We start from the raw sequence: 111,419 nt of genomic DNA, 5'->3' as shown, positions 1-111,419 counted from the left end.
AATTTTTTGATCGTAGCCGGATTTAAGTTAATTTGTATGACGCAGTCATGTGACGTCATAATGGTGCACTGTGACTTAGGCAGAAATGTGTCAATGACTTGGAGACACACGCAATTTTGCAACTTGACTATATGTACCAGTACTGAAAACCAAACTATATAGAATAAAACAGCAATGTACCCTTATATAAAAGCCAACCAAGGGGAATTGGACTCAGACAGTGAATATCACAAGTGCACGCCTTCCTATACTGTAGTATAAATTGAAATTTATAAGCGCTAAGCTAGAATCTGAGATGCAAAAACTCGAAAATCATTTGCCGAGGTTATTTTGCCTCTGTGACGTCATAGTCCTGCGTTATCAATGATAATTCATTATGACGAAACAATTGAACAAATTTGCATATCATACAAAATCTCTATTTTTATGGGTTTCGGAATTCTTAAAACAAAATCTGACTTAACAGACAGGTGCGCAGCATTACATAAATACCTATTTTATGAAAAACTCAAAACCGCCAAAAAATGACTTACGCAATTCGGGTATTAGCGTGACGATATTATAATATATCTCTACTTAATGTTCCCATACATCAATGTTCCCAAAATTAAAAAATATAGGTCAAGTTATTTTTGTCCACGTTATGTTAGACTACTCTGTTCAATAAACTTTCTTGTCTTTTCTACCTTTTCATATATTTTGTTAAAACCAAGTTTGTCAGTTTTACATATTTCACACAAATTTCTTACACGCTCCTTCACAAATTCCTCTATCACTTTCAATTTCTTTTCAAATCCACTTTGAATGCAGGTGCTGGCCGCGTAGTAGGAGTTAACAAGATCCGCATCAGGAATGAATTACATGCTGATAACGGAAACACCAAAAGCGAACTAGACTTATGATAGCTCATTGGAAAAAAATGTACATATTGGTGTTTTTGCTGATGACTTTTGTTTTGAGGATAATATTTGTTGTTGAGCAAATTTTTTGTCGGGAACTAATATGCCGATCGTTTTCGAATTAAGTCTTTCAAATATGGCTGAAGCCTGGGTATCACTTTCATATTCTTTATTGAAATTTGTTATGAGTTTCATGGTGCACGATATTTTACGAAATATTTTGCTTTTTATTTTAACTAAAGGGGAACACTTTTTATTTCGTATTACTCGACCGACTCCGTATTGTTTGTCCGGCGATCTCTACTAACTTGGTGCTTCCAAATCTACCGTACTGGTACTCATGATTGGTATTTGTCTCCATATATTTGAGTATTGCTCTCCTGTTTTATTGACATCTGAACCTCCTCTGATTTGGTAAATTTGAGTTTCCTATTCTTGTCGGAAACAGTTTGATTAAGTAAGAAGTATCAAATACAAAGAAGTATCAGATGTTTCCTGATTTTTCACTCTTTGCTAGTTTATCCTGGCAATACAAATCGATACTCAGATTGTCAGTGATTATTAGTCGTCTAAAAAAAATTTACAAAGAATTTTTCACATCAGTACCATAATAGTAACACGATAATCGGAAAAATATGTTTTGTTCATATAATAAAAAATGTAAGTTGGTCTGTGTGACAAAATGCGTATTCATTTGGCGTTTCTTTGACAACCGTGTTTCCCCGAAAATAAGACGTAGTCTGAATTATATCGTTAATCAGGGGGAAAAATTTCACAATCGCAACAATGATAGAATTGAATGAAATAAAGTGAAATAATTTCGCGTTAAATTTCAAGTAAAAGTAATCAAAAATTTCTCTCTTAAGATTACAAGATTTTTTGAATAACCTTTTTTGGTAGACTAATTAAATAGAACGAGACTGTTAAACTGTGGGCAGTTAAATATTTTGAATCTGAATGATGATTATAAATGTGTACCCCAGCTGGTAATTGCTTTATTTATTTTTGCCATGGTGAAGTATAGACAGTATTTTTCTGAGTCCGGGGTCAAGGGAATTTCCATAGATAAATTAGATAAATAATTAGATAAAGATAGATAAATATCAATGTACTCTACAGAATATATTATTGATGAGAAAAAGTTCCTAATGTTCCTATGCATTGAAAGGATGCAAAAAGTAAACGGAGTTTTAAACGGCTCATGGCTGTGGGATATATGGATTTTTAAATATATATACGTCACATGTACGTACAGAACATTTATGTAGCCATGGCTATGTACACATAAAACATTCGTGAAACCTTTTAAATGATGATATTAAGTATAATAAATTCACAAACGACATATTCGACATATTCACCATATCTAGTTCATATCTGGATAGAGATTTATAATATATAACGAAATGAAGAGTCTTGAAATCTATATATATCTATATATATAAATCTACACAATCATTATTTGATTCCCAGATACTGTTTGTCACGGGCTACCTTAGATTCTATACCTCACTTTTGGTCTCTTGAATTGCTATATTATAACTCTTTTTTGAGACTTACTGTGAATCTGATTGTCATATCAGGTATTTTATGTATTTATTGCGTTATTTTTGTTTTGCTTATGTTTATTTGTTGTGTTGTTTTTATATGGACCACAGCGGTCTGGAGTAATAAACGAACGAATTGAACGATTTGAATATATCTATATCATTAGCTTCATGGTTTTTCGGCATGATATTCTGTGTATATTCAAATAACGAGATGCCAAGAATGAACAATTACAATGCAACGAAACAGTTGGATTCAAAACACACCGCATCACTTCAAAATGTGATGTTCTGAAGTTGCTTAGATACCACATACATAATTTAGATAAACGGCGCCAGGTCTGGGATCTAATCCTACACTTCGATGTCTTGTAATTACTATCCAGCATTAGTATGACATAATGATACTGATTTAAATCTCTCAACGCTATATCGAAGCATTAATCCATAGGTGCAAAATACACGGATTCGTGCTATAAAATGTTTTTTATGTCTTCCTCGGATTTTTGTTTGAAATCGAAAACAGCATAGTTAAAACAAAAATTGTAACAGGATAAGTTTCATTGAACACATTGAAAACTAATAATGTAAAAAGTAAGGAATCGAGAACGGGTTGTAAAAACAAGAAGATGAAATCACCATGCAAAATGTATTAAGCCTACTTCTGAATCTTATCTGCTGATTTAATATTGCAAGTTTGAACTGCAAATGGATTATCTTTCCCGTGTCTCGAGTTATCAAAACTTGATCGTTCAACAAAACTGCACTGGGAAAGCCTCATAATATATACACATATCGAAATTACGGAATCCATAAGTTTATTCGAGTAGGATGATTATGCATGTTTTGAACGACAAAATAGCAACAAGGAGTGTTTTATCGGCGCCAGTACGGTTCAAGATATTCTGTTTCGGGGTATAAATAGGCCACGGAAACATGAATCGAATCAGTCTCAACTCGAAGAACTTCGAAACAAGACACAAAATGAGGATCCTGATCTTACTTCTGGCTTGCCTGGCGGTAAGTCTATTTTACTATATCTATTTGAATTCGAATTTGGTAAAATCTTTGCTCTACAGTCTATAATATCACGCAACCTATTTTCTTTATACAGATTGCCAACGCAGCCTCCTATGTTCAACATCCATGTGGTTACACTAAATATTCCATCAGGAGATTCTACGTCTTCCCTACTTCGGCATGTCTCAAGTTTCGTGTTCATTTTTCCACCTCCTGGTTCACTACCAAATATTATTCTTCCGTGATGAGTTCTTATCCTGGAACTAAATGTGGAACAGATGATTTTCAAGGTAATAATTATTCATTTCTTCAAGACATTAATACCTTTGCATTTCAGAACGATAGATTTCTCTTTTCTCGTTTTTATTAAAAAGTTCTCTCTGTTCGCCACTCTCTTCTTTTTAAAATCTCACTCATATTCTTTTCATTGTTTCTCTCTTCCCTTCCTTCTTTTTTTTCTCTCTCTCAGATTTGTTGCCTTCCATTACCTCCATCGATTTTCAATGTAACTTCATTTCTATTTTACTTTCTCAAAAACACAGAAATGACCAAAATCGAATTCAAGACCAATCTTGAGAAGAAGCTGAAGTCAAAGGCAGATGCAATATTGAAGGAGATGAACGAACATTACGATACTTGGCTTGTTGATTTCAACTTGAGAATGGAGAGTTGCAAGACTAAATTTGCCGATAGAGTCAATGAATATACAATAGAATTTATGAAGTATTTTTTATGTTAATTTTCTTTCATACATCGGTTCAGTGCAATAATACTAAAATTAAAATCGAAACTAAGAAATGGAATTAAATTTTTTTTTTATTCTAAAAGCCAAGTCTTGTTGGCATCGAAAATTTCTTAACGTCTAATTCTATTCAGGAAACTATTTATTTTTCGGTATTTATATATATAGATACGTCCCTGAGGAGCGCAGAGCAGCTGTTTCGGAGAAAAAGGATAAAGCTGTATCCACATTCACAGCAAAAATTGACAAAATGGCTTCTATCACCGCTATTAAATACAAATATGCAATTCAGAAGAGACACAACAAGTTGATTGCTTTCCATGGAAGGATCGTCAATGCGTAAGCTCGATTATTTAACGCTTTTTTTAAGTAACTTTACTGATACAACGTAATGTTTTCTGTAATATATTGAGAAAATTTCCACTTCTGTATGTTCTGCTAATTTAAACAACAATAAAAATTCATTTAAAAACAACAAAGGTAAAATCACGTGAAATAACTTTTCCTTCATATATTAAACCAGAGCACTAAAATGCTTCCAAACTCGATCTGAGAAAATTGCTCAATTCAAGAAGGCACTTACCGGACGGATCAAAGAGTATTTTGCTCATTTCAAGAAAGTTATGAGTAAACTCAACGAGAAAAAGGTTAAAGTTTATCGCTGTCTTTTATATAAGATGCATGGTGAGTTAACATTATTAACGCTACGTTTCGCTAACATTTTACATTATTTTTAACAATATTTTTGATTTTTTAGGATCAAAAACCTGGGAAAAAGAAATTGTCGACGCTGTTGTGAATGAATATAAAACCAAATTATCAAACAAACTTGATGTCACTTTTAATTCCTACGCGGACAAAATTAACGGTTTCAAAGATGTGATAGTTCAAAGATATGCATGCTCTTATCAATGCACAACATACACTGGATGCTTGAACTTTTTCAAGAAGAAGTATTATAATTCATGGTAAAACTTGTCAATGTTTTAAAGAATATTTAATGCCAATTTGAAACACTTTTCTGGTTAGTTTGATAGGAAAATTTATTAAAGTTGACTCACAATTTTTGTCTGCTGATCAACTAGCAGAATTTTAGCAAAATAAACACAAACTCAAGCTTCATTAGTATTTAATATTAGTATTGCAATATTAAGTATACTAGGAGTATAATTTCCCTGACAGCTAGTCTAAGAGCTTAGTGGTTCTTTGCGAAAAATTTCCGATTTCCCACTTTCAAGCAATACCTTGTAAGTATGCTTTGGCAAATTACTTGTGAGAAAAGTAAAAAGAGTTTTATTCAAAGTCGAAGACTTATTAAAAACAATATTTCATTTCAGCAAAAAACTTGGAACATGGTGGACTTTCCGATACACGAAGAAAATTAGTTGCTTCAAGTTTGCTAATTATAGATATTATGCCTGGAAGAAGCCTGAATTCAAGAAATTGAAAACTTGCGATATCGGTATTTATTGAAAATTTAATTTTAGATTTAGATATCTTAAGCACACTAAAATTCTATAGTCAAATGCAATACTTTTCTTCGTGTTAGCTATGCAATTCAAACCAGAGCTGTAGAGTCGGAGAACATTAACAATCGACTCCGAATCTGAGTTGAAAAAGTTGACTCCGGCTCCGAATACTCGGGGAATCAGATTTTGAGGCTAAAAGCTTTGGCGTATGCAATCATTCTTTAATAAATTGCCAGGAACGCTCAGCCATAATGAACATAACTTTTTTAAATTACTGTACAAAATTTTAATTTCTTTCGTTCTTACGAAACGTCTGAAATTCGGGCTTCGGAGAATTCAAATTTCGACTCTGACTCCAAATCTTGAATCCAGAAAGTTTGAAAATTCGATTCCAGCTTCGACTCCAACAAACACATACCAAATACCGACACAGACTCCTCACACAGACACAGACACCGACTCCTCAGCCTTGGTCTTGAGTTAGTCCATCTATCGTCTATGATTCTATGTGCTCTGAAGATACAAAGCATAATCTATGACACACAGACACAGACACCGACTCAGCCTTGGTCTTAAGTTATCAAGCATACTCATTCTAACAAAATCTTATTTCGTCACAGAAACTGTGAACAAATCTTCCGCCGAATTCGAGTTCGATCTTTCCAAGAAAGTAAAAACCGCAGTCAGCGTTGCGAAGGAAGCATACAAGGCATGGGAATTGAAATGGACGGGACTTCATAAGAAATATTATGAAGAATATCAAACGATTGTTACAAAGAGACATAAGTGGTTGATCAAGGCTTTGGAAGCAACATACTACGTCAGGTATAAAGTTTCAAAACTCGGGCAATGTACTACAAATTTGACTTATCACCTGAATATTTCTGTTTTTTTTTCGCTTTCCGTTGGGGTATTTCGACCGAATGGTAAAAGCCTAATAATACTATTTACTACTTTTAGGCAAGGACGCCTCTGCAAGATGGCATTATGTAAAATCGAATCATACACAATGAAACTGGCAAGTCAGAAAACTAAAGCTCTCAAATGTTACGAAAAAATGTTGGCCGATCGATTGAATACTTCGGGAAAGGTTTACGTCAAAAGGATAGAAAAATACGAAAACAATTTGAAAAAGTTGGCTGAAAAAATAACTGCTCGTTATCAAGCTTGCCTCAACACAAGAACGAAGAAAATTGAGAAACATACTCAGAATTTGAATGAGAAGAAAGACAAATTGAGAGAAGCTTTGAAGAATGGTCTGGCCAAGGTGATTATATAATTGAGACTAAAAATTAAGATAACTAATCAATGTGACGGAGTTCTGAAATTTTAACTCAATCTTGTAGTCACTCATTTATACGAATTTCAACAGTTTCAAAAATAGTTAAACAAATTATTGTATCAAAAACATGAATCGGATTATTTCAAGGAAAAAGGCAAAACAAAATATCAGTACAAAAATCCCGACTTTCCTATATGGTTATGCTGCAACCTTTAAGTTCTCCTGAATTTACTCAATTTATCGAAAAACATTGTCTTACATCCAGGTTTCTAAAATGAAGAATAATCAATACAAAAAGATGTTGGCTTTCTACTTTGGTGAAGAGTTTGAAGGAGCTGTATCTGATCTCTTCGGTGCATACAAAAGCAAGGTCAACAGTCAATATCTCGCAATTCTCGATGAGTTCGACCAATACTGGAATGATATGATTCCAAAACTTGAACAACATTACGCCTGTGGATACAAATGCAATTATGCTGTCAAGTTTACTCTTCCTGTTATGAATTGCTCGTCGTTCCAGTGGAGGATTGTTTATCCAACCACATGCAGCTATAAGTTCAGTCTGAAATATTACAGGTGAGATACTTTTTAGTTCAATTTAAAATATCATAGCGAAGCAAACAAACCAGCAAGCTACTGTCAAGCGATGGCCAGTGTGATCTATACTTCAACATACCTGGTCGGACTGTCGAGGCATAAGTAATTAAAATAACAACTAGTAATTAATTCTTACACATATTTTCAGGCATTACTATGGATACGTTCTCAAGCAGAACAAAAGTGGATGTTACATTTGGAGCAAGTAATTTGCCAGCGACGGCTAATAACGACGACACATCGAAATTTTAGAAAATCATAGTCTAAACTAGAATACTAGAAACTTAGTTTTGGTGATTGGAAATAAATGTTGTCGCATATTACATGTGTTTTGTTAGTATTGGGTAAATGTGGGTACAGTATTACGATTGAATTTTTTATATTTCCAACGCAATGCCACCGACAAGATAAAGTTATCTCAGATATCAGAAATTTTAATTAACCGTTCGATATTGCTTCGTGATTTATAATGCGGGAGGTTAATATTTTATACAAAATGTCAATCGAGGTATCATCACGTACAATAAAATGCAATAAGATGAAATATTCCCATGGTTTATCAGAAATAGTTTTATGTGGCGTTTCAATATTGCGAAAAGTCAGTGGCGGCGCGTGGTCATTTTGACAACCGGGGCAAGCAACTGCGGGACCAAGTCACCCCCATCTACGGGGACAGGATGAGCGCTATAAGTTCTCCCATCATTTTATGAGTATAAAAACCTTTCCATCGGTAACAACCAATCGGCAAAAGCGACCATTTTTAACGATAAGAAAGTGTCCTCAAAACCGGTCCAAGTCAAGGGATTAATAAATATAGACATAGTTTATTTTGAAACCTCTTTCAAAAGGAAAGGCCTTTTCCCAGATAAATACAATGACATATTAACAGAAACTTCGGGAAAGACAGACAAAACCTAAAATAAGGTTTAAAACGTTACTATGAGGAAAGGAAAGGTAATGCAAAGATAAGGACATGCGTCGCTCACTCATAGATATATATGCTGCTAGACTTCTACTGCTTGAACATATATGCAACACGCCGCGGTTTCTTGGAAGCAAAATGCTCAATAACGCGCTGATTAAAGTCATGCATCCCAGAAATAACGTCTCTGTGAATGGATAAAACAGCCAAGGAATTTAATCTATCTTGCTTCATTGTGTTTCTGAGATACGTTTTAATACGCTTCAGCGTGCTGAATGTTCGCTCTGCGTCGGCGGAAGAAATAGGCGTCGTCAAAATGATGTCCAGAAATTTTGCAGACGCCGCAAAGGTAGTTACTAGAGTGTTATCTATGAGGAACCCATAGAGCGCGCAAGTTGATGTGATGTTCAAAAAAATTTGATTGGTGTATATACATCGCAATTCATTTTCCAATTTACCCACGTTTATCATGGGGTAAAATTTGGAGACAGTAGCCAACAAATGGATGGGAAATTGACGTGCAAATTTTGAAAATTTTTTTGGGGTTCATCAAAGAGAACGCGGCAAGGTGCTCAGTGCGCAGACGATCGCCTATTTGATTCACCAGAATGTCACAGCATTCCTTTGCAGACAAAATCAAACGCTGCGTTGTTTGCCCGCGGCGTAAAGAAGCACTCCATGTGTCGTCGTATTTTATTGTTTCCCGGATACGAGGTACAGCATCGCAGAAGTCTGAAATACACGACTGCACAGACGCTCCATCCATTAGCCTTGACTGCAATGCGCCGTATAATACATCCACGTGATAGAATATTGTGGAGAAAAAAGTGAAAAAAAATGAAAACTCACCATCTTCTAGCAGACGCTTTAGACCTACCGCCTCCCTCACAGAGCGTTCGTCCCAAACCGGAGAGCTCTGAATGCCATTGAAACACTCAATGAGCTCAGACCTAATTTCGGACACGCCCTGCACCACGCGTGATCGCAAGTTCCAACGTGTTGGTGCACAAGCTGGGAGACGGCGGCTACATATCTGGCGAAGGAGGTCAGAGCGCTTCGGCGAAACGGAAAAAAATGAAGAAAACCCCGAAACATTTGCAAAAAATATACGGACGAGAGGGGTATCAAGACACATATTTTTAATAACGAGGTTAAATTGGTGTGCATAACAATGTAAAAAATGCGCATGAGGAAAATCTTCTTTTATATAAACTTGAACACCATGTTTCGACCCACTCATGACTGCCGCGCCGTCATAAGTTTGAGCTATCAATTTAGCGGTAGCAAAAAGTAGGCAATAAAAACAAAAAAGTTCATTTTTGTCCTCGCTGTAACACAACCATTCGTGTTTTTTATACCAAGTTTCTGCGCAGAATGTACGCCGACGCTTTCCTCCGTCATGGGATTGTTCCAGTGAACAATTTTTTGGTTAATAAGGCCCAAGACGTTGTACCTCTAATTTTTGTTCCAGCGGCAGCTGCGAAAACGGAGTGCGAAGTAGTGCATCAACCTTATTCATTATGAGGTCTAAGGCTAAGAAATGCGAAGCCGGAAAGAAGTGAGGAGCTCAAAAGGAATGTGGAAAATCGAAAGCAAATGGACTAAAGGTCTCTAACTGATTCAAATAGCGAAACAAGCGACACAAACGAAGGCGAGGAAACTATCAACTCTTCAAGCAACCAACGAACGAGAAGGAATGCGTGAATATGTCAACACGTTGTTGTAAGAAACGTCGGCATTGTGTCGTCATAATTTCGGGGCTAGCCCCGATGATTTGGTAAAAGAAACAGAAAACAAACGAGACAAACGCGGCGAGTGGAAGATAAAAGAGAGAATACGATATACAATGAGCAACCGGGGCAAAATCGGCGTCGCCCCGTCGACGTTCGGCGAAGGCTTTGCGAGCGAAAAATGAACCATGTCGGGAGAATATGGTTAGTGTAGACAGTCTGTGCAACCGATATTGAGGTATTTTTCGAATATTTTTTATTATACCGAAAAAACAACCGGGGCATTGCCCCGGTTGGCCCTATTGACGCGCCGCCACTGCGAAAAGTATTCTAAATTTGGCAGCTTTTACATGCACCCGAATGACGGGTTAACTATTGCCTTCGACTTAACGGCCGCGGCTCGCCCCTCCCTCCCCCTTTAGATAATGTGGATAACATAATATTGAAACTTTATCTCGATTACCGTGTGCCGATTAAATCCTGTTGGAGTGAATTTGAACGCAATCCCGCACTGTCCTTGTGGCGATGTGTCCTCTCATTTTTTGAATATGGTGGCTAGTCATTAGGGTTGGGTATTTCGACTCGAATAAACAATTCAAATCGCCACCAACTTGTTACCCACAGCTCATCGATACATTGAAAACTATTAGAATAATTTATTTTTCCGCAATTCGAAAATTAAAATATCATAAATAATTTAAGTTCCGCCATTCATTATAAATTCTAAGATATGAAAGCAATAACATAAAACGATTTTTAGTGCTTATTTTCCAATTTGAATTCCTAACCTTTATCATTATATTGGTAATGCACCCACCTCCTCATTTTATGTATTTAATATGATAACGGGAACACAGCCACGAATACCATCAGGGACGCAGATATCATATTGTAAAAACATGGCAAGAATCCATTTTGTGTCCATATTGTTGATAAGTTGCCTTGATTTCCACAGAAAGTTACCATTTTGTATAAATTAGCTTACTGTAGGCATTTATTAAAACTAAACATGAATTGAAGAAGTGTTCATTTAGAGTTTCATTTTGTTATTAGCAGATATTATGTCGAAGTATGCGTACCAAGATGGCGCACAACCTGAAAATAGTATGTGTGTGTACCTGTTGGGATTCAGGTAGTGCGACATCTTGGTGCGCTTACTTCTGGAGCACCTATTAATATGTATTCAGACAATATTTTGTAACCAATGATAATGATAAATAATCATGTGCTTCATGCTTGCTCCTCTTTACCATGGTCTCGGGAATGACTGATAATTGTATATTGCATGTATACTATGTTTTCTTCTCTTTACTTTTAACCTAATGAAATGAGAAAAGGGTTTCTATGCATTAGACTCACGGCGTTTCCGTAAAATTACAAATCCTCAAAACACAATTTGATTTTACATTGAAGGATTTATTCAAGTATGGATTTGCCCAATACATTTTTGGGGCTCCCGAAGTATGCGAACCAAGATGGCGGACATCGGAATGTAATATGTGTACTAGGTTAAGGTTAGGCCATAATTTTAGGTATAAATACTACGGGAGGCTCTCTGATAATAGGACTAAAATAAGGAAAATTGGAAAAAAATTATCGCCTAACCCTAACCTGTTACCCGTGTTACGTTTCGATGTCCGCCATCTTGGTTCGCATACTTCGGGAGCACCACATTTTTTAATAATAAACCGCATTATTTAAGTTCAGTGGATCGCGAGTTAGGCATGTTATAGGTCCCCCGATAGCAGGTATTTATAAAGCATTTCCTGAGCTATCAAAAATACCAAAAATAGCTAAATTTTCAAATTTGTCTAGCTAATTACACAAGTATATCGTCACGCTAATAACCGAATCGCGTAAGTCATTTTTAGCAGTTTTGAGAAAAACGTGAAAAACTTCCTAATGATATTGTCATGCCATTGAGAGTCAATAATTTGCCAAAGTTCAATTTTTTGATCGTAGTCGGATTTAAGTTAATTTGTATGACGCAGTCATGTGACGTCATAATGGTGCACTGTGACTTAGGCAGAAATGTGTCAATGACTTGGAGACACACGCAATTTTGCAACTTGACTATATGTACCAGTACTGAAAACCAAACTATATAGAATAAAACAGCAATGTACCCTTATATAAAAGCCAACCAAGGTGAATTGGACTCAGACAGTGAATATCACAAGTGCACGCCTTCCTATACTGTAGTATAAATTGAAATTTATAAGCGCTAAGCTAGAATCTGAGATGCAAAAACTCGAAAATCATTTGCCGAGGTTATTTTGCCTCTGTGACGTCATAGTCCTGCGTTATCAATGATAATTCATTATGACGAAACAATTGAACAAATTTGCATATCATACAAAATCTCTATTTTTATGGGTTTCGGAATTCTTAAAACAAAATCTGACTTAACAGACAGGTGCGCAGCATTACATAAATACCTATTTTATGAAAAACTCAAAACCGCCAAAAAATGACTTACGCAATTCGGGTATTAGCGTGACGATATTATAATATATCTCTACTTAATGTTCCCATACATCAATGTTCTCAAAATTAAAAAATATAGGTCAAGTTATTTTTGTCCACGTTATGTTAGACTACTCTGTTCAATAAACTTTCTTGTCTTTTCTACCTTTTCATATATTTTGTTAAAACCAAGTTTGTCAGTTTTTACATATTTCACACAAATTTCTTACACGCTCCTTCACAAATTCCTCTTCATTTTCAATTTCTTTCCAAATCCACTTTAAATGCAGATGCTGACCACGTAGTAGGAGTTAACAAGATCTGCATCGGGAATGAATTACACGCTTATAACGGAAACACCAAAAGCGAACTAGGCTTATGATAGCTTATTGGAAACGAAATGTACATATTGGTGTTTTTGCTGATGACTTTTGTTTTGGGGATAATATTTTTTGTTGAGCAAATTTTTTGTCGGGAACTAATATGCCGATCGTTTTCGAATTAAGTCTTTCAAATATGGCTGAAGCCTGGGTATCACTTTCATATTCTTTATTGAAATTTGTTATGAGTTTCATGGTGCACGATATTTTACGAAATATTTTGCTTTTTATTTTAACTAAAGGGGAACACTTTTTATTTCGTATTACTCGACCGACTCCGTATTGTTTGTCCGGCGATCTCTACTAACTTGGTGCTTCCAAATCTACCGTACTGGTACTCTTGATTGGTATTTGTCTCCATATATTTGAGTATTGCTCTCCTGTTTTATTGACATCTGAACCTCCTCTGATTTGGTAAATTTGAGTTTCCTATTCTTGTCGGAAACAGTTTGATTAAGTAAGAAGTATCAAATACAAAGAAGTATCAGATGTTTCCTGATTTTTCCCTCTTTGCTAGTTTATCCTGGCAATACAAATCGATACTCAGATTGTCAGTTATTATTAGTCGTCTAAAAAAAATTTACAAAGAATTTTTCACATCAGTACCATAATAGTAACACGATAATCGGAAAAATATGTTTTGGTCATATAATAAATAATGTAAGTTGGTCTGTGTGACAAAATGCGTATTCATTTGGCGTTTCTTTGACAACCGTGTTTCCCCGAAAATAAGACCTATTCTGAATTATATCGTTAATTAAGGGAAAAATTTCACAATCGCAACAATGATAGAATTGAATGAAATAAAGTGAAATAATTTCGCGTTAAATTTCAAGTAAAAGTAATCAAAAATTTCTCTCTTAAGATTACAAGATTTTTTGAATAACCTTTTTTGGTAGACTAATTAAATAGAACGAGACTGTTAAACTGTGGGCAGTTAAATATTTTGAATCTGAATGATGATTATAAATGTGTACCCCAGCTGGTAATTGCTTTATTTATTTTTGCCATGGTGAAGTATAGACAGTATTTTTCTGAGTCCGGGGTCAAGGGAATTTCCATAGATAAATTAGATAAATAAGTAGATAAAGATAGATAAATATCAATGTACTCTACAGAATATATTATTGATGAGAAAAAGTTTCTAATGTTCCTATGCATTGAAAGGATGCAAAAAGTAAACGGAGTTTTAAACGGCGCATGGCTGTGGGATATATGGATTTTTAAATATATATACGTCACATGTACGTACAGAACATTTATGTAGCCATGGCTATGTACACATAAAACATTCGTGAAACCTTTTAAATGATGATATTAAGTATAATAAATTCACAAACGACATATTCGACATATTCACCATATCTAGTTCATATCTGGATAGAGATTTATAATATATAACGAAATGAAGAGTCTTGAAATCTATATATATCTATATATATAAATCTATACAATCATTATTTGATTCCCAGATACTGTTTGTCACGGGCTACCTTAGATTCTATACCTCACTTTTGGTCTCTTGAATTGCTATATTATAACTCTTTTTTGAGACTTACTGTGAATCTGATTGTCATATCAGGTATTTTATGTATTTATTGCGTTATTTTTGTTTTGCTTATGTTTATTTGTTGTGTTGTTTTTATATGGACCACAGCGGTCTGGAGTAATAAACGAACGAATTGAACGAATTGAATATATCTATATCATTAGCTTCATGGTTTTTCGGCATGATATTCTGTGTATATTCAAATAACGAGATGCCAAGAATGAACAATTACAATGCAACGAAACAGTTGGATTCAAAACACACCGCATCACTTCAAAATGTGATGTTCTGAAGTTGCTTAGATACCACATACATAATTTAGATAAACGGCGCCAGGTCTGGGATCTAATCCTACACTTCGATGTCTTGTAATTACTATCCAGCATTAGTATGACATAATGATACTGATTTAAATCTCTCAACGCTATATCGAAGCATTAATCCATAGGTGCAAAATACACGGATTCGTGCTATAAAATGTTTTTTATGTCTTCCTCGGATTTTTGTTTGAATTCGAAAACAGCATAGTTAAAACAAAAATTGTAACAGGATAAGTTTCATTGAACACATTGAAAACTGATAATGTAAAAAGTAAGGAATCGAGAACGGGTTGTAAAAACAAGAAGATGAAATCACCATGCAAAATGTATTAAGCCTACTTCTGAATCTTATCTGCTGATTTAATATTGCAAGTTTGAACTGCAAATGGATTATCTTTCCCGTGTCTCGAGTTATCAAAACTTGATCGTTCAACAAAACTGCACTGGGAAAGCCTCATAATATATACACATATCGAAATTACGGAATCCATAAGTTTATTCGAGTAGGATGATTATGCATGTTTTGAACGACAAAATAGCAACCAGGAGTGTTTTATCGGCGCCAGTACGGTTCAAGATATTCTGTTTCGGGGTATAAATAGGCCACGGAAACATGAATCGAATCAGTCTCAACTCGAAGAACTTCGAAACAAGACACAAAATGAGGATCCTGATCTTACTTCTGGCTTGCCTGGCGGTAAGTCTATTTTACTATATCTATTTGAATTCGAATTTGGTAAAATCTTTGCTCTACAGTCTATAATATCACGCAACCTATTTTCTTTATACAGATTGCCAACGCAGCCTCCTATGTTCAACATCCATGTGGTTACACTAAATATTCCATCAGGAGATTCTACGTCTTCCCTACTTCGGCATGTCTCAAGTTTCGTGTTCATTTTTCCACCTCCTGGTTCACTACCAAATATTATTCTTCCGTGATGAGTTCTTATCCTGGAACTAAATGTGGAACAGATGATTTTCAAGGTAATAATTATTCATTTCTTCAAGACATTAATACCTTTGCATTTCAGAACGATAGATTTCTCTTTTCTCGTTTTTATTAAAAAGTTCTCTCTGTTCGCCACTCTCTTCTTTTTAAAATCTCACTCATATTCTTTTCATTGTTTCTCTCTTCCCTTCCTTCTTTTTTTTCTCTCTCTCAGATTTGTTGCCTTCCATTACCTCCATCGATTTTCAATGTAACTTCATTTCTATTTTACTTTCTCAAAAACACAGAAATGACCAAAATCGAATTCAAGACCAATCTTGAGAAGAAGCTGAAGTCAAAGGCAGATGCAATATTGAAGGAGATGAACGAACATTACGATACTTGGCTTGTTGATTTCAACTTGAGAATGGAGAGTTGCAAGACTAAATTTGCCGATAGAGTCAATGAATATACAATAGAATTTATGAAGTATTTTTTATGTTAATTTTCTTTCATACATCGGTTCAGTGCAATAATACTAAAATTAAAATCGAAACTAAGAAATGGAATTAAATTTTTTTTTTATTCTAAAAGCCAAGTCTTGTTGGCATCGAAAATTTCTTAACGTCTAATTCTATTCAGGAAACTATTTATTTTTCGGTATTTATATATATAGATACGTCCCTGAGGAGCGCAGAGCAGCTGTTTCGGAGAAAAAGGATAAAGCTGTATCCACATTCACAGCAAAAATTGACAAAATGGCTTCTATCACCGCTATTAAATACAAATATGCAATTCAGAAGAGACACAACAAGTTGATTGCTTTCCATGGAAGGATCGTCAATGCGTAAGCTCGATTATTTAACGCTTTTTTTAAGTAACTTTACTGATACAACGTAATGTTTTCTGTAATATATTGAGAAAATTTCCACTTCTGTATGTTCTGCTAATTTAAACAACAATAAAAATTCATTTAAAAACAACAAAGGTAAAATCACGTGAAATAACTTTTCCTTCATATATTAAACCAGAGCACTAAAATGCTTCCAAACTCGATCTGAGAAAATTGCTCAATTCAAGAAGGCACTTACCGGACGGATCAAAGAGTATTTTGCTCATTTCAAGAAAGTTATGAGTAAACTCAACGAGAAAAAGGTTAAAGTTTATCGCTGTCTTTTATATAAGATGCATGGTGAGTTAACATTATTAACGCTACGTTTCGCTAACATTTTACATTATTTTTAACAATATTTTTGATTTTTTAGGATCAAAAACCTGGGAAAAAGAAATTGTCGACGCTGTTGTGAATGAATATAAAACCAAATTATCAAACAAACTTGATGTCACTTTTAATTCCTACGCGGACAAAATTAACGGTTTCAAAGATGTGATAGTTCAAAGATATGCATGCTCTTATCAATGCACAACATACACTGGATGCTTGAACTTTTTCAAGAAGAAGTATTATAATTCATGGTAAAACTTGTCAATGTTTTAAAGAATATTTAATGCCAATTTGAAACACTTTTCTGGTTAGTTTGATAGGAAAATTTATTAAAGTTGACTCACAATTTTTGTCTGCTGATCAACTAGCAGAATTTTAGCAAAATAAACACAAACTCAAGCTTCATTAGTATTTAATATTAGTATTGCAATATTAAGTATACTAGGAGTATAATTTCCCTGACAGCTAGTCTAAGAGCTTAGTGGTTCTTTGCGAAAAATTTCCGATTTCCCACTTTCAAGCAATACCTTGTAAGTATGCTTTGGCAAATTACTTGTGAGAAAAGTAAAAAGAGTTTTATTCAAAGTCGAAGACTTATTAAAAACAATATTTCATTTCAGCAAAAAACTTGGAACATGGTGGACTTTCCGATACACGAAGAAAATTAGTTGCTTCAAGTTTGCTAATTATAGATATTATGCCTGGAAGAAGCCTGAATTCAAGAAATTGAAAACTTGCGATATCGGTATTTATTGAAAATTTAATTTTAGATTTAGATATCTTAAGCACACTAAAATTCTATAGTCAAATGCAATACTTTTCTTCGTGTTAGCTATGCAATTCAAACCAGAGCTGTAGAGTCGGAGAACATTAACAATCGACTCCGAATCTGAGTTGAAAAAGTTGACTCCGGCTCCGAATACTCGGGGAATCAGATTTTGAGGCTAAAAGCTTTGGCGTATGCAATCATTCTTTAATAAATTGCCAGGAACGCTCAGCCATAATGAACATAACTTTTTTAAATTACTGTACAAAATTTTAATTTCTTTCGTTCTTACGAAACGTCTGAAATTCGGGCTTCGGAGAATTCAAATTTCGACTCTGACTCCAAATCTTGAATCCAGAAAGTTTGAAAATTCGATTCCAGCTTCGACTCCAACAAACACATACCAAATACCGACACAGACTCCTCACACAGACACAGACACCGACTCCTCAGCCTTGGTCTTGAGTTAGTCCATCTATCGTCTATGATTCTATGTGCTCTGAAGATACAAAGCATAATCTATGACACACAGACACAGACACCGACTCAGCCTTGGTCTTAAGTTATCAAGCATACTCATTCTAACAAAATCTTATTTCGTCACAGAAACTGTGAACAAATCTTCCGCCGAATTCGAGTTCGATCTTTCCAAGAAAGTAAAAACCGCAGTCAGCGTTGCGAAGGAAGCATACAAGGCATGGGAATTGAAATGGACGGGACTTCATAAGAAATATTATGAAGAATATCAAACGATTGTTACAAAGAGACATAAGTGGTTGATCAAGGCTTTGGAAGCAACATACTACGTCAGGTATAAAGTTTCAAAACTCGGGCAATGTACTACAAATTTGACTTATCACCTGAATATTTCTGTTTTTTTTTCGCTTTCCGTTGGGGTATTTCGACCGAATGGTAAAAGCCTAATAATACTATTTACTACTTTTAGGCAAGGACGCCTCTGCAAGATGGCATTATGTAAAATCGAATCATACACAATGAAACTGGCAAGTCAGAAAACTAAAGCTCTCAAATGTTACGAAAAAATGTTGGCCGATCGATTGAATACTTCGGGAAAGGTTTACGTCAAAAGGATAGAAAAATACGAAAACAATTTGAAAAAGTTGGCTGAAAAAATAACTGCTCGTTATCAAGCTTGCCTCAACACAAGAACGAAGAAAATTGAGAAACATACTCAGAATTTGAATGAGAAGAAAGACAAATTGAGAGAAGCTTTGAAGAATGGTCTGGCCAAGGTGATTATATAATTGAGACTAAAAATTAAGATAACTAATCAATGTGACGGAGTTCTGAAATTTTAACTCAATCTTGTAGTCACTCATTTATACGAATTTCAACAGTTTCAAAAATAGTTAAACAAATTATTGTATCAAAAACATGAATCGGATTATTTCAAGGAAAAAGGCAAAACAAAATATCAGTACAAAAATCCCGACTTTCCTATATGGTTATGCTGCAACCTTTAAGTTCTCCTGAATTTACTCAATTTATCGAAAAACATTGTCTTACATCCAGGTTTCTAAAATGAAGAATAATCAATACAAAAAGATGTTGGCTTTCTACTTTGGTGAAGAGTTTGAAGGAGCTGTATCTGATCTCTTCGGTGCATACAAAAGCAAGGTCAACAGTCAATATCTCGCAATTCTCGATGAGTTCGACCAATACTGGAATGATATGATTCCAAAACTTGAACAACATTACGCCTGTGGATACAAATGCAATTATGCTGTCAAGTTTACTCTTCCTGTTATGAATTGCTCGTCGTTCCAGTGGAGGATTGTTTATCCAACCACATGCAGCTATAAGTTCAGTCTGAAATATTACAGGTGAGATACTTTTTAGTTCAATTTAAAATATCATAGCGAAGCAAACAAACCAGCAAGCTACTGTCAAGCGATGGCCAGTGTGATCTATACTTCAACATACCTGGTCGGACTGTCGAGGCATAAGTAATTAAAATAACAACTAGTAATTAATTCTTACACATATTTTCAGGCATTACTATGGATACGTTCTCAAGCAGAACAAAAGTGGATGTTACATTTGGAGCAAGTAATTTGCCAGCGACGGCTAATAACGACGACACATCGAAATTTTAGAAAATCATAGTCTAAACTAGAATACTAGAAACTTAGTTTTGGTGATTGGAAATAAATGTTGTCGCATATTACATGTGTTTTGTTAGTATTGGGTAAATGTGGGTACAGTATTACGATTGAATTTTTTATATTTCCAACGCAATGCCACCGACAAGATAAAGTTATCTCAGATATCAGAAATTTTAATTAACCGTTCGATATTGCTTCGTGATTTATAATGCGGGAGGTTAATATTTTATACAAAATGTCAATCGAGGTATCATCACGTACAATAAAATGCAATAAGATGAAATATTCCCATGGTTTATCAGAAATAGTTTTATGTGGCGTTTCAATATTGCGAAAAGTCAGTGGCGGCGCGTGGTCATTTTGACAACCGGGGCAAGCTACTGCGGGACCAAGTCACCCCCATCTACGGGGACAGGATGAGCGCTATAAGTTCTCCCATCATTTTATGAGTATAAAAACCTTTCCATCGGTAACAACCAATCGGCAAAAGCGACCATTTTTAACGATAAGAAAGTGTCCTCAAAACCGGTCCAAGTCAAGGGATTAATAAATATAGACATAGTTTATTTTGAAACCTCTTTCAAAAGGAAAGGCCTTTTCCCAGATAAATACAATGACATATTAACAGAAACTTCGGGAAAGACAGACAAAACCTAAAATAAGGTTTAAAACGTTACTATGAGGAAAGGAAAGGTAATGCAAAGATAAGGACATGCGTCGCTCACTCATAGATATATATGCTGCTAGACTTCTACTGCTTGAACATATATGCAACACGCCGCGGTTTCTTGGAAGCAAAATGCTCAATAACGCGCTGATTAAAGTCATGCATCCCAGAAATAACGTCTCTGTGAATGGATAAAACAGCCAAGGAATTTAATCTATCTTGCTTCATTGTGTTTCTGAGATACGTTTTAATACGCTTCAGCGTGCTGAATGTTCGCTCTGCGTCGGCGGAAGAAATAGGCGTCGTCAAAATGATGTCCAGAAATTTTGCAGACGCCGCAAAGGTAGTTACTAGAGTGTTATCTATGAGGAACCCATAGAGCGCGCAAGTTGATGTGATGTTCAAAAAAATTTGATTGGTGTATATACATCGCAATTCATTTTCCAATTTACCCACGTTTATCATGGGGTAAAATTTGGAGACAGTAGCCAACAAATGGATGGGAAATTGACGTGCAAATTTTGAAAATTTTTTTGGGGTTCATCAAAGAGAACGCGGCAAGGTGTTCAGTGCGCAGACGATCGCCTATTTGATTCACCAGCATTCCTTTGCAGACAAAATCAAACGCTGCGTTGTTTGCCCGCGGCGTAAAGAAGCACTCCATGTGTCGTCGTATTTTATTGTTTCCCGGATACGAGGTACAGCATCGCAGAAGTCTGAAATACACGACTGCACAGACGCTCCATCCATTAGCCTTGACTGCAATGCGCCGTATAATACATCCACGTGATAGAATATTGTGGAGAAAAAAGTGAAAAAAAATGAAAACTCACCATCTTCTAGCAGACGCTTTAGACCTACCGCCTCCCTCACAGAGCGTTCGTCCCAAACCGGAGAGCTCTGAATGCCATTGAAACACTCAATGAGCTCAGACCTAATTTCGGACACGCCCTGCACCACGCGTGATCGCAAGTTCCAACGTGTTGGTGCACAAGCTGGGAGACGGCGGCTACATATCTGGCGAAGGAGGTCAGAGCGCTTCGGCGAAACGGAAAAAAATGAAGAAAACCCCGAAACATTTGCAAAAAATATACGGACGAGAGGGGTATCAAGACACATATTTTTAATAACGAGGTTAAATTGGTGTGCATAACAATGTAAAAAATGCGCATGAGGAAAATCTTCTTTTATATAAACTTGAACACCATGTTTCGACCCACTCATGACTGCCGCGCCGTCATAAGTTTGAGCTATCAATTTAGCGGTAGCAAAAAGTAGGCAATAAAAACAAAAAAGTTCATTTTTGTCCTCGCTGTAACACAACCATTCGTGTTTTTTATACCAAGTTTCTGCGCAGAATGTACGCCGACGCTTTCCTCCGTCATGGGATTGTTCCAGTGAACAATTTTTTGGTTAATAAGGCCCAAGACGTTGTACCTCTAATTTTTGTTCCAGCGGCAGCTGCGAAAACGGAGTGCGAAGTAGTGCATCAACCTTATTCATTATGAGGTCTAAGGCTAAGAAATGCGAAGCCGGAAAGAAGTGAGGAGCTCAAAAGGAATGTGGAAAATCGAAAGCAAATGGACTAAAGGTCTCTAACTGATTCAAATAGCGAAACAAGCGACACAAACGAAGGCGAGGAAACTATCAACTCTTCAAGCAACCAACGAACGAGAAGGAATGCGTGAATATGTCAACACGTTGTTGTAAGAAACGTCGGCATTGTGTCGTCATAATTTCGGGGCTAGCCCCGATGATTTGGTAAAAGAAACAGAAAACAAACGAGACAAACGCGGCGAGTGGAAGATAAAAGAGAGAATACGATATACAATGAGCAACCGGGGCAAAATCGGCGTCGCCCCGTCGACGTTCGGCGAAGGCTTTGCGAGCGAAAAATGAACCATGTCGGGAGAATATGGTTAGTGTAGACAGTCTGTGCAACCGATATTGAGGTATTTTTCGAATATTTTTTATTATACCGAAAAAACAACCGGGGCATTGCCCCGGTTGGCCCTATTGACGCGCCGCCACTGCGAAAAGTATTCTAAATTTGGCAGCTTTTACATGCACCCGAATGACGGGTTAACTATTGCCTTCGACTTAACGGCCGCGGCTCGCCCCTCCCTCCCCCTTTAGATAATGTGGATAACATAATATTGAAACTTTATCTCGATTACCGTGTGCCGATTAAATCCTGTTGGAGTGAATTTGAACGCAATCCCGCACTGTCCTTGTGGCGATGTGTCCTCTCATTTTTTGAATATGGTGGCTAGTCATTAGGGTTGGGTATTTCGACTCGAATAAACAATTCAAATCGCCACCAACTTGTTACCCACAGCTCATCGATACATTGAAAACTATTAGAATAATTTATTTTTCCGCAATTCGAAAATTAAAATATCATAAATAATTTAAGTTCCGCCATTCATTATAAATTCTAAGATATGAAAGCAATAACATAAAACGATTTTTAGTGCTTATTTTCCAATTTGAATTCCTAACCTTTATCATTATATTGGTAATGCACCCACCTCCTCATTTTATGTATTTAATATGATAACGGGAACACAGCCACGAATACCATCAGGGACGCAGATATCATATTGTAAAAACATGGCAAGAATCCATTTTGTGTCCATATTGTTGATAAGTTGCCTTGATTTCCACAGAAAGTTACCATTTTGTATAAATTAGCTTACTGTAGGCATTTATTAAAACTAAACATGAATTGAAGAAGTGTTCATTTAGAGTTTCATTTTGTTATTAGCAGATATTATGTCGAAGTATGCGTACCAAGATTGCGCACAACCTGAAAATAGTATGTGTGTGTACCTGTTGGGATTCAGGTAGTGCGACATCTTGGTGCGCTTACTTCTGGAGCACCTATTAATATGTATTCAGACAATATTTTGTAACCAATGATAATGATAAATAATCATGTGCTTCATGCTTGCTCCTCTTTACCATGGTCTCGGGAATGACTGATAATTGTATATTGCATGTATACTATGTTTTCTTCTCTTTACTTTTAACCTAATGAAATGAGAAAAGGGTTTCTATGCATTAGACTCACGGCGTTTCCGTAAAATTACAAATCCTCAAAACACAATTTGATTTTACATTGAAGGATTTATTCAAGTATGGATTTGCCCAATACATTTTTGGGGCTCCCGAAGTATGCGAACCAAGATGGCGGACATCGGAATGTAATATGTGTACTAGGTTAAGGTTAGGCCATAATTTTAGGTATAAATACTACGGGAGGCTCTCTGATAATAGGACTAAAATAAGGAAAATTGGAAAAAAATTATCGCCTAACCCTAACCTGTTACCCGTGTTACGTTTCGATGTCCGCCATCTTGGTTCGCATACTTCGGGAGCACCACATTTTTTAATAATAAACCGCATTATTTAAGTTCAGTGGATCGCGAGTTAGGCATGTTATAGGTCCCCCGATAGCAGGTATTTATAAAGCATTTCCTGAGCTATCAAAAATACCAAAAATAGCTAAATTTTCAAATTTGTCTAGCTAATTACACAAGTATATCGTCACGCTAATAACCGAATCGCGTAAGTCATTTTTAGCAGTTTTGAGAAAAACGTGAAAAACTTCCTAATGATATTGTCATGCCATTGAGAGTCAATAATTTGCCAAAGTTCAATTTTTTGATCGTAGCCGGATTTAAGTTAATTTGTATGACGCAGTCATGTGACGTCATAATGGTGCACTGTGACTTAGGCAGAAATGTGTCAATGACTTGGAGACACACGCAATTTTGCAACTTGACTATATGTACCAGTACTGAAAACCAAACTATATAGAATAAAACAGCAATGTACCCTTATATAAAAGCCAACCAAGGGGAATTGGACTCAGACAGTGAATATCACAAGTGCACGCCTTCCTATACTGTAGTATAAATTGAAATTTATAAGCGCTAAGCTAGAATCTGAGATGCAAAAACTCGAAAATCATTTGCCGAGGTTATTTTGCCTCTGTGACGTCATAGTCCTGCGTTATCAATGATAATTCATTATGACGAAACAATTGAACAAATTTGCATATCATACAAAATCTCTATTTTTATGGGTTTCGGAATTCTTAAAACAAAATCTGACTTAACAGACAGGTGCGCAGCATTACATAAATACCTATTTTATGAAAAACTCAAAACCGCCAAAAAATGACTTACGCAATTCGGGTATTAGCGTGACGATATTATAATATATCTCTACTTAATGTTCCCATACATCAATGTTCTCAAAATTAAAAAATATAGGTCAAGTTATTTTTGTCCACGTTATGTTAGACTACTCTGTTCAATAAACTTTCTTGTCTTTTCTACCTTTTCATATATTTTGTTAAAACCAAGTTTGTCAGTTTTACATATTTCACACAAATTTCTTACACGCTCCTTCACAAATTCCTCTATCACTTTCAATTTCTTTTCAAATCCACTTTGAATGCAGGTGCTGGCCGCGTAGTAGGAGTTAACAAGATCCGCATCAGGAATGAATTACATGCTGATAACGGAAACACCAAAAGCGAACTAGACTTATGATAGCTCATTGGAAAAAAATGTACATATTGGTGTTTTTGCTGATGACTTTTGTTTTGAGGATAATATTTGTTGTTGAGCAAATTTTTTGTCGGGAACTAATATGCCGATCGTTTTCGAATTAAGTCTTTCAAATATGGCTGAAGCCTGGGTATCACTTTCATATTCTTTATTGAAATTTGTTATGAGTTTCATGGTGCACGATATTTTACGAAATATTTTGCTTTTTATTTTAACTAAAGGGGAACACTTTTTATTTCGTATTACTCGACCGACTCCGTATTGTTTGTCCGGCGATCTCTACTAACTTGGTGCTTCCAAATCTACCGTACTGGTACTCATGATTGGTATTTGTCTCCATATATTTGAGTATTGCTCTCCTGTTTTATTGACATCTGAACCTCCTCTGATTTGGTAAATTTGAGTTTCCTATTCTTGTCGGAAACAGTTTGATTAAGTAAGAAGTATCAAATACAAAGAAGTATCAGATGTTTCCTGATTTTTCCCTCTTTGCTAGTTTATCCTGGCAATACAAATCGATACTCAGATTGTCAGTGATTATTAGTCGTCTAAAAAAAATTTACAAAGAATTTTTCACATCAGTACCATAATAGTAACACGATAATCGGAAAAATATGTTTTGTTCATATAATAAAAAATGTAAGTTGGTCTGTGTGACAAAATGCGTATTCATTTGGCGTTTCTTTGACAACCGTGTTTCCCCGAAAATAAGACGTAGTCTGAATTATATCGTTAATCAGGGGGAAAAATTTCACAATCGCAACAATGATAGAATTGAATGAAATAAAGTGAAATAATTTCGCGTTAAATTTCAAGTAAAAGTAATCAAAAATTTCTCTCTTAAGATTACAAGATTTTTTGAATAACCTTTTTTGGTGGACTAATTAAATAGAACGAGACTGTTAAACTGTGGGCAGTTAAATATTTTGAATCTGAATGATGATTATAAATGTGTACCCCAGCTGGTAATTGCTTTATTTATTTTTGCCATGGTGAAGTATAGACAGTATTTTTCTGAGTCCGGGGTCAAGGGAATTTCCATAGATAAATTAGATAAATAATTAGATAAAGATAGATAAATATCAATGTACTCTACAGAATATATTATTGATGAGAAAAAGTTCCTAATGTTCCTATGCATTGAAAGGATGCAAAAAGTAAACGGAGTTTTAAACGGCTCATGGCTGTGGGATATATGGATTTTTAAATATATATACGTCACATGTACGTACAGAACATTTATGTAGCCATGGCTATGTACACATAAAACATTCGTGAAACCTTTTAAATGATGATATTAAGTATAATAAATTCACAAACGACATATTCGACATATTCACCATATCTAGTTCATATCTGGATAGAGATTTATAATATATAACGAAATGAAGAGTCTTGAAATCTATATATATCTATATATATAAATCTACACAATCATTATTTGATTCCCAGATACTGTTTGTCACGGGCTACCTTAGATTCTATACCTCACTTTTGGTCTCTTGAATTGCTATATTATAACTCTTTTTTGAGACTTACTGTGAATCTGATTGTCATATCAGGTATTTTATGTATTTATTGCGTTATTTTTGTTTTGCTTATGTTTATTTGTTGTGTTGTTTTTATATGGACCACAGCGGTCTGGAGTAATAAACGAACGAATTGAACGATTTGAATATATCTATATCATTAGCTTCATGGTTTTTCGGCATGATATTCTGTGTATATTCAAATAACGAGATGCCAAGAATGAACAATTACAATGCAACGAAACAGTTGGATTCAAAACACACCGCATCACTTCAAAATGTGATGTTCTGAAGTTGCTTAGATACCACATACATAATTTAGATAAACGGCGCCAGGTCTGGGATCTAATCCTACACTTCGATGTCTTGTAATTACTATCCAGCATTAGTATGACATAATGATACTGATTTAAATCTCTCAACGCTATATCGAAGCATTAATCCATAGGTGCAAAATACACGGATTCGTGCTATAAAATGTTTTTTATGTCTTCCTCGGATTTTTGTTTGAAATCGAAAACAGCATAGTTAAAACAAAAATTGTAACAGGATAAGTTTCATTGAACACATTGAAAACTAATAATGTAAAAAGTAAGGAATCGAGAACGGGTTGTAAAAACAAGAAGATGAAATCACCATGCAAAATGTATTAAGCCTACTTCTGAATCTTATCTGCTGATTTAATATTGCAAGTTTGAACTGCAAATGGATTATCTTTCCCGTGTCTCGAGTTATCAAAACTTGATCGTTCAACAAAACTGCACTGGGAAAGCCTCATAATATATACACATATCGAAATTACGGAATCCATAAGTTTATTCGAGTAGGATGATTATGCATGTTTTGAACGACAAAATAGCAACCAGGAGTGTTTTATCGGCGCCAGTACGGTTCAAGATATTCTGTTTCGGGGTATAAATAGGCCACGGAAACATGAATCGAATCAGTCTCAACTCGAAGAACTTCGAAACAAGACACAAAATGAGGATCCTGATCTTACTTCTGGCTTGCCTGGCGGTAAGTCTATTTTACTATATCTATTTGAATTCGAATTTGGTAAAATCTTTGCTCTACAGTCTATAATATCACGCAACCTATTTTCTTTATACAGATTGCCAACGCAGCCTCCTATGTTCAACATCCATGTGGTTACACTAAATATTCCATCAGGAGATTCTACGTCTTCCCTACTTCGGCATGTCTCAAGTTTCGTGTTCATTTTTCCACCTCCTGGTTCACTACCAAATATTATTCTTCCGTGATGAGTTCTTATCCTGGAACTAAATGTGGAACAGATGATTTTCAAGGTAATAATTATTCATTTCTTCAAGACATTAATACCTTTGCATTTCAGAACGATAGATTTCTCTTTTCTCGTTTTTATTAAAAAGTTCTCTCTGTTCGCCACTCTCTTCTTTTTAAAATCTCACTCATATTCTTTTCATTGTTTCTCTCTTCCCTTCCTTCTTTTTTTTCTCTCTCTCAGATTTGTTGCCTTCCATTACCTCCATCGATTTTCAATGTAACTTCATTTCTATTTTACTTTCTCAAAAACACAGAAATGACCAAAATCGAATTCAAGACCAATCTTGAGAAGAAGCTGAAGTCAAAGGCAGATGCAATATTGAAGGAGATGAACGAACATTACGATACTTGGCTTGTTGATTTCAACTTGAGAATGGAGAGTTGCAAGACTAAATTTGCCGATAGAGTCAATGAATATACAATAGAATTTATGAAGTATTTTTTATGTTAATTTTCTTTCATACATCGGTTCAGTGCAATAATACTAAAATTAAAATCGAAACTAAGAAATGGAATTAAATTTTTTTTTTATTCTAAAAGCCAAGTCTTGTTGGCATCGAAAATTTCTTAACGTCTAATTCTATTCAGGAAACTATTTATTTTTCGGTATTTATATATATAGATACGTCCCTGAGGAGCGCAGAGCAGCTGTTTCGGAGAAAAAGGATAAAGCTGTATCCACATTCACAGCAAAAATTGACAAAATGGCTTCTATCACCGCTATTAAATACAAATATGCAATTCAGAAGAGACACAACAAGTTGATTGCTTTCCATGGAAGGATCGTCAATGCGTAAGCTCGATTATTTAACGCTTTTTTTAAGTAACTTTACTGATACAACGTAATGTTTTCTGTAATATATTGAGAAAATTTCCACTTCTGTATGTTCTGCTAATTTAAACAACAATAAAAATTCATTTAAAAACAACAAAGGTAAAATCACGTGAAATAACTTTTCCTTCATATATTAAACCAGAGCACTAAAATGCTTCCAAACTCGATCTGAGAAAATTGCTCAATTCAAGAAGGCACTTACCGGACGGATCAAAGAGTATTTTGCTCATTTCAAGAAAGTTATGAGTAAACTCAACGAGAAAAAGGTTAAAGTTTATCGCTGTCTTTTATATAAGATGCATGGTGAGTTAACATTATTAACGCTACGTTTCGCTAACATTTTACATTATTTTTAACAATATTTTTGATTTTTTAGGATCAAAAACCTGGGAAAAAGAAATTGTCGACGCTGTTGTGAATGAATATAAAACCAAATTATCAAACAAACTTGATGTCACTTTTAATTCCTACGCGGACAAAATTAACGGTTTCAAAGATGTGATAGTTCAAAGATATGCATGCTCTTATCAATGCACAACATACACTGGATGCTTGAACTTTTTCAAGAAGAAGTATTATAATTCATGGTAAAACTTGTCAATGTTTTAAAGAATATTTAATGCCAATTTGAAACACTTTTCTGGTTAGTTTGATAGGAAAATTTATTAAAGTTGACTCACAATTTTTGTCTGCTGATCAACTAGCAGAATTTTAGCAAAATAAACACAAACTCAAGCTTCATTAGTATTTAATATTAGTATTGCAATATTAAGTATACTAGGAGTATAATTTCCCTGACAGCTAGTCTAAGAGCTTAGTGGTTCTTTGCGAAAAATTTCCGATTTCCCACTTTCAAGCAATACCTTGTAAGTATGCTTTGGCAAATTACTTGTGAGAAAAGTAAAAAGAGTTTTATTCAAAGTCGAAGACTTATTAAAAACAATATTTCATTTCAGCAAAAAACTTGGAACATGGTGGACTTTCCGATACACGAAGAAAATTAGTTGCTTCAAGTTTGCTAATTATAGATATTATGCCTGGAAGAAGCCTGAATTCAAGAAATTGAAAACTTGCGATATCGGTATTTATTGAAAATTTAATTTTAGATTTAGATATCTTAAGCACACTAAAATTCTATAGTCAAATGCAATACTTTTCTTCGTGTTAGCTATGCAATTCAAACGTAGAGTCGGAGAACATTAACAATCGACTCCGAATCTGAGTTGAAAAAGTTGACTCCGGCTCCGAATACTCGGGGAATCAGATTTTGAGGCTAAAAGCTTTGGCGTATGCAATCATTCTTTAATAAATTGCCAGGAACGCTCAGCCATAATGAACATAACTTTTTTAAATTACTGTACAAAATTTTAATTTCTTTCGTTCTTACGAAACGTCTGAAATTCGGGCTTCGGAGAATTCAAATTTCGACTCTGACTCCAAATCTTGAATCCAGAAAGTTTGAAAATTCGATTCCAGCTTCGACTCCAACAAACACATACCAAATACCGACACAGACTCCTCACACAGACACAGACACCGACTCCTCAGCCTTGGTCTTGAGTTAGTCCATCTATCGTCTATGATTCTATGTGCTCTGAAGATACAAAGCATAATCTATGACACACAGACACAGACACCGACTCAGCCTTGGTCTTAAGTTATCAAGCATACTCATTCTAACAAAATCTTATTTCGTCACAGAAACTGTGAACAAATCTTCCGCCGAATTCGAGTTCGATCTTTCCAAGAAAGTAAAAACCGCAGTCAGCGTTGCGAAGGAAGCATACAAGGCATGGGAATTGAAATGGACGGGACTTCATAAGAAATATTATGAAGAATATCAAACGATTGTTACAAAGAGACATAAGTGGTTGATCAAGGCTTTGGAAGCAACATACTACGTCAGGTATAAAGTTTCAAAACTCGGGCAATGTACTACAAATTTGACTTATCACCTGAATATTTCTGTTTTTTTTTCGCTTTCCGTTGGGGTATTTCGACCGAATGGTAAAAGCCTAATAATACTATTTACTACTTTTAGGCAAGGACGCCTCTGCAAGATGGCATTATGTAAAATCGAATCATACACAATGAAACTGGCAAGTCAGAAAACTAAAGCTCTCAAATGTTACGAAAAAATGTTGGCCGATCGATTGAATACTTCGGGAAAGGTTTACGTCAAAAGGATAGAAAAATACGAAAACAATTTGAAAAAGTTGGCTGAAAAAATAACTGCTCGTTATCAAGCTTGCCTCAACACAAGAACGAAGAAAATTGAGAAACATACTCAGAATTTGAATGAGAAGAAAGACAAATTGAGAGAAGCTTTGAAGAATGGTCTGGCCAAGGTGATTATATAATTGAGACTAAAAATTAAGATAACTAATCAATGTGACGGAGTTCTGAAATTTTAACTCAATCTTGTAGTCACTCATTTATACGAATTTCAACAGTTTCAAAAATAGTTAAACAAATTATTGTATCAAAAACATGAATCGGATTATTTCAAGGAAAAAGGCAAAACAAAATATCAGTACAAAAATCCCGACTTTCCTATATGGTTATGCTGCAACCTTTAAGTTCTCCTGAATTTACTCAATTTATCGAAAAACATTGTCTTACATCCAGGTTTCTAAAATGAAGAATAATCAATACAAAAAGATGTTGGCTTTCTACTTTGGTGAAGAGTTTGAAGGAGCTGTATCTGATCTCTTCGGTGCATACAAAAGCAAGGTCAACAGTCAATATCTCGCAATTCTCGATGAGTTCGACCAATACTGGAATGATATGATTCCAAAACTTGAACAACATTACGCCTGTGGATACAAATGCAATTATGCTGTCAAGTTTACTCTTCCTGTTATGAATTGCTCGTCGTTCCAGTGGAGGATTGTTTATCCAACCACATGCAGCTATAAGTTCAGTCTGAAATATTACAGGTGAGATACTTTTTAGTTCAATTTAAAATATCATAGCGAAGCAAACAAACCAGCAAGCTACTGTCAAGCGATGGCCAGTGTGATCTATACTTCAACATACCTGGTCGGACTGTCGAGGCATAAGTAATTAAAATAACAACTAGTAATTAATTCTTACACATATTTTCAGGCATTACTATGGATACGTTCTCAAGCAGAACAAAAGTGGATGTTACATTTGGAGCAAGTAATTTGCCAGCGACGGCTAATAACGACGACACATCGAAATTTTAGAAAATCATAGTCTAAACTAGAATACTAGAAACTTAGTTTGGGTGATTGGAAATAAATGTTGTCGCATATTACATGTGTTTTGTTAGTATTGGGTAAATGTGGGTACAGTATTACGATTGAATTTTTTATATTTCCAACGCAATGCCACCGACAAGATAAAGTTATCTCAGATATCAGAAATTTTAATTAACCGTTCGATATTGCTTCGTGATTTATAATGCGGGAGGTTAATATTTTATACAAAATGTCAATCGAGGTATCATCACGTACAATAAAATGCAATAAGATGAAATATTCCCATGGTTTATCAGAAATAGTTTTATGTGGCGTTTCAATATTGCGAAAAGTCAGTGGCGGCGCGTGGTCATTTTGACAACCGGGGCAAGCTACTGCGGGACCAAGTCACCCCTATCTACGGGGACAGGATGAGCGCTATAAGTTCTCCCATCATTTTATGAGTATAAAAACCTTTCCATCGGTAACAACCAATCGGCAAAAGCGACCATTTTTAACGATAAGAAAGTGTCCTCAAAACCGGTCCAAGTCAAGGGATTAATAAATATAGACATAGTTTATTTTGAAACCTCTTTCAAAAGGAAAGGCCTTTTCCCAGATAAATACAATGACATATTAACAGAAACTTCGGGAAAGACAGACAAAACCTAAAATAAGGTTTAAAACGTTACTATGAGGAAAGGAAAGGTAATGCAAAGATAAGGACATGCGTCGCTCACTCATAGATATATTTGCTGCTAGACTTCTACTGCTTGAACATATATGCAACACGCCGCGGTTTCTTGGAAGCAAAATGCTCAATAACGCGCTGATTAAAGTCATGCATCCCAGAAATAACGTCTCTGTGAATGGATAAAACAGCCAAGGAATTTAATCTATCTTGCTTCATTGTGTTTCTGAGATACGTTTTAATACGCTTCAGCGTGCTGAATGTTCGCTCTGCGTCGGCGGAAGAAATAGGCGTCGTCAAAATGATGTCCAGAAATTTTGCAGACGCCGCAAAGGTAGTTACTAGAGTGTTATCTATGAGGAACCCATAGAGCGCGCAAGTTGATGTGATGTTCAAAAAAATTTGATTGGTGTATATACATCGCAATTCATTTTCCAATTTACCCACGTTTATCATGGGGTAAAATTTGGAGACAGTAGCCAACAAATGGATGGGAAATTGACGTGCAAATTTTGAAAATTTTTTTGGGGTTCATCAAAGAGAACGCGGCAAGGTGTTCAGTGCGCAGACGATCGCCTATTTGATTCACCAGAATGTCACAGCATTCCTTTGCAGACAAAATCAAACGCTGCGTTGTTTGCCCGCGGCGTAAAGAAGCACTCCATGTGTCGTCGTATTTTATTGTTTCCCGGATACGAGGTACAGCATCGCAGAAGTCTGAAATACACGACTGCACAGACGCTCCATCCATTAGCCTTGACTGCAATGCGCCGTATAATACATCCACGTGATAGAATATTGTGGAGAAAAAAGTGAAAAAAAATGAAAACTCACCATCTTCTAGCAGACGCTTTAGACCTACCGCCTCCCTCACAGAGCGTTCGTCCCAAACCGGAGAGCTCTGAATGCCATTGAAACACTCAATGAGCTCAGACCTAATTTCGGACACGCCCTGCACCACGCGTGATCGCAAGTTCCAACGTGTTGGTGCACAAGCTGGGAGACGGCGGCTACATATCTGGCGAAGGAGGTCAGAGCGCTTCGGCGAAACGGAAAAAAATGAAGAAAACCCCGAAACATTTGCAAAAAATATACGGACGAGAGGGGTATCAAGACACATATTTTTAATAACGAGGTTAAATTGGTGTGCATAACAATGTAAAAAATGCGCATGAGGAAAATCTTCTTTTATATAAACTTGAACACCATGTTTCGACCCACTCATGACTGCCGCGCCGTCATAAGTTTGAGCTATCAATTTAGCGGTAGCAAAAAGTAGGCAATAAAAACAAAAAAGTTCATTTTTGTCCTCGCTGTAACACAACCATTCGTGTTTTTTATACCAAGTTTCTGCGCAGAATGTACGCCGACGCTTTCCTCCGTCATGGGATTGTTCCAGTGAACAATTTTTTGGTTAATAAGGCCCAAGACGTTGTACCTCTAATTTTTGTTCCAGCGGCAGCTGCGAAAACGGAGTGCGAAGTAGTGCATCAACCTTATTCATTATGAGGTCTAAGGCTAAGAAATGCGAAGCCGGAAAGAAGTGAGGAGCTCAAAAGGAATGTGGAAAATCGAAAGCAAATGGACTAAAGGTCTCTAACTGATTCAAATAGCGAAACAAGCGACACAAACGAAGGCGAGGAAACTATCAACTCTTCAAGCAACCAACGAACGAGAAGGAATGCGTGAATATGTCAACACGTTGTTGTAAGAAACGTCGGCATTGTGTCGTCATAATTTCGGGGCTAGCCCCGATGATTTGGTAAAAGAAACAGAAAACAAACGAGACAAACGCGGCGAGTGGAAGATAAAAGAGAGAATACGATATACAATGAGCAACCGGGGCAAAATCGGCGTCGCCCCGTCGACGTTCGGCGAAGGCTTTGCGAGCGAAAAATGAACCATGTCGGGAGAATATGGTTAGTGTAGACAGTCTGTGCAACCGATATTGAGGTATTTTTCGAATATTTTTTATTATACCGAAAAAACAACCGGGGCATTGCCCCGGTTGGCCCTATTGACGCGCCGCCACTGCGAAAAGTATTCTAAATTTGGCAGCTTTTACATGCACCCGAATGACGGGTTAACTATTGCCTTCGACTTAACGGCCGCGGCTCGCCCCTCCCTCCCCCTTTAGATAATGTGGATAACATAATATTGAAACTTTATCTCGATTACCGTGTGCCGATTAAATCCTGTTGGAGTGAATTTGAACGCAATCCCGCACTGTCCTTGTGGCGATGTGTCCTCTCATTTTTTGAATATGGTGGCTAGTCATTAGGGTTGGGTATTTCGACTCGAATAAACAATTCAAATCGCCACCAACTTGTTACCCACAGCTCATCGATACATTGAAAACTATTAGAATAATTTATTTTTCCGCAATTCGAAAATTAAAATATCATAAATAATTTAAGTTCCGCCATTCATTATAAATTCTAAGATATGAAAGCAATAACATAAAACGATTTTTAGTGCTTATTTTCCAATTTGAATTCCTAACCTTTATCATTATATTGGTAATGCACCCACCTCCTCATTTTATGTATTTAATATGATAACGGGAACACAGCCACGAATACCATCAGGGACGCAGGTTGATAAGTTGCCTTGATTTCCACAGAAAGTTACCATTTTGTATAAATTAGCTTACTGTAGGCATTTATTAAAACTAAACATGAATTGAAGAAGTGTTCATTTAGAGTTTCATTTTGTTATTAGCAGATATTATGTCGAAGTATGCGTACCAAGATGGCGCACAACCTGAAAATAGTATGTGTGTGTACCTGTTGGGATTCAGGTAGTGCGACATCTTGGTGCGCTTACTTCTGGAGCACCTATTAATATGTATTCAGACAATATTTTGTAACCAATGATAATGATAAATAATCATGTGCTTCATGCTTGCTCCTCTTTACCATGGTCTCGGGAATGACTGATAATTGTATATTGCATGTATACTATGTTTTCTTCTCTTTACTTTTAACCTAATGAAATGAGAAAAGGGTTTCTATGCATTAGACTCACGGCGTTTCCGTAAAATTACAAATCCTCAAAACACAATTTGATTTTACATTGAAGGATTTATTCAAGTATGGATTTGCCCAATACATTTTTGGGGCTCCCGAAGTATGCGAACCAAGATGGCGGACATCGGAATGTAATATGTGTACTAGGTTAAGGTTAGGCCATAATTTTAGGTATAAATACTACGGGAGGCTCTCTGATAATAGGACTAAAATAAGGAAAATTGGAAAAAAATTATCGCCTAACCCTAACCTGTTACCCGTGTTACGTTTCGATGTCCGCCATCTTGGTTCGCATACTTCGGGAGCACCACATTTTTTAATAATAAACCGCATTATTTAAGTTCAGTGGATCGCGAGTTAGGCATGTTATAGGTCCCCCGATAGCAGGTATTTATAAAGCATTTCCTGAGCTATCAAAAATACCAAAAATAGCTAAATTTTCAAATTTGTCTAGCTAATTACACAAGTATATCGTCACGCTAATAACCGAATCGCGTAAGTCATTTTTAGCAGTTTTGAGAAAAACGTGAAAAACTTCCTAATGATATTGTCATGCCATTGAGAGTCAATAATTTGCCAAAGTTCAATTTTTTGATCGTAGCCGGATTTAAGTTAATTTGTATGACGCAGTCATGTGACGTCATAATGGTGCACTGTGACTTAGGCAGAAATGTGTCAATGACTTGGAGACACACGCAATTTTGCAACTTGACTATATGTACCAGTACTGAAAACCAAACTATATAGAATAAAACAGCAATGTACCCTTATATAAAAGCCAACCAAGGTGAATTGGACTCAGACAGTGAATATCACAAGTGCACGCCTTCCTATACTGTAGTATAAATTGAAATTTATAAGCGCTAAGCTAGAATCTGAGATGCAAAAACTCGAAAATCATTTGCCGAGGTTATTTTGCCTCTGTGACGTCATAGTCCTGCGTTATCAATGATAATTCATTATGACGAAACAATTGAACAAATTTGCATATCATACAAAATCTCTATTTTTATGGGTTTCGGAATTCTTAAAACAAAATCTGACTTAACAGACAGGTGCGCAGCATTACATAAATACCTATTTTATGAAAAACTCAAAACCGCCAAAAAATGACTTACGCAATTCGGGTATTAGCGTGACGATATTATAATATATCTCTACTTAATGTTCCCATACATCAATGTTCCCAAAATTAAAAAATATAGGTCAAGTTATTTTTGTCCACGTTATGTTAGACTACTCTGTTCAATAAACTTTCTTGTCTTTTCTACCTTTTCATATATTTTGTTAAAACCAAGTTTGTCAGTTTTACATATTTCACACAAATTTCTTACACGCTCCTTCACAAATTCCTCTATCACTTTCAATTTCTTTTCAAATCCACTTTGAATGCAGGTGCTGGCCGCGTAGTAGGAGTTAACAAGATCCGCATCAGGAATGAATTACATGCTGATAACGGAAACACCAAAAGCGAACTAGACTTATGATAGCTCATTGGAAAAAAATGTACATATTGGTGTTTTTGCTGATGACTTTTGTTTTGAGGATAATATTTGTTGTTGAGCAAATTTTTTGTCGGGAACTAATATGCCGATCGTTTTCGAATTAAGTCTTTCAAATATGGCTGAAGCCTGGGTATCACTTTCATATTCTTTATTGAAATTTGTTATGAGTTTCATGGTGCACGATATTTTACGAAATATTTTGCTTTTTATTTTAACTAAAGGGGAACACTTTTTATTTCGTATTACTCGACCGACTCCGTATTGTTTGTCCGGCGATCTCTACTAACTTGGTGCTTCCAAATCTACCGTACTGGTACTCATGATTGGTATTTGTCTCCATATATTTGAGTATTGCTCTCCTGTTTTATTGACATCTGAACCTCCTCTGATTTGGTAAATTTGAGTTTCCTATTCTTGTCGGAAACAGTTTGATTAAGTAAGAAGTATCAAATACAAAGAAGTATCAGATGTTTCCTGATTTTTCCCTCTTTGCTAGTTTATCCTGGCAATACAAATCGATACTCAGATTGTCAGTGATTATTAGTCGTCTAAAAAAAATTTACAAAGAATTTTTCACATCAGTACCATAATAGTAACACGATAATCGGAAAAATATGTTTTGTTCATATAATAAAAAATGTAAGTTGGTCTGTGTGACAAAATGCGTATTCATTTGGCGTTTCTTTGACAACCGTGTTTCCCCGAAAATAAGACGTAGTCTGAATTATATCGTTAATCAGGGGGAAAAATTTCACAATCGCAACAATGATAGAATTGAATGAAATAAAGTGAAATAATTTCGCGTTAAATTTCAAGTAAAAGTAATCAAAAATTTCTCTCTTAAGATTACAAGATTTTTTGAATAACCTTTTTTGGTAGACTAATTAAATAGAACGAGACTGTTAAACTGTGGGCAGTTAAATATTTTGAATCTGAATGATGATTATAAATGTGTACCCCAGCTGGTAATTGCTTTATTTATTTTTGCCATGGTGAAGTATAGACAGTATTTTTCTGAGTCCGGGGTCAAGGGAATTTCCATAGATAAATTAGATAAATAATTAGATAAAGATAGATAAATATCAATGTACTCTACAGAATATATTATTGATGAGAAAAAGTTCCTAATGTTCCTATGCATTGAAAGGATGCAAAAAGTAAACGGAGTTTTAAACGGCTCATGGCTGTGGGATATATGGATTTTTAAATATATATACGTCACATGTACGTACAGAACATTTATGTAGCCATGGCTATGTACACATAAAACATTCGTGAAACCTTTTAAATGATGATATTAAGTATAATAAATTCACAAACGACATATTCGACATATTCACCATATCTAGTTCATATCTGGATAGAGATTTATAATATATAACGAAATGAAGAGTCTTGAAATCTATATATATCTATATATATAAATCTACACAATCATTATTTGATTCCCAGATACTGTTTGTCACGGGCTACCTTAGATTCTATACCTCACTTTTGGTCTCTTGAATTGCTATATTATAACTCTTTTTTGAGACTTACTGTGAATCTGATTGTCATATCAGGTATTTTATGTATTTATTGCGTTATTTTTGTTTTGCTTATGTTTATTTGTTGTGTTGATTTTATATGGACCACAGCGGTCTGGAGTAATAAACGAACGAATTGAACGATTTGAATATATCTATATCATTAGCTTCATGGTTTTTCGGCATGATATTCTGTGTATATTCAAATAACGAGATGCCAAGAATGAACAATTACAATGCAACGAAACAGTTGGATTCAAAACACACCGCATCACTTCAAAATGTGATGTTCTGAAGTTGCTTAGATACCACATACATAATTTAGATAAACGGCGCCAGGTCTGGGATCTAATCCTACACTTCGATGTCTTGTAATTACTATCCAGCATTAGTATGACATAATGATACTGATTTAAATCTCTCAACGCTATATCGAAGCATTAATCCATAGGTGCAAAATACACGGATTCGTGCTATAAAATGTTTTTTATGTCTTCCTCGGATTTTTGTTTGAAATCGAAAACAGCATAGTTAAAACAAAAATTGTAACAGGATAAGTTTCATTGAACACATTGAAAACTAATAATGTAAAAAGTAAGGAATCGAGAACGGGTTGTAAAAACAAGAAGATGAAATCACCATGCAAAATGTATTAAGCCTACTTCTGAATCTTATCTGCTGATTTAATATTGCAAGTTTGAACTGCAAATGGATTATCTTTCCCGTGTCTCGAGTTATCAAAACTTGATCGTTCAACAAAACTGCACTGGGAAAGCCTCATAATATATACACATATCGAAATTACGGAATCCATAAGTTTATTCGAGTAGGATGATTATGCATGTTTTGAACGACAAAATAGCAACCAGGAGTGTTTTATCGGCGCCAGTACGGTTCAAGATATTCTGTTTCGGGGTATAAATAGGCCACGGAAACATGAATCGAATCAGTCTCAACTCGAAGAACTTCGAAACAAGACACAAAATGAGGATCCTGATCTTACTTCTGGCTTGCCTGGCGGTAAGTCTATTTTACTATATCTATTTGAATTCGAATTTGGTAAAATCTTTGCTCTACAGTCTATAATATCACGCAACCTATTTTCTTTATACAGATTGCCAACGCAGCCTCCTATGTTCAACATCCATGTGGTTACACTAAATATTCCATCAGGAGATTCTACGTCTTCCCTACTTCGGCATGTCTCAAGTTTCGTGTTCATTTTTCCACCTCCTGGTTCACTACCAAATATTATTCTTCCGTGATGAGTTCTTATCCTGGAACTAAATGTGGAACAGATGATTTTCAAGGTAATAATTATTCATTTCTTCAAGACATTAATACCTTTGCATTTCAGAACGATAGATTTCTCTTTTCTCGTTTTTATTAAAAAGTTCTCTCTGTTCGCCACTCTCTTCTTTTTAAAATCTCACTCATATTCTTTTCATTGTTTCTCTCTTCCCTTCCTTCTTTTTTTTCTCTCTCTCAGATTTGTTGCCTTCCATTACCTCCATCGATTTTCAATGTAACTTCATTTCTATTTTACTTTCTCAAAAACACAGAAATGACCAAAATCGAATTCAAGACCAATCTTGAGAAGAAGCTGAAGTCAAAGGCAGATGCAATATTGAAGGAGATGAACGAACATTACGATACTTGGCTTGTTGATTTCAACTTGAGAATGGAGAGTTGCAAGACTAAATTTGCCGATAGAGTCAATGAATATACAATAGAATTTATGAAGTATTTTTTATGTTAATTTTCTTTCATACATCGGTTCAGTGCAATAATACTAAAATTAAAATCGAAACTAAGAAATGGAATTAAATTTTTTTTTTATTCTAAAAGCCAAGTCTTGTTGGCATCGAAAATTTCTTAACGTCTAATTCTATTCAGGAAACTATTTATTTTTCGGTATTTATATATATAGATACGTCCCTGAGGAGCGCAGAGCAGCTGTTTCGGAGAAAAAGGATAAAGCTGTATCCACATTCACAGCAAAAATTGACAAAATGGCTTCTATTACCGCTATTAAATACAAATATGCAATTCAGAAGAGACACAACAAGTTGATTGCTTTCCATGGAAGGATCGTCAATGCGTAAGCTCGATTATTTAACGCTTTTTTTAAGTAACTTTACTGATACAACGTAATGTTTTCTGTAATATATTGAGAAAATTTCCACTTCTGTATGTTCTGCTAATTTAAACAACAATAAAAATTCATTTAAAAACAACAAAGGTAAAATCACGTGAAATAACTTTTCCTTCATATATTAAACCAGAGCACTAAAATGCTTCCAAACTCGATCTGAGAAAATTGCTCAATTCAAGAAGGCACTTACCGGACGGATCAAAGAGTATTTTGCTCATTTCAAGAAAGTTATGAGTAAACTCAACGAGAAAAAGGTTAAAGTTTATCGCTGTCTTTTATATAAGATGCATGGTGAGTTAACATTATTAACGCTACGTTTCGCTAACATTTTACATTATTTTTAACAATATTTTTGATTTTTTAGGATCAAAAACCTGGGAAAAAGAAATTGTCGACGCTGTTGTGAATGAATATAAAACCAAATTATCAAACAAACTTGATGTCACTTTTAATTCCTACGCGGACAAAATTAACGGTTTCAAAGATGTGATAGTTCAAAGATATGCATGCTCTTATCAATGCACAACATACACTGGATGCTTGAACTTTTTCAAGAAGAAGTATTATAATTCATGGTAAAACTTGTCAATGTTATAAAGAATATTTAATGCCAATTTGAAACACTTTTCTGGTTAGTTTGATAGGAAAATTTATTAAAGTTGACTCACAATTTTTGTCTGCTGATCAACTAGCAGAATTTTAGCAAAATAAACACAAACTCAAGCTTCATTAGTATTTAATATTAGTATTGCAATATTAAGTATACTAGGAGTATAATTTCCCTGACAGCTAGTCTAAGAGCTTAGTGGTTCTTTGCGAAAAATTTCCGATTTCCCACTTTCAAGCAATACCTTGTAAGTATGCTTTGGCAAATTACTTGTGAGAAAAGTAAAAAGAGTTTTATTCAAAGTCGAAGACTTATTAAAAACAATATTTCATTTCAGCAAAAAACTTGGAACATGGTGGACTTTCCGATACACGAAGAAAATTAGTTGCTTCAAGTTTGCTAATTATAGATATTATGCCTGGAAGAAGCCTGAATTCAAGAAATTGAAAACTTGCGATATCGGTATTTATTGAAAATTTAATTTTAGATTTAGATATCTTAAGCACACTAAAATTCTATAGTCAAATGCAATACTTTTCTTCGTGTTAGCTATGCAATTCAAACCAGAGCTGTAGAGTCGGAGAACATTAACAATCGACTCCGAATCTGAGTTGAAAAAGTTGACTCCGGCTCCGAATACTCGGGGAATCAGATTTTGAGGCTAAAAGCTTTGGCGTATGCAATCATTCTTTAATAAATTGCCAGGAACGCTCAGCCATAATGAACATAACTTTTTTAAATTACTGTACAAAATTTTAATTTCTTTCGTTCTTACGAAACGTCTGAAATTCGGGCTTCGGAGAATTCAAATTTCGACTCTGACTCCAAATCTTGAATCCAGAAAGTTTGAAAATTCGATTCCAGCTTCGACTCCAACAAACACATACCAAATACCGACACAGACTCCTCACACAGACACAGACACCGACTCCTCAGCCTTGGTCTTGAGTTAGTCCATCTATCGTCTATGATTCTATGTGCTCTGAAGATACAAAGCATAATCTATGACACACAGACACAGACACCGACTCAGCCTTGGTCTTAAGTTATCAAGCATACTCATTCTAACAAAATCTTATTTCGTCACAGAAACTGTGAACAAATCTTCCGCCGAATTCGAGTTCGATCTTTCCAAGAAAGTAAAAACCTTAGTCAGCGTTGCGAAGGAAGCATACAAGGCATGGGAATTGAAATGGACGGGACTTCATAAGAAATATTATGAAGAATATCAAACGATTGTTACAAAGAGACATAAGTGGTTGATCAAGGCTTTGGAAGCAACATACTACGTCAGGTATAAAGTTTCAAAACTCGGGCAATGTACTACAAATTTGACTTATCACCTGAATATTTCTGTTTTTTTTTCGCTTTCCGTTGGGGTATTTCGACCGAATGGTAAAAGCCTAATAATACTATTTACTACTTTTAGGCAAGGACGCCTCTGCAAGATGGCATTATGTAAAATCGAATCATACACAATGAAACTGGCAAGTCAGAAAACTAAAGCTCTCAAATGTTACGAAAAAATGTTGGCCGATCGATTGAATACTTCGGGAAAGGTTTACGTCAAAAGGATAGAAAAATACGAAAACAATTTGAAAAAGTTGGCTGAAAAAATAACTGCTCGTTATCAAGCTTGCCTCAACACAAGAACGAAGAAAATTGAGAAACATACTCAGAATTTGAATGAGAAGAAAGACAAATTGAGAGAAGCTTTGAAGAATGGTCTGGCCAAGGTGATTATATAATTGAGACTAAAAATTAAGATAACTAATCAATGTGACGGAGTTCTGAAATTTTAACTCAATCTTGTAGTCACTCATTTATACGAATTTCAACAGTTTCAAAAATAGTTAAACAAATTATTGTATCAAAAACATGAATCGGATTATTTCAAGGAAAAAGGCAAAACAAAATATCAGTACAAAAATCCCGACTTTCCTATATGGTTATGCTGCAACCTTTAAGTTCTCCTGAATTTACTCAATTTATCGAAAAACATTGTCTTACATCCAGGTTTCTAAAATGAAGAATAATCAATACAAAAAGATGTTGGCTTTCTACTTTGGTGAAGAGTTTGAAGGAGCTGTATCTGATCTCTTCGGTGCATACAAAAGCAAGGTCAACAGTCAATATCTCGCAATTCTCGATGAGTTCGACCAATACTGGAATGATATGATTCCAAAACTTGAACAACATTACGCCTGTGGATACAAATGCAATTATGCTGTCAAGTTTACTCTTCCTGTTATGAATTGCTCGTCGTTCCAGTGGAGGATTGTTTATCCAACCACATGCAGCTATAAGTTCAGTCTGAAATATTACAGGTGAGATACTTTTTAGTTCAATTTAAAATATCATAGCGAAGCAAACAAACCAGCAAGCTACTGTCAAGCGATGGCCAGTGTGATCTATACTTCAACATACCTGGTCGGACTGTCGAGGCATAAGTAATTAAAATAACAACTAGTAATTAATTCTTACACATATTTTCAGGCATTACTATGGATACGTTCTCAAGCAGAACAAAAGTGGATGTTACATTTGGAGCAAGTAATTTGCCAGCGACGGCTAATAACGACGACACATCGAAATTTTAGAAAATCATAGTCTAAACTAGAATACTAGAAACTTAGTTTTGGTGATTGGAAATAAATGTTGACGCATATTACATGTGTTTTGTTAGTATTGGGTAAATGTGGGTACAGTATTACGATTGAATTTTTTATATTTCCAACGCAATGCCACCGACAAGATAAAGTTATCTCAGATATCAGAAATTTTAATTAACCGTTCGATATTGCTTCGTGATTCATAATGCGGGAGGTTAATATTTTATACAAAATGTCAATCGAGGTATCATCACGTACAATAAAATGCAATAAGATGAAATATTCCCATGGTTTATCAGAAATAGTTTTATGTGGCGTTTCAATATTGCGAAAAGTCAGTGGCGGCGCGTGGTCATTTTGACAACCGGGGCAAGCTACTGCGGGACCAAGTCACCCCCATCTACGGGGACAGGATGAGCGCTATAAGTTCTCCCATCATTTTATGAGTATAAAAACCTTTCCATCGGTAACAACCAATCGGCAAAAGCGACCATTTTTAACGATAAGAAAGTGTCCTCAAAACCGGTCCAAGTCAAGGGATTAATAAATATAGACATAGTTTATTTTGAAACCTCTTTCAAAAGGAAAGGCCTTTTCCCAGATAAATACAATGACATATTAACAGAAACTTCGGGAAAGACAGACAAAACCTAAAATAAGGTTTAAAACGTTACTATGAGGAAAGGAAAGGTAATGCAAAGATAAGGACATGCGTCGCTCACTCATAGATATATATGCTGCTAGACTTCTACTGCTTGAACATATATGCAACACGCCGCGGTTTCTTGGAAGCAAAATGCTCAATAACGCGCTGATTAAAGTCATGCATCCCAGAAATAACGTCTCTGTGAATGGATAAAACAGCCAAGGAATTTAATCTATCTTGCTTCATTGTGTTTCTGAGATACGTTTTAATACGCTTCAGCGTGCTGAATGTTCGCTCTGCGTCGGCGGAAGAAATAGGCGTCGTCAAAATGATGTCCAGAAATTTTGCAGACGCCGCAAAGGTAGTTACTAGAGTGTTATCTATGAGGAACCCATAGAGCGCGCAAGTTGATGTGATGTTCAAAAAAATTTGATTGGTGTATATACATCGCAATTCATTTTCCAATTTACCCACGTTTATCATGGGGTAAAATTTGGAGACAGTAGCCAACAAATGGATGGGAAATTGACGTGCAAATTTTGAAAATTTTTTTGGGGTTCATCAAAGAGAACGCGGCAAGGTGTTCAGTGCGCAGACGATCGCCTATTTGATTCACCAGAATGTCACAGCATTCCTTTGCAGACAAAATCAAACGCTGCGTTGTTTGCCCGCGGCGTAAAGAAGCACTCCATGTGTCGTCGTATTTTATTGTTTCCCGGATACGAGGTACAGCATCGCAGAAGTCTGAAATACACGACTGCACAGACGCTCCATCCATTAGCCTTGACTGCAATGCGCCGTATAATACATCCACGTGATAGAATATTGTGGAGAAAAAAGTGAAAAAAAATGAAAACTCACCATCTTCTAGCAGACGCTTTAGACCTACCGCCTCCCTCACAGAGCGTTCGTCCCAAACCGGAGAGCTCTGAATGCCATTGAAACACTCAATGAGCTCAGACCTAATTTCGGACACGCCCTGCACCACGCGTGATCGCAAGTTCCAACGTGTTGGTGCACAAGCTGGGAGACGGCGGCTACATATCTGGCGAAGGAGGTCAGAGCGCTTCGGCGAAACGGAAAAAAATGAAGAAAACCCCGAAACATTTGCAAAAAATATACGGACGAGAGGGGTATCAAGACACATATTTTTAATAACGAGGTTAAATTGGTGTGCATAACAATGTAAAAAATGCGCATGAGGAAAATCTTCTTTTATATAAACTTGAACACCATGTTTCGACCCACTCATGACTGCCGCGCCGTCATAAGTTTGAGCTATCAATTTAGCGGTAGCAAAAAGTAGGCAATAAAAACAAAAAAGTTCATTTTTGTCCTCGCTGTAACACAACCATTCGTGTTTTTTATACCAAGTTTCTGCGCAGAATGTACGCCGACGCTTTCCTCCGTCATGGGATTGTTCCAGTGAACAATTTTTTGGTTAATAAGGCCCAAGACGTTGTACCTCTAATTTTTGTTCCAGCGGCAGCTGCGAAAACGGAGTGCGAAGTAGTGCATCAACCTTATTCATTATGAGGTCTAAGGCTAAGAAATGCGAAGCCGGAAAGAAGTGAGGAGCTCAAAAGGAATGTGGAAAATCGAAAGCAAATGGACTAAAGGTCTCTAACTGATTCAAATAGCGAAACAAGCGACACAAACGAAGGCGAGGAAACTATCAACTCTTCAAGCAACCAACGAACGAGAAGGAATGCGTGAATATGTCAACACGTTGTTGTAAGAAACGTCGGCATTGTGTCGTCATAATTTCGGGGCTAGCCCCGATGATTTGGTAAAAGAAACAGAAAACAAACGAGACAAACGCGGCGAGTGGAAGATAAAAGAGAGAATACGATATACAATGAGCAACCGGGGCAAAATCGGCGTCGCCCCGTCGACGTTCGGCGAAGGCTTTGCGAGCGAAAAATGAACCATGTCGGGAGAATATGGTTAGTGTAGACAGTCTGTGCAACCGATATTGAGGTATTTTTCGAATATTTTTTATTATACCGAAAAAACAACCGGTGCATTGCCCCGGTTGGCCCTATTGACGCGCCGCCACTGCGAAAAGTATTCTAAATTTGGCAGCTTTTACATGCACCCGAATGACGGGTTAACTATTGCCTTCGACTTAACGGCCGCGGCTCGCCCCTCCCTCCCCCTTTAGATAATGTGGATAACATAATATTGAAACTTTATCTCGATTACCGTGTGCCGATTAAATCCTGTTGGAGTGAATTTGAACGCAATCCCGCACTGTCCTTGTGGCGATGTGTCCTCTCATTTTTTGAATATGGTGGCTAGTCATTAGGGTTGGGTATTTCGACTCGAATAAACAATTCAAATCGCCACCAACTTGTTACCCACAGCTCATCGATACATTGAAAACTATTAGAATAATTTATTTTTCCGCAATTCGAAAATTAAAATATCATAAATAATTTAAGTTCCGCCATTCATTATAAATTCTAAGATATGAAAGCAATAACATAAAACGATTTTTAGTGCTTATTTTCCAATTTGAATTCCTAACCTTTATCATTATATTGGTAATGCACCCACCTCCTCATTTTATGTATTTAATATGATAACGGGAACACAGCCACGAATACCATCAGGGACGCAGATATCATATTGTAAAAACATGGCAAGAATCCATTTTGTGTCCATATTGTTGATAAGTTGCCTTGATTTCCACAGAAAGTTACCATTTTGTATAAATTAGCTTACTGTAGGCATTTATTAAAACTAAACATGAATTGAAGAAGTGTTCATTTAGAGTTTCATTTTGTTATTAGCAGATATTATGTCGAAGTATGCGTACCAAGATGGCGCACAACCTGAAAATAGTATGTGTGTGTACCTGTTGGGATTCAGGTAGTGCGACATCTTGGTGCGCTTACTTCTGGAGCACCTATTAATATGTATTCAGACAATATTTTGTAACCAATGATAATGATAAATAATCATGTGCTTCATGCTTGCTCCTCTTTACCATGGTCTCGGGAATGACTGATAATTGTATATTGCATGTATACTATGTTTTCTTCTCTTTACTTTTAACCTAATGAAATGAGAAAAGGGTTTCTATGCATTAGACTCACGGCGTTTCCGTAAAATTACAAATCCTCAAAACACAATTTGATTTTACATTGAAGGATTTATTCAAGTATGGATTTGCCCAATACATTTTTGGGGCTCCCGAAGTATGCGAACCAAGATGGCGGACATCGGAATGTAATATGTGTACTAGGTTAAGGTTAGGCCATAATTTTAGGTATAAATACTACGGGAGGCTCTCTGATAATAGGACTAAAATAAGGAAAATTGGAAAAAAATTATCGCCTAACCCTAACCTGTTACCCGTGTTACGTTTCGATGTCCGCCATCTTGGTTCGCATACTTCGGGAGCACCACATTTTTTAATAATAAACCGCATTATTTAAGTTCAGTGGATCGCGAGTTAGGCATGTTATAGGTCCCCCGATAGCAGGTATTTATAAAGCATTTCCTGAGCTATCAAAAATACCAAAAATAGCTAAATTTTCAAATTTGTCTAGCTAATTACACAAGTATATCGTCACGCTAATAACCGAATCGCGTAAGTCATTTTTAGCAGTTTTGAGAAAAACGTGAAAAACTTCCTAATGATATTGTCATGCCATTGAGAGTCAATAATTTGCCAAAGTTCAATTTTTTGATCGTAGCCGGATTTAAGTTAATTTGTATGACGCAGTCATGTGACGTCATAATGGTGCACTGTGACTTAGGCAGAAATGTGTCAATGACTTGGAGACACACGCAATTTTGCAACTTGACTATATGTACCAGTACTGAAAACCAAACTATATAGAATAAAACAGCAATGTACCCTTATATAAAAGCCAACCAAGGTGAATTGGACTCAGACAGTGAATATCACAAGTGCACGCCTTCCTATACAGTAGTATAAATTGAAATTTATAAGCGCTAAGCTAGAATCTGAGATGCAAAAACTCGAAAATCATTTGCCGAGGTTATTTTGCCTCTGTGACGTCATAGTCCTGCGTTATCAATGATAATTCATTATGACGAAACAATTGAACAAATTTGCATATCATACAAAATCTCTATTTTTATGGGTTTCGGAATTCTTAAAACAAAATCTGACTTAACAGACAGGTGCGCAGCATTACATAAATACCTATTTTATGAAAAACTCAAAACCGCCAAAAAATGACTTACGCAATTCGGGTATTAGCGTGACGATATTATAATATATCTCTACTTAATGTTCCCATACATCAATGTTCTCAAAATTAAAAAATATAGGTCAAGTTATTTTTGTCCACGTTATGTTAGACTACTCTGTTCAATAAACTTTCTTGTCTTTTCTACCTTTTCATATATTTTGTTAAAACCAAGTTTGTCAGTTTTTACATATTTCACACAAATTTCTTACACGCTCCTTCACAAATTCCTCTTCATTTTCAATTTCTTTCCAAATCCACTTTAAATGCAGATGCTGACCACGTAGTAGGAGTTAACAAGATCTGCATCGGGAATGAATTACACGCTTATAACGGAAACACCAAAAGCGAACTAGGCTTATGATAGCTTATTGGAAACGAAATGTACATATTGGTGTTTTTGCTGATGACTTTTGTTTTGGGGATAATATTTTTTGTTGAGCAAATTTTTTGTCGGGAACTAATATGCCGATCGTTTTCGAATTAAGTCTTTCAAATATGGCTGAAGCCTGGGTATCACTTTCATATTCTTTATTGAAATTTGTTATGAGTTTCATGGTGCACGATATTTTACGAAATATTTTGCTTTTTATTTTAACTAAAGGGGAACACTTTTTATTTCGTATTACTCGACCGACTCCGTATTGTTTGTCCGGCGATCTCTACTAACTTGGTGCTTCCAAATCTACCGTACTGGTACTCTTGATTGGTATTTGTCTCCATATATTTGAGTATTGCTCTCCTGTTTTATTGACATCTGAACCTCCTCTGATTTGGTAAATTTGAGTTTCCTATTCTTGTCGGAAACAGTTTGATTAAGTAAGAAGTATCAAATACAAAGAAGTATCAGATGTTTCTAGATTTTGCACTCTTTGCTAGTTTATCCTGGCAATACAAATCGATACTCAGATTGTCAGTGATTATTAGTCGTCTAAAAAAAATTTACAAAGAATTTTTCACATCAGTACCATAATAGTAACACGATAATCGGAAAAATATGTTTTGTTCATATAATAAAAAATGTAAGTTGGTCTGTGTGACAAAATGCGTATTCATTTGGCGTTTCTTTGACAACCGTGTTTCCCCGAAAATAAGACGTAGTCTGAATTATATCGTTAATCAGGGGGAAAAATTTCACAATCGCAACAATGATAGAATTGAATGAAATAAAGTGAAATAATTTCGCGTTAAATTTCAAGTAAAAGTAATCAAAAATTTCTCTCTTAAGATTACAAGATTTTTGAATAACCTTTTTTGGTAGACTAATTAAATAGAACGAGACTGTTAAACTGTGGGCAGTTAAATATTTTGAATCTGAATGATGATTATAAATGTGTACCCCAGCTGGTAATTGCTTTATTTATTTTTGCCATGGTGAAGTATAGACAGTATTTTTCTGAGTCCGGGGTCAAGGGAATTTCCATAGATAAATTAGATAAATAATTAGATAAAGATAGATAAATATCAATGTACTCTACAGAATATATTATTGATGAGAAAAAGTTTCTAATGTTCCTATGCATTGAAAGGATGCAAAAAGTAAACGGAGTTTTAAACGGCTCATGGCTGTGGGATATATGGATTTTTAAATATATATACGTCACATGTACGTACAGAACATTTATGTAGCCATGACTATGTACACATAAAACATCCGTGAAACCTTTTAAATGATGATATTAAGTATAATAAATTCACAAACGACATATTCGACATATTCACCATATCTAGTTCATATCTGGATAGAGATTTATAATATATAACGAAATGAAGAGTCTTGAAATCTATATATATCTATATATATAAATCTATACAATCATTATTTGATTCCCAGATACTGTTTGTCACGGGCTACCTTAGATTCTATACCTCACTTTTGGTCTCTTGAATTGCTATATTATAACTCTTTATTGAGACTTACTGTGAATCTGATTGTCGTATCAGGTATTTTATGTATTTATTGCGTTATTTTTGTTTTGCTTATGTTTATTTGTTGTGTTGTTTTTATATGGACCACAGAGGTCTGGAGTAATAAACGAACGAATTGAACGAATTGAATATATCTATATCATTAGCTTCATGGTTTTTCGGCATGATATTCTGTGTATATTCAAATAACGAGATGCCAAGAATGAACAATTACAATGCAACGAAACAGTTGGATTCAAAACACACCGCATCACTTCAAAATGTGATGTTCTGAAGTTGCTTAGATACCACATACATAATTTAGATAAACGGCGCCAGGTCTGGGATCTAATCCTACACTTCGATGTGTTGTAATTACTATCCAGCATTAGTATGACATAATGATCCTAATTCAAATCTCTCAATGCTGTATCGAAGTATTAATCCGTTGGTGCAAAATACACGGATTCGTGCTATAAAATGTTTTTTATGTCTTCCTCAGATTTTTGTTTGAAATCGAAAACAGCATAGTTAAAACAAAAATTGTAACAGGATAAGTTTCATTGAACACATTGAAAACTGATAATGTAAAAAGTAAGGAATCGAGAACGGGTTGTAAAAACAAGAAGATGAAATCACCATGCAAAATGTATTAAGCCTACTTCTGAATCTTATCTGCTGATTTAAAATTGCAAGTTTGAACTGCAAATGGATTATCTTTCCCGTGTCTCGAGTTATCAAAACTTGATCGTTCAACAAAACTGCACTGGGAAAGCCTCATAATATATACACATATCGAAATTACGGAATCCATAAGTTTATTCGAGTAGGATGATTATGCATGTTTTGAACGACAAAATAGCAACCAGGAGTGTTTTATCGGCGCCAGTACGGTTCAAGATATTCTGTTTCGGGGTATAAATAGGCCACGGAAGCATGAATCGAATCAGTCTCAACTCGAAGAACTTCGAAACAAGACACAAAATGAGGATCCTGATCTTACTTCTGGCTTGCCTGGCGGTAAGTCTATTTTACTATATCTATTTGAATTCGAATTTGGTAAAATATTTGCTCTACAGTCTATAATATCACGCAACCTATTTTCTTTATACAGATTGCCAACGCAGCCTCCTATGTTCAACATCCATGTGGTTACACTAAATATTCCATCAGGAGATTCTACGTCTTCCCTACTTCGGCATGTCTCAAGTTTCGTGTTCATTTTTCCACCTCCTGGTTCACTACCAAATATTATTCCTCCGTGATGAGTTCTTATCCTGGAACTAAATGTGGAACAGATGATTTTCAAGGTACCTTTGCATTTCAGAACGATAGATTTCTCTTTTCTCGTTTTTAATAAAAAGTTCTCTCTGTTCGCCACTCTCTCATTTTTAAAATCTCTCTCATATTCATTTCATTGTTTCTCTCTTCCCTTCTTTCTTTTTTTCTCTCCCTCAGATTTGTTGCCTTCCATCGATATTCAATGTAACTTCATTTCTATTTTACTTTCTCAAAAACACAGAAATGACCAAAATCGAATTCAAGACCAATCTTGAGAAGAAGCTGAAGTCAAAGGCAGATGCAATATTGAAGGAGATGAACGAACATTACGATACTTGGCTTGTTAATTTCAACTTGAGAATGGAGAGTTGCAAGACTACATTTGCCGATAGAGTCAATGAATATACAAATAAATTTTTGAAGTATTTTTGAAGTTAATTATCTTTCATAGATCGGTTCAATGCACTTTAATATTAAAATTAAAATCGAAAATAAGAAATGAATTTAAATTTTTTTTTTATTCCAAAAGCCAAGTCTTGTTGGCATATCGAAAATGTCTAAACGTCGAATTCTATACGGAAAACTTTTTATTTTTCGGCATTTATATATATAGATACGTCCCTGAGGAGCGCAGAGCAGCTGTTTCGGAGAAAATGGATAAAGCTGTATCCACATTCACAGCAAAAATTGACAAAATGGCTTCTACCACCGCTATTAAATACAAATCTGCAATTCAGAAGAGACACAACAAGTTGATTGCGTTCCACGGAAGGATCGTCAATGCGTAAGCTCGATTATTTAACGTCTTTTTAAGTAACTTTACTGATGCAACGTAATGTGTTCTGTAATATATTGAGAAAATTTCCACTTCTGTATGTTCTGCTAATTTAAACAACAATAAAAATTCATTTAAAAACAACAAAGTTAAAATCACGTGAAATAACTTTTCCTTCATATATTAAACCAGAGCACTAAAATGCTTCCAAACTCGATCTGACAAAATTGCTCAATTCAAGAAGGCACTTACCGGACGGATCAAAGAGTATTTTGCTCATTTCAAGAAAGTTATGAGTAAACTCAACGAGAAAAAGGTTAAAGTTTATCGCTGTCTTTTATATAAGATGCATGGTGAGTTAACATTATTAACGCTACGTTTCGCTAACATTTTACATTATTTTTAACAATATTTTTGATTTTTTAGGATCAAAAACCTGGGAAAAAGAAATTGTCGACGCTGTTGTGAATGAATATAAAACCAAATTATCAAACAAACTTGATGTCACTTTTAATTCCTACGCGGACAAAATTAACGGTTTCAAAGATGTGATAGTTCAAAGATATGCATGCTCTTATCAATGCACAACATACACTGGATGCTTGAACTTTTTCAAGAAGAAGTATTATAATTCATGGTAAAACTTGTCAATGTTATAAAGAATATTTAATGCCAATTTGAAACACTTTTCTGGTTAGTTTGATAGGAAAATTTATTAAAGTTGACTCACAATTTTTGTCTGCTGATCAACTAGCAGAATTTTAGCAAAACAAACACAAACTCAAGCTTCATTAGTATTTAATATTAGTATTGCAATATTAAGTATACTAGGAGTATAATTTCCCTGACAGCTAGTCTAAGAGCTTAGTGGTTCTTTGCGAAAAATTTCCGATTTCCCACTTTCAAGCAATACCTTGTAAGTATGCTTTGGCAAATTACTTGTGAGAAAAGTAAAAAGAGTTTTATTCAAAGTCGAAGACTTATTAAAAACAATATTTCATTTCAGCAAAAAACTTGGAACATGGTGGACTTTCCGATACACGAAGAAAATTAGTTGCTTCAAGTTTGCTAATTATAGATATTATGCCTGGAAGAAGCCTGAATTCAAGAAATTGAAAACTTGCGATATCGGTATTTATTGAAAATTTAATTTTAGATTTAGATATCTTAAGCACACTAAAATTCTATAGTCAAATGCAATACTTTTCTTCGTGTTAGCTATGCAATTCAAACGTAGAGTCGGAGAACATTAACAATCGACTCCGAATCTGAGTTGAAAAAGTTGACTCCGGCTCCGAATACTCGGGGAATCAGATTTTGAGGCTAAAAGCTTTGGCGTATGCAATCATTCTTTAATAAATTGCCAGGAACGCTCAGCCATAATGAACATAACTTTTTTAAATTACTGTACAAAATTTTAATTTCTTTCGTTCTTACGAAACGTCTGAAATTCGGGCTTCGGAGAATTCAAATTTCGACTCTGACTCCAAATCTTGAATCCAGAAAGTTTGAAAATTCGATTCCAGCTTCGACTCCAACAAACACATACCAAATACCGACACAGACTCCTCACACAGACACCGACTCCTCAGCCTTGGTCTTAAGTTAGTCCATCTATCGTCTATGATTCTATGTGCTCTGGAGATACAAAGCATAATCTATGACACACAGACACCGACTCAGCCTTGGTCTTAAGTTATCAAGCATGCTCATTCTAACAAAATCTTATTTCGTCACAGAAACTGTGAACAAATCTCCCGCCGAATTCGAGGTCGATCTTTCCAAGAAAGTAAAAACCTTAGTCAGCGTTGCGAAGGAAGCATACAAGGCATGGGAATTGAAATGGACGGGACTTCATAAGAAATATTATGAAGAATATCAAACGATTGTTACAAAGAGACATAAGTGGTTGATCAAGGCTTTGGAAGCAACATACTACGTCAGGTATAAAGTTTCACAACTCGGGCAATGTACTACAAATTTGAATTTGGTTTTTTTCGCTTTCCGTTGGGGTATTTCGACCGAAATTGTAGAAGCCTAATAATACTATTTACTACTTTTAGGCAAGGACGCCTCTGCAAGATGGCATTATGTAAAATCGAATCATACACAATGAAACTGGCAAGTCAGAAAACTAAAGCTCTCAAATGTTACGAAAAAATGTTGGCAGATCGATTAAGTACATCGGGGAAGATTTACGTCAAAAGGATAGAAAAATACGAAACCCATTTGAAAAAGTTGGCTGAAAAAATAACTGCTCGTTATCAAACTTGCCTCAACACAAGAATGAAGAAAATTGAGAAACATACTCAGACTTTGAATGAGAAGAAAGACAAATTGAGAGAAGCGTTGAAGAATGGTCTGACCAAGGTGATTATATTGTTGAGACTAAAAACTATGATAACTAATCAATGTGACGGAATTCTGAAATTTTAACTCAATTTTGCAGTCACTCATTTCAACAGTTTCGAAAATTGTTAAACAAATTATTATATCAAAAACATGAATCGGATTATTTTAAGGAAAAAGGCAAAACAAAATATTAGTACAAAAATCCCGGTCGTGCTGCAACCTTTGATTTCTCCTGAATTTACTCAATTTATCGAAAAATATGGTCTTATATCCAGGTTTCTAAAATGAAGATTAATCAATACAAAAAGATGTTGGCTTTCTACTTTGGCGAAGAGTTTGAAGGAGCTGTATCTGATCTCTTCGGTGCATACGAAAGCAAGGTCAACAGTCAATATCTCGCAATTCTCGATGAGTTCGACCAATACTGGAATGATATGATTCCAAAACTTGAACAACATTACGCCTGTGGATACAAATGCAATTATGCTGTCAAGTTTACTCTTCCTGTTATGAATTGCTCGTCGTTCCAGTGGAGGATTGTTTATCCAACCACATGCAGCTATAAGTTCAGTCTGAAATATTACAGGTGAGATATTTATTTAGTTTGATATAAATATCATAGCGAAGCGAACAAACAGCAGGCGACTGTTTAGCGTTGGCCAGTGTGATCTATACTTAAACATACCAGTTGGACTGTCGAGTCATAAGTAATTAAAATAACAACTGGTAATTAATTCTTACACATATTTTCAGGCATTACTATGGATACGTTCTCAAGCAGAACAAAAGTGGATGTTACATTTGGAGCAAATAATTTGCAAGTGACGGCTAATAACGACGACACATCGAAATTTTAGATAATCATAGTCTAAACTAGAAACTTAGATTTGGTGATTGTTGAAATAAATGTTGTCGCATATTACATGTGTTTTGTTAGTATTGGGTAAATGTGGGTACAGCATTACGAATGCATTTTTCATATTCCCAACGCAATGCCGCCGACAAGATATCTCTCAAGTTATCTCAGCTATCAGAAATTTTAATTAACCGTTCGATATTGCCCCGTGATTTATAATGCGGGAGTTTAACATTTTGATGTCAATTTAAAATGTCAATCGAGGTAACATCACGTGCAATAAGATGAAATATTCACATGGTTTATCAGAAATAGTTTTATGTGGCGTTTCAATATTGCGAAAAGTATTCTAAATTAGTCATCTTTTACATGCACCCGAATGACGGGTTAACTATTCCCTTCGACTTAACGGCCGCGGCTCGCCATGTGATTAATTTTATGGCGTCATATTGTCATGGCAAGAATCCATTTTGTGTCCATATTGTTGATAAGTTGCCTTGATTTCCACAGAAAGTTATCATTTTGTATAAATTAGCTTACTGTGCACATCCATTAAACTAAACATGAATTGAAGAAGTGTTCATTTAGAGTTTCATTTTGTTATTGGCAAATATTATTAATATGTATTCAGACAATATTTTGTGACCAATGACAATAATAAATATTCATGTGCTCGATGCTTGCTCCTCTTTACCATGGTCTCGGAAATGACTGATATTTGTATATTGCATGTATACTATGTTTTCTTCTCTTTCCTTTTAACCTAATGAAATGAAGAAGGGTTCCTATGCATTAGACTTACGATGTTTCCGTAAAATTACAAATCCTCAAAACGCATTTTGATTTTGCATTGAAGGATTTATTCAAGTATGGATTTGCCCAATACATTTTTCAATAATACACCGCAATATTTAAGTTCAGTGGATCGCGAGTTAGGCATGTTAATAGCCCCCCGATAGCAGGTATTTATAAAGCATTTCCTGAGCTATCAAAAATACCAAAAATAGCTAAATTTTCAAATTTGTCTAGCTAATTACACAAGTATATCGTCACGCTAATAACCGAATCGCGTAAGTCATTTTTAGCAGTTTTGAGAAAAACGTGAAAAACTTCCTAATGATATTGTCATGCCATTGAGAGTCAATAATTTGCCAAAGTTCAATTTTTTGATCGTAGCCGGATTTAAGTTAATTTGTATGACGCAGTCATGTGACGTCATAATGGTGCACTGTGACTTAGGCAGAAATGTGTCAATGACTTGGAGACACACGCAATTTTGCAACTTGACTATATGTACCAGTACTGAAAACCAAACTATATAGAATAAAACAGCAATGTACCCTTATATAAAAGCCAACCAAGGTGAATTGGACTCAGACAGTGAATATCACAAGTGCACGCCTTCCTATACTGTAGTATAAATTGAAATTTATAAGCGCTAAGCTAGAATCTGAGATGCAAAAACTCGAAAATCATTTGCCGAGGTTATTTTGCCTCTGTGACGTCATAGTCCTGCGTTATCAATGATAATTCATTATGACGAAACAATTGAACAAATTTGCATATCATACAAAATCTCTATTTTTATGGGTTTCGGAATTCTTAAAACAAAATCTGACTTAACAGACAGGTGCGCAGCATTACATAAATACCTATTTTATGAAAAACTCAAAACCGCCAAAAAATGACTTACGCAATTCGGGTATTAGCGTGACGATATTATAATATATCTCTACTTAATGTTCCCATACATCAATGTTCTCAAAATTAAAAAATATAGGTCAAGTTATTTTTGTCCACGTTATGTTAGACTACTCTGTTCAATAAACTTTCTTGTCTTTTCTACCTTTTCATATATTTTGTTAAAACCAAGTTTGTCAGTTTTTACATATTTCACACAAATTTCTTACACGCTCCTTCACAAATTCCTCTTCATTTTCAATTTCTTTCCAAATCCACTTTAAATGCAGATGCTGACCACGTAGTAGGAGTTAACAAGATCTGCATCGGGAATGAATTACACGCTTATAACGGAAACACCAAAAGCGAACTAGGCTTATGATAGCTTATTGGAAACGAAATGTACATATTGGTGTTTTTGCTGATGACTTTTGTTTTGGGGATAATATTTTTTGTTGAGCAAATTTTTTGTCGGGAACTAATATGCCGATCGTTTTCGAATTAAGTCTTTCAAATATGGCTGAAGCCTGGGTATCACTTTCATATTCTTTATTGAAATTTGTTATGAGTTTCATGGTGCACGATATTTTACGAAATATTTTGCTTTTTATTTTAACTAAAGGGGAACACTTTTTATTTCGTATTACTCGACCGACTCCGTATTGTTTGTCCGGCGATCTCTACTAACTTGGTGCTTCCAAATCTACCGTACTGGTACTCTTGATTGGTATTTGTCTCCATATATTTGAGTATTGCTCTCCTGTTTTATTGACATCTTAACCTCCTCTGATTTGGTAAATTTGAGTTTCCTATTCTTGTCGGAAACAGTTTGATTAAGTAAGAAGTATCAAATACAAAGAAGTATCAGATGTTTCCTGATTTTTCACTCTTTGCTAGTTTATCCTGGCAATACAAATCGATACTCAGATTGTCAGTTATTATTAGTCGTCTAAAAAAAATTTACAAAGAATTTTTCACATCAGTACCATAATAGTAACACGATAATCGGAAAAATATGTTTTGGTCATATAATAAATAATGTAAGTTGGTCTGTGTGACAAAATGCGTATTCATTTGGCGTTTCTTTGACAACCGTGTTTCCCCGAAAATAAGACCTATTCTGAATTATATCGTTAATTAAGGGAAAAATTTCACAATCGCAACAATGATAGAATTGAATGAAATAAAGTGAAATAATTTCGCGTTAAATTTCAAGTAAAAGTAATCAAAACTATCTCTCTTAAGATTACAAGATTTTTTGAATAACCTTTTTTGGTAGACTAATTAAATAGAACGAGACTGTTAAACTGTGGGCAGTTAAATATTTTGAATCTGAATGATGATTATAAATGTGTACCCCAGCTGGTAATTGCTTTATTTATTTTTGCCATGGTGAAGTATAGACAGTATTTTTCTGAGTCCGGGGTCAAGGGAATTTCCATAGATAAATTAGATAAATAAGTAGATAAAGATAGATAAATATCAATGTACTCTACAGAATATATTATTGATGAGAAAAAGTTTCTAATGTTCCTATGCATTGAAAGGATGCAAAAAGTAAACGGAGTTTTAAACGGCGCATGGCTGTGGGATATATGGATTTTTAAATATATATACGTCACATGTACGTACAGAACATTTATGTAGCCATGGCTATGTACACATAAAACATTCGTGAAACCTTTTAAATGATGATATTAAGTATAATAAATTCACAAACGACATATTCGACATATTCACCATATCTAGTTCATATCTGGATAGAGATTTATAATATATAACGAAATGAAGAGTCTTGAAATCTATATATATCTATATATATAAATCTATACAATCATTATTTGATTCCCAGATACTGTTTGTCACGGGCTACCTTAGATTCTATACCTCACTTTTGGTCTCTTGAATTGCTATATTATAACTCTTTTTTGAGACTTACTGTGAATCTGATTGTCATATCAGGTATTTTATGTATTTATTGCGTTATTTTTGTTTTGCTTATGTTTATTTGTTGTGTTGTTTTTATATGGACCACAGCGGTCTGGAGTAATAAACGAACGAATTGAACGAATTGAATATATCTATATCATTAGCTTCATGGTTTTTCGGCATGATATTCTGTGTATATTCAAATAACGAGATGCCAAGAATGAACAATTACAATGCAACGAAACAGTTGGATTCAAAACACACCGCATCACTTCAAAATGTGATGTTCTGAAGTTGCTTAGATACCACATACATAATTTAGATAAACGGCGCCAGGTCTGGGATCTAATCCTACACTTCGATGTCTTGTAATTACTATCCATGCATGTTTTGAACGACAAAATAGCAACCAGGATTTTTTTTATCGGCGCCAGTACGGTTCAAGATATTCTGTTTCGGGGTATAAATAGGCCACGGAAACATGAATCGAATCAGTCTCAACTCGAAGAACTTCGAAACAAGACACAAAATGAGGATCCTGATCTTACTTCTGGCTTGCCTGGCGGTAAGTCTATTTTACTATATCTATTTGAATTCGAATTTGGTAAAATCTTTGCTCTACAGTCTATAATATCACGCAACCTATTTACTTTATACAGATTGCCAACGCAGCCTCCTATGTTCAACATCCATGTGGTTACACTAAATATTCCATCAGGAGATTCTACGTCTTCCCTACTTCGGCATGTCTCAAGTTTCGTGTTCATTTTTCCAGCTCCTGGTTCACTACCAAATATTATTCTTCCGTGATGAGTTCTTATCCTGGAACTAAATGTGGAACAGATGATTTTCAAGGTAATAATAATTCATTTCTTCAAGACATCAATACCTTTGCATTTCAGAACGATAGATTTCTCTTTTCTCGTTTTTAATAAAAAGTTCTCTCTGTTCGCCACTCTCTTCTTTTTAAAATCTCTCTCATATTCTTTTCATTGTTTCTCTCTTCCCTTCTTTCTTTTTTTTCTCTCTCTCAGATTTGTTGACTTCCATTACCTCCATCGATTTTCAATGTAACTTCATTTCTATTTTACTTTCTTAATACACAGAAATGACCAAAATCGAATTCAAGACCAATCTTGAGAAGAAGCTGAAGTCAAAGGCAGATGCAATATTGAAGGAGATGAACGAACATTACGATACTTGGCTTGTTGATTTCAACTTGAGAATGGAGAGTTGCAAGACTAAATTTGCCGATAGAGTCAATGAATATACAAAAGAATTTTTGAAGTATTTTAAGTTAATTTTCTTTTAAACATCGGTTCAGTGCAATAATACCAAAATTAAAATCGGAAGAAAAAAAATGAATTTAAATTTTTTTTTTTTTGTAAGCCAAGTCTTGTTGGCATCGAAAATTTCTTAACGTCGAATTCTATTCAGGAAACTATTTATTTTTTTTGTATTCATATGTATAGATACGTCACTAAGGAGCGCAGAGCAGCTGTTTCGGAGAAAAAGGATAAAGCTGTATTCACATTCACAGCAAAAATCGACAAAATGGCTTCTACCACCACTACTAAATATAAATCTGCAATTCAGATGAGACACAATAAGTTGATTGTATTCCATGGAAAGATCGTCAATGCGTAAGCTAGATTATTGAACGCTTTTTTAAGTAACTTTACTGATGCAACGTAATGTTTTCTGTAATATATTAAGAAAATTTCCACTTTTGTATGTTCTGCTAATTTAAATAACAATAAAAATTCATTTAAAAACAACAAAGGTAGAATCATTTGAAATAATTTTTCTTTCATATATTAATCCAGAGCACTGAAATGCTTCCAAACTCGATCTAAGAAAATTGCTCAATTCAAGAAAGCACTTACCGGACGGATCGAAGAGTATTTTGCTCATTTCAAGAAAGTTATGAGTAAACTCAACGAGAAAAAGGTTAAAGTTTATCGCTGTCTTCTATATAAGATCCATGGTGAGTTGAAAATTATTAACGCTGCGTTTCGCTAACATTTTACATTGTTTTTTACTAATATTTTTGATTTTTTTAGGATCAAAAACTTGGGAAAAAGAAATTGTCGACGCTGTTGTGAATGAATATAAAACCAAATTAACAAACAAACTTGATGTCACTTTTAATTCCTACGCGGACAAAATTAACGGTTTCAAAGATGTGATAGTTCAAAGATACGCATGCTCTTATCAATGCACAACATACACTGGATGCTTGAACTTTTTCAAGAAGAAGTATTATAATTCATGGTAAGACTTGTCAACGTTTTAAAGAATATTTAAAGCCAATTCGAAACACCTTTTCGGTTAGTTTGATAGGAAAATTTATTAAAGTCGACTTACAATTTTTGTCTGCTGATCCACTAGCAGAATTTTAGCGGAATAAACACAACCTTAAGCTTCATTAGTATTTGTTGCAATATCAAGTATACTATGAGTACTAATCTCTCTGGCAGCTAGTCTGAGAGCTTAGTGGTTCTTTGCGAAAATTATCTGATTTCCCACTTTCAAGCAATGCCTTGTAAATATGCTTTGGCAAATTACTTGTGAGAAAAGTAAAAAGAGTTTTATTCAGACTTATTTTATTTAGACTTATTAAAAACAATATTTTATTTCAGCAAAAAACTTGGAACATGGTGGACTTTCCGATACACGAAGAAAATTCGTTGCTTCAAGTTTGCTAACTATAGATATTATGCCTGGAGGAAGCCTGAATTCAAGAAATTGAAAACTTGCAATATCGGTATTTATTGTAAAATTCAATTTTAGATTTAGATATCTTAAGCACACTAAAATTTTATAGCCAAATGCAAATGCAATTGCCAGGAAAGCTCAGCCATGATGAACATAACTTTTTTAAATTATTGTACAAAATTTCAATTTCTTTCGTTCCTACGAAACGTCTGAAATTCGGGCTTCGGAGAATTCAAATTTCGACTCTGCCTCAGAATCTTGAATCCAGAAAGTTTGAAAATTCGATTCCAGCTTCGACTCCAACAAAAACATATCAAATACCGACACAGATTCCTCACACAGACACAGACACATAGACATCGACTCCGCAGCCTTGGTCTTGAGTTAGTCCATCTATCGTCTATAACCCAATGTGCTCTGGAGATACAAAGCATTATCTATGACACACAGACACAGACTCAGCCTTGGTCTTAAGTTATCAAGCATACTCATTCTAACAAAACCTATTTTTGTCACAGAAACAGTGAACAAATCTTCCGCCAAATTCGAGGTCGATTTGACCAAGAAAGTGAAAACTGCAGTCAGCGCTGCAAAAGAAGCATACAAGACATGGGGATTGAAATGGACGGGACTTCATAAGAAATATTATGAAAAATATCAAACGATTATTACAAAAAGACATAAGTGGTTGATCAAGGCTTTGGAAGCAACATACTACGTCAGGTATAAAGTTTCACAACTCGGGCAATGTACTACAAATTTGACTTATCACCTGAATATTTCTGTTTTTTTTTTCGCTTTCCGTTGGGGTATTTCGACCGAAATTGTAAAAGCCTGATAATACTATGTATGTTCAGGACAGTGATCATTTAGAACTATCCCACGCCAGACCCCTTGAGATGCCAGCGTTTTCTATTGATAATTTAAGATTTGATGTTGCCTAATTCTCTGGTTTGCCAGTTTGCTGGTTGAAATGCGTTTACCTTGAACTGAAAAACTGACAGCGATGACCCAATCCAGTGAAACACACAGAACACAAGTTGTAGAAACGAAAACCAATGCAGCAATGTAATTTTCTTTGTAAAGATTGAAGATGGCAAACGGCAATGCAAAATTGAGATATCAGTTATTATAGCAAATGATTAACAACGTTCAGCGTACATAGCACAACAAAATCTGCAACAATATAAAATCATACATCTATATAAAGTTTGTCTGATGAAACCCATATAGGCCAGAAACCCACAAAATTTAGCATTACTAACCCTAAACTGAGATAAGCACACTTCACATCGAAAATCCTAGAAAGCAGCTGAGCAAAGCCCCGGATGTAGGACCATAATTCCAAGACCAAAATCAGTATGCCAAAATCAGTAGACCGTAAAAAATGCGATATTAGGCTAGCGTGAACATAACCGGCCCCGGGAAATTATTCAAATTTCAGGGAAACTAAGAATCATTTACCAAACACAAGCAAAGCAGCTAGCCCAAAACACTTGGCCCAAAAACGGTGTAATTATACAATTAAGCTGAATAATAGTAAAATGAAGAAAATATAAATATCAAACAACATCATTCACTACCCTCAAGTAAGCACAGCCGTCTTACATCCCGCATAGCACTAGATGTAGCAGTTCTAATTTCGACCCTACGCACCATGCCATCACCATCCGGAAAAACTTTCTCAACAATGGCCTTAGGCCAAGAACCACGCGGTAAATTCTCATTATGAACAAGAACCAGATCACCAACTTTCAGATTACGACCAGACAAGGTCCACTTCTTGCGAGACTGCAAGAGGGGCAAATACTCCTTGGTCCATCTTGACCAAAACATATCCAATAGACGTTGAACACTGCGCCAACAATCCCTATACTCGTCAGTTTTCAAAAATCGATCGGCAGGGAGGGAGGTGTCAAGACAACCATGCAAAATCGCACTGGGCGACAGGGCCGCAAAATCTCTACAATCATCGCTCAGTGGCGTGATTGGCCTATCATTCAAAATTCTCTCAACGCCTGTGAGAAATGAAATAAGGGAAAAATCTGTCAATGTTCGTCTTTCTACAAGAGCATACAAAATACGTTTAGTTAAATGAACCATCTTTTCCGTAACACCATTTTGCCAAGGGGCGGAAGGAGGACTATGTTCCCATTTAATTCCCTTCCGTGCCAATTCACCTTCAATACGGGTAGAATCCAAATTGTTCATGCCTTGAGCCAACACATTCTTTGCACCAATTAAATTTGAACCATTGTCACAATAAATAAGTGACGGAGTATTCCTACGATCAGAAAAACGAAACAAAGCATTCAAAAAGGATGGTGTATCCATCGACTCAACACACTCAATATGACAAGCTCGCGTGGCTAAACATGTAAAAATACAACCATAACGTTTCAACTCACGCCTACCGCATTTAACCTTGAGTGGGCCAAACAAATCTACTGAACATTTATCAAAAGGAGTTCGACCAGGTTCAATCCTAAATTTAGGGAGAGGTGCCATCCATTGACTACTAAACTTTGCCGAACGTAACTTGCAAACCATACATTTGGCCAATATTCGCCGAACCTCAGACTGACCTCTGAGGATCCAAAACTTTCCTCTTAGAGCAGATAATGTATGCAAAGTACCACAATGACCCTCCCTGCAATGATACATATGTACAATCAACTCAGTGACATGATGACTTTGAGGCAGAATAATTGGGTACCTCTGACTGTAAGGCAAATTGGAATGCTTCAGTCGTCCACCAACTCGCCACACATGACAATTTTCATCAAAAAATGGATTCAACTTCAACAATAACTTCGAAGAATTACTCATGGATGGTTTCAAATTGCTACTTGAAGGGGGAGAACTATCATTCACTCGGGAACCCAACTGCAACAAACTAGGCGAGATGGAATCCAACTGAACCAGACTCATCACATTATGCATAGCAAATTCCAACTCATCAACACTCAAGTTTCCCACAGGCGGTCTTGGACCACTGCGAAACTTCCATTTCATGTATGCTTTAAAACGGAGCAACCACCCAACACTTTGGCACAATTTTTCGAAACAAGAGAAGCGTTTGAGCAAATCAAAAACAGAGGCAAATTCATTAGAACTTGTAGAGACAAAATTAATTTTAACCTCAGAGGCAAAATTATCGTCACATTTCACAGAACAAGGTTTGGGCCAATGAGAGCGATCTAATTTCAAAAATTCTGGGCCGGCAAACCAAACAGACATTTTTGGTAGTTGTTTGGGCATAACTCCTCGAGATAGAACATCCGCAGGATTCAATTCAGAGCTCACATGAAACCAAGATTCAACTTTAGACAATGAATGAATTAGGGCAATACGATTAGAGACAAAAATTTTAAACCTTTCAGAGCGATTATTAATCATTTGCAAAACAGACATACTATCGGTCCAAAAATAGTAGGAACACATCTCATAGTCCAATTCTCTTTTGATGGACTGGGACAACTCAGCAGCAACGACAGCTGACATCAATTCTAAGCGGACAACCGTGATAGGTCGCTTAGGTGTAATTCTTGTTAAACTTTTCACAAATGAAACATGAACAGAACCATTAGCATCTATGAAACGTAAATACGCAACCGCACCATAACCATCTTGAGAGGCATCACAAAAACAATGCAATTGTATATCAATTGGCGTAAAACCAGGTGGCTTGTAACATCTAGGGACTGAAACATCATTCAAGATTGGCAACTGTGAAACCCAATTCTCCCATCGAACCTTATGACTATGACAAATAGTATCATCCCATGAAAAATCCTCACTAGACAAATCTTGCAATATACGCTTAGCAGGCAAAACAAAAGGTGAGACTAGGCCAAGTGGATCAAAAATAGACGAAACAGCACTCAAAATACCCCTACGAGTTGCTTGCTTTGGTTCAATATCCACACACACTTTCAGTTCATCCGGCCCCATATTCCATTTCACACCAAGGGCGTGGTGAACACCAGACCCATTCAAATCCAAACATTTCAGTGAGGGAGCAAGTTCCGAATTAGGAATTGATGAATTAACTTCACTTGAATTACTAGCAAATTTTGTCATATGAAACCCCTTTGTTTCAGTCAATTCACACAATTGATTTATCAAACTAATAGCTTTCTCAGACGACTCGCAACTTTTCAAAACATCATCAACATACATATTTCTCTCAAGTGTTTGAACAGTGTCAAAATCAGCACCACTCAAATTATCATCAGCAACCTTTCTCACAGCAAATGTAGCAACACAAGGACTAGACACACAACCAAAAAAATGAGACGACATTCTATACTCAAGGACAGGTTTTGTCATGTCACCATCCTCAAACCACAAAAAACGCATGGAATCACGGTCAATAGAACTCACTTTAACTCGGTGGAACATATGCTTGATGTCACCAGTGAACGCAATGGGTTCTTGACGGAAACGCAACAAAACACCCAATAGGCCATTATTCAAGTCGGGACCCAAAAGAAGGTTCTGGTTCAGAGAAGTGCCTTGGAAGACACTGCTACCATCAAAAACTATTCTAAATTTTCCCGATGTGATCACAGCATGATGGCAAATATAAAAAGTTCTATCAGTATGTGAAAAAGCATCAGGGCATAATTCGGCATAACCATTTTCAATATACTCATTCATTTTAGACCTATACATACAGAAAAAATCATTATCAGTTTCAAAACGACGTTTCAGAGACCTTAATCTGGTCTCTGCCATTCTTTTATTGTTGGGAAGTTTGACGTTGTCACTCTTCCACGGGAGTCCTATTTGCAAACGACCATCAACAGTGGTGGTCGTTTTTTCCATAATTTCAAGAGCTCTCTTGTCATTGACAGACAAACCAGTTAAACATGGGTCACAATTAATATCAGCAAATTCATGGGCACAAACTTTACACATTGGAGCACTGAAACTATCACAATCATTGACAATAGGATTGGAAATATGAAAAACACAATTAGCATTAGAAAATGAATCGCACACTTCTTCGGTTTCTGAGTTTCCATGCAGAATATCCGGACCAAACAGTGTCCAACCAAAAATTGTATGACATGCTGTAGGAGCATTGTCATCGCCTTGCAAATATTCTGTTGGTGGATATCTGGAAAGAACATCAGCACCGATCAAAAGATCAATGTTATCAGCATTCAAGTTACAAAACTTCAAATTAGACAAATGTGGATATTTTGCAGTAATATCATTGCTTGGTAAAGAACCTCTTAAATCGGGAAGAGCGTCTAAAGCTAAAACATTATCTAATCTCACAACCGTTGATTCCCCAATTCCCTGTACTTTGAGGTTTACCCTGTGGCCAATATGTTGCCTTGAGTCATTTATACCATTAATCAAACAAGATTCAGAAGAACCAGAAATATTCATTCTATCTAATAAAGACTTGGAACAAAATGAGCGAGTAGCTCCATGATCGAGAAAGGCATACACTTCAATTGATTTTTTCATGTCATTGAGAAATACCCTAACAGGTGCAACTTGAAGTCTAACATAGCAAACATTTTTATTGACTGAAAGAGATGAAAAAATGCTATTACCGGCCCCATGTACTGTCGCAGGGACTGACTGATTATTTCTGTTCACATGACCAATATGGAGCAACGTATGATGACGAGCACCACATCCTTCAGCCCTGCATCTACTTTGCGAAGGGCAACTACCAACCATATGGTTGGGCTTTAGACAGTTATAGCATAAACGTTGAACGCGAGCAAAATTTCGACGAGACTCAACAGGCTCCACCATGAATTTTTCACATTTATATATGGAGTGATAGTCTTTACAAAACAAGCATTCTGGAAGTGTAGAGCTGGGAACGGCATCGGATGCTTCAAGTTGATCGTCAACGGATGACGAAACTGCAGTGTAAATTGCATCCCTTGTTCGATTCTTAGCAATTTTATCAGATACCCGAGCAGCATTTTTCATGTAAGACGCTACACAACAGTCAGATGTAATCCGAGCTACTCTGCAAGCAAAGTCTACCAAAGTAGCAAATGTTGACCTTTTTGAAGAAGCTAAGAGCTCCGCAAAATACATTCGTTGAAGATCTTCTGGCAAACGTGCAAAAATTCTAGTTAGAAATTCACTTAAATCCATTGCATTTGGCTTTTTCCATGCCTTTAAAACTGCAAGGCATGTTTTCAATTCAGAAGCATATTCCCGCAATGCAGACAGATCATTCATCTTTAGTACACGGCCCTCAGTTAAACTCTTACGATAAGCTTCAATAACTTGATCGTGGCGACCAAATTCCTCTTTTAGGCCATTCAAAGCAGAATAATATGCAGTTTCTATATCTTCTTCATAAGTAAAACGCTTAATAACCCTTTTAGCGTCACCAATGCATGCACGTTCTAATTGTTGAAATTTAGTGCGAAAATCGTATGCCTGGCCTTCTATCAAATTTTCGAAAGATTTCATGAATGAAAAATAGTTCAAAGGGTCACCATCAAATGATAATGGCTCAGCACGAGGAAGTGAAAAGCCTTGCTGCATCGCTTGAGTCAATTTGTATAGATGTTCAGAGAATTGCGTTTCAGCCTTACTCTTTGAATTGTCAACATTTTTGCCTGGACTAACCGTTTGATTGGGTCTAGAAACATTTCCCAGAAAATGAACTTTTTCCTGAACTGACATTTCCGGTGATGTAGAATTGAACTCTTCAGGAAACCTATTCTTACATAATCTTCTTTTGACATTTGAGGAACCAACAGCCACAGGCCTCTGAGCATCTCCCAAAGCTGTATTGGCCAAGTCAACAGACTTCCAACCATCACTAGATTCCACATCAGCCATAAGAGCAGCTTCCTTACAATCTTGTTCAAGCCGAAATCTTTGCAATTCAGCAGCTTTTCTTCTCTCTGCTTCTAACAGCTCAGATTTCAGTTTCTCTTCCTGATCAAATTGCTCCAACTTGAGTTGAGCCATCTTTAGATTGTATTCTGCACGCACAGACTCATTAGAAATAACAGAATGAGCTGAACCAGTTGAGCCTGCATCGTCATGCTTAGCAACTGGTGTTCCAGAGGAGATCACATGTTGCAATTGCGGTGCAGAATCTTCAGCCATTGTTATATACGATATAGTTTTAAATTCTTTAGTTAAACTTGTACTTCGTTGTTAATTTAATGTTCAGGACAGTGATCATTTAGAACTATCCCACGCCAGACCCCTTGAGATGCCAGCGTTTTCTATTGATAATTTAAGATTTGATGTTGCCTATTTCTCTGGTTTGCCAGTTTGCTGGTTGAAATGCGTTTACCTTGAACTGAAAAACTGACAGCGATGACCCAATCCAGTGAAACACACAGAACACAAGTTGTAGAAACGAAAACCAATGCAGCAATGTAATTTTCTTTGTAAAGATTGAAGATGGCAAACGGCAATGCAAAATTGAGATATCAGTTATTAACCAAAGTTACCCCAGCCCACACTCGCTCAGCCCACACTCAGCCTGACGTCAAGGGGTTAACCAACTATTTTACTGACTTTATAAACGTAATTACATAAAAACTTGGTGACTCTGACAATATAGAGACCATATCTGATATACACAACGCAAATACAATACCAAGCACGGCCCAGTTACCCCTCGCATGGCCTGACAAAAACGAGTGTGGGCCAGCGTCACACGAGTGTGGGCTAGCGTCACACGAGTGTGGGCTGGCATCCCACGAGTGTGGGCTAGCGTCACACGAGTGTGGGCTGACGTTCTGTCAATGTTTCACCGTAAGTTAAGGCATCCTAAACGTTCACAGATTACTAAATTACATATATCCATGTTTAACTCAGCGCCAGAACCTCTGAAAGTCCGGCAATTGATGGCACAAAATAGCCACAATTGCCGGGAAAATAAATCGAAATCAGCTGAACAATGATATCTCTAATCACTGTTGCCAGATATATAGGTGGACAAGCATGAATTCACAGGAAGGTTTCACAACAAAAAAAAATTATATCTCAGCGAAATACCAAACCTATTCATTTCCATCAATAAGAATGAGATATGAACAAATCGAATCTGATTTGCACAAATACATCTTTTAAAATAAAGTTGAACAAGCAAATTAAGTAACATTTACCCAAAGAGATACATTGTCTTGATGGCTTTGAAGTCTGATTTCGGCACTTCTAATACTTTGTACGCCATGAAATCGACTTATTACATTATATATCCAATTATCCAACAAATAACAAAAAATTTAAAAATTCTACCGGGGGGAAAGACTTTAAAATAAAAAAAGAATGTACCTATGTCTAAAGATAATCCTATTTCCCGACAATGGTATTTTATGACAAAATGCAACAGAGAATTGAAACTTTTCTATTAATTTGTACATCACGAAATTTGTTTAATATATTATATAGTGAATTATCTTACAAATACTAAAAAATAAAAAAAATTTACCTGGGGGAAAGACTTTAAAATGAAAACCGGAATCTACCTATATCTGACGATAATCATAATTCCCGATAATAGTAATTTATTACAAAATGCAACTAGAAATTGAAATTTTTCTATTTGTTTATACATCACGAAATTTGCTTATTATATTACATAATGAATTATCTTACAAATATCGAATATTGAAAAAATTCTACCGGGGGGAAAGACTTTAAAATAAAACCGGAATCTACCTATGTCTAACGATAATCATATTTCCCGATAATGGTATTTTATGACAAAATGCAACAAGGAATTGAAACTTTTGTATTTGTTTGTACATCATGAAATTTGCTTACTATATTATATAGTGAATTATCTTTCACATATTGAAAAATAAAAAAATTCTACCGGGGGGAAAGACTTTAAAATAAAACCGGAATCTACCTATGTCTAACCATAATCATATTTCCCGATAATGGTATTTTATGACAAAATGTAACAAGGAATTGAAACTTTTCTATTTGTTTGTACATCACCAAATTTGCTTATTATATTATATAATGAATTATCTTACAAATATCAAATATTGAAAAAATTCTACCGAGGGGAAAGACTTTAAAATTAAACCGGAATCTACCTATGTCTAACGATAATCACAATTCCCGATAATGGTATTTTATGACAAAATGCAACAAGGAATTGAAACTTTTCTATCAATTTGAACATCACGAAATTTGCCTATTATATAAAATAGTGAATCATCTTATAAATACTGAAAAATAAAAAAATTCTACCGGGGGGAAAGACTTTCAAATAAAACCGAAATCTACTTATGTCCAACGGTAATTCTATTTCCCGACAATGGTATTTTATTACAAAATGCAACAAGGAATTGAATCTTTTCTATCAATTTGTACATCACGAAATTTGCCTATTATATAAAATAGTAACTCGTCTTATAAATACTGAAAAATAAAAAAATTCTACCGGGGGAAAGACTTTAAAATAAAACCGGAATCTACCTATGTCTAACGATAATCATAATTCCCGATAATGGTATTTTATGACAAAATGCAACAAGGAATTGAAACTTTTCTATCAATTTGTACATCACGAAATTTGCCTATTATATAGAATAGTGACTCATCTTATAAATACTAAAAAATGAAAAAATTCTACCGGGGGGAAAGACTTAAAAATAAAACCGGAATCTACCTATGTCTAACGATAATCATATTTCCCGATAATGGTATTTTATGACAAAATGCAACAAGGAATTGAACTTTTTCTATTTGTTTGTACATCACGAAATTTGCTTATTATATTATATAATGAATTATCTTACAAATATCGAATATTGAAAAAATTCTACCGGGGGGAAAGACTTTAAAATAAAACCGGAATCTACCTATGTCTAACGATAATCATATTTCCCGATAATGGTATTTTATGACAAAATGCAACAAGGAATTGAAACTTTTCTATTTGTTTGTACATCACGAAATTTGCTTACTATATTATATAGTGAATTATCTTCCACATATTGAAAAATAAAAAAATTCTACCGGGGGTAAAAACTTTAAAATAAAACCGGAATCTATCTATGTCTAACGATAATCATATTTCCCGATAATTGTATTTTATGACAAAATGTAACAAGGAATTGAAACTTTTCTATTTGTTTGTACATCACGAAATTTGCTTATTATATTACATAATGAATTATCTTACAAATATCGAATATTGAAAAAATTCTACCGGGGGGAAAGACTTTAAAATAAAACCGGAATCTACCTATGTCTAACGATAATCATATTTCCCGATAATGGTATTTTATGACAAAATGCAACAAGGAATTGAAACTTTTGTATTTGTTTGTACATCATGAAATTTGCTTACTATATTATATAGTGAATTATCTTTCACATATTGAAAAATAAAAAAATTCTACCGGGGGGAAAGACTTTAAAATAAAACCGGAATCTACCTATGTCTAACCATAATCATATTTCCCGATAATGGTATTTTATGACAAAATGTAACAAGGAATTGAAACTTTTCTATTTGTTTGTACATCACCAAATTTGCTTATTATATTATATAATGAATTATCTTACAAATATCAAATATTGAAAAAATTCTACCGAGGGGAAAGACTTTAAAATTAAACCGGAATCTACCTATGTCTAACGATAATCACAATTCCCGATAATGGTATTTTATGACAAAATGCAACAAGGAATTGAAACTTTTCTATCAATTTGTACATCACGAAATTTGCCTATTATATAAAATAGTGAATCATCTTATAAATACTGAAAAATAAAAAAATTCTACCGGGGGGAAAGACTTTCAAATAAAACCGAAATCTACTTATGTCCAACGATAATTCTATTTCCCGACAATGGTATTTTATTACAAAATGCAACAAGGAATTGAATCTTTTCTATCAATTTGTACATCACGAAATTTGCCTATTATATAAAATAGTAACTCATCTTATAAATACTGAAAAATAAAAAAATTCTACCGGGGGAAAGACTTTAAAATAAAACCGGAATCTACCTATGTCTAACAATAATCATAATTCCCGATAATGGTATTTTATGACAAAATGCAACAAGGAATTGAAACTTTTCTATCAATTTGTACATCACGAAATTTGCCTATTATATAGAATAGTGACTCATCTTATAAATACTAAAAAATGAAAAAATTCTACCGGGGGGAAAGACTTAAAAATAAAACCGGAATCTACCTATGTCTAACGATAATCATATTTCCCGATAATGGTATTTTATGACAAAATGCAACAAGGAATTGAACTTTTTCTATTTGTTTGTACATCACGAAATTTGCTTATTATATTATATAATGAATTATCTTACAAATATCGAATATTGAAAAAATTCTACCGGGGGGAAAGACTTTAAAATAAAACCGGAATCTACCTATGTCTAACGATAATCATATTTCCCGATAATGGTATTTTATGACAAAATGCAACAAGGAATTGAAACTTTTCTATTTGTTTGTACATCACGAAATTTGCTTACTATATTATATAGTGAATTATCTTTCACATATTGAAAAATAAAAAAATTCTACCGGGGGTAAAGACTTTAAAATAAAACCGGAATCTATCTATGTCTAACGATAATCATATTTCCCGATAATTGTATTTTATGACAAAATGTAACAAGGAATTGATATGGATCTGGCAATGTATATCTGAAACTGTAATTCCCAATTATTTTTCGATTTCTCACATAAAAATATGCAAACTAAATTTTTCATAACGTTATAAATTTATTGGCCGGTGAGTTGGAGAGATTTGGTAAGAGTGGAGTTGGGTGATATCTTTGCTGTAATAACGCTATGATTGTTTAGTGATTTCTAATTTTTATCGGCGTCTCCATTTTCATATCAAGACAGGAAAACATATGTTACCGTCAAGCCAAGGCACAATTACATATTAAATTATACAATATAATTTGCACCACCTACCTAAGAGTGATATGCCTGGGGTTTTATAGTATATATAGCTTGATATACATTTGGCATTATCGATATTTTGTGTCCAGCATCGCGGTGTGAAACACTTTTTGGGAAACTATATTTACCTATTATGGCCAACTTGAACTCATATTAATTTGTCTTGATGAAAATCAAATTTGGATCAGACATATTTCTTACTCTTGGATAATCTACTTTGGATTTGTTGCATATTCTTTAGATATATTGTAGCGTTATTGCATTGCACTGATATCTGCGCCAAATGAGGGCGAATAAATTTTGAGGTTTTTTTTTTAGTTTGATATTGTCATTTTACTTATCGTGTGGTAATAAATACACTCTATAAATCCTGTTGCATTTGATTTGAATATTTCTAACGCTAATGTCACGATTGTTTAAAGAGACTTAAAAAGGTCATGAGACCAATACGACGACTCCTTTAGAACAGCAAATTAGCAAGGGTAATGGTCGTTGAAGGAGAACCCTTGGTTTCGTCTTCATTAGCATTATGGGTAGCTGTTTCGTGTTGAACTATTTATGAGAGGTTAAGTTAAAATAATTCAGTATGAACAGCACTTGCTGTAGGTGAGAACCGTCAGAATCAGATCAAGTTTAAGCAAGACTCTTGAAGATGATGCTAATAAGGTTTCACGAATTATACAAAATTGTTTTTGTATCAAGATTTATGTTTTTATCGTTTGGTGATAACAACTGTTAAGAATTGGTTCAAAATCGCTTGAATGATTTACAATTTGCTATGAATTGTCAAAAATTACACAACGCAATGGTTTCCGAATATTATTCTCTACAAATGCTTGTTTAATAAAGGGAACTTTTCATTACAAGAGATTTGAGCGGTTGTTTTTCCGGGTAGGGAGTGGCTAATCTGCTTTCGGCCGTGATCGACTGAAATCTTCTAAATAGGTCGCGATCGACTGATCGCTAATACACATATACGAATTCATTCGTATTCACTGAATATGGTTCCATCACATTTGAACCACGTACATCTAAACCCACGACAATTGCACCTGCATACTATTGCACCTACGGAAATTTTTTATGTTTTACGGATATTTGAACCCATACTAACCCTAACTAACCCATGGGTTTTAGCATTCGCATATAGATTGAACCCGCGGATATACACATGCGTTCAAATGTACATGGTTCAAATGTACGTGGGTTCAAATGTACGGTCACCACTGAATATACATATGACTGCACACACGCATACAAAAACTCGGTCCTTTCGTAGTATGTTTACCAAGATGGCGCAAAACCTGAACATAGTATGTGAGTCAGATTGTGCGCCATCTTGGTGAACGAACATATTACGGGACCGCCAAATATTCTACCAATAACCACAGTACTGTGCGCGCATTCATTATGAAACCACCACAAGAATATAGGAAATGGAAATATAGGTAAATTTCGATTTTTTTTTAAAGTCTTTCCCCGGGAGAATTTTTTGATATTTGTGAGATAATTCACTATATATTAGAATAAGTAAATTTCGTGATGTACAAATTAATAGCAATATTTCAATTTACTGTTCCATTTTGATTTGACATAAAACACCATTATCGGGAAAGAGGATCATCGTTAGACATAGGTAGATTCCGGTTTTATTTTAAAGTCTTTCCCCCTGGTAAATTTTTTTTATTTTTCAGTATTTGTAAGATAATTCACTATATAATATATTAAGCAAATTTCGTGATGTACAAATTAATAGAAAAATTTCAATTCCTTGTTGCATTTTGTCATAAAATACCATTATCGGGAAATATGATTATCGTTAGACATAGGTAGATTCCGGTTTTGTTTTAAAGTCTTTCCTCCCGGTAGAATTTTTTTATTTTTCAATATGTGAAAGATAATTCACTATATAATATAATAAGCAAATTTGGTGATGTACAAACAAATAGAAAAGTTTCAATTTCTTGTTGCATTTTGTCATAAAATACCATTATCGGGAATTATGATTATCGTTAGACATAGGTAGATTCCGGTTTTATTTTAAAGTCTTTCCCCCCGGTAGAATTTTTTTATTTTTCAGTATTTATAAGATGAGTCAATATTTTATATAATAGGCAAATTTTGTGATGTACAAAATGATAGAAAAGTTTCAATTCCTTGTTGCATTTTGTCATAAAATACCATTATCCGGAAATATGATTATCGTTAGACATAGGTAGATTCCGGTTTTATTTTAAAGTCTTTCCCCCCGGTAGAATTTTTTTATTTTTCAATATTTGTAAGATGAGTCAATATTTTATATAATAGGCAAATTTCGTGATGTACAAATTGATAGAAAAGTTTCAATTCCTTGTTGCATTTTGTCAAAAAATACCATTATCGGGAAATATGATTATCGTTAGACATAGGTAGATTCCGGTTTTATTTTAAAGTCTTTCCCCCTGGTAGAATTTTTTTATTTTTCAGTATTTATAAGATGAGTCAATATTTTATATAATAGGCAAATTTCGTGATGTACAAAATGATAGAAAAGTTTCAATTCCTTGTTGCATTTTGTCATAAAATACCATTATCCGGAAATATGATTATCGTCAGACATAGGTAGATTCCGGTTTTAATTTTAAAGTCTTTCCTCCCGGTAGAATTTTTTTATTTTTCAATATGTGAAAGATAATTCACTATATAATATAATAAGCAAATTTGGTGATGTACAAACAAATAGAAAAGTTTCAATTCCTTGTTGCATTTTGTCATAAAATACCATTATCGGGAATTATGATTATCGTTAGACATAGGTAGATTCCGGTTTTATTTTAAAGTCTTTCCCCCCGGTAGAATTTTTTTATTTTTCAGTATTTATAAGATGAGTCAATATTTTATATAATAGGCAAATTTCGTGATGTACAAAATGATAGAAAAGTTTCAATTCCTTGTTGCATTTTGTCATAAAATACCATTATCGGGAAATATGATTATCGTTAGACATAGGTAGATTCCGGTTTTATTTTAAAGTCTTTCCCCCCGGTAGAATTTTTTTATTTTTCAGTATTTATAAGATGAGTCAATATTTTATATAATAGGCAAATTTCGTGATGTACAAAATGATAGAAAAGTTTCAATTCCTTGTTGCATTTTGTCATAAAATACCATTATCCGGAAATATGATTATCGTTAGACATAGGTAGATTCCGGTTTTAATTTTAAAGTCTTTCCTCCCGGTAGAATTTTTTTATTTTTCAATATGTGAAAGATAATTCACTATATAATATAATAAGCAAATTTGGTGATGTACAAACAAATAGAAAAGTTTCAATTCCTTGTTGCATTTTGTCATAAAATACCATTATCGGGAATTATGATTATCGTTAGACATAGGTAGATTCCGGTTTTATTTTAAAGTCTTTCCCCCCGGTAGAATTTTTTTATTTTTCAGTATTTATAAGATGAGTCAATATTTTATATAATAGGCAAATTTCGTGATGTACAAAATGATAGAAAAGTTTCAATTTCTTGTTGCATTTTGTCATAAAATACCATTATCCGGAAATATGATTATCGTTAGACATAGGTAGATTCCGGTTTTATTTTAAAGTCTTTCCCCCCGGTAGAATTTTTTTATTTTTCAATATTTGTAAGATGAGTCAATATTTTATATAATAGGCAAATTTCGTGATGTACAAATTGATAGAAAAGTTTCAATTCCTTGTTGCATTTTGTCAAAAAATACCATTATCGGGAAATATGATTATCGTTAGACATAGGTAGATTCCGGTTTTATTTTAAAGTCTTTCCCCCGGTAGAATTTTTTTATTTTTCAGTATTTATAAGATGAGTCAATATTTTATATAATAGGCAAATTTCGTGATGTACAAAATGATAGAAAAGTTTCAATTCCTCGTTGCATTTTGTCATAAAATACCATTATCCGGAAATATGATTATCGTTAGACATAGGTAGATTCCGGTTTTAATTTTAAAGTCTTTCCTCCCGGTAGAATTTTTTTATTTTTCAATATGTGAAAGATAATTCACTATATAATATAATAAGCAAATTTGGTGATGTACAAACAAATAGAAAAGTTTCAATTCCTTGTTGCATTTTGTCATAAAATACCATTATCGGGAATTATGATTATCGTTAGACATAGGTAGATTCCGGTTTTATTTTAAAGTCTTTCCCCCCGGTAGAATTTTTTTATTTTTCAGTATTCATAAGATGAGTCAATATTTTATATAATAGGCAAATTTCGTGATGTACAAAATGATAGAAAAGTTTCAATTCCTTGTTGCATTTTGTCATAAAATACCATTATCCGGAAATATGATTATCGTTAGACATAGGTAGATTCCGGTTTTATTTTAAAGTCTTTCCCCCCGGTAGAATTTTTTTATTTTTCAATATTTGTAAGATGAGTCAATATTTTATATAATAGGCAAATTTCGTGATGTACAAATTGATAGAAAAGTTTCAATTCCTTGTTGCATTTTGTCAAAAAATACCATTATCGGGAAATATGATTATCGTTAGACATAGGTAGATTCCGGTTTTATTTTAAAGTCTTTCCCCCCGGTAGAATTTTTTTATTTTCCAGTATTTATAAGATGAGTCAATATTTTATATAATAGGCAAATTTCGTGATGTACAAAATGATAGAAAATTTTCAATTCCTTGTTGCATTTTGTCATAAAATACCATTATCCGGAAATATGATTATCGTTAGACATAGGTAGATTCCGGTTTTATTTTAAAGTCTTTCCCCCCGGTAGAATTTTTTTATTTTTCAGTATTTATAAGATGAGTCAATATTTTATATAATCGGCAATTTTCGTGATGTACAAAATGATAGAAAAGTTTCAATTCCTTGTTGCATTTTGTCATAAAATACCATTATCCGGAAATATGATTATCGTTAGACATAGGTAGATTCCGGTATTATTTTGAAGTCTTTCGTTGCATTTTGTCATAAAATACCATTATCGGGAAATATGATTATGGTTAGACATAGGTAGATTCCGGTTTTAATTTTAAAGTCTTTCCCCCCGGTAGAATTTTTTTATTTTTTAATATGTGAAAGATAATTCACTATATAATATAGTAAGCAAATTTCATGATGTACAAACAAATAGAAAAGTTTCAATTCCTTGTTGCATTTTGTCATAAAATACCATTATCGGGAAATATGATTATCGTTAGACATAGGTAGATTCCGGTTTTATTTTAAAGTCTTTCCCCCCTGTAGAATTTTTTCAATATTCGATATTTGTAAGATAATTCATTATGTAATATATTAAGCAAATTTCGTGATGTACAAACAAATAGAAAAATTTCAATTTCTAGTTGCATTTTGTAATAAATTACTATTATCGGGAATTATGATTATCGTCAGATATAGGTAGATTCCGGTTTTATTTTAAAGTCTTTCCCCCAGGTAAATTTTTTTTTATTTTTAGTATTTGTAAGATAATTCACTATATAATATATTAAACAAATTTCGTGATGTACAAATTAATAGAAAAGTTTCAATTCTCTGTTGCATTTTGTCATAAAATACCATTGTCGGGAATTGTGATTATCGTTAGACATAGGTAGATTCCGGTTTTATTTTAAAGTCTTCCCCCCCGGTAGAATTTTTTCAATATTTGATATTTGTAAGATAATTCATTATATAATATAATAAGCAAATTTGGTGATGTACAAACAAATAGAAAAGTTTCAATTCCTTGTTACATTTTGTCATAAAATACCAATATCGGGAAATATGATTATGGTTAGACATAGGTAGATTCCGGTTTTAATTTTAAAGTCTTTCCCCCCGGTAGAATTTTTTTATTTTTCAATATGTGAAAGATAATTCACTATATAATATAGTAAGCAAATTTCATGATGTACAAACAAATAGAAAAGTTTCAATTCCTTGTTGCATTTTGTCATAAAATACCATTATCGGGAAATATGATTATCGTTAGACATAGGTAGATTCCGGTTTTATTTTAAAGTCTTTCCCCCCGGTAGAATTTTTTCAATATTCGATATTTGTAAGATAATTCATTATGTAATATAATAAGCAAATTTCGTGATGTACAAACAAATAGAAAAATTTCAATTTCTAGTTGCATTTTGTAATAAATTACTATTATCGGGAATTATGATTATCGTCAGATATTGGTAGATTCCGGTTTTATTTTAAAGTCTTTCCCCCAGGTAAATTTTTTTTATTTTTTAGTATTTGTAAGATAATTCACTATATAATATATTAAACAAATTTCGTGATGTACAAATTAATAGAAAAGTTTCAATTCTCTGTTGCATTTTGTCATAAAATACCATTGTCGGGAAATAGGATTATCTTTAGACATAGGTACATTCTTTTTTTATTTTAAAGTCTTTCCCCCAGGTAGAATTTTGAAATTTTTTGTTATTTGTTGGATAATTGGATATATAATGTAATAAGTCGATTTCATGGCGTACAAAGTATTAGAAGTGCCGAAATCAGACTTCAAAGCCATCAAGACAATGTATCTCTTTGGGTAAATGTTACTTAATTTGCTTTTGAATTTGCTTGTTCAACTTTATTTTAAAAGATGTATTTGTGCAAATCAGATTCGATTTGTTCATATCTCATTCTTATTGATGGAAATGAATAGGTTTGGTATTTCGCTTAGATATAATTTTTTTTTGTTGTGAAACCTTCCTGTGAATTCATGCTTGTCCACCTATATATCTGGCAACAGTGATTAGAGATATCATTGTTCAGCTGATTTCGATTTATTTTCCCGGCAATTGTGGCTATTTTGTGCCATCAATTGCCGGACTTTCAGAGGTTCTGGCGCTGAGTTAAACATGGATATATGTAATTTAGTAATCTGTGAACGTTTAGGATGCCTTAACTTACGGTGAAACATTGTCAGAACGTCAGCCCACACTCGTGTGACGCTAGCCCACACTCGTGGGATGCCAGCCCACACTCGTGTGACGCTAGCCCACACTCGTGTGACGCTGGCCCACACTCGTTTTTGTCAGGCCATGCGAGGGGTAACTGGGCCGTGCTTGGTATTGTATTTGCGTTGTGTATATCAGATATGGTCTCTATATTGTCAGAGTCACCAAGTTTTTATGTAATTACGTTTATAAAGTCAGTAAAATAGTTGGTTAACCCCTTGACGTCAGGCTGAGTGTGGGCTGAGCGAGTGTGGGCTGGGGTAACTTTGGTAGTTATTATAGCAAACGATTAACAACGTTCAGCGTACATAGCACAACAAAATCTGCAACAATATAAAATCATACATCTATATAAAGTTTGTCTGATGAAACCCATATAGGCCAGAAACCCACAAAATTTAGCATTACTAACCCTAAACTGAGATAAGCACACTTCACATCGAAAATCCTAGAAAGCAGCTGAGCAAAGCCCCGGATGTAGGACCATAATTCCAAGACCAAAATCAGTATGCCAAAATCAGTAGACCGTAAAAAATGCGATATTAGGCTAGCGTGAACAATGTATATACTACTTTTAGGCAAGGACGCCTCTGCAAGATGGCAATATGTAAAATCGAATCATACACTATGAAACTGGCAAGTCAGAAAACTAAAGCTCTCGAATGTTACGAAAAAATGTTGGCCGATCGATTGATTACATCGGGAAAGGTTTACGTCAAAAGGATAGAAAAATACAGAAGCAATTTGAAAAAGTTAGCTGAAAAAATAACTGCTCGTTATCAAACTTGCCTCAACACAAGAACGAAGAAAATTGAGAATCATACTCAGACTTTGAATGAGAAGAAAGACAAATTGAGAGAAGCGTTGAAGAATGGTCTGGCCAAGGTGATTATATAATTAAAACTAAAAATTAAGTTTACTAATCAATGTGACGGAATTCTGAAATTTTAACTCAATCTCGTAGTCACTCATTTATTCGAATTTCAACAGTTTAAAAAATTGTTAAACAAATTATCATATCAAAAACAAGAATCGGACTATTTTAAGGAAAAGGCAAAACAAAATATCAGTACAAAAATCCCGACTTCATATATGGTCATGCTGCAACCTTTGATTTCTCGTGAATTTACTCAATTTATCGAAAAATATGGTCTTATATCCAGGTTTCTAAAATGAAGATTAATCAATACAAAAAGATGTTGGCTTTCTACTTTGGCGAAGAGTTTGACGGAGCTGTATCTGATCTCTTCGGTGCATACAAAAGCAAGGTCAACAGTCAATATCTCGCAATTCTCGATGAGTTCGACCAATACTGGAATGATATGATTCCAAAACTTGAACAACATTACGCCTGTGGATACAAATGCAATTATGCTGTCAAGTTTACTCTTCCTGTTATGAATTGCTCGTCGTTCCAGTGGAGGATTGTTTATCCAACCACATGCAGCTATAAGTTCAGTCTGAAATATTACAGGTGAGATACTTTTTAGTTCGATATATATCATGATAGCGAATCAAACCAGCAAGCTACTGTCCAGCGTTGGTCAGTGTGCTCTAAACTTTAACCTACTTGGTCGGAGTCATAAGCAATTAACAAAACAACCAGTAATTAATCATTACAAATCTTTTCAGGCATTACTATAGATACGTTCTCAAGCAGAACAAAAGTGGATGTTACATTTGGAGCAAATAATTGCAAGTGGACGGCTAATAACGACGACACATCGAAATTTTAGATAACCATAGTCTAAACTAGAAACATAGTTTTGGTGATTGTTGAAATAAATGTTGTCGCATATTACATGCGTTTTGTTAGTATTGGGTAAATGTGGGTACAGTATTACGATTGCATTTTTCATATTCCCAACGATTCTTATTCAGTGCTTCCAGCAAGATAAGGTCATCTCGTATTTGCCTCAGATATTTTAATAAAACGCTTGATATCGCCCCATGCTTCAATATATATGCAAGGGATTGACATTTTAAACAAAATCTCAATTGAGGAAAAATACAATGCAATAACATGAAATATTCACCCGGTTTATCAAAATAGCTTCATAAGAACTGCGATTTCAATACTGCGAAAAATATTCCAAATTAGCCAGCGTTCACATGCATATGAATGACGGGTTAACTATTCCCTTCGACCAATGGCCGCGGCTCGCCAAGGCGTCATATTGTCATTCCTTTCCCTGGAATATATTCAATTTCTTCCTTCAATAAGCATTCAAATTTCTATTCGGATTAGTTAGCATTTTTTGTACTTTTGTCAAATAATGAGTGCGGATAAAATCCTGTAGAAGTGAATTGAACGCATTCTCACATCTCCACTCGCGGCGCCTCGCCTCCTCACTTTTGAATACAAACAGTGGCTAGTCCATATGGTTGGATATTTCAAATTGAATTCGAATGGCCACCATCTTGTTATTTTGCGTCGACGTGAATCTCTTAGAATTAACTACACCGTTGTATTAATTCAAATATCTTCCAATTATTCGAGATTTGATATGAAAAACTTTTGATTGAATCCAGAAATTAATGGATATTCGAAAAGGACCAGCTCCATTGGTCAATAGGTCATTAGGTAATGGGATGATTTTGACATGTACACAAAATATAAATCTACCGATACTGTGCTGCATCCATACAAATATTACAATATTTTTGTTTTTATACCTTTTATCAAATGTTTGTGCAACAAACACGACTGAAAAATGATCCAAAAGATCAAGAATTTAGTTAAAAGTGCATTATAAAAACACAGAAAATTGAAAAAAAAAACGCTGAAAGATATTTTGCAGCTCTATTACAGACACTACCAAGTATTATGATGTAACATAGGAATCAACAGAAAAGATGAAGTTCAAAGATTCCAGTCCAAAACTTTGTCTGACGATATTTGGTCACTGGATAATCGCAAGACTCGTAGAGTCAATTGCAAAATACAATAAAAAATATACAATTTTTTGTAGAATATGATTTAATAAGGAATATTAGACTATCCGTATAGTAAATGTGTGAAAATATATGTTGAGCCGAAGAGGTTACAGTTACTCTATTGTTTGACAGTGTCGGTTATCCCAAAGCTTCAACTATTATAAAACGAGAATATCTGTCAGAGGCCGAAGACTTATCTATCGAAAGTTAGGGGATTCCTCAAAACAGCGCTCTTACTCCATAGTGACACCTTGTGTCTCATCACTAATTAATTAATAACTCGCTAATTATACGACATAATTCATCCAAAATCAATAGGCTTCTGGTACGACATATGATGAATGCACATTCTAAATCTGGAGCAGATTCAATCTCGATTTCGTGAGATCTCGCGTGCATCTAACAGACAGACAGACAAATACCTATCAACATACTTACCGATTAAAATCGATAAGTAACAACACACCCATACGTTGAATATTAGATGGTGATCGTTAGGACTGATGTCTTTGCATCATTTACTCGAAAAAATTATCCTAAAAAATTTTTGTGGACCTCAAATATTTGCCATAAGTGTGGGTGAGGCTTCCCTATACTTGACTTATCACCTCAGCTAATAGTTGGGTAAGTATAGATTCACAATGTCATTACACATTGGTACTGTTGCCGTTAAAAATTGAATGGTGATTGTTATGGATGACGTGTTTGCATTATCAAAAAAAAATCTTTGGGTCTCTAAAGGATCCAAAGGCAATCACATAATGACATAATTAACACTATTTCCTATAATATGGGAGCTTCCTCGTAAAGAAAAAAAAGAGCTTTTTTGAAATGCAAGTTACAAAAAAATCATAATCTCAAGATACTGCTTTCTACTTATCAGACACTCAGCAGTCCAATCTTATATAGAAATTTAAATCTGGCGCAGGTATAGATAAAAGAAGAAAAATCAAGTAAGAACTGAAAGGCTAATTACCGGTAGTTCTTTTTAATTCTCAAAATTAAAGGCTTACGAAAAAAAATATTAGTTCACTAATTTAAAAAAGTTCACGCTTACTACAAAAACACAAAAACAATAAAAGCCACACACACTTCGGTAGTTCACAAAAAAAGAGATTTCAAGCAAAATAAAAACGGTTGATTTTTCTATCCCATTATTTCTTCACGGATTCAAACCGGGGGTGTGCGACCTTTAATACAGGGGCAAGATACGAATAACGAGGTGAAACCGCGGGCCGCACCTTTATTTAACATAGGTTTTCTAGTAGTTGCATTCAGAACTAATCGATCTTATCTTACATGGGTTGTTCGCTTCCACAAGATAGCTGTTAGGGTATTGTAGTGGATTGGAATTACTTGCGCGTACCAGATTAAACTGAATCAAAAATTCGTTTCGAGGGCCGCACATCATTAAAATTGGCACTTCTCCGCCCTAGGGCATTGTAAGGAATTGGAATTACTTGCGCGTACCAGATTAAACTGAATCAAAAACTCGTTTCGAGGGCCGCACACTATTCAAAATTGGCACTTCTCTGTGGGCCGCACAATTTTTCCTTGTGGGCCGTATTTGCCCAGCGGGCCGCAGGTTGCGCACCCCTGATTTAAACTATTCAACTGCTGCATGAACTGTTATAATATATTGAATTTCCACAATGTAGCAGTTTCAATCATGTTTTTGAGGCAATCAAGTTTTTCAATGGTTGCTCAAAATGTAAATTTTGGTAAAATAATGAATAACAAATATTGAGAAGTAGGTAATATCCAAAAACTCATTTCTTCTTTGTTTCTTTATCTTTCTCATTCCCACTCCCGCTCCCACTATTTTCTCCATATTCACTGACATCAGCTAGTTGTTGTGCCCACATTCCATTGTAAACACCATTTGCTTTCAATAGTTCTTCATGGCTGTTAGTAAAGATGAATTGTAAGAAAAATCAATATATATAAAATGATTCGGCATCTAATGTATTCTGTAGTTAAGCAGAAGTCGAAACAATAACTCAAAGTTTCTCAAACTGGCCCTTGGCCAATCTCGGGTTCCGTGAATTTTTTTAATTTCAGGAATATTTCTGACAGTGTAAAAATAGAAAACCAATCACGATCTGGCAATACTATACACACTCGCAGAGCTAGTACACCTACCTTCCCATTTCAGCGATTTCACCATCTTGAAGTACAATTATTGTGTTGGCGTTGACAATAGTTGATAATCGATGTGCTACGACTATTGTTGTCTTTCCTGTGCTAATTTTATCCAAAGATTCTTGAATATGACGCTCCGTTGTTGTGTCGAGCGCTGATGTTGCCTAAAAGAAGAAAATAAAATTTAGATATATAAAATGTTTCAAAACCTGCGAACTAGACAAAGCTATGTACAACACAAAAGAACGGAATGCTTGTTGTTCAGCAGAGTTTACTAATTTGTTATGCTTTGAATGATATAACGGACTTTGGCTGACCAAGGGACTGAGAAGATCCGGGGCCTATGATCATTGGCCACTGGATCAATTCTGATTGGTTAATTAATGAATAAGTCTGACTCGGACTTGAACCACACATCACAGGAAAAGATAGGGGAACAGGGGTGCGGCATAACAAATAAGTGCTCTGTTTTCAATAAAAAAAAATAAAACAGCGAAATTTGGGTGAAATGACAGGTCCCATAGAACTGAGGGAATTTAAAAAATAAAATTCATAGCCTTCTAGGACTCCAACCATCGTCTTTAAGCATTGAATATAAATTGGTTCCTGTGTTATATAGAGAAAATCTATATTTCCCAGTAAACAACAATAAAAACCCCAACAACAACAATGCAGCAACAAGATCCACTCCATGTCGAATAATAAAAATCAACTCGCTCAAAACAAGCCAAACCTTCTTCACATATCACTAACAAAACTAATAGATTTGATCTCCTACCTCATCTAATAGAACAAAATCAGGTGCTTTCAAAATAGTCCTAGCGATTGCGACTCTTTGTTTTTCTCCACCGCTTAGTTTCAACCCACGTTCTCCGACCATAGTTTGATAACCATCTGGAAAGCTGTTGATTTTATCGTGAATATCGGCAGCACGAGCTGCAGCTTCAACCTCACTGTCGGCTGCTGTCACGCGTCCGTAGCGAATATTATTTCTAGAAAAGATAATTAGATGATCAGTATGGAGCAGGCTCGGTGGATGACACCCACTTCACGTCGTATCTTCGATTACCCTGGGTTCGAATCCCATAGAGGATGATAAATATAAAAAATCCTACTCTATCCTAGGTATTTTTTACTTTCTAAAAATTAATCTGGAATCTTTTTATTGAACGTACGTGAAGAAAATTAGCACAAATTACACAAATATAGTTTTTTTCAAATGTTAGTTATTTTTCTAAGATGAATTCCTGTGAAAATTTACACTGCTTAAATTTTGATCTGTATGAAAATCTTTCCTGTTTTTTTAACTTATTTGGAGAGTAATACGCTAGATATCACTTGTCAGAGGAAAGAGTAACACCATAAAAAAGTGTGCAAACAAGAGAATAAAACAAAGCTAGAACTGTAACTAGATCATACTAACATGTATAGTAAGATATCATACACGACTCTTAGAGGCAATCTACCAACGAGTCATTTTTAAAAGAGACTACACAAGTATATTTATCAACAACACAGTCGACTTACTGAATATTATCATTAAAAAGCACAGTGTCCTGAGGAACAACTCCAATGTATTGTCTGAGTGAAGATTGTGTCACAGTAGAAATATCTGTGTTATCAATTCTTATCACGCCAGATTGTATATCATAGAATCTGAACAGTAATCTGATAATAGTACTCTTTCCTGAGCCGGATGGTCCAACCTAAATATAATTAATTGAAAATATGAAATTTTATTGCATATTGTAAAAAAAAAAAATTTGAAAATTTGTTGCAATTTGGGAAACAAAGTGCAATATATTGATTTACTTTTTGTCTTAATAATGAGTATCGATGCAGAAATATACTGAAGCAACGGTCCAATAACTAATTGCTGTACCGTGGTATTGAGGCGACTCACAAATTTAAAGTAATTGCCTTCTGGCAATACTTCACTCCTTAAATATCGAATATTTAAAGTCAATTGGTTTATTAGTAACAAGAAATGGCATTTTTCTGTTCCAAAAAAGTTTCTCGAACAACAACAATCTAGCAAAATGATCGGTACTCCTGAAGTATGTGAACCAAGATGGCGGACACCAGAACGTAGTGTGTGTACCAGGTTAGGGTTAGGCCATAATTTTAGGTACAAATACTACAGGAGTCACTTGGCTAGTCCCCGAACTCATAATAGAACTTAAATAAGGAGAAATGTAATAAAATTATGGCCTAACCCTAAAATGGTACACATACTACGTTTCAATGTCCGCCATCTTGATTCACATACTTCGGGAATACGAAATGATCTATATGACCACTTGGTGTCCAACTACATAACAATAGCCTTCTTTCTATGTAGGACTGATTAGATACGCAGACGCATAGGTAGTGAGAAAAAAAAAGATAAAATGATAAAAAATTCAATGTAAAATTAATACTGACTAAGGCTATAGTTTCTCCTGGATTTACTCTGAATGAAACATTCTTTAAGATTGGCTTTTCTGGTTGATATGAGAAACAGACATTGTCAAATTCAACAGATTTGTCTTGTACTTCTAATGTTATGGCATCAACGTTATCACGAACTTCTTCTTCCTGAATACAAAAATATGGCGATTCATGACAGGCAAGTATTCTGAAATGGATTCAAAGTGCAGTGAATTCTTGAATAATGGCTGAATAGGAAGCTTCCATCAACCCAAAACCAAAAAAGAGAACGACTGTATGACAACTTTCCCAACTATATACGTTTCATCTTGTTGCCAGTCCTGGTCAGGTATGGGAATACAGAGTTCTGAAGGTGCCTGATTTTATGATACAGTGGTTCCAAAACTGTATGTCATGGTGCACTAGTATGTATTGCGATAAGATTGAATGTGTCACAAAATACTAATCCCATTTCATAAAAGTATAACCTTTGACCTTTCCCCACTTGTATGAATACTCTTCTGCCAAACTGAGAACAGTGCGACAATTGTGGAAAAGTGGACAATTTCGACGACACCACTGAGACACCGGTATATGTGCACAAAACAAGCATATTTTTTTGTCATCATTTATGTTAGTAGAGTCACTTTTTTTTCTAGTACCGCATTTCGTGATTTGTATTACAAGGAATTGTGTTGAGGGTTTCAGATGATTTGAGAACTTCTGTCATAACGATTAAAAATATCCCACCTGGTCAAAGAGTTCGAACATATTTTCCATATCGATGAAATTAGCTTGAATCATTCTATAATAAGTTCCGAAGAAATTCAATGGAGTATAAAGTTGAACAATGTATGTTCCAAACAATACAAAGTCTCCAACCTTCAAAAATAAACAGAAAAAGTTTTTGAATAAACAAAACGTATTTTATTGAGGTTTGCTAAGCGTGAAACCAAAAGCATTCAATCAAAAGAAGAGAATTTTAGGTTAAATATTGAGATATAACATTTATATAGGACACATTTCACTGTGATATTGATTGGAATGCAAATAGACTTTTAAAATTATTGATATTGGATATTTGGGGCTCCCGAAGTATGCGAACCAAGATGGCGGACATCGGAACGTAACATGGGCAACAGGTTAGGGTTAGACATAATTTTTTTCCAATTTTCCTTATTTCAGTCCTATTATCAGTTCGAAGACTAGCCAAGAGCCTCCCGTAGTATTTATACCTAAAATTATGGCCTAACCCTAACGTAGTACACGTATTACATTCCGATGTCCGCCATCTTGGTTCGCATACTTTGGGAGCACCGGATATTTTATGTTCTTGATCTTAAAATTAATTCAGAATAGTTTCTTCCTAAAAATTATTAGTATAAGCAAATGAAGTCAAACGATATGGCATGACTGAGAAAACTTTCATTCAATAATTACATAAAAACCAAAATAATAGAGAGACAATCAAATATGTTTTATCTGAGTCTCAATTTCTTGTGTTTTATGAATTAAACCCCTAATATTAAAACTTGTAATTGTATTATATATATTACTTTTATAGTGATTTTAGAATAACAGTTATTCGGTCTTTTGCCATCACTAGATGCAATATTCAGAAGCAAAAAACTTTTTTGTTAGTATATATAGGCTACTATTCTAAAACTGGTTTACAAAAAGAAAGAATGATTAAATGGCTATGTGAATAGCTAAATGCAAATATTCCACTATTTAAAAATATTCTTGAAATAGTACGGTATTTTTCGATGCGAAATATATTTAAAATTATATTGTTTACAATTACAACAGTCAACAGACAACATATACAAATCATTAAACATTGGAGAATATGGCATTAGGATATGCAGGGAAGTGGAGATAAACAATGATTTGGTTTGCTTTTAATTTTTCACAGTTTTTACAAAATGAATGAACGCCTATTGGGTTACCACGATACTTCACTAGCTCAGAATAATATTTTTTTAAATGAAAGGTTTATAAGGACAAAATTGAATTCTGGCGTGTTCTAAACAAATTATAAAAAAATGTTATATTTGGTAATTTCGATTTGCAATTTTCAATATATTTCATGAGAGAAATAGGGGCTTCGTCAGCTATTCGTTACTTATTGAAATGCTGAATATATTTTTTTAAATACGTAGCAGCAAATACTAAAGTAATTTTAGTTTACTTAGGGACATTAATCGGTAAGTAACAATGTTTTTTTTTTTAATTTTATAAATCTATTGTGGATCTTCGTAAATAATAGTCAACCTCTTCACAAGCTCCACAACCCAAAGTTTGGGAACCCTCGAGCCAGACCATTCCAAAACACAACTTGAAGATAGGTTTAAGATGTTAATTCATATGGATAGTTTTCTTCTTTATCAACACCAACTAAATTGGGTTCACCAATTTTACTTCGCAGAAGCAGAGAAAGAGCCTAATCCTAGATATAAACTTTTACAATCATAAACACAATTACCTGGAAAGTTCCATCGATAACAAATTTTGCACAAAGAATGCTTCCAACAAGAAGACCGACATTGATGATTAAACTTTGTGATGCATTGAGTAAAACAAGTGATGCATTACTTTTAAATTCTGATGACTGATAATCAACAATGGCGTCATCGTATTTTTCAACTTCATAATTTTCAGCATTGTAATATTTGACCTGTTGTAAAGACATGAAGAAGGAATTGAAAGAAGAAATAATGTTATGCATTGCTCACCAGTAAGTAAAAAATTAGGGAGCTCATAAATGTTTTTCAAAAAGAATAATATAAACCTTGTATAGCAATACTGTGCTTGTATTGTATAATGGTCACAACAGAATCTTTTACTATCGGCTTTCTCATTCAGGTCAAACAATGCAGAATTCATTAAAATTAATTCCAGTTAAACTATTCGTCCCACTCTTAAAAAACTGACTGAAGCCTAGTTCTGAGCTTGAATGTCTTGCGAAGATCTTGCGTTTCAACAAACCTAATGACGAGTCGACGACCACATTACCAAGGTTGCAATAAATTGGGGTAATCAATGCCTTGATAGATAAATTTTGGAACTTACCGTTTCAAAGTTAAGTAATGAATCAATGGCTCTCTGTTTTGCCCTATTATCTTTTGTATTCATGTCTCGTCGAAACTTCGTTCTCCACTCAGTTACAAGGATTGTATCAGCTGAAAATATATTTGTGTATTTTACTTACATTCTGGACTGTGTAGTCAGGTACCAGCGTTGAAATTCCCAAAGACTGAATTTCAGACTTTCAATGGTGATAATCAAGGCCAAAATTTTGTACAGAGATTTAAAAAAAAATTAACTCAACTGAGCATTATTAACCGATTATCAAAGAAGGTTTGCATTAGGGTAAGTATGAAAATAAAAAAAATTTCAGAATTGGAGTGGAAAGTATTCTCAACCAGTTGTCAAGAGTCTGAGAGATGTTTGCAAATTTTCTAGTTTCCACAGCAATAACTGTAGCGATATCTGTAATAATGCTGGACACAGAGACATTCAGCTATAACTTACATGTCAAAATATATGCATGCAACTAGAATTATGATTGTGATAATTTGAGAATTTTGGAATATTCGATTCGTTTTTTACCCCAATGTTCAAAAACTGTATCACGTGAGCTATCTGACTTTTTTCAATTTTTGGTAATTACAGATACTGTATAACTTACCAAGATATAATCCGATACAGACAAACACGATCAATCCAAACCAAGCGTTGAAATATGCAACAAAGTATACAATTGCAACAAGAATGTCAGCAATGGTTGGAAGAATACTGAACACAATGTAGGAAAGAAGAGTGTTGATGCTTTGTGTCCCACGATCGATCGATCGCAAAACTTCGCCCGTTTTTCGAGATAAATGCCATCGTAATGATAATGCATGAAGATGAGCAAAGAGTTTTGTCTGCAAAATAATGCGTAACAAATTTTAGGATATAATTTTTATTTTTGGTGGGTGGAATGGCATAGCGATTAAAACATTGAAATTAACCCTTCTTATCGCCTCCCCCCCGGGATAAATATGTAAATTCTATCCTATGCTTAAATAAGGGAGTTACTATTTTCTTATTAAAGAGCAGAATCTTTTTGATTAGTAGGAAATAGCGCCCACTTTAAAGAAAACCTTCTATTTACGTGGTGGTGATTCATTTCCTATCCAAACACATTAAAGCAGTTTCAGATACTAACAACAAAAACATGAAGAAGATCTTAAGTAATTCACACCTGCACTTTCCTGTTTGTAAACTGCTGTACTCTGATCCATAAAAATGAACGAATTCCATTCAGAAAACCTCCTGTAAATCCACCTCCTTGCATGAATTTTAGCGTAACGTAGAGCCCGATTTGTGTAAGAATATAACTCCATTCATTTCCATATGTCAAACCATTAACTGAAAAATAGAAGAATATTTTTTTCAACAGACGTAAAAGACAATAAACATATTACGGTTGTTGGGAAAAAGCTATTCTTTTCCCATAGGACCTGATAATTCAATCTCATTATCTCAAAATTGTTCATCTGCCAACCTTTTCAGAAACCTATTTGCTCACAGGCCATCCTAGACTGGTACCAACGTGTAGGTGTGACCCTTAGTATTATATATTTGGGAAGTTTCATTTTCAAATGGAAATATTCTGATATCAAAAATTTTTGGCTCTCTTATTCAAGGATAACACTTTGAACTAATATAAAACAAATACGTACACACATAAACTTGGTGCTATATAAAAATTGAAGAGACCAAACTTACCAATGTTTTTATAGAAAATAGGAACAAATAAATTCACTACTCTTCCAGCTACCAGACATCCAATGCATATCATCACATTTATTTGAAGCAATACATTTCCACTTGGCCACATGTATGGCCAAAGAAGTTTAACCTGAAAGAAAGTATAAAGTATGTGTTAGTATTATATTCGATCGAATATATACCATAGATAAGAACAGTTTAAACCTTCAGCTTTATCCCGCTCCATGTCGATCCACTTTGTTGCGTCATTCCTCCAGTGTTCCTGTGGTGTAATAATTGATCCTGAAAAGGAGAACATCATTATTATTCCGGTGGAATGATAGTTTGCCCCTTAAACGCAGAGTGTACCTACCATTCCATCTTCAACATCCCTTTCTGTGTCAGCATTGACAGTTAGCCAAGAATTTAATGTTGGAACGCCAGGAGCACAGAGTGATATGAGGAAAAGTAAAGACACACAAACAAGACGTGTAATCCATAATCCATTTGCTATCTGTAAAAAAGTTAAATATGAAGATGAAGCAACAAATTTCGCATAAATAAAATAGAGCACTATGAATTTCATGATAGCGCTGTGAGTATCATTACCAAGTATATTCAAGAATTGAATTTAAATTATTTCACTTATTATAATACGGACTAAAATTTCACCAAGCACTTAAATACCTACCTTATCTCCGGAGTGTTCATTCCTGAACCACCATAATTGACTGTTCCAAGAGACAACCACAATAGTTTCAATAAGAAGAAGAACAGCCCAAGACAATATCAAAGCCAAACTGTGTCTTTTTAACTTCAAATGCATTAGCAATGTTGTCCGTTCAAGACGAAATAATGCGATTGTCATGAAGATCAGTACAAGCCTTAATAAAGAATTAAAATTATAGATAATTTAGAAAATAAACTGATCAGCAAAAATTAAGCATATGGCAGTTTATAAATAAATATCCAAAAGGTCATTTTTTTCTCGGAGTTCACAGTTGGTGTTTTCAAAAAGACTTTTGAAACCTAGAGTGGACTGGTGGGCCATGTAAGTGTGACGTAAAAAGTTACAATTAATAAACAATATTACAGTGTTACAAAAGTAAATGCGGGAAACAATAAGCCATGTGCCAAAAATAAAATTAATCACAATCTCAACAAATTCCTTGAGTAATTTTTTAGCTAAAACATCAAAATTTGGTTTTAGTTTGGTTGTGGCAGCATTAGGCGAGCCAGATTGAATTATCCAACAGGCCGAATTTGCCCCTGTCAGGTCTAGAGTAAATATGTTCGACCATATCATATATTTTTCTTGACTCCAGACCCCTGTGGGCAAATAGCTGGAGGTGAAGAAAAAGAAATGGGCGAGCGTCTCCTGTTTGAACTCCACAAAATGGCAGTGCCGCAGTGCCCTGTTTAAAAAATTCAGATTATGACAAAAATGAAAAACATAAGACGTTCTATAGGCTACCTTGCCAAGAAATAATAAACGGAGACTCCATCAACCTCATTGTAGACTTTCGTCCAATCAAGAGCAAAACGAACTGGAGTTTCAACCAGTAGTAAAAGCAGAACAAACCATTGTAGCATGTAGAAAAATGAGTTGACTAAATACTTTGATTCAACTGGAACAGCTTGTCTGTAAGAAGAAATCATTTTTATATCGCAATGGAAATTTGACAAGAAATAAAGCAGAGTAAAGTAAAAAGGAACTATGACTGTGTGAGATTCGAAATACTCACCCCTGCCTGTGACTCGGGGGGATTTAGGAAAAGCAAAACTAAAATTTTTCTTCATTTTGAGGGTGGAGATAAATAAACATCTAATATTCAATCAATTTAATAAGTTTTATTTTGGTTTTGGTCACTCTGAAAGAAACCAAACAACAACAAACGGATAAACAAAATGCAGGGGAACTGGAGGACGGACATAACTTAATGAAAAAGTTAAAAACGTAAAAGTACGTGCCCGGCTGCCCGCCCACCAAAAACAGTCAAAAGAACACAATAAAATAAAGACACGATATAAAATCAGGCAACACTTTTTGAATCAATTTAGGATGCGAGACACTGATCACATTACAAGTAGATAAGTTAAACATAATAATGGTATGTTTATTAGAATTTAAGCCGTATGTATATAAATCTTATATCACTTACCTTCTCATCTTGTGTATTTGGAATGATAGTGGCAGTATGGCCATAAAAACCATAAGAGAAGCCGAAACTGTTTGATAAAAACATGGAGAAAATCCATTTTCTATCCATATTGATAATAAATCACTTCGATTTCCACAATATGTCAACATTTTCACTTTATATGAGCAACTGCAGCACTCTGCTATATCAGTATACTGAGAGAGATCATTAATAAATAACAATTTCTTAACATGAAAAAATAAAAAAAATTTGATCATCAGAACTGTAGAAGGTAAGAGAATTTTCAAAGCAATTTTTATCAATTTGCTGCCTCAAGTTGCATTGATATATATTTTGATAATCTGCATACTAATACTTGAATAGTACTGTCTTAATGGATACACAGGTTTCCAGGTACAGAAATCAGGAAGGAGGTTTATTGCGAAGATAAAACAGTCCTAAATCTACTCCTGCTGGCCAGGCAGACAAAACGAAGGTTACACTCAAACACCTCAATCAGTCAATTGTTACACTGCACATACCCAGTTATTAATAATGCAGTAATGGCTCTAGCCTCTAGGCTATTTTATTTTCTCCTTTTTGAAATGATACCAATGGTCACCTATACTCAGATAATAATGTTGTTTAAAGCCTGAGGGTATGACCCTGTATAGGAATCCCACTCAGACTGTCAGAGCAATTACAGAATTATGCGTTCTAAAACTTTCGTTTACTGGTTTAGTACTAAGATTTTAATACTGTGATATGAGCCAGCTGAGATCGATCGAAAACATGATTTCATTGATACCGGTACCGTACCACAGACTACAGAACTAGGCTATGGTATATAATTGAACAATATTGAAATTAAGAAAATTACTATTAAGGCATATATTACTAATGAATATAAATTGTGAACAATATTATCTCCATAATAACTCATAAATACAAACCATCCAACGATAATGCTATTAATTATAACAATTAAAAACAAGAATCACAAAAGTCTGAAAGTTGTCAACAATCAACGTAGCCTAGTCTCCACTCTGGTACGGTACCAAGTTACACCAGTCTGGTAAATGGTGGCCACAGTAGAGAAATATGTCATTCATAGCAGCGAAGGTCATAACCAGTTACCAAACCACCAACATGGATAAGCAAACAAAACAGAAAAACTCGCTGTTCCTGCAAACGTTCAATGCTGAGTAATGTGACTAAGCATTTGTCGTGATGTTTTGTAGTCGGCGACGCCGGTTATTATTTTGATGAGTCATTCTGACATCACAGCGCTCGAGTGAAAGAATATGCCAGAATACTTTGCGGCATTTATAATTAACTATATGTAGTATATGTGCGGACACGCACAACACGGACAACAACACAAAAACAATATTTTATATGTCTGAAAACTATGAGACTGCTTTCACTAGTGTGCCGCAACGATTTGCTTAGTGAGCCCTGAAAATTAACAGAATTGTGTTAATTAAACATACCGTAACTAATATAGCCTATGCTAAAGTATTTCACATATTGTATTTATCATAAATGTTTCATTGCTTCTTATTTTAAATGTTGTGTATATGAATCAATAAATTCATATTTTTTCAATAATCACAAATTTAGAAAGCATAAAGTACACATTAACGATCACAAATTTGAGTTTTTTTCAAAGATAGCAATTTCATTCGTGTAAGTTCGCCGTGAGTTTTTTTCCCTGATAATTTGGCGCCGCACGAACATAAAGTTTCGGAATCGCTGAGCTAGCATATCGATATTTATACGTAAACCATTTCTGTCGTATATCAGCCAGTGGCACATTTTGGTAAAAAAAACTACTTTATGCATAATGCGTGCATTAATGCTGTGATGGATCATAAAAATCTCGGCATCTTGAAATTAAAAATCCAATACAAACTCTAATGGCATGCAATTTCGGACAGAAAAATGTTTAGAAGGCTATGTCCATCGATGGATTTAAACAGAATCTTAGGATAATGGATCGAATTCCGCGTTTATTTCTGTTAGAGCCTTCTACAACATGGTCAGTCACCGAAAACATTTGAAAAAACATTACGTAACGTAGAATGGGAAAATACATTGGGCGGAAATATCTTATCTTAAGCAACCGACTATTTAGAGCTATTATGGTTTGATTGTAGTGCAATAATTTGTTTAGTCTGAGACATTCCTCAAAACATGCTCATATGGTTACTGCCACACCCAGAATATGATTACATAAAAAGCCACAAAACACTTATATAAGATTTAAAATTTGAATAAACTCTTCAGGAGGTTGAGTCATGATGTTTATATCCACGAACAATTACAAAAATGGAGATTTATATGAAAATGGTGCAATAAATAAATTAATCATATCACTCTGTCCTTGCCATTATTTCTACAGATCATGTAAACTTTGAAAAGCCAGAAACTTTGCCTGCGTTTGTGAGCAGTTTACCGAAAGATTGCTAGAGATAACAAAGAAATCGAGTTAGGTCATAAACATTTCAACATCTTGAAATAAAATATTCGACATAAACTCTACCGACATAGAACATGGACAGGGAAAATGCTTAATTAAGTATTGACGATTGGTGGACGTACACAGAATCTCGGGATATTGTTTTTTCCGCGACTATCGAATTTCCTGTTTATTACTGATCCCTTTTGTGAGCTTCCGTTAAATCTTGGTGGAAGCCTAAAATTTATTTGTTGATCTGAATCATCGTTGTAGGTGTCGCTACTATTCGAGGTCCATGGCGAGTCCTGCCACACAATTAAGTTTAAGTTAGTCTTTTTTTGTTTGTTTGATTTTTTGCCATATTTTTAATGATGTCTTTATATTGTGTTGACAAATAAATGATGATTGATTAAAGGTTTCAAGAGAATAAACGATATATCTGCACTTTATTCGATTCATTTGTTATTTGCGTTAGATCTTATTTTGATGTTGTTTCATCGTCTTATGTAATAAACAATTGATTTCATATTGGTATTTCATTTGCTTTGTGATTCAAGACTTTAATTCCTATGATTTTTTTAGAAATTCACTTCATTCTTCTTGTAAAGATTGCATTTAAAAAGTTGTCGATATCAAGTTTATACTGTGAAAATTGGATGCCCCGGTGGGGAATATTTTTAAAGTATTTCATCTTTTGGTACAAGAAGCAGGAGGTGGGTTGTAATATGGAGATCGGTTGTTCTGACAGTTTTTACTGCCATGCCAATAGACCTACCCAAAGTGGGTTGGGGATACATTTGGATTATTTGAGGCATTAAATGGGCAATTACGAGGTATTCCAGTGATGATGTAACTCTGGAATCTAGATTTTATCAACGAAAAAGCCATCGTATGCTGTCGTGACGATGATAGCGACACGACTAGGCTGAATCAGGCTGGCCGTGATGCAATCATTTGTTTTGACTGTTGTGATCCCCAAAATATGTATATATGGTTACCGTCACACCTTGAATATGGCTACATGAAAAACCATAAAACATTCATTATAAGATTTAAAATATCTATAAACTCCGGTAGAGGTTCATTCGCAATGTCGAGGGATTTTGTTTTATTGTAATACCGCTCTGAATAAATCAACTGTTCCTACTCCTATGATTATAACTTACAGATCTTGTAAGGTCGGAAAGTCAGAAAAATTTCAAACAGATACAGATTTTGGTAAATATTTTTGCGTTTGTGGGCAGTTTACAAAAGATGACTAGAGATAACATAGAAATACCACGTTTAATTGAAGCACATAACGTATAACTATTAAAATTTTTCTGGTTTCTGGTTATATTGTATCCAAAATTTCTCTACTTGTTTGAAATCAGCGCGCCACCATGCGGTGCTCGTACGATGTCGGTTATCGACAATCAACTTGCCAGTTCGAATTGTAAAACAATAAACTGAGAAATAATATTGAAAAATTCAACCGAAATTAAAAAGTTCAAGTAAAATTATTTTACATCAATGTTAATGTTAATCAAGTAACTATCTATCACAGAGTTTTCCAGGTTGATTAGCAAATAAGCTGAAAAATTAGTGTGAGATCGTTACAGTTTTATGGTTCCATTACATTTGAACCCACGTACATTTGAACCCATGGCAATTGCACCTGTATGCTATTGCACCTATGGATTTTTTTTTGTTTCACGGATAGTTAAACCCATACTAACCCTAACCCATGGGTTTTAGCACCCGCATATAGATTGAACCCGTGGATATACGCATGGGTTCAAATGTACGTGGGTTCAAATGTACGGTCACCCAGTTTTATATACCGGTAGGTATATTTGAGGTATGGTCGCCAGCTTGCACTTGGAATATAGAGATATACAGATGAGTTGCAAGGGACCCCGGGGCTTCGTATGTTCTAAGCGCAGAAATTTAGAGGCGGGCGGTATTCTAGATATATATATATGCAAATTTCTATAACTGTTATAGTAGACCTACAGAAAATCTTGAGGCAGCAACAATAGTGGATGGCTCAGACCAACGGGTTTCTTTGCATGCCTAACAAATGTTATGAAATTTTGCATAGGTCTTTGTTGCATTACTAGCATGTAAATCTGCAGCGGTTATGTTCTCAACTTTTCACCTCCCATTTCTCGTTTGTTGCATAAGTACTGTGCCGTTCCACACTGTCACAGGAAACCGGCTTTATTTGAAGTTCAAAACCTATATTAAGTTACGTCTTATTTGTATATGAATATTTCAATGATATGATTCATTTCAATAATAAATTCAGATATATATGATGACCGTAGATACAATTCGGTTTAATGTGATATACGCGGGCGAGGAAGATAAAGCGCAGTGCGTTTTGTGTCATACAGAACTATAGAATGCCGGTAAGTTATTCTTCAAGTTTCAGCACTTAAAGATAAATAGTCGTTATAGGCTATTACTTTGGTTTTTCCATTTTTTCTAGGGCCCATGGGGATGTTTCATCAAAAAATTTGCTGTTTTATTCCAGTTCACGGGAATTTGTTTTTTATGACGTATTGGAACACTATATTCCGGTGCAGTTGTCCGCCGATCTTTCAGCAAACTCGATGCCCAGCTAAGGTCACAACGTTACCGATGCGTGGCATTCGTGTCTATATATTTGCATATATATACACTGCTCTCGTGTGTACATTGTTGTGGAAAACATGAGTAAAACACAAGTGGATCCCAAAGTGTGATCCGCGAAGTACTTTCATGCGACCCTCAAAACTAATCTGGTATAATGATCATAGCTTGATAACTTTTGTAATACTTACTCTTTGAACACACTGCGACTTTCGTGGGACTACTAGCACCCCTTCACACGTGGCAATCTCACGCGAATATACACGGGTTTCTTTGCATGCCTAACATATGTAATGCAATTTTTGCCTAGGTCTCTGTTACGTTAATAGCGTGTAAATATGCAGCGGTTATGTTTTTTTTACCTTTTCACCTCCCCTTTCTCGTTTGTTACATAGGTATGCTAAAGCTACTGCGCCGTTCTCCACTATCACGGGAAACCGGCTTTAAGTTCGAAACCTTTATTAAATTCACATTTCAGTTGTATATGAATATTTCAATAATATGATCCGTCTCAATAAGAACTTCAGATATATATGGCGAAAGTATATACAATTTGGTTCAATGCGATATACTCGGGCGTGGAAGATAAAGCGCAGTGCGTTTTTTGCCACATGGTGCCGGTAAGATCTTCCTCAATTTTCGGCACTAAGGTTCAATGCGATATACATGGGCGAGAAGGATAAAGCGCAGTGCGTTTTGTGCCACAGAGTGTCGGTAAGATCTTCTTCAATTTTCAGCACTAAAAGATAAAAAGTCGCTAGGTGGCTATTACTTCTGTTGTTTTTTTTGAGACCGATTGGGATATTTTATCCAAAAATTTGCTGTTTCAGTTCAATTCACGGGAAATCATTTCAATGACATACGATATGGGAACACTTTATTCCGGCACAGTTGTACGTGGATCTTTCAGCAAACTCGATACCCAGCTAAAGTCCAAGGTTACCGATGCGTGGCACTTATTTTCATATATATATTTGAATACTGCTCTCGTGTGTACATTGTTGTGTAAAACATAAGTGAAAGATACGACAGACATGATTTGCTACTAAAAAATGCTGTTCTCATATGCATACAAATTGTTTCGCACAATCGATATTAAAAGAATGTTTTATAATAATATTCTACGAAAAAACTAGTGTTGTGGCTATATGATGTTTTTATTTTATTTAATTTGTTGTCAAATAGAAGAATTGAGGATATTTGACTAAAATAGGACAGTTATCAACGTGCGTTTTTTTTCAAATTTTCAATTAAAATGCAGGCTAACAGCCTTATGTAAATGATTTTCACGAGTTGCAAAATTTTTGTCACCGAGCTCACGAGAAAGTCAAATTTTGATGACAGAAATATTGGCGTATGCATGCCTCCGACTCTCGATTCCGCGGGCTTGGACATGTTAGTACAATATCTTTCCTAAGCGATAGAGTGAATTTTTTGGCATTTATACCAACGCAATCGTCAGTTACCGACCCATTCTCTGGCGTTGATATGCTCGAAAAACTAATGTATAACCATACGCATATCTTCCATTCTAGCATAATTTCTAGTTTCTACCTGACAAAATAAACAATCTAAAATTTCATTAAACCCACAAATAATTTCTAATGAAGACTTATGTAAGTATTTATACAGAATAACAATGAAATGTATGTTTACAAAACTAAAACACCACTCCTTTAATGTTATATTGTTTTCGTTTTTAGACTAACGACATCTCAAAAATATGCTCCTATGGCTACCGTCACACCCTTTATATGATTACACAAGGCAAGCCACAAACTAATATTTTCAACAGGCCGATATATTTTTCAAATAAATATTGGAATATATCAAATTAAATACAATTACTCCAACACTATGTTGGATTTCGGTTTATGCATTTGGGATAATTTATATGAAGATTTCCATATGTAAATGGTATGACATAAATAAAAACCGAGCAATGTACAAAAATATTGACACATAGGGAATGTTAAGTTGGGGTGGATACAGGGTCCAAATTAGAATATGAAAAAATCCTCTGCAGGCAGCTATTGGGGCTTCCATGTATATATATAGACAGTGACTTGGTTTGATTTTGCAGCTACGGGTGATGTCAATGTGTAAAAAACATCCCGTACTCGAGCTCATCAAAAGTGCGATGACACAATTCTCAAAACTCGAAACCAGAAATTTTTGGGAAACAACCATTGTCATTAACATTAGTGGTAATCTAGAACCAAATGAGTTGAGACACTGAACATTTGAAGCGATTGGTCCGGTAGTTAAAAGGAAGCGCAGTTTTCCCAATCATTGTTGGGTAAAAGCCCTAAAGTCGAATCACAACTTTTCATCCGAATCCCAGCAGCATTTAAAGTTCTAGTTGTAAGTCAAGTCACTGTACCGCACAGTCACAATTGCAGCCCCGAGTCATGGCAGATTTATTAAACAACAACGTAAGAAATAAATATGAGCCCCGTCGACATGGCACACCACATTTCGCGTTGATTCGACGATCAAAATACGATTTCATCATGTATTCGACATTAGAACATACACACCGGTCTCGTCGCGACCTAATCATATTATGATTTATTGATGCAATAAATTAGTGTACTTTACGATTATTTAAGTTTCTCTGGTGGTTAGTCGAGCCCAAGTTCAAGTCGGGTTATTTCGCGTCTATTATTCGAGTCTCCTAACGATTTTTCATATAAATTCACAGGTCGAACAAACGGAATTGTAACGCCACACCTCAACTAATACATGAACAAATGAATATATTCTGTAAGTAGTTTACACACCCTTCATGCTAAAGATAACTTGTCAAAATGTCATGTTTAGTTTAAAGAACTTTTTCCGTGTCTGTTTACTGTCTTTCGTTAAATTGGATTTAGAAGTTTATATTTTGTGTTGTCGTGTATATACTGTTCTGAGAATTTGAGCAATTCTCATTATAATGTGTTTTGACCTCAAATGATACTGACAATTGAATTGACCTCTTTCACACCTCTTAGTTTGCAAATTAGGGGATACTTATCTAATAATATTGCAACTGCGTGAACTTGGGCTAATTCCTTAAAAAAGAATTTATTTAGTGTCATCGTTTTCATCCACGTTAAGTAATTTTAGCACATTTGCAGGCACTTGTAATACCCTGTTTAAGATACTTTGTTTTTCTTCTGAGAATGCAGACACGCATTGAGAATATATTGCAAGGTGTTTGCAAACTAGACATGAAAGCTCTACATACATCCTCATTTATGTATTATATTTGTGCTTTTTAACCAATCAGCTTGAGGTTTATATGCACACCTATATTCCTCCTTAAAGTTACAATGAATACGTGCATTTCGCAACATTGATTCAATGAAATAAGGCGGATTCTAAAATCCCGGTAATCTCAGAATTTTACTGTTAATATGTGAGGATGTTCACGTCCGGTTCATGGAATGTTGTGAAATTTAGAGGAAAAAATTCATCGACTTGAATCATATTGTTTGAAAAACAGACGCTAGCATGGGAAGAGATAGCTACTAGTAATGCTCCAACGTGTACATGAGTTAGTGCGATAAACGTATAGCTTGATATCCATATTTGGCATGAAATCTGCATTGTTTTACAACATCTGTACGGTAGGTGTTGACATACCCGGATTGAAACACAAGTTTTACTGCGTTCAGTTGGTTGAAATCAACCAGAATGATAGAAACTTTAATAAGTATTAGGCATTGTTTATTAGATAGACTTTATGTAACAGCTTAGTTTATTTTTAAATTCTCAGATCCAAATACCACGGGTTTATTACAGATTATCTCATCTAAAAAATGATGTAAAAATTTCGGCATTCAAGCATTTCAAATATTTATAAGATAACTTTATATCAAACAGTGAACTTTCGACTATTTTATATCCAGATTACCACTGTTAAAATTTTACTAGTATTTGATCAGTGAAAAGAATTCACTAAAAAATATACTAGCTTTAGTGTGAAAATTGGGTGAGTAACTTAATCATCCTCATAAAAGCAATAATTTGTTTATCGTCTTGAAATATTCGGCTGACTACCGCCATTAAAATAAAATGATGTTTTTCATCCGCATGCCTTTCAATTTACTGAAAACGATGGTTTCTGAAGGGTATACGAATGGCAATTTTGTAATGTTTTTGGTGCACTCAACGATGTTTATTTACGTTATTGTAACAATTTAATACGGCCATTTATGGCCTCAATGTATATTACTACATTTTAAATATTCTTATTTTCTATATGTCAATCTTGACCAAACAATATCTGATTATAGTATCATTCATTCGATAACATCCGTTGTTCTCAGAATACAAGATTTCAGATATAATTCCGTCGAATAATCGATGACAAGCGTGGCCCATAGGAAAATCGAGATTAAACTTTAATCTCATCGATATTTTATGTTTGATATTACGTACTTCAATATTAATTAATCTTGTTATTCGATTCGAATCTAAGCGCTTTATCTTCTTTGAAATATGAGAAATTTGAAATGCGCTGAATCGCGCATGGGTTTGGCTGCATTTCCTAAGAACGACGGCGTCTTCAAATTTAGATATGATGGCTCTTATTACCGACTGACTAGCCTTTTTGGTATTTGTCGTATTATGTTTTTGTTTTTTGCTCTTAGTGTTTAGTAAATATAAAGTTTAAACACCCTTTAAAAGTTATCATTAAAACTATACATCGATTACAGATATTGTTTTTGAAAAATTGAAACGATTTCAATATAAACTTTCCTATGGCGGTGGGCGTGACATCAAAACGCATTGCACTCCAACGCTATCATATACTATAAAAATATTTTGAGATACATAAAGATTCCGCGGTAGCTCTCAACATATCAGTGGCACCTTCGGAGAGATTTGTTTGGCACGGAAGCGTGAAGAAACTGCAATGGTAAAAACATATGACTGATTTAATTATAGTGCGTTTTCGCAATAAAAGTATTGGCATTTTTTGGTATTTTTTTAAAATAGTAATATACACATATTAAAAATACAAAAAAGAATGATTGATTCATTTCTCCAATTTGAAATCATTTTTCTTTCAGAGCACCATGGGAAGTCTTTGAATCGCTTTGCATAGATAAAATCCTTTTTCGTGCACAACCTAATTTGAATCATAATTTTATTCCGATTTTCCTTATTTTAGTTCTATTACGAATTCGGGGACTGTTTGTGTTAGCCAAGTGAATATACCCTCTGCCCGCATAGGCTTCCGTCCCTCTACACAACTTGATATAAAGTAGAGGAATAAAATTAATCACCCCCATGGTACACACACTTCTGGAGCGCCGAAAATGCTACTCAGTAATATCAGTAGGTGATCTTGTAAAACAACAATATTAATTTTTTAACAGTGTGCGTTACGCTTGCTGATACTCAATTGGAAATACCTAGAATTCTACCATCTTTGATTTCTAAAAAATGAATTCCAACGTATCAAGCTTCCATTTCGAATAAATAATGTTGTAATACTTATTTCTCGGTAACCCAGATTTGATTCCGATATTTTTTCGCCATCCGATTTTGAAACGTTGCTTATTATATATAACGTTGTAAAGTATTTTGAATTAGTTAGTTAGTATATTACGTATAGCGGGTTCACTATTAATTTTCTTTTATTGTTCACGCTGATATAGTTCAGAGACAGGATTTTGTAACCAAAAATGAATTTATATGTATTTATTTGTTTATAAGGAAGGATAGGACATAGAAATAAAGTAGCGTTGAAGAAAACTTGGATGTTGTCTAGGCATGTAGTACAAATATTGAAAGAACACGTGAAGAGAGAGGTGTTGTAATTTTCTTGTGATTGCCTTGTTGTTAGATAGTATAGGTGAGTTTAAATTTCTTCTTGGGTTCTATGAAACCCGATAATTCACCAAATATCGGCGCTTCAGAAGTGTATGCGCCAATATGGAGGTAATTAACTTTGTTCGCTTACTTTACATCAAGTTGTATAAAGAGACTGAAAGCTATGAACAGGGAGTATATTCACTTGGCTAACACAGACAGTCCCGAACTCACGTAATATACCTGAAATGAGGAAAATCGGAATGAAATTATGGCCTAACCAGTGGTGGGATTCAGCCGGTTCGCACCGGACGGAATTTCATGAGATCAGCGAACCGGTTAGTATTACTGGTTACTGTCAATGACTTTTTGTAACAGAACCGGGTGAAAAATATGACTTCTGTGATGGAACCGGCTGACAAAAAAAATTGAATCCCATCACTGGGCCTAACCCTAACCTGTTACATATTCTACGGGAGTACCTATTTTTCAACTTAAATTTTAATTAAAGGGGAATTGCTCGACCATCTCAAAATTATTTGTTCGTCGATCTTTCCGGCAAACCCAATTCCCCCACTTTCTTAGGCGTATCGTACCGGTACTACCGATACGCGGTCTTTATAGTCATATTGCCCCCTTTTTCTTAGGATTTTGTATAATTTACCTAACTATGAAATAACTCCCTTTATTTCATATAATATAAACAGTGCATTGATTACTGCTTGATTGAGTGAATATTAAATTGGAGATGTTTCTAATAAAAGCTTTTAAATCGGGGGATAAAAATGGGCGCTCCAGAAGTATGAGTACCAATATGAAGGTAACTAATTTTGTTCGCCTACTTTACATCAAGTTGTACAAAGGGACTGAAACCTATGAGAAGGGGTATATTTACTTGGCTAACACAGACAGTCCCCGAACTCGTAATAGAACTAAAATAAGGAAAATCGGAATAAAATTATGGCCTAACCCTAACAGGATACATATACTACGGGAGTATCTATTTTTCAACTTATACTTCAATTTGGGGCGGCCTTTATAGTCATTGCCCCCCTGTTTTTGGGATTATGTAAAATTTACCTAACTATAAGAAAAAACACTTTTTTTTCAGATAATATAAACAGTGCATTAATCACCGCTCAATTAATTAAACATTAAAGCAGGGGTGTTTTTAATAAAAGTATTTTAATCGGTGACCAAAACAGTTGTCTAGTATTTTCAAAAAATAATACGATTTGAGTTATTCTCCATTTCTTCACTATATCACGTTACGTAATATTTCAAAGGTCGTGACGTAAAACTCGCTCTTATATAATACACCATGTCGTCGAAATTTACGTAACTAAATAAATTCCTTAACAATAAAAATTTGATCAAGTGAAGATCGAGTTTAAATTCTGAATAAATTTGAAAAAAACGTAGATTTGGCTAAAATCAGACAAAAAAATATATGTTTTTTCAATTAAAAATCGCTTATAAGGAAATGATATTTGGTATCAAATAAAGTATTAGACACAAGAACTTGCGACTGTTGCTAGACTATAAGTCATATAAATAGATTATATAACGTAGGCTACAAATATATTTATATTTTAATTCTAGTATTCGGAATAAAAACTGAAGGAAATATTATCCTAAAACCTAGTTTTTAGGTTGAGCTTGCGTTTTCCGGAAACCTTCACCTGAAATAAAATAGATTATTCAATTTAATTCTAGTACTCGGAATAATAAACTGAAGGAAATATTTTCCTAAAACCTGGTTTTTAAGTTAAGCTTGCGTTTCCCGGTAGCCCTCACTTCAAATAATATAGATTACTGACAGAGGTGTTGCAGAGACTAATAATGTACATAGTCATCAGAAGATCCTAGAAAATGACCGTAGAACAAGGTCACAAGGAACGTACTACTTGGCTAAAGTGAATATTTCCTGGCAAATTTCTTAACAAAATTCCGTTTTTTCAATTTATAAAGAACATCTTGAAATTATTTCGTCTGTATTTTATTTTCTTGGGATCTGAATGAAGTTAAACTTTTGATGACATCAGTATGTCGCCCAATGGGTAGCCTATCATAGTCCATTAATTGTTACCTAATTTATTGGCTTACTCATGCCGGCTAGGAGAAAATACATACAGAGAATATGACTTATATAAGACCAATAGATTGTTATTATGCACTGATTAAATTAAAACCAAATCCGCACGCGGAATTCAGAGGCGACTTGCGGTTATTTTTCAAATTTTTATGTTGCACTAAACAAGTAGTAACGTTATTACGAAAGGGCGTTTTTTCAGCTAGTAATGTTTGTTATATTGTGACACCCGGGTGCACCTGAACTTTCGTTATATAATAATTTTCTCGATGCGCAGTTAGTTATATCGGAGTAAGATCGGCGTGCCTCATATGCAAAATCACACCAATTCCGCACCGAGTCCAGGATGCCTTAGGCTATCGTTACGTAAGCCCAGCCTACGATAGGCTGCGTTCGTCCTCGAAGAATTTTTAAGTTACATAACTTTTGGCGACGCGATGAAGTGAAGGTTGTTTTTTTAGAGACCTTTGCTGTTTTCTGACCCCGTTTTGGGGCTATTCGGGGTTTAATAATGGGGTAAAATCTTGGAGCGCCTGCCTAACGAAGCACCACGACTGGTGTTCGTTAGTTTAAAGCTTTGAATTGCCTAAAATGTCTTAAAAAAAGGATTGAGAAAATGAGGAATTTATTTAATCGAAGCTTAAAATGTGTTATGTAACAGAAAACTTCGAGGGTCGTGTTATACAATATGAGATGAACTTCACTTATAATTTGGAAGTGTCCGAATTAGTTTCAATCAGACTGAAGGATAAAACAAAGACTTAGAATTTTAGATATTAGTTTCAAACAGAAAAGTTTTTGCATCTCAAGTATTGCACCTTAGTATATCCAATTTTTATTATTTTAACAATTTGGATAGTATTAAATTTTTGTTCGAGCCTTTGTTTTCTTTGATCAAAAAAAAAATAGACTTTTTTAGTTTGATTTTTGTAAACTTCCATCTATCGTATTCACGTATTTTCCCATGTTATTTATCGGAAGTGAAGTTACACATTCATTTTTCATATGTGTGAATAAAGTTCACTATATTTCAGTTAATTTATTATAATCAACTTCTTAATATTGTTAATTATTTTTTAATTGTTTATAAGTTTTAATGAAAAAAAGTTTGGATCATATATACTTTCCTGATTCCGTTGCCACAAAGTTTAATTATTTATTTTTAATTACGTTATTTTAACACTAAGCGTTTAAGAACGTGATGTTTCGTAGCAATAAGTCACGTAAGTTATACAATTTTATTATGGCCGACAACGACAGACTAGAAAACGATATTCGAGTACACACTTGGCTTAGGGTCGCAAAGGCGGTTGGATGGGGCGCGCTAGCAGCCATCGCGTCACGTGATCTGCTACGTCATCTTTGTTAAATGTATTTAGTATTTCTGTATTCTATGACTACAGTATCATCAACTCAATAGAGTGTCTTCGCGATAGGCAGGCTTACGGTATCATATATCTGTATCATCTCAAGTTCCGTTAATTTCTTTGTTGTGTTCTTGGGTATCACGGGAAATATGGGCAATTTATTGCGGATGCATCCCGCTTTTTTATTAGCAGTCGTCCGCAACCATTGTATTCTGTAGGCCTGTTTACGATGAGCCATTCTTCATAGTTTAGATGCTGCATAAGTTGATGCTTAGCTTGTTTTTAGCATAAAACGTGTAGCCCCAGGGCTATGAAGTTTAGAAATTTGATATGTCCATTTTTCACACGTGGGGTTACCGCAAAGAAAGTAAGGGTACAGGGTTAGCGGGAGAACGTGACGAAACCCAGTTGCCAGATTATGAAATTTATGAGTAAATTCAATGATAATTCAAATGCATGTTTTAGCTGCGTCAACCGACCCGAGGCTGAGAAATAAGAATAACAAACACATTACTGTAGAAAGATAGTTTTAGCGAATGTATTTTGAGATATTTACATATTGAAATGCTTTAAGGGTGTATGTAACTTATGCATGGCTGCATCGCAGTCCTTTTATGTTAGATATTTGATGAATTTTATTTGTTCTGGTCGTCCGTTGCCGTTTTCTAATCAGAGCGAACATTGTTTCATAAGGTCCATCGTAGATTATTGTAAATCAATGTTCCAGTAATCTAAATTTATTCGCATAAATATAACACAAAATAAATGCATTGTATTGTTCTACGATTTAAACAAAGGTCAATTGGTCATTGACCTGTTTACTGGAAGTGAGTTACTGGAAATGACAGTGTGGTGTTTGTCTGTTTTTTCAAAAGAGTGAGCTGTAAGCTGTGCCATATTATTTCTAGCTAATTTTGACATGGTACTAATATTGTGACCGAAATGCTTGAATTTTGTATCGATGCTTTGCTTCTGTGTACTTTCTCACTTTCTCGAATTTTTCATGGACAGTACACAAATTTTGTTGAGCAAGTCACAAATTTTCTGTCTGAGGAAAACTAAAAAAGAGGGCATTTTTTGAAAATATGATACCTAATTGTAGTTTGTATACGATACCATGGGTAGAAAATTTTAGGTTTTGAAGTGTTCATATAGGGATTTGATTTTTAAACCATTTCATTGTAGGTTGAATAGGATATTTATTTAAAATGTGCGAGGCTTCTATCATCTAACGGGAAAA

General features: G+C 34.7%; 7 protein-coding genes across 7 annotated transcripts; 6 read left to right on the top strand and 1 right to left on the bottom strand.

The window, feature by feature from the left end:
- The first annotated feature begins 3,367 nt into the window (after positions 1-3,367).
- Positions 3,368-7,891, top strand: LOC144431413 (uncharacterized). Its single transcript, XM_078119525.1, has 11 exons — positions 3,368-3,466; positions 3,561-3,756; positions 4,009-4,189; positions 4,377-4,547; positions 4,732-4,892; positions 4,966-5,176; positions 5,546-5,670; positions 6,298-6,502; positions 6,638-6,944; positions 7,225-7,535; positions 7,705-7,891. Exons 1-11 carry the CDS (start codon positions 3,383-3,385, stop codon positions 7,763-7,765), a joined length of 2,013 nt encoding a protein of 670 aa, XP_077975651.1. The 5' UTR covers positions 3,368-3,382; the 3' UTR covers positions 7,766-7,891.
- Positions 7,892-15,496: 7,605 nt separating this feature from the next.
- Positions 15,497-20,045, top strand: LOC144431406 (uncharacterized). The gene is made up of 11 exons (XM_078119508.1): positions 15,497-15,620; positions 15,715-15,910; positions 16,163-16,343; positions 16,531-16,701; positions 16,886-17,046; positions 17,120-17,330; positions 17,700-17,824; positions 18,452-18,656; positions 18,792-19,098; positions 19,379-19,689; positions 19,859-20,045. The coding sequence occupies exons 1-11, from the start codon at positions 15,537-15,539 to the stop codon at positions 19,917-19,919; spliced, it is 2,013 nt and encodes a 670-aa protein (XP_077975634.1). The 5' UTR covers positions 15,497-15,536; the 3' UTR covers positions 19,920-20,045.
- Positions 20,046-27,665: 7,620 nt separating this feature from the next.
- On the top strand, positions 27,666-32,126 carry LOC144431420 (uncharacterized). Its single transcript, XM_078119531.1, has 11 exons — positions 27,666-27,764; positions 27,859-28,054; positions 28,307-28,487; positions 28,675-28,845; positions 29,030-29,190; positions 29,264-29,474; positions 29,844-29,968; positions 30,589-30,793; positions 30,929-31,235; positions 31,516-31,826; positions 31,996-32,126. The coding sequence occupies exons 1-11, from the start codon at positions 27,681-27,683 to the stop codon at positions 32,054-32,056; spliced, it is 2,013 nt and encodes a 670-aa protein (XP_077975657.1). The 5' UTR covers positions 27,666-27,680; the 3' UTR covers positions 32,057-32,126.
- A 7,639-nt stretch (positions 32,127-39,765) lies between these two features.
- LOC120332194 (uncharacterized) lies at positions 39,766-44,252 on the top strand. Its single transcript, XM_078119410.1, has 11 exons — positions 39,766-39,864; positions 39,959-40,154; positions 40,407-40,587; positions 40,775-40,945; positions 41,130-41,290; positions 41,364-41,574; positions 41,944-42,068; positions 42,696-42,900; positions 43,036-43,342; positions 43,623-43,933; positions 44,103-44,252. Exons 1-11 carry the CDS (start codon positions 39,781-39,783, stop codon positions 44,161-44,163), a joined length of 2,013 nt encoding a protein of 670 aa, XP_077975536.1. The 5' UTR covers positions 39,766-39,780; the 3' UTR covers positions 44,164-44,252.
- Positions 44,253-51,902: 7,650 nt separating this feature from the next.
- On the top strand, positions 51,903-56,362 carry LOC120332848 (uncharacterized). Its single transcript, XM_078119570.1, has 11 exons — positions 51,903-52,018; positions 52,113-52,308; positions 52,521-52,701; positions 52,893-53,063; positions 53,247-53,407; positions 53,481-53,691; positions 54,061-54,185; positions 54,794-54,998; positions 55,118-55,424; positions 55,682-55,992; positions 56,160-56,362. Exons 1-11 carry the CDS (start codon positions 51,935-51,937, stop codon positions 56,218-56,220), a joined length of 2,013 nt encoding a protein of 670 aa, XP_077975696.1. The 5' UTR covers positions 51,903-51,934; the 3' UTR covers positions 56,221-56,362.
- A 4,006-nt stretch (positions 56,363-60,368) lies between these two features.
- Positions 60,369-83,249, top strand: LOC120332836 (uncharacterized). Its single transcript, XM_039400155.2, has 11 exons — positions 60,369-60,436; positions 60,531-60,726; positions 60,978-61,158; positions 61,344-61,514; positions 61,698-61,858; positions 61,935-62,145; positions 62,514-62,638; positions 63,108-63,312; positions 82,027-82,333; positions 82,612-82,922; positions 83,081-83,249. Exons 1-11 carry the CDS (start codon positions 60,401-60,403, stop codon positions 83,139-83,141), a joined length of 1,965 nt encoding a protein of 654 aa, XP_039256089.2. The 5' UTR covers positions 60,369-60,400; the 3' UTR covers positions 83,142-83,249.
- A 2,791-nt stretch (positions 83,250-86,040) lies between these two features.
- On the bottom strand, positions 86,041-96,087 carry LOC120332832 (ATP-binding cassette sub-family B member 6-like). Its single transcript, XM_039400151.2, has 16 exons — positions 95,857-96,087; positions 95,169-95,336; positions 94,386-94,578; positions 94,068-94,208; positions 93,920-93,997; positions 93,713-93,845; positions 93,186-93,352; positions 92,628-92,865; positions 92,009-92,118; positions 91,422-91,613; positions 89,687-89,818; positions 88,952-89,104; positions 88,055-88,233; positions 87,306-87,519; positions 86,528-86,691; positions 86,041-86,290 (listed from the first exon to the last, which is right to left on the bottom strand). The coding sequence occupies exons 1-16, from the start codon at positions 96,003-96,005 to the stop codon at positions 86,155-86,157; spliced, it is 2,547 nt and encodes an 848-aa protein (XP_039256085.2). The 5' UTR covers positions 96,006-96,087; the 3' UTR covers positions 86,041-86,154.
- Between the last annotated feature and the right edge of the window lie 15,332 nt (positions 96,088-111,419).

This window comes from Styela clava, chromosome 13 (assembly GCF_964204865.1).
Source record: "Styela clava chromosome 13, kaStyClav1.hap1.2, whole genome shotgun sequence".
Taxonomy (NCBI): Eukaryota; Metazoa; Chordata; class Ascidiacea; order Stolidobranchia; family Styelidae; genus Styela; species Styela clava.
This window is presented reverse-complemented; position numbering and strand designations above follow the sequence as displayed.

Bases quoted from the DNA above. Each gene is read 5' to 3' on its own strand.
- LOC120332194 (XM_078119410.1), top strand. From the start codon at position 39,781: ATGAATCGAATCAGTCTCAACTCGAAGAACTTCGAAACAAGACACAAA. The intron at 41,291-41,363 runs GTGAGTTAACAT...TTGATTTTTTAG, and splicing joins TCTTTTATATAAGATGCATG to GATCAAAAACCTGGGAAAAA. The intron at 43,934-44,102 runs GTGAGATACTTT...ACATATTTTCAG, and splicing joins TTCAGTCTGAAATATTACAG to GCATTACTATGGATACGTTC.
- LOC120332836 (XM_039400155.2), top strand. From the start codon at position 60,401: ATGAGGATCCTGATCTTACTTCTGGCTTGCCTGGCG. The intron at 61,159-61,343 runs GTATTTTAAGTT...TCATATGTATAG, and splicing joins TATACAAAAGAATTTTTGAA to ATACGTCACTAAGGAGCGCA. The intron at 82,334-82,611 runs GTGATTATATAA...TCTTATATCCAG, and splicing joins TGAAGAATGGTCTGGCCAAG to GTTTCTAAAATGAAGATTAA.
- LOC144431413 (XM_078119525.1), top strand. From the start codon at position 3,383: ATGAATCGAATCAGTCTCAACTCGAAGAACTTCGAAACAAGACACAAA. The intron at 5,177-5,545 runs GTAAAACTTGTC...ATTTCATTTCAG, and splicing joins AAGAAGTATTATAATTCATG to CAAAAAACTTGGAACATGGT. The intron at 6,945-7,224 runs GTGATTATATAA...TCTTACATCCAG, and splicing joins TGAAGAATGGTCTGGCCAAG to GTTTCTAAAATGAAGAATAA.
- LOC120332832 (XM_039400151.2), bottom strand. From the start codon at position 96,005: ATGTTGACATATTGTGGAAATCGAAGTGATTTATTATCAATATGGATA. The intron at 95,337-95,856 runs GTAAGTGATATA...TTCTTCTTACAG, and splicing joins CAAATACACAAGATGAGAAG to ACAAGCTGTTCCAGTTGAAT. The intron at 87,520-88,054 runs GTAAGTCGACTG...TATCTTTTCTAG, and splicing joins CTTTTTAATGATAATATTCA to AAATAATATTCGCTACGGAC.
- LOC144431420 (XM_078119531.1), top strand. From the start codon at position 27,681: ATGAATCGAATCAGTCTCAACTCGAAGAACTTCGAAACAAGACACAAA. The intron at 28,846-29,029 runs GTAAGCTCGATT...ATATTAAACCAG, and splicing joins CATGGAAGGATCGTCAATGC to AGCACTAAAATGCTTCCAAA. The intron at 29,191-29,263 runs GTGAGTTAACAT...TTGATTTTTTAG, and splicing joins TCTTTTATATAAGATGCATG to GATCAAAAACCTGGGAAAAA.
- LOC120332848 (XM_078119570.1), top strand. From the start codon at position 51,935: ATGAATCGAATCAGTCTCAACTCGAAGAACTTCGAAACAAGACACAAA. The intron at 53,408-53,480 runs GTGAGTTAACAT...TTGATTTTTTAG, and splicing joins TCTTTTATATAAGATGCATG to GATCAAAAACCTGGGAAAAA. The intron at 55,425-55,681 runs GTGATTATATTG...TCTTATATCCAG, and splicing joins TGAAGAATGGTCTGACCAAG to GTTTCTAAAATGAAGATTAA.
- LOC144431406 (XM_078119508.1), top strand. From the start codon at position 15,537: ATGAATCGAATCAGTCTCAACTCGAAGAACTTCGAAACAAGACACAAA. The intron at 18,657-18,791 runs GTATAAAGTTTC...TACTACTTTTAG, and splicing joins GAAGCAACATACTACGTCAG to GCAAGGACGCCTCTGCAAGA. The intron at 19,099-19,378 runs GTGATTATATAA...TCTTACATCCAG, and splicing joins TGAAGAATGGTCTGGCCAAG to GTTTCTAAAATGAAGAATAA.